Source organism: Hydra viridissima, unplaced genomic scaffold (assembly GCF_058129835.1).
Source record: "Hydra viridissima isolate aposymbiotic clone 2 unplaced genomic scaffold, HvirCarnegie_v1 scaffold_9, whole genome shotgun sequence".
Lineage (NCBI taxonomy): Eukaryota > Metazoa > Cnidaria > Hydrozoa > Anthoathecata > Hydridae > Hydra > Hydra viridissima.
Window position 1 is genome coordinate 4,008,150 of NW_028324308.1, and position 144,179 is coordinate 4,152,328.

At 30.2% G+C, this 144,179-nt stretch overlaps 11 protein-coding genes, 3 long non-coding RNA genes and 2 pseudogenes across 22 annotated transcripts; 8 read left to right on the forward strand and 8 right to left on the reverse strand.

Annotated features, from left to right (window-relative positions):
• Positions 1-3,062: 3,062 nt before the first annotated feature.
• On the reverse strand, positions 3,063-5,770 carry LOC145185699 (cardiolipin-specific deacylase, mitochondrial-like). Its single transcript, XM_080061686.2, has 2 exons — positions 5,007-5,770; positions 3,063-4,078 (listed from the first exon to the last, which is right to left on the reverse strand). The coding sequence occupies exons 1-2, from the start codon at positions 5,721-5,723 to the stop codon at positions 3,461-3,463; spliced, it is 1,335 nt and encodes a 444-aa protein (XP_079917812.2). The 5' UTR covers positions 5,724-5,770; the 3' UTR covers positions 3,063-3,460.
• Positions 5,771-10,606: 4,836 nt separating this feature from the next.
• Positions 10,607-22,016, reverse strand: LOC149883633 (uncharacterized). 3 transcript variants are annotated; one of them, XR_016455840.1, is made up of 3 exons: positions 21,993-22,016; positions 16,269-16,373; positions 10,607-10,829 (listed from the first exon to the last, which is right to left on the reverse strand). It is a non-coding gene; the product is annotated as an uncharacterized LOC149883633 (long non-coding RNA). The 3 variants fall into 3 exon arrangements; XR_016455839.1 differs by lacking the exon at positions 21,993-22,016 and adding an exon at positions 20,648-20,677; XR_016455838.1 differs by lacking the exon at positions 21,993-22,016 and adding an exon at positions 17,771-17,975.
• Positions 18,062-19,771, forward strand: LOC149883634 (uncharacterized). The gene is made up of 2 exons (XM_090098422.1): positions 18,062-18,211; positions 18,384-19,771. Exons 1-2 carry the CDS (start codon positions 18,138-18,140, stop codon positions 18,814-18,816), a joined length of 507 nt encoding a protein of 168 aa, XP_089954548.1. The 5' UTR covers positions 18,062-18,137; the 3' UTR covers positions 18,817-19,771.
• Positions 22,017-24,111: 2,095 nt separating the features above from the next.
• LOC149883635 (uncharacterized) lies at positions 24,112-25,885 on the reverse strand. Its single transcript, XR_016456011.1, has 2 exons — positions 25,397-25,885; positions 24,112-25,199 (listed from the first exon to the last, which is right to left on the reverse strand). It is a non-coding gene; the product is annotated as an uncharacterized LOC149883635 (long non-coding RNA).
• A 62-nt stretch (positions 25,886-25,947) lies between these two features.
• On the forward strand, positions 25,948-28,459 carry LOC149883636 (uncharacterized). The gene is made up of 5 exons (XM_090098968.1): positions 25,948-26,023; positions 27,304-27,372; positions 27,684-27,748; positions 28,133-28,237; positions 28,319-28,459. The coding sequence occupies exons 2-5, from the start codon at positions 27,330-27,332 to the stop codon at positions 28,388-28,390; spliced, it is 285 nt and encodes a 94-aa protein (XP_089955094.1). The 5' UTR covers positions 25,948-26,023; positions 27,304-27,329; the 3' UTR covers positions 28,391-28,459.
• Positions 28,460-36,845: 8,386 nt separating this feature from the next.
• On the reverse strand, positions 36,846-58,320 carry LOC149883637 (uncharacterized). Of its 2 annotated transcripts, none has more exons than XM_090096963.1 (2): positions 57,928-58,320; positions 36,846-37,283 (listed from the first exon to the last, which is right to left on the reverse strand). In XM_090096963.1, exons 1-2 carry the CDS (start codon positions 58,052-58,054, stop codon positions 36,979-36,981), a joined length of 432 nt encoding a protein of 143 aa, XP_089953089.1. In that variant the 5' UTR covers positions 58,055-58,320; the 3' UTR covers positions 36,846-36,978. The 2 variants fall into 2 exon arrangements, with proteins under 2 accessions (XP_089953089.1, XP_089953090.1); XM_090096964.1 differs by lacking the exon at positions 57,928-58,320 and adding an exon at positions 43,982-44,018.
• Positions 36,846-61,931, reverse strand: LOC145199197 (uncharacterized; annotated as a pseudogene). The gene is made up of 5 exons (XR_016455912.1): positions 61,883-61,931; positions 59,667-61,121; positions 59,144-59,296; positions 38,396-38,469; positions 36,846-37,369 (listed from the first exon to the last, which is right to left on the reverse strand). The product of XR_016455912.1 is annotated as an uncharacterized LOC145199197 (transcript).
• On the forward strand, positions 44,236-52,810 carry LOC149883638 (uncharacterized). Its single transcript, XM_090097423.1, has 13 exons — positions 44,236-44,339; positions 44,431-44,562; positions 45,767-45,893; positions 46,134-46,312; positions 46,721-46,811; positions 46,948-47,426; positions 47,691-47,699; positions 49,610-49,657; positions 49,792-49,923; positions 51,057-51,183; positions 51,448-51,626; positions 52,044-52,134; positions 52,271-52,810. Exons 1-13 carry the CDS (start codon positions 44,300-44,302, stop codon positions 52,668-52,670), a joined length of 2,034 nt encoding a protein of 677 aa, XP_089953549.1. The 5' UTR covers positions 44,236-44,299; the 3' UTR covers positions 52,671-52,810.
• On the reverse strand, positions 59,478-60,273 carry LOC145196409 (uncharacterized; annotated as a pseudogene).
• A 626-nt stretch (positions 61,932-62,557) lies between the features above and the next one.
• Positions 62,558-71,046, reverse strand: LOC149883639 (uncharacterized). Its single transcript, XR_016455345.1, has 3 exons — positions 70,847-71,046; positions 70,637-70,705; positions 62,558-62,811 (listed from the first exon to the last, which is right to left on the reverse strand). It is a non-coding gene; the product is annotated as an uncharacterized LOC149883639 (long non-coding RNA).
• LOC149883640 (zinc metalloproteinase nas-5-like) lies at positions 65,169-71,334 on the forward strand. Its single transcript, XM_090096962.1, has 4 exons — positions 65,169-65,261; positions 69,001-69,218; positions 69,593-69,683; positions 69,807-71,334. The coding sequence occupies exons 1-4, from the start codon at positions 65,170-65,172 to the stop codon at positions 70,009-70,011; spliced, it is 606 nt and encodes a 201-aa protein (XP_089953088.1). The 5' UTR covers position 65,169; the 3' UTR covers positions 70,012-71,334.
• Positions 71,335-73,516: 2,182 nt separating this feature from the next.
• LOC149883641 (uncharacterized) lies at positions 73,517-81,950 on the forward strand. 3 transcript variants are annotated; one of them, XM_090096961.1, is made up of 8 exons: positions 74,250-74,470; positions 76,782-76,973; positions 78,490-78,767; positions 78,933-79,442; positions 79,974-80,167; positions 80,299-80,458; positions 80,613-81,518; positions 81,806-81,950. In XM_090096961.1, the coding sequence occupies exons 3-7, from the start codon at positions 78,551-78,553 to the stop codon at positions 80,711-80,713; spliced, it is 1,182 nt and encodes a 393-aa protein (XP_089953087.1). In that variant the 5' UTR covers positions 74,250-74,470; positions 76,782-76,973; positions 78,490-78,550; the 3' UTR covers positions 80,714-81,518; positions 81,806-81,950. The 3 variants fall into 3 exon arrangements, with proteins under 3 accessions (XP_089953085.1, XP_089953086.1, XP_089953087.1); XM_090096960.1 differs by lacking the exon at positions 76,782-76,973 and having other exon boundaries at positions 73,677-74,470; XM_090096959.1 differs by lacking the exons at positions 79,974-80,167; positions 80,299-80,458; positions 80,613-81,518; positions 81,806-81,950 and having other exon boundaries at positions 73,517-74,470; positions 75,025-76,973; positions 78,933-79,271.
• Positions 81,951-89,163: 7,213 nt separating this feature from the next.
• Positions 89,164-99,075, forward strand: LOC145186145 (zinc metalloproteinase nas-1-like). Of its 3 annotated transcripts, XM_090098600.1 has the most exons (7): positions 89,164-89,190; positions 89,281-89,982; positions 90,136-90,264; positions 90,682-90,808; positions 91,012-91,190; positions 98,130-98,220; positions 98,361-99,075. In XM_090098600.1, exons 2-7 carry the CDS (start codon positions 89,943-89,945, stop codon positions 99,007-99,009), a joined length of 1,215 nt encoding a protein of 404 aa, XP_089954726.1. In that variant the 5' UTR covers positions 89,164-89,190; positions 89,281-89,942; the 3' UTR covers positions 99,010-99,075. The 3 variants fall into 3 exon arrangements, with proteins under 3 accessions (XP_089954726.1, XP_089954727.1, XP_089954728.1); XM_090098601.1 differs by lacking the exon at positions 89,164-89,190 and having other exon boundaries at positions 89,886-89,982; positions 90,941-91,190; XM_090098602.1 differs by lacking the exons at positions 89,164-89,190; positions 89,281-89,982; positions 90,136-90,264; positions 90,682-90,808; positions 91,012-91,190 and adding exons at positions 91,538-92,722; positions 97,910-97,983.
• Positions 99,076-120,877: 21,802 nt separating this feature from the next.
• Positions 120,878-123,228, reverse strand: LOC149883642 (uncharacterized). The gene is made up of 2 exons (XM_090098611.1): positions 122,452-123,228; positions 120,878-122,268 (listed from the first exon to the last, which is right to left on the reverse strand). Exons 1-2 carry the CDS (start codon positions 123,050-123,052, stop codon positions 120,878-120,880), a joined length of 1,992 nt encoding a protein of 663 aa, XP_089954737.1. The 5' UTR covers positions 123,053-123,228.
• Positions 123,229-124,094: 866 nt separating this feature from the next.
• LOC149883643 (uncharacterized) lies at positions 124,095-126,445 on the forward strand. The gene is made up of 2 exons (XM_090098612.1): positions 124,095-124,871; positions 125,055-126,445. Exons 1-2 carry the CDS (start codon positions 124,271-124,273, stop codon positions 126,443-126,445), a joined length of 1,992 nt encoding a protein of 663 aa, XP_089954738.1. The 5' UTR covers positions 124,095-124,270.
• Positions 126,446-138,118: 11,673 nt separating this feature from the next.
• On the forward strand, positions 138,119-139,405 carry LOC145185601 (phosphatidylinositol N-acetylglucosaminyltransferase subunit P-like). The gene is made up of 3 exons (XM_080061551.2): positions 138,119-138,486; positions 138,686-138,758; positions 139,022-139,405. The coding sequence occupies exons 1-3, from the start codon at positions 138,384-138,386 to the stop codon at positions 139,158-139,160; spliced, it is 315 nt and encodes a 104-aa protein (XP_079917677.2). The 5' UTR covers positions 138,119-138,383; the 3' UTR covers positions 139,161-139,405.
• The last annotated feature ends 4,774 nt before the right edge of the window (positions 139,406-144,179 follow it).

Genomic DNA, 144,179 nt, shown 5'->3' on the forward strand with positions numbered 1-144,179 from the left:
TATTCATCATAGTTTAAATTTAAACTATAAATAAAAAACTATTTAAATTTAAAAAAAAGACTATAACTAATTTGTAAAAGAATATTCGTTAATCGTTTTTTTTTTTTTTTTGCGCAAATCATAACAAGACCAGCTAAAAGAAATGCAATACAGATGGTCTTTATCGACTTGAAACTTTTTTAGCTAAATTTCAATTTTTATGGGTTAATTTTGGGCACTAAGTCATCTAAAACAATTGTTTTTATTTTTTATACACTCTATTTCACAACTTACTTCACTTTAAACATAGCGCTGTGATTTCAAAAACTGTTCGTTACCAACTATAAACCTTTGGTATTAGATTAAGCTCTGAATAAATCTTTATCAATAAAAAGGATGCCCTATTAAGTATTTTTAAAAACTGGGTCAGAGTTTTCACAAGTCAAAAAATGAGAACTTTTATCAAAAATCTTTCAGACTGAATTTATCAACAATTTGAAAAGTTTACAAAGTACTTTGCTCTCTCTTTTTTTTTTTTCTTTTCTCTGAAAGACCTAAATAGTTTTCTTTTTCTTTAGTCAATTCTTAAAACTATTTTTGGATTTAATTTCAACTTTTTGCTTTTTAAATTTTTTGCTCCTCTAATGAACATTATTTTTCTTTAAATTGTAAAGTTAAACAAATGCTTCTTACATATTGATTTTTATATTTCTATATCACTATTATTGAGAATATTTACAATCTTCAAAGGTTTGTAAAATCAAAAACCCTTCTTACTAGATAATTTAAATTTTTACTAGGTTAATTAAAGCCAAATTTCTGTTGTATCAGTAATATATAAACACGTTGCACTTTCATTCAATACTTTAAGCCGGCGAACTAGCTTGAACAAGTTAACAAAATCGCATTATTGCATTTTTTTAAAAAGGATACGACCAAGACGTATGATGGGTGTAAACAAAAAAATCCAAAAACATCTACTTATTTTAAATTCAAACCGTGAAAGAGTTAAACAATTTTTAAAACCTAAACAATTTCGCGCAATCTTTAAAAGTTAACAGCTGATACCGTTGAGACATGGAAGAGATTGAAACGTATGGAACCGATAAAGAAACCCATTAAGTATATTGGAAATGGAACAATATTACTCTTACTGCCAATGAACAGAGAAGCTTTGGTTATAAATTCAACTGCATAGCTACAGTTTTGTTTCGTTTTTAAAAAGGATTGTAGTTTTGGTTTGTTAATTTGAATTAACAGTGCTTATATTTTATCTTAAATTTATTGGGAGTTCGATGACTCGCAATCCTTCGCAGCCGATCAAAGGTTCTTCAATCAAAAATTTGCAGCCTAGTGTATAAGTTATGCACATTATAGCGTTGGGAGTGTTAAAGATGTACGATTTAAACAATGTTTATATGATATGAACAGTAAAGAAATTCACTTCTTCTAGCTACACAAATCAGAACTAGTCAACCGGTATGCATAATTGGGATACCAAAAGTCAATTAATAATTTGTTAAACAGCGACTTAGACTTAAGAAACCACAACTAAAGAGCTCATTTCCCAGCATACTCATAGAGTATAAAGAGTTTGTTAACTTGAATCGTTTGAAGTTATTATCGTTTAAATCGTTTGAAAGTTCAAACACATGAGTATAAAATTAAATCAAAACTTTATTTTATGAATTTAAATGAAACGACATTTAAACGTTTAATGTTTAAAGCTTTTAGTAACTCAACAACTTCGACATTCAGAAGTATTATTTAAAATCCAATAATCTTTTCAGTTAGTTGTAAAATCTTTATAAAAATCTTTTTTTTTCTCTTTAAAAACCTTTGGTCAAGACTCACTAGCAATACTATGAGTTGACAGTAAAACTACCGGAACACGATCATTTCTATTATTTACTTTGACGATGGTATTAGATTATTATGAAACAATAAAAAAATTGTTAACGATTGAGAGATATCGTGCGGAAATATCGATAAAGAATGAAACAGCTAAATAAGCAAATTCCCAGAATATGTAACTTGCTTAATTATCTACATCATCCATACATTTTTATTCATCTACAGTTACATCATAGTAAAAAAGCACCGACCTGAAACGAATTAATTAAACATGTCGAACACAAATTCCTATGACGTACGAAAATTGAAGGTCTTGTATTTAAATAGAAAATAATTTTTTTTTTAAATTAAAGAAAATGCTTGCAATACGATTTAAAAAAAAAAAAAAAAAAGAGAGAAAGATAAATCGAGAGATACTAATGTTAGGCTTTTTACCGCAGAATTTATGAAAATAAAACTAATAAAAAACTTTTATTAGATTTGCAGTTTTATGACAGTTTCTCAGAAAACTTTGACAACTGATATAACTTTGTAAAATAAAAATTTCAAAGATAGTGTAGACCGGCTTTTGCTAATCATTTCTCAAACATCGGATTTCAATTTTTAATTTAATTTTATTCTTCGTCCAATTCACTGAAGATAAATAGTAATATTTTTTTAGTCTTCTTAAAATCTAAAATCTAAAAAAATTTCCTGTTTTTTTTTTTCAATTCAAAAAGTTTGTTAAAAGATAATTAAATTTAATGCTTGGGAATAATTATGCAAAAAAAATAAATATTTGTAAGACATGTTTGTTAGCAAAGACCTGTAGAACACTTATAAAACTTACAAGAACGTCAATGTCGAGCAGTTTTTGTTTGTAATGTCTACTTAAACAAGCAGCATAGTTAACTTCTAGTTAATTTTCATAACTTCCAGTGTCTTGAAACTTGAATTTAAACCTGCACACTGATCCTTTTCGAATTGTTTTCAAAAAAGCAAAATGATTATTCAAAAAGGTTTTCGGAAGTTAAACTAAAATGATTATTCAAAGAGATTTTCAAAAGTTAAGTCAAATATTTATTAAAAATATTTAAACTAAATTGAATCACTCATTTAGACCTAATATTGATTGCAATCGATTCTTAAGTAAGTACATAGTTGACGAGAAACAATTCACCAGTGTTACATATCTATATGTTATATATACTAACTTATCCCGCATACTCAGGACTCCATCAGGTAAAACCTTTGTGCTTCGCAGTCTGATTGTTAAATAAAACATTAGATTAACATGTTTACAACCTTTAGACAAACTAAATTTCGAATTAAATATATTCTATATTTACAAATATTCAATTAGTTAAGTCTAAAATAAAAAAAAACAAAAAACAAAAAGAAAGTAGCAATAACAACAACAAAGGAAATACAATTGTTACACAACCTATAAAAATATTTCATTAAACATGGTTCCAGAAAAACCGTTCACGTTCTTAAAATGGAAAGAAAAACTTTTTTCATTTATCGCAACTTTTTAATAAAAAACAAATAAAAATCCTCAATAATAAAAAAAAAACAAAAAAACTAAAAACAATTTAGTTCATTTTACCTCATTAAGCTTAGTACACATGTTAAAATATATGTGCTGTTACACAGAGCATGGTAGCCTTTTAAAGGCATCATTGATTGCATTTCGAAATATTTTCTGATGCATAACACAACCTAACACATGCCCACAATCAATAGTACGAACTTCAGTCTGAGGCCAAACATCTTTAGGTGTAACATTATAGAAATCACGATTTATATACTTATCGTGATTTGCAACTACGTAAATGATTGCTGAATCTTTATGTGGTTTATTAAAATGAGTTAAATGGGTTGCTTGGTCCATAAGAGCAGTCATGTAAGCAAGTGTACTTTGAGAAGGAGCAGCAAATAAGTCTCTTATACCCTTGAAGTTGATCTTGCTCAGTGAAGAATACAACACTTGCTTCTGAATTGGATCAACATATTTACGTAAGGCATCATTTTCAGGAATAAGTTTTTTGTTTAGGTAAGAATTTAAATCAATTGCAGAAAGGATATCCCTAATCTTGCTGTAAGCATGGTTATATAATGAGTGTTGTTCAGTAAAAGTATTTTTGTAATGTTTTTCCAGAAGTTTAGTAAACTCAGGATCATCTCGAACAAGAAAACGATAGTCTGGGTTTTGCATAAGTTGCTTTTCAAGTATTTTCCAATGGACACTTCCATAAAGAACACCCTAAAACATTAAAAGAAAAAAACACATATAGATAAAAAGCTATGTATAGATTTAAAAAAAACATATTTAGAGAAAAACTATATATAGAGTAACAACTATATATACAGAAAAAACTATATGTAGAGAAAAAAACTACATCTTGTTTTATATAATTTATCTAAAATGTATTTTCCATAAAAGTACTTTCGATTTGTTTACAGCTTTCAAAATGGTATAAGTTATGCAACAAAAGGCATGAATTTTCAAAATTTCAAATAAATCAGTGTGAAAAATAGTGTTGAAGACTAACCTTAAAATTATATTTATATCTATTGACTTCATACATTAAGTAAAAAAAATTACAAGGCCATTAAACATTTGAAAAAGAGGAAGAAAACTCACATTTATCTTCCAAAAAACTTCATAAAAAAACCTCCAAATGATGATAATCTTAAGAAGAGCGAAAAGAGAAACAAATGGTACTATTTTGTTTTACTCATTTTGAGACTGAAAAAGAAAGAAAATAGCTTGAAGTCATGCATTTACTTAATTAGAAGACAACAACATTCAAATTCCTCATAGAAGTAATTGTATATATCAATCTAAAAGTTATAGTTGTATTCCAAATCCAATTATATTAATATTAAAACTCTATAGTGAACCTTAAATACAGCAACATGAGAACACATTAAAAAGACCTAAATAGCTAGATTATAGTAGGGTAGGAGACGATATGTACTAAGCAAATCATTAAATATATTATCTCCAGCATCATAACACAATGATACAACGCAACTTTTACAACTAAACTATTGGAGGATAAATCAACAAATACAGCTTTACATTTTATCAAAAAACCATTAAACTACTAAACTCAACTAATCTTTAAATTTGATTGATACTCACTCTAAAATATAGTTAACTTTTAAGGATTTAAATTTCATAATACCTCAGTGTAAATAGGTGCAGCAGATGTCCAAGATAAACATGGAACAACAGCAAGAGGTTTGTTCCAGCCACTTGATGCAACAGTTGCCATATGACCACCCATTGATATTCCTGTTATTCCCAAAGGACCAAAGCCATTTTTTTGACACCACAAAAACAAAGTGACTGATTCTACAAGAAGGGCACATCCCATAACAAATATGTCTGAAACATAATTTACTGAAGAGCGAACTTGATTTTTAGGCTTACGTTGACCATAATAAGGATTTTCTAATAAAATTGATCCTATTTTATATTCATTGACTAATGGTATTGCCATACTCTTTTTCCGCCACCAGAAATGGTGATCACCTGTACCAGCCAAATGGATGCACATGGGTGGTTTATTACCATCAGATGGCATAACAACTTCAAAGTTAACTATTTCACTTTTTAAAGGCAAGGCATTAGGTAAAAGTTTAGTTAATGGTGAAACAAATTGACCTCTGAAAATATTAATTGATGAGCCAGTTTTGTTTTCATCAACATTTGATAGTTTTATTTCAGTATTTTCTAATACATCATATATATCTTCCAGTTTGTTTTTGTCTAATACTGATGCTTGAAATTTTGCTATTTTTCTTAGCAACTCTATATCTCCCCATCCTTGAGAAAAGAATTTTGAAATGTAATTGTTGCTTAATCTAACAATTTGATCTGCACTAAATAAATGTTTCATTTACTAAAAAATTCTAAAAAAAAAACAAACAAACAAATATATAATACATATGCAATTAAGATAATATAAAGCAGTTGATAGCACATTAGCAGAATAATTGTGATACTTCAATACAAATTAAACTTCAATACAAAAAAGCTATCTTATAAATTTTTAAAAGTCTTTTTTATTACTAAAGCAAATTTATAAAATTCAAATCAACCATTATTATGGTCACTATTATCGAGTAACTATAAATATTGTTACTCATTAATAGTAACCATAAGTATTTTCAACTTTCAAATTAAAGAAAGTACTTTAATTTTTAATTAGAAAAGTTATATATACAGAATTATAAGATAAATCATGCACTTTTAATTTAGTAGAAATAGTTACATTTCTAATATATTATCTTTGTATACTTATAGGTATATATTCACCAGATTTCTTTTTCTTGTGCTAAAAATGTAATTGGAATGTAGTTAATTTTATCATTTATAAATAATAAAGACTACTTTATGAACTTATAACTTATTTCAATAATTGCTTTTTGCAAACCTCTGTAAAAAGAAAAACGAAGGTGGGAAGACAACTAAAAGCACATATGTTAAGAATTTGTCTCTAAATATGGTATCTTTTACGCGATAAAAATATAAATTCGCGTATAGTCTAGTATCTAGACCGTTTAACGTACTGGATAAGAAGGGTGTTTAATTTGAAAAGAGTTGAATTTGAAGAGTGTTGAATATGAAGAACGTTGAATAGGGGTGGGAAATTTTTTTTCCACAAAATTGCCTTATGACAATTGGTGGAGTATTTATCTAAAACTCTCAAAAACATAAAAACAAATTCTATAAATGCAAAAAACCTCCCCAAATCCATTTTAAAATTTTGTCAAAGGTGTGAAAATTTGTTTGAGTGGTTCATATTATTTAACTTTTACATATTGTATATTTTTAAATCCAAACTATTTTTTAAATGTATAAGGTATCAGAGAATAACTTAATTAGAGAAATTGATTGCCTATGAAATATTTCTAAGCCAAGATATTGCTTGTAAGGAAATTTAATTGATAAACCACTGATGGATTTTTCAAATGTATCAGGAGGATATCATTTTTTCTCAGAATTGAGTAATATTCCTAGGTAAAGAGATTTTGTTAAAGAAATCTCCACTAAAGTTTGTTAACTATGGAATAAGATGACGTTAGCATATTTTTTCCGGAGAAATCAGTCCAGAGAAATCAGTGCGAAGGAAGGTAGACATTGCCAATCATAATTATAAGTTTGTGATTAAATCAACACAAAGTACGATTAAGAAGACAAGTATTATAAAAAGCTGGGATAAAATATTTGGTTTATTGCCAAAAAATGCTAAATTTAAAAATCCAAAGGACAAACTCTTTTATGAATTTCAGAAGTCTTGCGATGGGCGCAAATGTCAATCCAGTACTGTGACAGAACCTATTACAACCCACCCATGAGACCTGTCACCTAAAAGAAAGGAAGTTGAAATAAATTATAGGCAATTATTTGTTGATGCAGAAAATTCAAGTTGTGAAAGTTCAGAAGAATATAGCATGAGGGATGATTACACCATTCCACTGAAACGTGCAAAGATCACCGGTAAGATGGTAGCTAAAATAGCTGAAAATGAAGGGTTTCCAATAAAGTGTATGGCAAAGATTTCCGAAGCTGTACTCAATGCAGTTAGTGAGGGATCGATTAGCAGATCCGTAGTCCAAAAAGCGTTTACACCACTAACGCATGAAATAAAGTTTGATTCAATCTTATATTGAGTCGTCGGAAGAAATGTGTTTACATTTTGATAGTAAGAGCATACAAAAACAACATTATTACAGCACTTGCATTTCAAGCAATCTATTTATAACATGTTACACAAAGTTATTTTGGAATTTAATTTATTAAATAAAATTCCTGTTGTAATATGTGACAACACAGGCTCAAAAAAATACAGGCTCAAAAAAATACAGGCTCAAAAAAATACAGGCTAAAAAAATGAAGTAATTAACTGTTTGAGAAAAATTATTCCAAGTTTAGTGTATCATCCTTGTTGACGTCATGTTCTGGCCCTCATACTTAAGCATTTTATGAACTCAAATTTAATTCCTTGTCAATATCGCCTAATATTAATTAGTGGTTCATTAGTGTAATTACCGTGATTTAATTGAACAATACACACTTAATGGGCCAGTTTTTGAAAGTAATAAGTTTGGCTGGGGTGGTTATACGGAGCTGGATTTGTTATGCAAAATATACAAGTCTTATCGAGACACAACGAACTTACAGGCGATTCGTTTTTCTAAACCAGAACCTATTTGTAATGCACGATGGAATTTAAAAGCAATCTATTGCATAAAATATATGCCTTTGACCCAGTCAAAAAATGAATCTGTAGGCGAGGCGTGGAATTTTATTGTAGATTACTGGGCCAAACCATGGTTCTCTTGAAGAAGAATCACTGAGGATATAACGGAATTAAAATTGATATTAATTGAGTATTTGGAAAGACAGTGTGATATTTGAAATAATTGTCATTTAGACATTGATTACAGATTAAAAATGCATGAAAAGTTGCTTGGGAAAGTTAAAAAATTTCTTTAAAGGAAGTTCATCAACATTGAGACTAAATTTTTAAGACACTGTAATAAACTTTGAACCACCTTTGTGTGCTATTGTAATAAAAGAGGTTAGTGTTTTACCTGTCGTTCCTTCAGTGACGCCAAATTTGAAGGCCTATAACTGAAAATGTAGAATTCTACAAGCAATATCTTTACCCCAAATTATATAAGCGTTTACATATAATTTGTAAGGTATTACTAGCCCCATCTAAACATGTTGATTTTTATTTAATTCACAATTTAGTTTAAAAAGGTCATTCCTTATGAAAAACAAGACTTTGCAATATGTACCCAAACTTAATTTTCGAAAATTTTTAGCATCTAATACTAACGAGTTTGCGCAGAGGGCTTTTGAATCAGTTATGATTGAAATTATCTTTAGAATATTTTTTATACTATTTCTCCATCGGTAGCATTATTAGGGCAAACTGATTATCGAAAAGAAATCTCAAAAATTTCCACTCCTAGTGTTGAATATGAAGGATGTTGATTTAAAGGTTGCTGCAACTACAATCAAATCCAATATTATAACCACATTCTTTTCTATTACCCTCCCCCTCCACCTAAATACTTTTCTCCTTAAAAAAAATTAAATGAATGAAAAAGAAACGAGAAATAAAAAAGATCAAACAAGTAATTTCATGAAGTCAGACAATATAAATTGGTCATACAATACAAAACAATACAACACAATTCAATATAATACAATGGAATGTCATATAATATAATACAGTGTAATATAATATAACATACTATAGTATAAAGTAATGTTATATAATATGGTTAACTATGATATAGTATAACAGTATAATATGATTTTGATAAATAACTTTTTTGTTTTTTTTCTTCAGAAAAGAAGAGGTTAGATGTTTCAAGTTGGACATGATTTACGTTTCGACAAGAGTTTAAATCTTTACAGTTTGTTTAGATAAAATATCATTTCAACACAATTTCAAAAAATATTGGACCAGTAGATAATGTGCATTTCTCAATAACATTCTGTTGTTATAAAAAAACTGCTGGTAAAGTAGACAAATCTACAGGAATTTGAAAAATTTGCTATGGCCAAACAATAAAAAAAAAACTTTAAATGAGATGGGTATTGTGAGAAAATCCAAAAAAAAAAGCGTCTAAAAAAACTAAAAATCAAGCCAAAACCTAACGTATTAGACTTCGAAAATTAGTTGCTAATAATTTGAAAGCAAAGGAGAACATTAAAGTAATTATCAACTATGAGTTACTTTAATGTTCTCCTTTGTCAAAATTATTATTATAATGAATCATTATCTTCAATCGATGCTTGTAGATAGTTATTATGATGATTATAATGAGCTAGAGAAATTTCCATTTTTACTGGTCCAATACGTCGGATTCCAATTAACATCTGTAAGGCTTAAAATTACAGTCCAGTCTACTTATTCATTAAATATTATGTAATAAAAAAAAAAGGTGTTTTAAATTTTAATTGAATAAATGGTAATTTTATTACTTAAAATTTAATTTTGTGCAGATTTTTGTTACACATATGTTAGCGAAAAGGTGACTTTTTGAAGTCGAATTTCCAATTTTTTGCAGAAAACGTTTGTTACAAAAAGAAAAAACAACTAACAAATTAAAAAAGCATTTACTTTTGTAAAAGTGATGACTGTCATATTTACAAATAACTAAAAATTAACCCAAGTTAAAAAAAAAAGTAACTGATGACTTCCTTGATATTCTTTAGTTGGTTTAATTTGCAGAGCAGTTTGTCTGTTGGTCTAAATTGCAGGCTAACTAAGAAATATCGGGGAAGTTATCTTATGAAATTTATTATTAGACTACAATACTTAAATGATTTTAAACTTTATAGGCGTATCAATTTATTTTACAAAATTTATCTTGTTGGAAATAACTCTGCTAAATCTAACCATTCCGTCTGATTGGGGGCAGGATGAGACAGTTGGGGGGCAGGATGAGACAGCTTATTGCGAACAGTTTAGTGAACGACTAATCTTATTTTTTTTTACATAATCAAAACAATTTTCTGAAGTTCTTAAATCAACGAGCCATGAAAATATCCATAAAAATATTTAAGGCAGATCTTTCTCTTCACATTTCTCAATAAAATTTGCAACTAATATATATATATATATATATATATATATATATATATATATATATATATATATATATATATATATATATATATATATATATATATATATATATATATATATATATGTATATATAGTGAACTTTTTGGTAGTAAAAACATTTCTAAAGATTTACGAACAGATATTTTTATTTTTAACAGCGTTGATTATTATTTCCATGTGGCGTTCATGTAGTCAAGTAGCGTTAACCTAGTCAAGTAGCGTTTATGTAGTCAAGTAGCGTTCATGTAGTCATGTAGCGTTCATGTAGTCATGTAGCGTTCATGTAGTGTTCCTTTGTTGATTAGTTTTGCTCACATAATTTTTCATTACCACTCTTTGCACTTTCACCACCTAAGATGAAAACAAATAATAAAAGTTTATAACTAATATACTAATATTAATCATAAACAATAATTCAACAACCATATAGACTGTTTATATTAAGCTTTTTTAGCGTTACAGGTGGCCCACACGGAAGAGCCCAGGCAACAGTGTGGTCAAGGACTTTCCTTAGAATAACCTCCTGTACTGTACATTAATTATGACATTGAATAAACAAGCTCCACCTAGTTTTTAAACGAAAATTTTATCACAATGTTCAATTTTTAGAGTTTAGGATCCCGGAATTAATTTTATTCAATGTGTCAACTGTTGTTAAAAGCATAAAATGTTAACTTGAAGTTAATTTGTTTACTTAATACCAAGATATCAACAAATGTGCAATTAGCAAATCAATGGATATATTTCTTCAAAGTTGTCTACCGAAGAGACTGAAGCGATAGCATTTATTTATGCTAATTTACGCGCATGTTCAACATTATTTAAGATTAGTGTAAAGATTTTATTGAAAAACATAGTGCTAATTAAAGAACGTATGCATTTTATGTAAATTAAAAAAAAAAAATGAATTTAAAATTATTCTTAACATAGAACCTAAATGAGCTGATGCATTGATTTCTTATGTTTACAGGTACAAACAAGTACATTTCATTCGACTGAATAGAATTAACTGTAAGCTATCCAGAGTTATAAAATTAACCATCGGAAATTTGGGGTTTACAAAAATACACTTCTTTTAGGTGATGGTGCTTCGATCCAGAATAAAAATTTATTCAATATTTTATTGAATAATTTGCTGATGAAACCATCAGCCAAAAATAATGACATATTTATTTTGGTCATGTTTTAGAGTTGTATCGGAGTATCTGATTTAACTAAAGGGTGTTTTTTTTAGAGGTATAGAACTTTAAATTGCAATAAAACAACGATGGATTATTCGATTGACAAGAATTTTTTTTTATTAGAAAGATAATCTTGTGGCATTACATTTTAAATATAATTTCTGGCATATGACCGCCACGGCTGGCTCGGATGTAGTCCAATCTGGACGTCCAATTTTCGATGACTTTTTCCAACATTTGTGGCCGTATATCGGCAATAACACGGCGAATGTTATCTTCCAAATGGTCAAGCGTTTTTGGCTTATCCGCATAGACCAATGGCTTTACATAGCCCCACAGAAAGTAGTCTAGCGGTGTTAAATCACAAGATCTTGGAGGCCAATTCACAGGTCCAAAACGTGAAATTAGGCGGTCACCAAACGTGTCTTTCAATAAATCGATTGTGGCACGAGCTGTGTGACATGTTGCGCCGTCTTGTTGAAACCACAGCTCCTGGACATCATGGTTGTTCAATTCAGGAATGAAAAAGTTTGTAATCATGGCTCTATACCTATCACCATTGACTGTAACGTTCTGGCCATCATCATTTTTGAAGAAGTACGGACCAATGATTCCACCAGCCCATAAAGCGCACCAAACAGTCATTTTTTCTGGATGTAACGGTGTTTTGACATACACTTGAGGATTATCTTCACTCCAAATGCGGCAGTTTTGTTTGTTGACGTAACCATTCAACCAGAAGTGCGCTTCATCGCTAAAGAAAATTCGCTTATGAAAATCGGGAACAACGGCAATCTCGTTTTGGGCCCATTCGACGAATCTACGCCTTGCTTGATGATCGTTTGGCTTCAATTCTTGCACGAGTTGGATTTTGTAAGCACGCATACCAAGATCCTTCCGCAAAATCTTCCATACAGTGGATGGACACAGATCCAATTCCTGTGCTCGATGGCGGATAGACTCATTCGGGTATTCCGCAATGCTACGCTCTACAGTAGCAATAGCTTCTTCTGTACGCACCGTACGGCGTCTCTGGGGATGCGAGTTATCAATAAGAGTAAACGTGGTGCGAAAACGTTCCATGGTTAATCGAATTAACTGCTCTGATGGATGATTTTGTCGAGGATAAAATGGACGTAGAGCGCGATACGTATTCCGCACAGAACCATTATTTTCGAAATAAAATTGAACTATTTGCAAGCGTTGTTCAGGCGTGAGTCTATTCATGATGAATTGCCAAACCAAACTGAGAATAAATCACTTGTCACCTGTTAAATCGGTCGCCATCTTGAACATTAATGCCAACTTAAAGTTCTATACCTCTAAAAAAAACACCCTTTATAACAAACAAAACATGCGATCAAAAAAAACTTTTTTACTTGTGCTCTAAGTTACGAAAAATATTTTCTCGAAATAGTATTAGAGTTCGAAACCAAAGTAAAGAATGGCTTTAATACACAATAATTGCCTGCGATATCAATGATAATGTTCCTTCTACGCCTGTATCAAAAAGAGCGATAGAACGTGTAAAAACGTGTTTTTATTACTTTTCCATAAAGAACAAACTCAGAAGATTAAAAGGAGGTATAATCAAGAAGTAAAGAAAAACTGATTCCATAAAAATGCATTCGTAGTAAACCGGAGTGCAGCCTCACTTATCCATTACAATCTACGTCATCCGATAAAGCCCACTGCATCAATAGCTGTATTTTACAGGAAAATGTTTCTTACTCTTGTGAGGAAGCTTTGTCTATGTTCATTGAATTTAAACTAACTGACATCAGTACATTTCATTGAGAGCATCTACAATTACAAAAACTTAAGAATCTTGTATTCACCATACGATAAGCTTATTGAAGAGAAAAACAAGCTCTTCTAAAAAAAAAACAGTTCTACAAGACCTTGTCGATCGCACAGTTAAACAACGATGACTTACATTTAGTAATTACTTTTAAATGGGGTGCTGATGGTAGTGGAAGCTAAACAAATTTCAAGTAATCATTTGAAGCAACAGATTTAGATGATTCTTAAATGTTCAAGAGTTCTTTAGTTTTTCAATTACGATCGACAAAAAATCGTAACAAATGATATTAGCGAAAATCACGCTCTAGTTCTGTACGATATTGTAGACCATTAGAATCCCATTTGTTAAGGAAACTGATACCATAATCAAAAGAAAAGTTTTCATTTGTCGATAGACAGATTGAAAGTTTATTGCCGTCAAGTTTAAAAAACAATGCTCAAATATTTACAGTTTGGCTTTGTCTAGTAAAATCTATGGTAGACGGAAGAGTGTGCAATTCTCATTCTTCGAATGAAGCTATTCAAAAGTGTTACATACATCAACCTCTTCTTCTCAGTTCAATAACATTGAAGAATTAGAATAAAGGTTTTATAATCCAGAGAGTTTAAACTCCGGGTTGTTATATGGTTGTATAGGCTTTTATGAATGCCCTCTTACATAGGTTATGTAAATTAACATTAAAAAATAAACAAGCTCGTGGTCCAAAAAATAAGAAAATTGTGGCATACAACAACATACAAACTCGATTTAGCTTTGCTTATTGGTTAATATTTCAAAATCCGGAATCGGTAATGCCAATAACGAGAAAACGTCCACGAACTTCTTTGAATACCCTGAGGTATGATCAAATACTAAAGGATAGATAAAACCATAATTAGAGAGCTTCAGCGTCATTTTTAAAACACTGAGCTCCTCTTACAAAATCAAAACAATCAAATTTGCCGAACATGCTTAAGAAACTGCTGTTAGAAACAGATGGTATCCTATGACAACAACAGTTCAAAAAGTTCTTTTACAAGGCAAGGATATAATCAAAAACTCTTTGTTGCCAATTGGTATGCTGAAAAAAAGATGCATAGAAAAAGTAGCCACAAAGTTGTGAGATATTACTGAGAAAATAACACCAGAAAATTTGTAAAGAAACAAACTAATGAAGGTCACATAAAAATGTTGTTCAAATCTTTAAATCTCATAAATAAAAATAAAATAATTTCTTATGATTTAAATCCTGTAATAGACTATTAGCTGTAAGAAAGAGGTATTTATTACCAACTGAAGCCTTAATCTTTTAGAAGAACCAGATGAGGATGAAGAATAATGTATAAAAAAAAGACAAACTTTTTCTTCGGAGCATAAACTGTGTTATTTACTATTTTACTTTAGAACTAGATCTCAAATCCCCGATTCCCGTTGTTAAGAATTTCATTTAATTATCCAATATCTGAGTATAAATACCTGATCTCTGAGCAACATCATTATTAAAACTTAAAAACTTTATTTAACAAGTTTCAGGGCCATTTTTCTTAACCCTTAAAAGTTTTAATTTACTTCGGTAAGTAAAAATACGATTCCATTAACGGCTCATAACTTTCAAACATTCAGTTGCAGTTTTTTTTACAAAGCTTTTTTTTTTTTTAATATGTTTTAATTCAGCCCTTATTACTTTCTCTAAGGGCCTGTTTATATGGAAAGCGGGCTGGCTCGTTTGCCGGGCCAGCCCGTTTACCGAGATATCGACGTCATCAATATTTAAACTTAATTTTATTTTGCAAAGTTTTTTTTTTTTTTTAATATGTTTTAATTCAGCCCTTATTACTTTCTCTAAGTATGTGTATCACCGCATTTCATACTTTTAGCATTATAATAAAAGTTTTTTTTTCGGATATACAGATGTTTATGTTTAACACAATTGTGTCCTACATAAGATTTTACAACCGTAATACTTTGTCATAAATCCACGACGTGGTGTAAATGTTTAGCACATACACGAATAGCATTTCATTAACGTTGGACATTATTGCAATGCGTCATAAAAGGTTAAAAGACGTCAAATGACGTTTTATGGTATGTTTTGTATTTTTGAAAGAAATAACGAGCCAATTAATTAGTCTGACTAATATTCTCATATTATACTCCTCCTTTGATGTACGATTTGCAATACTCAACGCAATATCCTTTTTGTAAACTCTAAGTTGGAACTTAAATTAAAAGTTTATTTTGATAAAAGAAATCGTTTTTATCCTTTATTTATGAATTTACCGTGTTTAAGTAATCGCTGGCGAGATTTCGCCTGACCTTAACAGACAATGTAATAAAATGTCTAGATAAGGTATAAAGGTATTTTTTGTTGTGTCTCGACAAAATTTAATACCGATATCTTGCAGACATCTGGCGCTACGAGATCAAAACAGTTTGCTAAATGAAGGTTCCTTTTCTTATCACTTAAGTATTAAAACGAAAGAAATTATTATCTCAGAACTCACCTATCACCAGTAAAGAGCAGTTAAAAATACTATATCCTATGGAAGAATAAGACGCTTTCAAACTTTAAATGTGAGATGTCTGTTTTTTCCCGTAATCTTCACATATATGTATGTAAAATCATATATATATATATGTACTTCTAGCCCCTCGGAACACTTAGTCAACTCCCTGATAGTTATTTTTCATTCAGATTTATTTCGTACTTTAAGATGTCATCTGCACTTTTCTTAATAAATTTAGCGTTTTAAGGTGTAAAGTTTATCAAAAAAAAACAACAACAAATAAACAACAAAACAACAAAAGATTGGTATTAAAACCTACTGGTCAGTTATTGGAAAAATCCGTGTCACAATCATACGATCCATGTCACAATCTTAGGATTTCCTTGTCAAGTTCAAGTTTTTCTTAGCCGATTAAATGTTTTATCTGAGAGAGTTAAAAAGAATTTCAAAACCAAAACAAAAAAGAAAAACTTTTCCTTAACTCTGCCGTTAACAAAAACTTTGCCAAAAAATTTCTAGTCTCGCTATTTATGATAAGTAAATAGTAAACACCATGAGTTTATTGAACGCTGGAATAAACAGCCGTAGTCAAAAACTTGATTTGAATTGTTTAAATAAGAATGTAATATTAAAACACACGAAAGCCACGCAAGTACCTAGACGTTAGAGGCGCGCGACAAGATTTACAAGTTGTGCGTGTATGACATTGCTAAATTTGCATGGATGAACAAGCGTCATAGCTTGTTAAAATGATATTATTATTGTTATTATCATCATGATGATGATAATAATAATTATTAATATTATTATTATTACTAATATTATTACTATCATCATCATTATTATTATTGCTATTATTATTATCATTATTATTATTATTACTATTGTTATTATTACTATTATTATTATTATTATTATTATTATTATTATTATTATTATTATTATTATTATTATTATTATTATTATTATTATTATTATTATTACATCATTCTTGCTATTATTATCATTATCATCATTATTATCATCATTTATTATTATTATTATTGTTATTATTATCATTATTATTATTACTATCATTATTATTATTGTTGTTAATATTATTACCCTTATTACTATTATTATTATTATTATTATTATTATTATTATTATTATTATTATTATTATTATTACTATTATTATTATTATTATTATTATTACTATTATTATTATTATTATTATTATTATTATTATTATTACTGCTATTATTATTTTTATTACTGTTATTATTATTATTACTATTATTATTTTTACTATTATTATTACTATTGTTATTAATATTTTTATTACCATTATTATTATTATTATTTTTATTATTATTATTTTTATTATTATTATTTTTATTATTATTATTTTTATTATTATTATTTTTATTATTATTATTTTTATTATTATTATTTTTATTATTATTATTTTTATTATTATTATTTTTATTATTATTATTTTTTATTATTATTATTTTTATTATTATTATTGTTACTATTATTATTATTATTATTGTTATTATCATTATTATATTTATCATCATTATTGTTATTACTATCATTGTTATCATTTATTATTATTATTATTATTATTTTTATTTTATCATCATTTATTATTACTATTACCATTACTAGTCAATAAAATACATGATTCAATGGCTGTCTAGAAAGAGACAACTAAAACTCTACAAGTTAGATTAACACAGATCTTGTAAATCAATCGCTATAAATTCCACAATACCTACTTAAAAAGAGACATATTTATAGTTTTTATAAATACTTCTAAAATCATTATCTATACCTGCTATCTCCATCTATACATCTAAATAGACAGTTATTGAACATATTCATAAAATACTTCATAATTTGGCAATCAGTTTCATTACTAGAATATGTGTATATTCAATCCAAACACGCATATGTCCGTAAATTAACAGGCAAAAAGATAACAGTATATACATAACGTTGTTGATAATCAATTATTTACCAGCTCTTTTCATTAACAGAGTATAGTTTTTTATGTGTGCGCCAGATTAGCTGTAACGTAATTCTCTTATTTGAACCTTAAATGTCTAATTCTTTTTAAAGTTATCCCTCGGCCTTTGCTTCTTAAGCCCCGCATTGTTTTAGATTAAACATCGAGGTAGTTTTTATTTTTAAAAATCTTTATGCGACATTTAGATGCCAGTACTAGAACAGCTCGCATAGGTTTCTTAAAACTTAAGATGACGTACTGTAAAAGGTAAGAATTCATAACAAATGTTGAGACATTCTGATCGGAAAAAAACTGTTGAGAAATTTAAGGACCTAAGAAAGTGTGCATTTTCATTTTCTTGATTTCTTTTTTGATTCAAGTAAAATTTTGCGACTTGAACTTCTTATGTACATGTTAATTTCATCATTACATTTAATAGATTGTTGAATGTGGCAATTATTTCAGCACTCTGCGTAGTTTTATTATCTCTCCCAACACCGGAGAGCTTAAGTTTGTTAAAAACAGAAGAACCGAATGTAAATTTGTTGAACAAAAATGAATGGCTAACAGATAAAAGTAGCAAAAACTGTATGGTTCGAATGAACTTAAAACAAGTTATCAGTGAACGCAATTGCAAATCAGTAACAATAGATGTACCATACTGTTATGGGCAATGTAACTCGTTTTACATACCGCGCTATGGAGAGGACTTCAACAGCTGTAATACGTGTATGCCAAAGGCATGGAACGAGACTAAAGTCCAACTAAACTGTAAAACAGATACAGGGGAATGGGAAATTATTGCAAAGACGGTACTACTGATTGGAAGTTGTGAATGCCAAGAAGTGCATTGCGATAAAAAGAAGAGATAATAATCGCAAAACAAAGCATATATTCATTTACACGCGTTCAAAAAAGTCGTGAATCTAATAGTATATGCAGTAAGTCGTTTAGCATAAGAAATATCAAAGATTTGATGTCGCGACTATTCAAAGAGAACTATCGCTTACGCTGAATAAAACTGATTACCACAAAGCTGTAACTATAGCTTATATATATCATCGGAATTTTAAAAAAAAAGACCCGCTTTAAAAATGGTCTTTCTTAAGAGAAAGTTATTTCGTGTCACATTTCCTTAATAATAATGTCAGGAATTTTTTTTATATGATTTTTTTTAAAGAACGTCATCACTTAAATGCTAAATTCCACTCAGAAATTTTATAGCTTTGTATATAAATTAAACCTGCGCAATTTTGTGCTAGTATTTATTAGATAAATAATAATAATAATAACAATACAAGAAACTACTTGGAATAACGCAATACTCATCAAATGGAAACGTTTTAAAATTCTTTTACTAAGATTGATTTGTTTATTTAAACAGATTATATTACGTCATTAGAGACAACTTTTTAACGTCAAATTAGCTCCAAGTTGCTCATTTCATTTTTAAATATTAGTTATAGTGACATTTTATTGGTTATTTGAGAAGAGTTTTAAGTACGCTTATCCGTAGAAACGATAAATAAAAAAGGAATTTTTAATTTGTCAAGAGTGCAAGTTTAAGCTATAAGTGACATTTGATATCATTAACTAGCAAAATGAACTTTTTAACGTCGAGCGCACATATTTAAACTCCAAATATATTTTTCAAAACGAACTAAGACAGATGTAAGAAAATCTCATCAAGTTGTAAATGACAAAATTTTTGCATGAACAATTATCGTTCTTTTTAAGCTTTTAATTTTTGTCTATTAAATTACAACAGAACGTTTTAACTGCCGTGTAAGAGATTATTTGGAAACTTAATAAAATGGTTAAAGAGTCCGTAACAGGTGGATTATTTACACGAATACTCCTCCTCCTTCGTTCCCCTCTTCAAAAATGGTTCACACAAATGGGTTAATCGTTTTTAAATTTTAACTAAACATCATTATACAACTTTATATGGATTATATTCGAGTGGACATTAGGTTTAAACAACCTAAAAGTCCTTAAATAAATATTTAAAAATGCAATAAATATATCGTGGTGTGACATAACAAAATCCTATACTAGAAGAAAGTCCGAAAGTAACAAATGATAATTTTTGTTAATTGTAAAATAAATATTTGGGGAAAAATGTTTTGTTATTTTAACAAGATTTTAACCTTAGTTGAAATAAAAAAAATTGTTTTCCCCAAATACTTATTTTACAATTTAGAAAATTTATCATTTGTTACATTAGGACTTTCTTACATATAGCACTTTGATAATAATAACAACAACAACAACAACAACAGCAACAACAACAACAACAACAATAACAACAACAACAACAATAATAATAACAATGATAATAATAATAATAATAATAATAATAATAATAATAATAATAATAATAATAATAATAATAATAATAATAATAATAATAATAATAATAATAATAATAATAATAATAATAATAATAATAATAATAATAATAATAATAATAATAATAACAATAATAATAATAACAATAATGATAATAATAATAATAATAATTATTATTATTATTTATATAACAATAACTATTTTGATTATATATATATATATATAAATATAGACACAGACACATACACACACACACACACACACACACACACACACACACACACACACACACACACACACACACACACACACACACACACACACACACACACACACACATGGACTTCTTACCATGAAAACTAATTATGGATTTCCGATAAGTGCAACAGCTGTTGATGATTTTCACTATGTATAACCTATATGACCTATGTATAAATGCAAGGAAATGTTCAGGAAAGACATTTTGAATTCAATAACGCAGCAGTTATAACTTATTATGCATTATTTAAATCTAAAAACAAAATACAACCAAAAAAAAAACTTTTACTAATAGAAACGTTAATATTCATATAATGTTTTTCTACATATTTTTATTACATCTTTATTAGCATTTTAACTATATATATATATATATATATATATATATACATATATATATATATATATATATATATATATATATATATATATATATATATATATATATATATATATATATATAGAACTAAAGGAATGTTCAAGTATAAAAATAAAGAATTAATCGTTTGATTAAAAATTGAAAAATATTTTGTTTTATTACATAAAACTATGTAATATAGGTGCATCATATCAGATTCTCGTGGGATTTAATCACGTCGCCATTGTTAAAAAATGGACATTTAAATAATCAGATTAGTGAAATTTATTGATGTTCGTCTGAAAAAAGTGTTTGTAGTCTGTAGCATAAATTTTTTTTTATCTGGCGCAACTTTACTAGTGATGCACTGGCTATGTCTTTTTTAAATATAACATCTGGCCGGATAAAAAAAAAAGAAACAGCCAGTTCGCATCACTAATTTTTTGACTTTTTCTTATACAGGGTTAACTTTGTTTGTATTTTCTATTTGCTGATTTTGATCAATATGCAATATAACTTAATCCAATATTTCAAATCTTTATTTTTGACACGATATTTATTTATTAAATTACTTATTTACTCTTTTTAGAATAAAATTCATTGTGCAATCTATATTTAGGTAAGATAATCTTCGGGTGATATACTGATGGTATTTAGTCCTCACGCAACTGTTAATCTTTTTAAAATGTTGAACAACGATGAATTATTATTACAGTCTAAGAATCAACGGTATAATCTTGAAGATCACAATCATCTAAAATCACTAAATAAATTTTATGTCGTTAAATTTTAGGAAAGTGCGACGTAAAATATAAAAATTTCTTAATGTGTTCAATTAATTGTTTAAAACTTTATTTTGCTAACAATCTCTTTTTTGAAATGCATCTTAACTACAGAAAAAAGACTTTTCCGCTACTTTCAATTTTCTTTTAGCTGCGTCAGCATCTTTTCGTTGCATCCTGAGTAAAGTGTTTGCATCCTGATCTTTTTTAACCATTTTATTTTTAACTTTTGCGTCGTCTCTTAAAAACCTGAAATCCTATTAAAGCAAATGTTTCAGTAAAAAAAATACAAACTTACTTTTAAATTTTACCATTTAAATATAAATAGATGGATAAAAGTTTTTAACGCTAAAGATTTACCCATTAAACCAACTATATTTTATTTTATTAGAGAATAATTAACACCTTGAAATGTTGTTAGAAAAATGTTTTTTAAAATAAAAAAAAAAACACGAAACGCCATTCACAAATAGAAATTTTGAAATAAGCAATAAAATGCATGCCAAACTCTGGAATATGTATGTAAAAACTGTAGATGTATATTTATTTAATAATTTTTTTTTTTGTTTTAATTTAAGTATACATTTATATATGTAAATTTTCTGTATGTTCCTACGGTATTTCTAATTTCTACATGTTTTGTTTTTTCCCACTATAGCCTAATTTGCCTGTTACCCCAAAAATTGTTTCAGAGCATTTCAATTCAAAAATATAACTTATAAATTTTAATCATAGTGTTTCCTACTTCACATTACGAGCTCTCTCTTAACTTTACTTAATAAAAATGATAAAAAAATTAATCAAATTCTATTTGTTTTAATTTATCTTTTTTTTTTTTTTTTTAAAAAAAGCGTAGTTTAGACTTATTACAAACTACTAAATAGCACAATTACTTATTGCGATTTAAAGCATTCGAACTTTTAAACATTAAAAATCGGATATTGCGATTGAAACACCAAGAGTCTCCAGAGAATTTTAAAACAGTATTTAAGATATGCAAACGGTTGATTTCTGTTAAATATAATAACAATAAATGTTACGAGTGCTTACGAGCTTTATTAAAACCAGTAAGTTGGCAACCCTATCTTAAAACTTAATTTCAGAATAAATGTGTATATTTGAACCAAGTCAGAACAAGCGAGGCAAAGTTTTATTTTGATTTGATTTAGGAAATTATGTTTAGAAAATTCGAAATTCATTTTTTTAGAAGAATGGTTTCGTTTGAACTTGTTTTTTTTTTTCTTTAAAAAAAAAAAAAATAAAGCAAACTTAGGTTAATCAATAAAAACACGGTAAGAAGATGAGAATAACTAGACGCTTAAAGAAGAACACCTATGCACACATAACCGCTGTGTAACTTATCTTTAAACTGTGTTTGCAACGCCTATTTGTTAATAAGCTTTTCCAATTTTTAGAAAATGTTAAGGATTGCTATTTTAAAGTAAAGTGTTTTTGAACGCTTCCCAACAGTGCTTTACTATCAGAAGTTTTTCTTGGCTTTTGACATGTTTTTAAGGGAATAAAAAGAATTTTTATTTTACTAATTTTTTTTTTTAGTTTAGTTTACAAACTTCCATAAACTCAACGTGAAGCCTGTAACCTTTTTACGACTCACAACTATAAAGCTTAAAATAAAAGTTCAAAAAATCTACAATAATTCAACTTTTCTTATTCTTTTCTGAGTAACTATAGTTAATCAATAAAGATAGAGTATATTCATGCTACGTAACGGTAAATGTTTGGTTAGAGTCTTTTCTTACATAAATTTATAATTTAATTAGCACGTCATATCTTCATTATAAACTCATAGAGTTTGATGAACTTACAAACGAATTCCATCAAGAGTACGAAATCATTGGAGTATTGCATCATCCCTTATGGTTTAAAACGTCATGATTAACCGCAAGAAAGAATGTGATCGAATGAAAACATTTCAATCTTGCTCGTGGCAAAATAGTGCACAAAAACAGTCAAAAATTACAATTTTTGAGAATGTGTTTTCAATGCCTAGAGGTGTCATAAAGTTTTCTTGCACAAGGACATATTTCCTCCAAAACCTTGTATATGGTCTTTATACAAGACAAAACTATTACAAATCTTTTTTTTACAATTCATTTTTAAACTAAATACAATTTAACAATTTACAGCAAATACGATATAGTTTTAAACTGATTAATTACAAAAAAAAAAAAAAAATCAAGCTTGCTAGCTCTAAACTTTTGGATTAACATTTTGGATGAATCCTCGAAGATTTCAAAACTTTATGTGTATTTTTATTTTCCTAAATTTTTGAAAATCAAATTCTTCTAAAAAACTTCTTATAAATTTTTTTTTTGCAAGTAATAGTTATCAGTGTTAACAATACTAAATCTTATTTAATATTCACAACACAGATGATTAATGTGTGCAACCAGATATTTTTCTTTTATATTTTAAATATAGGCGTATTTTTTGATTGTTAACTCTTTTTTGTTAGGAAATTTTCTCAAATCATTGCTCTGTTCTTTCATCTGTAAATAATAATGTCAAATCAAATTTGTAATTAAAAAAAAAAAAATTAAAAAAAGGAAAAAAATTAAAAAAATATCCTTTGTATCCTTTGTATTTTTGTGTCTTATGTTTTCCCCTCACTTGGAGATATTATTATGATTGGAACTACAGCCTCTGCTTTTATCAAATAGGTGTTTTTATGTCAAACAAATATTTAAAAGCTTGGTAAATTAAAAATGTTGTTTTTCATCAGTGGTCGGAAATATTGGTTCTCTTCCAGTTTTTTATTGTTAAGTATCTTATTACTTTCGAATATTTATTAGCGCGATTAAGGTATCTGCAAACCACCACCACACTTTTAAAACATAAAAGTCGCTAATTTTGCTTCTTCCAAAGATATTTTCGTTTTTTTAACTAGTCAAGTAAAAAGTCTGTTTGAAAAAAGAGATTTGAAAGCTAAAATGAAGCATGTTATAAAAACTAAAAATTAAAAATAATAATAACAAAAGTTAAATGCATTGAAATGCGTTAGTTCACATGTTCTTTCATCGTTACTTTCCTGTGTCTTTTGCTTGAGAAGATGATTGCTGAGCAAAGTTTCTTTGGATCTCCCGTCGTTAATAAATACTAATGCGTTAAAGGAACAAAAAAGACCTCTTTTAGTTTTCATTTGAAATGCAAGTTTCGCACAGGCAAGTTTCAAATATTTCTACAGTCTTTGTTTCAGTTTTTCCGGCGCATGTTAGGAAAATAATTTTTTGTGATGTTACAGGCTTGCAAACCACACATACCGAGATGCGAGTTTCCTTAACGGGATCGTATACATACGACGATGTGCAATAACCGGTGCACATTCTGTTAGGTAATATATAATCTTCGCATCCTTGTATGCTTATTGTCTGGTTTATTGGCACTGTCAAGCAAGCATCACTAAGTCCATTGGTAATAGGAATCGATTTAACCATGATGTTGAGTAGAGATAAATGCAAGATGAACACGAACGTTGAAATCATTCCTAAAAAATTTAGGTAAAAGACGATTTTGATCTTGTAATAAAAAAAACCAATTGAAAACTTTTGTCGATAAAAAAAAAAGACTTTAAAAAGGCGTAAACTTCCTCATGTAACAGTCGTTGCAAATTCTCTCTTTTAAAATATTACTTTGTTTTTTTTTTTTTTTTGAAATTTTAATACTTTAAATTTTTGAGCTCACCTTGAAGTTTATGTGAACCTCTTTAGCATCAAAGTAGAACTGATTTATTTAAAAACAGAATTACTTTTTGTCAATTATAAAAGACCGACCCACACTTTGAAATGTCAATCACAATCTTGTAACGGTAGCATGCTGTATGTTGTTACAGATTCAAAGGTACTATTGTCAAGGATGCAAAACAAGAATAAATTACTTTGACATGTTGTTGCAGTTAACAATGTTGACATCAAACGAATAATAAGCGGTAGAATTTCAGTACCCAAATAACAGTAAAAAAACTTCGTCTAACCCATACGCATGTTGAAATCATACATGCAAAATCTAGATCATTGTCTCTCAAACATTTAGACTTAATAAATCTTTAAAAATCTTCAGAATCGTAATAATATCAACATATATGAGTATGAAGTATTTATATTGAACCAGAACACAGTATTTCAAAATTGAAATTACTTTGAGTATATTCAGTATGAATGTATGTTTTATTTAAATAGTAAACTTCTAAAGACATTTTGAAAAGTGATGTACAACAGCAAACACACCTGCGTATTTATTTATTTACCAGCATCCGCAATCCATGCGCATACAGTAAAAACAATGCTCTTATCATACTTTATAAAATACCACGTAAGTATCGTCGTTACGTTCGGTTTTATTTTACTGGGCTTTGTTTCTCTAAAAAGGTTGTACTCATTTATTCTTTTTATGCATTTGTTTTTACCATAAGAACTAAATACAATGCGCCATATACAGCAAAATAATTTTTTTGTCAATCTTTTCAGGGTAAGACATAAACTTAAACGGCATTCTCTAAAAGTATGATTGAAAAATTATCTTAAGGAGTTTTTTTTTTTTTTTTTAAAAAAAAAAAAAAAGCATTATCACGGCAGTTTGATTAAATATTTTCCATCGCCAAATGCCAATTCAACCAATGCAAGCAATAAATTTGGAAAAAAAAAAAAAAAAAAAAAGGAAGCTCCTTTCAACTCATTTACATTAAATAAATTCATAACTAATATATATTATAAACGTTAAGTAGAAATATTATGACAATATCAAGACAATTTAAGACGATTTTAGCAGATTAATTTAACTTTTTTATAGTATGTTAGTCTCAGATTTCAAATATTATAGAAAAACAGTTTTTAGACTGAAAATCAACTTGGTCCAGCAAAAGAACTTATTTTTTTATCAGGAAGTTCAACGCACGAAGATGTTGACCGCTAAAAACTGCGCAATAATCGCCGGATAAGTGTGCACAAATTTTTCAATTACTTGCTACTTCTAAAAAAGAAAAAATTTCATCACGATTACTTAATTTAAATTTTAGAATACATGCAAAAAATATATATAAAAAAAAAAACAAAAAAAAAAAAAACACCTAAATATAACGCATAAACATAAGGAGAGTAAAAAAGAATATATATTTCAACTCGGCAAAAACTAAACGCTATTTTTCTGTTCTGTAGTTTGCTATAATCATCGTCTTTTACGGGTCATTTATTGCAAATGTAATGAATATAAATTTGTATAACATAATATGATATAAATAATATAATGTAATAGTAATATAATATTAATAAGATATGAATATTTGATGCCATGTAATAAGAGAAGAAATATGTGATTTAACATAATGAGAGGACAACAATAATGACTGTATTCCGATCTTATTATCGGAACTTAATGTGAGTTTTATAAATATCTTTGTCAAGTAATATATGTTGTACATTTTTCTTATAATAAAAATCTAATTTTTCTGCAAAAAGATATTCCTACCTTCAATAGAGCTATGGAATGATGAAATTCTGGACAATTTAGGAAATTCTTGATAATATTATTCCAGACTCGGTAATGAATTACATCAAAGTATAATTTAAATATGGTATCTTTTTCTTTCTTTCCAGAAAGTCCGGATTTCATCCAGTCAGACATGCTTTTTAAAGCGCAGGTTCTTCATTATTTCTTCATTTTCTGTAAGTAGTACGTTTTCTCTTCATACATAAGTACCTACCTATCATACATACATACATACATACATACATACATACATACATACATACATACATACATACATACATACATACATACATACATACATACATACATACATACATACATACATACATACATACATACATACATACATACATACATACATACATACATACATACATACATACATACATACATACATACATACATACATACATACATACATACATACATACATACATACATACATACATACATACATAAATACATACATTAGTTTATATACTTTTAGCTTTGATTGTACGCTTTTACGCTCTCGAACGTTTTGCATCAGCTGACATGGATTTGAAGAACAAGGTATGAATATTTGACTATTTGGCAGATACGAAACTTGAATTGAAATTTCGTTTACTTTGCTATAAACTATTTCATTTGTTAAATGTTTTTTTTTAAAATAAAATGTAAAGTTGTCAGAGCTCTACGCCATATGTTGTGATCTTATCGTAAGATTACTTTCTTTGCCAAAGTTTTTTTTATACAAAATGGCCGAGATTTTTTCAATTTAGCTATTTATATATTTGTAGTCATTAAGTTCCTCCTACTCCAAAATTAGCAAAAGGTTCAAAAATAAAACCCTAGTTTTAAAAATGAAACGTCCGATTGTCATGTTAACAAATGGGTTCATTTTTATAGTATTAACAGCTACCTGTTAGAAATATTTTGAACTTCTTTTCCCTTTAGTGTTTAGAAGGTTATAACGTTTGCATCAAGAACCCAAACGAAGGTTGCAGAAAAAGTTACATTAGATGTTTAATGATATCCTACGGCAATCAGCCACACGATATGGTTAGTTATAACTAGAAATGATATTGTATAAAATGGTTAAAGTTAAACCTGGTTACCTGTAAGTGTATTATTATTTTATAGTGCAATAATAGCGTTGACTCCCAATCATATTGGAGATGTTTAGAAGAATGGTATCATGATGCCAAGGAATAGTTTGTAAAAAATGATATTTAACTAAGAACTTGTATGACAATTGTTTTTTAAAAATAGAAACAATAGGCATGTAAGGTAGTACTCTAGCAACATTTGCAAATAATTTTTTTAATAAAGAACAGTGCCGCGCTATAAGTTCCTAAAAAAAGGATTACATTTAACAATTTATCAATATTCTAATATTATAATGATTAATCTAATATTATAATCTAATATCATAATGATTATAGCAAAAAGTAGTGAGACTTTTAAGCGTTTTACATTTGGGCTTCTTATTTCCAACCTTATTTTATGTAAATTTCATGACTTATATTTTTCATATAGATTGATTTTCACAAGAAAGTTAATCACGAAATTTTCATAAAAATTTCGTGATTAACTTTCTTGTGAAAATCAACGTTGATGATTTTCATGCTTCAGATGGTTGGTTACACCGTTAGAAGGAAAGTATAACGATTTCTGGTGAAGCCAACGCGTGCAAACGTGACGTGATAGCACAAAGGAAGAAAACCGTCTTACAAATCTTTTTATCATAATAATTGCCAATATTTGTCATAGGCAAAGCAAAATTGCCGAGATGCTTCAAAAATATTAGGCACTTGCCCTGTATCATAGCCAGAAAAAGGGTTAGAGGGATGACACACTATTTGAGTAATGGGTTCGTAAAATTGATTGGCAATTTACGAAGGAAGGATGAAAAGTTGTTTTATTATTTGATAATTGTCCAGTTCATAATAGCCGGTATTAATAACCTTAAATCAATACAAAAGGTTGTCGTAAAGGATTGTAAAAAAAACATGTTTTTTATGTTTCTTTTTAAAATTTTATCAATATAATTTCAAACTGTAAATAGGTTAATACTATATTAGCAGCTTCAAAAAAAGTAACTCAATGCAAGATCCAGGAGATGATGTACACGCAAAAAAATTCGGTTTCTGTCTAAGCGTCCGATTAAAAAATTAAAAATTTTTGAAATAAGTAAATAATTTAGTTAGCTTCTTTTAGCAAAAAAAAATAGAAAAATCTGTTAAGTAGTTTTAAAGTAATATCGATTAAAGGGTGCTGAATTTCATCGTGTTCAACCGATATCAAAGGTCTTTTTAGCCTTTTAAATAAATGCAATACAAAAATTTAGTTGAAAATAAAAATGATTGTCAATTGTGCATTGCACATTTGAAATGACAACTGTCCGTTCTTTAAATGCAAATACAGATTTGATTTTAGGGGCACAATTTGGGCAAGGCTTGTAAAAAAGAAGAACCTCGTCAAGAAAAGCAATAAATCAAGTTAATTGTGTTGGCAGCATCCAAAATAAATATTTTAAAATATTTTCGGCAACCTATTTTTTTCCCATTATCGTCGCCATTTAAACTCGTTTTTGGGTCTTGGCCATCGACGTTTAAAATATTTTAGTTTTAAATACACTATGTTTAACTTAGAAACTTAACATTTTTTTACTTCTGTACGTCTCTTCCTCTTTAGATAGCTACTTACCCATAAAGAGAAATGCTATCACAAATAGATTTCAGTAAATCAGGTTGACTCCACCTAGTCGACCAGCCTTTAATTGAATTTTTGTGGAGGGCTTTTCTTATTTTTTATTTAAATGCTTATAGAATTTATCTTTTGTTCAGTTTTGTTCAATTTTGCTTAAATTTTGCATGAGCACAAGGTTTGAGGTATCTGCCAAATAGTAAATTGTACAAACTGCTTCCATCCATTCTATATACACTGTCCTCCGAAACTAAGTAAAGTATTTGTAAAAAATTGTTTAAATTAAAACACCCTTATTTAATATTTGTTTAATATTCACAAATAAATGTGGTACATATTCTTGTTTTATTCTCCTTTGTATGACTCTTTTTTGCATGAATACAAAATGGTCTAAAAATAGTAACATTTCAAAACAAAGTGCAAATTTATCTTCATACTGTTAAATTGTAAAATAGCACTGCAACTTAATCGTAAATTGTTCATTTCGAAATATTGTTTTCAAAAAAAAAAAAAAAAAAAAAAAAGCCAGTGATGAGTTCAATGCACAGTGTTCAAAATCAACTTAAGTGGGCTTCTAATAACTTTTAAATGGAGTAAAATATTTTGAAGTGTTGAGGTAAAATATCTTTGGAAAAATCTTCTGGTCGTATTCCCATCATTGACAGTTCCTGCACTCGTGGTCGTAACTTGTTTACATGAAGGTCGCACCTTGTTTACATGAAGAGTTTTCGAAAGAATTCCTCTTGGTTTTTGTTTTTCCTAATTTTAAAATCTATTTTATAATTCCCTCGATTTATTCGCCAAATTTTTAGGTGAGTCTCTGTATGAAATATTAAAAAGTATTCAAAAAATCTAACCCAAGGGTGCGGTGTTGAAAGTGCAAACGCGAGGTTTTGTTTGTATCAATGGGTCTTTCTAGCAAGCACCAATACCATTCATTTTAGCTAGTTTGGTTTTACAAATGAAACATGTTTGAGGTGTCACAATGATTGTACTAGAAAGTTTACCGTTTATTATTGTGTAAATTAATTGATGGAACACCAAATAATTTCACCCGTCTTCAAAGACATATCATAGTAAGAAATAAAAAATTAGCTACATGACGGATTTGTCAAATTTCAAAAGAAAACAAACTGTTGGTGCTCATATGACAGGCGCTAGTCTTACGAAACGGCAAAACTGTTTGTAGTTTTAAGAAGCACTGCCTCGAGAGTTAAGTCAACATTTCAACAAAAGAGAAAGACAAACTTTATAAAGCATCTTGAGTGGTGCAAAAAGGTTGATGAATTGACCTTTATCTTGTTTTCTACCACCGGCTTTGTATACATGTGAAGACAACCAAAAGATGCAAATTACCCAAATTGTCTTCTTCCGACTGTTAATCATGGAAGAGGATCTATGATGATTTGGGCGGCTATTCCATGCAAATCCAGCTGGCCTAATAGCTTCTCTTCACAGTAGAATAATAAGTTAAGATTATTTAAAAACTTTATCCAACCATGTTCATACTATGGACTTGGTAGTGTATCCAGAGGAAAACGCAATTTTTCTAAATGATAATGCTCCAATTCATATCGCTAGAATCACCACTGCTTGGCACGAAGACAATTCTTAGGTTGAACATTTTATCTATTAACCAAGTCCCTTAACCTTAATTTAATTTAGCATTTATAATGCATTTTAGAAAAACAAGTAAGATGTACTAATGACGGACCAACACACTTTCAAAATTAATTTATTGAAAATTTTCAGCTATTCCTATTATATTGTCCAACTCCTGTAAGTGTGATTAATTTGTGACTATATACTGTTTTTTGCTTCATGAAACTACCATAGTTTCTTCCACAAACGAACAGGCCGACAATATCGAGTCGAGACTGAAACGAATAGGCCGACAATATCGAGTCGGAGAAGGACAAGTAATTTCAAAAATGATTTCTGCATCATTCATATTACGAATCGGGACTATCAAAGTAAACAAGACGCTATTATGGTATTTGTCGGTTCGTTACAGTCATATGCCTATATGTATCCAATTTGCCTAGTGCTGCCATTAAATCCTTATTTACAATAAATTTTCAATTTTTTTTTTCTCATTGTCAGCTAAGTTAAAGCCCTGCACAAGTCTTCTGGAATTGTGATCAAGCAGGCATTGTAATTTTATTTCGGCCGTGGTATGATAATTTCAGCAGGAATGCAAAGTAATGGTATGAAGTTTTCAGCAGGATTGTAAATACTTTTAGCCTCAAGAACTTTGTAATAAGGTACATGTGTGTCATAGCCATTTTCCATTAACAACCTCAAATTATGCTTGGAACTGTCTACACTCATGCCTTGGTTTAACATTATAGCTAATGGATTGTCAGGAGGAAAAAGCTTTGATGCCGTAATTTGTCTATTTGAAGGCCTTCTTAATTTTTTCTACTTTTAGTGGAGATCAGTAATATTTTAATTAACGTGAAGTAAAATTTAGAAGTAAAAATAATTTATTTCGTTAATGTGAAGAAAAACTAAAAATAGGAATTATCTGAAGAACGAAAACTGAAATAGAATTGAATATCAAGATCAAAAAAAGAAAAAAGGAATAGAATTAGGAATTATTACCGAACAAAAATTATTGAATATTAAAAAAAATCTTAATACAATAATTTTTTTTTTTGACAATTAACAAATTTTACATACTTGCTTTAAAATTGGCGCACTATTTAACCATAACAATGATATTAGGAATGATTATAGAATGTATCAATGGACCACAAAACTGGTCACATGCTTGTCATTACATTAAGTGTAAATTCATTGCGTTCAATCTTTTGTTATAAAATAATTTAAATATCTAAAAATTCTTAAGAGTTGCAAATATATCACTTACAGAATAATGAGTTTATTAAGGTTGTTGGCTGGTAGAAAACGTGACAGTTCTGTATGGAAGTTCTTCATTTACGATGAAAAAACCGACAAATCCACATGCATAGTACAGGATAAGAATAATGAGGGCGCGCGTGGCGCAACTCTTGCCGAAAAAAATTCCTGTAACTTAGTAGCACATATTCAGAAAATACATAAATACACACAAATGTTACACGGATGAAAAAAAAAAAAAAAATGAAATGCAGAAAAAATATTTTTGAAACGTAAAATTGATGAAATCAATTCTACATCTTCTCAAAATAGTGGAAAGACAAAGACCCAGGCAATAAGAGAGTGCTTTGAACACCGAATCACCGCGTGGCCAAAGGAATCAAGTGAATATCAAGTGCGTCAGGATAGCATGATTGAAATGATTGTTAATGCCAGTTACCCAATCATATTGCTTGATCAGCCGTCGTTTCTAAAGATGATAAAAACTTTTGACCCAAAATTAAAATTGCCAGGTAATAACTAACACAACTAAATTTTTAAATTATTGTTTTAAATTCATTCAATGCTAAACAACTTTTAAATGTTTACCTGTAATTATAGTAACATTAATGTAATACTACAGTAACTAAAAATAACAACTGATGTGCATTAAATTTTGACTGATTTAAATCTTATATAGCATGGTCTGCAACACTAAAAAAGCGAATAAACAAACGTTTTCTATACAACTGAAAGACTTGATGAATCGTATACGAAAAAGGGTCGCTTAGCATTTTTCCTTGGAATATCTGTTTGTTTCTATGACACCACCATTGATAAAACACGACATGCTTTCCTAAACTTGATAGAACTCCAACATCCCCACACGGGTGAGATGCTAGCCGAATGTTTAAAGAAATGTCTTGAACAAGTGGGGTATTAGAGGAAATCAAGTTATGTTGATTGTTTCAGACAACGGGTCTAATATGGTTAAAGCCATCAGGGTTTTACAGGAAGTGTATGCAGCTTAGAAATCTGACGAATTTGAATCTTATGAGTTTGAATCTGACGAGTCTAAACATGAAACTGATGAGGAAAAGATCCAATCTCAGTCAGAACAAACTGATTTTTTAAATTAGGTTTACTAATAACACGGAAAGAGCCGTATATCATTTATACAGTTATTAGTTATTACAATTGTTGTTAGTAAACTTTAATTTCAGATGGTTTATTTAAATTTAGGAATCGATAGATTCAAAGCAAATGAATGGGTTCGTCTTCAAAACATTTCTTCACTTATGGAATTCTTCACAGTACAAACAGATATACTTCAGACCGATGCCCAATCTCTTTCACAGGTTCTACCATCAACTTGGAATGCCATCTACAAGAGTATCCTAGTTTTTTCAATAACGGTTTCAATCAGTTCTGCAGCCGGACTCAGATACGTTTATTCCTCTTCCTTCTGCTGCATGTTTGCCAGATCCAACCGTTGCTGTCTTTATCCTCACACCAGAAATTAGCACCTTACTCCATTCAGCAAAGATGTTTACAACGAGTATTTGTGGAGTAAAGCCAGAATTACAAGTTGCTTCTGAGTCAAATGGATCTGAATGTGAATCAGCTGCCATAGCGCTTTAAGTTCTTGTCAAATAAAATCTTTTCAAAAGAAGGAAAAATTTATCACCAAGACAATGTCGCTGTTGCAACTCAGTTGTCAAGGTATTTGGCAGACATAAGCGGTAATGAAGCGCTGCCAAGTAACGGCCTGCTTTTTTGGAAACAATACAAGGTTGCAATATTGGCTGAAGATTTATTGTCCGCCCCAGCATCACAGGCGTTTGTAGAAAGGATTTTATCACTTTGTGGAATTTTAACTGTTGGTCACCACAATCGAATGAAAAGTTATTAGAAATGAGAATTTTTAAAAATTCTTATTTCTAAAAATTTTCATTTCACCGCTTCATTACCGCTTCATAAGTTTATGAAACTGAACAAAAACTTGTAATTTAACCAGATATTTTCTTTTAAGTTCAACAAAAAATCTTATTATAACTCAATTGAATCGTTTAATGACTACTTTATGACTATGCTTATTTTGATTGGTTAATATTAAGTTAGGAAATTGTTTAAATATTTTTCTTGAAACTTATGTATTTCTTGAAATAATGACAGGGGAGACCGGGACTAATTGGCAGCGGAGCTAAGTTGATGAGTTACGTTTATATGCAGAGCCTTTTATCAGAAAGTGCGAGAAATTTCAGGGAACCTTTCTTATTGATCATTTCATCTTTCACTGAAGTATTGCAGGGATTTGCGCATGCGCTAAGGAGATATAGTGATTTATGTGTTTTTAGGACAAAACCGTAAGTTTTAGAGGATCACTTTCTTCTTACTTTACGAAAAAAAATGTGGGTCATATGAAAAAAAAAATAATTTTAAATATTACAGTCACAATTGATTTCCTATTATCAGTCAGGTCTTTTTTCAATAGTTGCGGTTTTTCAGAATCTGTAGGGTGTTTATTAAAAAAAAAAAAGGCTTTGGAGTTAATTGGCAAAATTTTTACGGGTTAAGTTGGAAAACAAAAAAGTTTTTATGAGATAAATTTTTTTTATTGAAATTCTTATTTGTAACAACATTAAAAAAACTTATTTTTCCGAAGCAAATATTTTTAGGGGATTTTTTTTACCAGGAACAAAGGTGGAGCATTAATATGGCTGCTTATACGAACTACTAGTTGCTACCAACTCATAGAAATATTAAATATTTGGACTAGAATCGATGCGAAAATAAAAAAGTTTTTATAAATTTTTATTCGCTAATATGTTAATAATCATTTTTATAGTTTGCGCAAAGCTAACCCGGGGGTTGGGTAAGTTGGCAAACTTGTTTTTTGTTTTTTTGAGACTCCGGAAAGGGCCCTAAGATTTTTTCTTAAATGAATGCAACTTAAAAAAGTTACCCAAATTCATACACTTCAAGACTACATTTTGATATTTGAAAACAAATGTGTCGTTAGGACTACTAACTGCAGTAAAATATGATAGAAGTAAAATATGAACTGATTTAACAACTAAAATAAGAAGTAAAATTATTGAAATCAATAGTTTCAATAATTTTACTTACCAAGGTTTGGGGTACACCATATAAAAAGAGGCAAGCTTAGCAACATTAAGCGTCTATTTTAAATGCACCTTTTTAATGAAAACTGTTGATAATTTTTATCCAACAATATTTTGTACCTTAACTTTAATCGAAAAGATTCTCCTTCAATTAAAATAGCATCAACAGTATTTTTTAAAAACATTTTGAGATGGTAATGCCGTATCTGTATTTCTTTAATAAATTCGCATGTCTGTAGATCTGCAGTATTATATAGCTTTAGTAAATTTACGGCATATGTAAATTGGGTTTAGTTGCCTCATTTTGCCAACTTGCCCAGGCAACTAATCTCAAAAGTTTTTTGCTCACAAAATGGCCTATAAAACCCCAAACACGCGAAATATTAAAAAACACAAATTGTGACTGGTTACAGTGAATCATACAACACTTACACCTAGTCGAGTTTACTTGTAGCTAATGCTATTACTTTTTAAAATTGAAAAAGAAATAAAGTCACAAAAGTTACGAAATAAGCAAAAAACACAAAAGTCGCTGTATCTTCTATCTTCTATGTGAATGCACTTAGTCCTGATACTCTAATACTACACCGGAAAATGAATTAAATAGGAAGGTTCCATGTGAATTTTGGAAGTTTTAAGTGGAAAATTCCAAAGTTATACGCAGTGTGTCAATATACCGCTGTAACCCACTAGCTCCGATCTCCCCTTCTGATAAGATTTCGGTTATAAATAGCAGTATTAGGATGACTTTTGCGGTGTAATTATTATTACTATTATTTTCTTTCGAGAAATACGATGCTAAGGTAACCCTTACTGCACTTTTTTACTTATGTACTTTATACATTTTACACTACAGTTTCACATTATATAGATTCATACTTATTGGCCGCAAAATCGATTAAAATGTGGTATTAAATTCGCCCTCAAAAACCAACAATAGATCGTGGAAGTCCAAATGGAATGGACCCTTTAGTTACGTAAGAGATAAAAAAAAATTCTTAATGGCGATAAGTAACAATTCATATTTATACAAATAATCTTTAATAGCTCGCCTTATAAACAGGTCATTATAAATATAAAAGTTTTCTAAAGAGCGTTCTTGGTAAAGTTTTTTTTTAAGAAATTAAATTAATATCGGAAGCCTGTGTTCGTATTTATCTTTATATTGCTTTCGTTAATAACGCTATGATCGACGTAACCTAAAATTTCAAACATCGAAATAACATTCAATTTTCTTCTCCCTTCTTTTCTTTTGTATACGTCAGGATTGTCTGTGCGTTGCAAGAATTCTACAATAGCTAAGTTGTTTACATCGCCTGTCAAATTGGCGTGGTAAATAGCAATAAACACGTCTTTATTTTTATCAACAAGAATTATTTTGTTCTCTTCGTTAAACAGTTCTGGTTCCAAATCTTGTTTTCCACTTAATTCGTCTAAATAAACGAAGGGTAGTTTAAACCATTTATTATACATACTTCCGATCGTCAAGAAAAACGACTGTTCGCATTGAAGCAGTTTTCTGAAAAAAAAAAAAACAAAAAAAAAAAAAAACAAAAAAAAAAATATACGTTAAAAAGGGTAAAATAATGATAAATATTGTAATGATAATCATGAAAATAAATGAAAAGGGTAAATGGTAAATGGTGCAGAAAAAGTAGAAATAGTTGATTTGGTATTATAACCGATTAAAACCGTACTGAATATGGTTTTACGTTCAAAAATCCAAACGATTAATAACTGCTAAATTAAAATATAAAAAAAAAAAAATACCTTTTACTCATTATTTCCTATATTTCAAATGTAATAACGAATTATAAAAAAGTTGGGTTATTTTATGCTTTTTTATGAAGCAAATTTTTATTTGAATTGACGTTTATAAGAGGCGGATGTGATTAAACTTTGGTAGCGTGGATTAAAATGTGGTAGCAAGTGTGGAAACTGTAAGGATACTTGCGGTTAATCAAAACGAAACAAAAATAACGCATCCTCGATATGTTATTCAATTTGCATAATAAAGGATTATTACTTTGAAATGTGAAAACTAATTTTTACTTATTCCCTAATGATTACATTTTTTAAACGTTTCACCGATAAACTGCGATAGACATAAGTTAATCTTCACAAGCAATTAACAACATTTGTAGGGATTAACTTTCACTCGTATCAAGTTTTGCGACACTCGCAAATGTTTTTGATGTTTTTTTCAAAAATGTTTTTTTTTTCATATCAATCCTGTCCCCCGCTAAATTCTATCCGCATGCAATAATCAAAATATGACGCAATCAGCAAACCTAAACTAGTAAAAAAAAAGATATTTTTTTGTCAAATACGCGAAGAATTTTTTTTAAAGAACTATTCACGCGAAATTTTTTTAAAAAACTGAATTTCAGTTTTTGTTTCGATGTTAACTGATGTTTTTTTTTCAAAACCAAAGAAAACGTTTCAAAAGGTAACCCATTTAAAATTTAAAAATCAGTTCCTTTCTGACGTACATCATAAGAGTGTAATATAAATATAATAAAAGTTCCAAATTTTTGAAACTTACTCAGAAATCTTTCCTGTTTATCGTATGGTTTGTCAGATCAACTCCTTATACGGAAACGCAACCGATGTTCGCGTCTGTTAAAAACAAACGAATATGAATAAGAAATTGAACTGAAATATATACAATATATTTTAGTTCTAAAACATAGCAATATAATACAATATAATATGGAAGTTTTTAGAACTAAAAAATGATTGCGGTAAAAATAAAGACGAAACCTGAAAATTTAAAAATCGACTTAAGACAGAAAGAATTAGTCATTATTAAAACGGAATTCTATTTTTCGTTTAAGTTTCATTGTGTAACCAAATTGAAATACAGGTTTTAGAAAAAACAGGAAACAGAAAGGTATTAAATTTATAGGTTATAAATATTCCACTTATTCAGCAATAAAAACTTCAATTTATTTACATTATTCGTAAGTGACACTTAGAATTATGTAAATATTCAATGCTAAAATTCAACGTTTTTTTTTTCATACGAGGCGTTTCATTTTGGTGATTGACAATCAACTGTTTTTTTACATTCTACCAAAAAAAAATAACACTTACAGTAACCACTTAGAGAACTTTCAGATCCTCGAAAGCGCTAGACGTGAAACTTCGTCCACAGTAAGTTCTTATAATTTTTTCATTAATTGGTTTTGAGAGCAACTTGAAAATTTTGCATGATCATGACTAAGAAGCAGCTCTCTTAAGTAAAGAAGAGTACATAAGCCACGATTAAATTTTAAATTCGAGTCCGAAACGTAATTTTTAGATGATTCGACATCTTGTTACATTGTTCGCAATATTATCGATATGCATCAATCAATCCTCTAATTTACCCACTAATCTTAAAGAAAAAGAAGGGAACGAATGTGAACTGAAAGAAGTCGAAATGGAAATCTCACAACCCGGTTGCACAACTAAAAAAATAAAAAACAACGAGTGTCAAGGAATGTGCAGCTCCTTTTTTCTATTTAGTTCCTTGGAACCGAAAAAATATAACGATTGCCGCATTTGCAAACCGAATCGTAAAATGATAGAAGTTGCGTTGGATTGCAGAGACGAAGCAGGAAACGTACATAGCAAAATTGTGCAAAACGTACCTTATTTTGAAAGCTGCTCTTGCCAAAAATGTTTCGAAAAAATAAACTAAGTATAAAAATCATACTTCGCATAACGTTTCAAAGCAGGAAATTTGTGCGTAGCACAAAGCGACAAGCACGAAATAACAAAACGCTGTGTTTATTTGCTGTATGAATATTCAGCGTTACACAACTCGACTGTAAAATGATATGCTCTTTGCAAATATTTTTCTCTTTCATCTTCATTGTTTTTAAAAGTACATTGTGTTAAAGTTTGCGTTATCATTTAGCATTAAAAGCTTGGACATTGTTTTTTTATTGAGGGGCGGTACTCTTAGTATTAAAGTAGCGTTTAAGGTGGTATTGTTATTGGTATCACTGTTTAGTGGGTGGTTCAGAATTATTGCTAATACTTTAGTCTATATGAAAAAGACATTGCTTAAACGGTTCTATTCAATATTAGTCACCCAGCACGCATATGGGCCTATAAGTTACTTGTTTTTTTATTTTAACGTATTGATCAGACCAGAACCGGTTTAAGAACCTCAAAGGAAGCCTAACTAATAATAGGGACCAAAATAATTTAATCACACAAATATTTTTGAAGATTGAACTATACACCACCCAATATGTGCGCGATAAGTAATTTTTCTCATTTAAATATAAAATTTCAGTTATTCTAGAACTCAGATTGTTAAAATTGAAGCTTATAGAGTTTTACTGAGCCGAATATATTTATATTAGCTTTAAGCATTACATAAATGCATGGAAGTTTACTGTTTTTTGGAGGGCCCTAATTATCTTGCTCAGTTTATCTTGCTCTGATTATCTTGCTCAGTTTACAAAAATGCCACATTCCAAAACTCAAATTTAACCTAAGCCTTATGTTAGGAGGCGCCTTAAAAATTTTAAAAAAGCTGAATTCATCCAAGATATTTCAAATATTGAATGGGATGACTATATAAAAGAATAAAATGTCAAAGATTCCATTAGGAAACTAATCGAAATTTTTGATTGTATTTTGAATAAACATGTCCCTTAGAAAAAATAATGAAAAGTAAAATAACTGATCATAATAACTGGTCATGATAAACTTCAGCTCAAACCAGCAACAGTTATATAATAAACTTCATAAAAAGTATTTTAAGTCAAAAAGCTGTAGAATGAAAAGCTTACTTTTTATAAAGTTTAAACGATATTGTAATAATATAAGCAATCTTTTGAAGTTTAGAAAAAAAATTATTGCACAAATATTTTTAGCCACATTATCAATAATATGATAAAGCACTTGGAAAGGTGTAAAAGAGTTGATAAATGCAAAACCAAATAAAAGTTAATCCCCATCTCGCATAGTCATCAACAACAAATGTGAAACTAATACTAAAGCAATCTCCAATCATTTTGACAAATTCTATACTACGATTGCTTCAAAATTATCCAACGTAATTCCAAATTACAGATTCAACTTTCGAAAGTATCTGACCAATCCTAATAGCAACTCTTATTAAATGTAACCAATAACGAAAGAGGAAACCCTTGGCTATGTTAATTTCACTATCACAGAAAGAAAGAGTGTTTGACCGAACAGCCTTCCAAGAAAATTTCTTTAGCTGGTGTCAGAAATTCTATGAAAATCACAAAGTATTATCTTAAATAATTCATTTTGCGATGGAAATTTCTTAATTTCTTCAAGCAGGTCCAAGTTATTTCAGTCTACAAAAAAGGATCTAAGGTTGACTGCACCAACCATCATTCAATTTCTCTTCTTTCAAATTAAACGAATCTTTGAAGAAGTTATACATAATAAATTTCCTAAACCAAAATCATATACATAATAAACTTCCTAAACCAAAATCAATGCTTACATAAACAACAGTTTGGTGTTCGTAAAAAGCATTCAACAGCTCACGCTCTTATCGAAGTTGCAGAAAGTAAAGGAGTTACTCATGATAATGGAAACTTCGCCAGAGGGATTTTCATTGATTATAATAAGCTTTTGAAACCGTGGACCATAAAATTCTCCCATCTAAGCTTAAAAGTGTGGTGTACTCTATTAAACTTTTTTATTAATTGAAGATTAGTATCATCAGCAAAATAATACGTACATGTACGTATTATTTTGCTGATGATACTAATCTTCAATTAACAAAAAACTCTTTTAAAAAGCTAAACAAATATATTAATCAAGATACGGCCAGTCTTGTTCACTGGCTATGAGCAAATAAAATCTCATTAAATACGAAAAAGACAGAAATAGTTTTATTTAAAAAAAAAAGCAGCAAGAATCTTCAAACACACTTGAACTTTAGAATAAGTGGCCAAAAACATTCTATGTCTAGAAACGTTACTTTGCTTAGTGTTGTGATAGAGGAGAAACTTTCATTGAAAGCACACATAAATGACCTCACTCTCAAATTAACTTGTTCCAGCGGCATTTTAGGTAAAGTCCTACACTACGTTAACTTTGAAACGTTGCTAACTATATATCACTCAATTTTTGTTTCACATTTACAGTATGCATGTCAAGTTTGGGGACAATCTAAAATCGCGTGTCTTTCTAAAGTCGTTTCACTTCGAAAAAATGCGAATAAATCATTTCTGCTTAAGAAAGGTCCCTACTGACATCCTGCATCTTATATAAAAAATTCTACGTTTCTATGATCAAATCCGGTTCCTAAATTGTCACTTATAAAAAAAAATTGACGTAAGCTAAAATCAGTCACTTATAACAACTATATATCCCACTAAAACAGACAACTAAAAATGGAATAAACTACATTACATACCAGTGTATCCATTCTTTGAACAAAATTCATTCTTAGGTCTAAGAATCTGTTTATAAAGTCACTCCATCATTTCTAGCTAAAAAGTTACGCTTAACTTTATTCTTCACCCATATAACTTTTTTCTTTATGTCTATGTACATTTTATGAGAGTTGCTTAAAAATTTTTGTAATGGTCTACTTTTTTTTATGTGATTAGTTTATTTCTAACGTTTTTCTTTTGTCTTTTCTTAATCTTATTTAGATTATTACGTTTTATTAGTGAATTATTATTTGCAATGATCTGTGTTTTTTGTAACATCCTTATTAACACAAAATATATTGATATTGATATTGATTGATTTAATCAACATGCTTGTAAAGCCAACTAAAAGACGTAAATCGGAACAAGTGCAGTTTAAACTTATGACTTATAATATTTGAAAAACAAAGCGCATCACAGAAAAAATCATTTTTGAACTCAAATTTATGAAACGAAAATGCGAACTAATTTAGGGACTTTCTATTGATCAATTGTAAAATGGTACTTATTATCTAGGTTAGTAGCACTTTAAGTTATTTGTGTGAATAAAAGTCTTGAAAATGATAAAATAACATACCTGATTTGTCCGCTCAGCTAACCAAAAACTGAATAAACTATTCATTAAGAACGGAGTTCTTAATTATTTGTTTAACTCTGTACTATTATCAGTAAATTTATGGCAGTATAACTTCTTAAAAACTGGATAGGAAATGTATTGCTCGATAAGTTTTGTATAGACAGCTGATTAATATTGATATATGGCGCTAAACTTTAATATTTTAACAAAAATATCCAAATTGACATTTTTTGCGACAAGCTGTTGATCGTGATCTATGCTCAGATCAAACCTTCAAAACTTCTGGAATGAGTCTGAAACACAAATTCTAAGAAAACAGTTTCAAGTAGTTATAAACTATTTATAAAAATAGTTTATAAAGTTAATGCAAAAAACTTAAATAGCGGAATTTTAAAAATTTTAAAATTTTTCTTTGCTCTAAAAAGATTTTTAGCAAAGAAATATTTTATTTTGGAATAAAAATCATCAATTCAAGTTCTATGGTATCACAGCTAAATTTAACAACTGTGAATTTTTAATTTAACTTTTAGTTTTATATATATACATATATATATATATATATATATATACATGAATATATGAATATATACATGAAGCAGTTTTCAAAGCATTACCAACTAATGGTGAGTGTTTCAAGCACATAATCTTACAGTTTCCTCGACTGTCAATTGAAAGAAAGAGGGCTTGTGTGTTTGATATTTCTGAAGTTTGGCAGCTCATCAAAAGTAAACAGTCCACTGGAACTATATAGTGCCTTGAGAAGAATGCTTGGTTATCATTCAAAGAAGCTATCATATCATTCAAAGAGGTCATCAAGAACTTTCTTGGAAATACACGAGCAAGTAATTACACAAAAGTTATTCAGAAACTATAGGAGAGCTTCAAAGCGCTTGATCACAGCATGAGTATTAAACTACATTTTTTGCATTGTCACCTGACCAGCTTCTTAGAAAAATAGGGTATTGTTAATGGTGAGCAAGGTGAACAACTTTAACATGATTTGAAGGTTGTGGAAGAATGTTATCATGGTAGATGGGACATACACATGATGGCTGACGATTGCTGAAGCATCGAATATGATGCTCCTGAAGTAGAACACTCTCCATCAAAATCTATAAAAATAAATTATACCAACCTGCTAAAATCCCATGTGACATCGTGTTATATAACAGACCACATATTAGTTAAACCTCTGAGACAATTTTTTTAACAAAGTTGTATCTGAACATATGTTGTCAAAGTAACAATAAAGTTTCATCCGACAATTTTTCTTAAATATTGATACAGTAATTATTGGTATTACCGTCTGAGGATTAAAACGACAAAGAAGATTATAGTTCAATTATCTTATTTTGTTAACGTAACAAATTTCAAAACCGAACTCAAATTAATATCTTGTTTTTGTAGTTCAAAGTAGACCTTTTTTTTTAGTACAAACGCATAAGGAGAGAAAATGATATCGTACTTTATTTTTGCAGCATGTTTAGTAAACCGTAAGTTTTTACTTTTACTAAACACAAATTGTATTTAAAACTATAAGAGCTTTTAACTTGTTCTTGTTGTAATTGCATTTGATATTTTTAGTTCAGAACTTCGGATGCTTTAGAGCCTCGTTAAACAGGGCTTTACACCGCCATAAACGTTCGGTTCTTAAAGATGATTCAAGTAAATGGCCGGATGGTATTGTACCTTATATGTTTGATGAAAACTTCGTTGGTAAGTTTCTAGAAAAATACAATGACATTCTTTCGAACTTAATGCAAGCTTTCAAAGTAAAACCAAGTTATAACTTTGGTTCTCACATTTTCTTTTGATTTAAGCGATGAGTGAGTGTTGATGAAGATGAAGAGATGAAGTGTTAGATAACCCACTGCCTTGCAACAGGTTCTGATAATCATTCCACTGGTTGATAGCAAAAAAAAACAACATCCCAAATTTAAAAATTATATGAATGTGTCCAAATTCTGTCCCTTTCACTTTAATAGCTACAGCCTTAGTTTAACATAAGCTTATATGAATTATTGTTTATATATGTATTTCAAACCGCCCCCGTCACCATTCGGTTTTGTGGTCCATAAATATATATTTAACAACATTAACGTCTAACATATGTTGTATCGGTCGCGTCACACGGTGATGCGACCATCATTCTTTGTATGGTTCTGTTTTGAAATATTTCAGCAATTTTTACAAAACATTTGTATTGTCAAGAACTTTAAACCAATGTTTAAACTACAAATCTTAAAAAATAGGAAAACCAAATGGAGTCTCGCAGGACAACCTAGTGTTTCAAATGAGAAAATCCAATATCATCACAAAGCTCTTAAAAGACGATCCAAAAGAACTAGTTATTGAACAAGTCGTTCAGGATTGAAGTGTCTAAAACCATTTTGCTCAAAAACTGAAAGAAAAAAAACCATCAAAAAAAAAAAGACGAGTCAAAGTCGAGAAGCTGTCGACTTTCTAGTTTTACTTGTTGAGTCCATTGTCAAGAAGATATCGGGGTGTTTTCAATTCAAAAGGCCGCCAAACTAAACATTTTTTTTGTTTACTTGATCAATTCTATGTTGGAGAAAAAAATAAGACTTAAATTGGACCCGTGTAATTTTCTTTGTATGGTTTCAAATGTTGTAAACAGTCATAAAAAACTTAACCATTCAATGAACCTATCATAAAAGCTCGTTTAACTTTTAACAGTTATTTTCGAAATTTCGAAGTGAAAAAAAAGGAAAAATGCTATACTTTTAAAACATTCCACTATCGGAAGAGTTATGGATTAAAATAATAATCCATAACTCTTCCGATAGTGGAATGTTTTAAAATTATAGCAAAAGTTTTTTCGTACATTTTTTCGTTGCAAATCACTGTTCTAGGACACAAATGGTGGAGTTATTATGATGGAAAAAAATTTCATTTTTAGACGATTACGGAAAGTCAGTAGCTAGAGAAGCGATGATGCGCATTCAAAACCAGACATGCGTTCGTTTTATTCCAAAAACCAACGAGACAAACTACTTGTTGATTAAAAGAGATTATGAGATTCAACCGTAAGTAATTTTTTTTAATACTGGAAATACAACCAATATGTTTATGGCATCTGTTAGAAAACTACCTATAACGTACTCGTCTAATTACATATGTGTTTACGCAAATTATTTCATGAACTAATTACTTAACGACATTGAAAACTAGCTTGCTTCTTCTTTAAAATACAGTTGCTTTTCTTAATGTTCATAACTGCTCGTCATTTGTTTTTTGAGTATTTGTCGTCTCTGTTTAAAAAATAGTTGCTTGTCGCCTGTTGGCTATTATCAGAACGGATCACAAACTATGACGTTTGGTAACAGCTGTGCTCAAAGGCCAGTTATGATTCACGAACTTCTGCATGTATTAGGTTTCTTCCACGAACACCAAAGATTTGATCGCGATAATTATATTGTGGTGAATAACTCGAACGTGCTGGAAGGTAACTAGCTTTTTAGTTTTATGTAAATATTGAAAATGCTCCCGCATGGCTGTAGCTGGCTATAAGCATTGAGGGGTCTAGGTCTATACTTAAAAAATGATAAATGATTTTGGAGATCTTGCGAAAAATACAACAAAAGCACATTAGTAGTTTTTGCACGAGTTCTTCTCTCAATACTCATAAACTATTTCTGTTGGAAAATATCTTCATAAATTAGAAACATTTTTCAGAGTTAGAAACAACTTTCAGAGTTAAAACTGTGTCAGAGTTGGAAATACATGTCAGAATTAGAAATGCAGTCAGAAAAACTTCTTTACCATTTTTTTTTTCTTTGACCATAAAATGAATTGTTTTATTGACAAAGAACGCAGTCACATATACCAAACTTTTTGAAATGCTCTTTTTAAGGCTTTGAATCTGAGTTCAAACTTCAAGATCATAACAGTTTTTTAACTCAGGATATTCCATACGATATAGACAGCATCATGCATTACAAAAAGTAAGCTTATTTGTGTCATTTGAGGATTTCTTTTTTACTTGTACTTTGTGTAAAAGTTTTCTCTTATATTTGTTCATCATCTTAAACAAATGTTGATGGTTTATGTAGATTAAGTTTAATAACTTTCGTGTTGCAGCTTTGCTTTCTCGAAATATATCAACCAAACAACCAACACTGTTACTTTTCGAAAAGATTACATGACCATGTATTCTAAAGTCGATTACAAAATTGCGTTGGGCAGTTCAACTGATTTAAGTCCAAGTGACATTAAAAGAGTTGCTCTGCGATATGATTGCAGTTTACCTATCGAGCAATCGACAACAGCCTTTGCACAACCATCAACTAGGACATTCAATAAAACCACAGTTGCCATTGCAGTATCACCAATTAGTAACGAAACGACCACAGAAACAACATTCACAAGTAGCTTAAAGACCTCAACAGTATCAACAAAAAGTGCTACTGGCATTATCGATGCAACAGCACCAACAAATTACATTGCGACTGCAACACTGACAATAAAAAGTAACTTAACTGACATTAATAATAAATCAAAGTTACTCCAACCAAATATAATTTCAACATTAATTATAATCTTGTTGTGCACTTTTCTTTTATAATGCTTTATTGTGCTTGTATTTACACGATGTTTTATCAATATTTTATTATGCTTGCAATTAACAAGATGACATTTATTGTAACTTTCTTTAAAGACAATTCTTTATCTACTTGTCAAGCAAAGGGTTTTTACAATTATAGCGTTAACGGTCTAGTTACTGTGTACTGTGTATACATATTATTAGTATTAATAAATCATAATGTAACCAAAAATGTGGGAAGAAAACCTATTTTATATTATATAATGCTGTATAAATAAAGATATGTTAGGTAAAAAACTGCCATAAAAGGTTAAGCGGATTAAAATGGGCTTTCTTTATTCATAATCTATAATGAACCTAACGAGAGTTTAATAAGATTGATTGATTGAAATAAAACTAAGTTTATAATCACAATTTAAAGGAACATGCAAGACCAGAGATTTCTTACCTTTTTTCAATCACATATCTATGCTCAATGCTGTCAATAAAAATATCTCATTAAGTAGTCACTGCATCTTCACGTTACTTTTATTTAGTGCAAACATCAGGGTTTAAATTAAAAAGTTAAACTGGAGTATCCTTATCTACCACCAGCTATTATATTTATGCCTCATTAAGCAATCATATGAGTTCGTACTAAGAATGTATTAAATATCTTGGCACATGTCTTGGGCATCTCAAAAAAAGTTTCTTAAATCTTAGCATCAAAGCTGAATGAAAAAGGCAAAATTGAACAAGAAGTGAATATATATACTTTTGAACTACAGAAAATACATTTCAGCAGTACTTTAAAAGTGATAGTGGCTTTGCTTTTTTTCATTCTAATCCTGGCTTTGTGAACAAATTAGATCTTTAAATCTACCATCCAAATGAACAGAGAACGTTTCTTGATGTCTCAAAATAGAGGTTGAAGCATGTGTTCTTCTACACAATGACCCTTTTTATTTTGCGCAGTACCTATCGGGCGTTCTGTCATTCTTCGTGAAGAACATTAAGATGTGAATAGAGTCATTGAGCTATTTTAATATGATAAACACAATTGGATTATGTGCGTTGACCTTAAAATGATGTGCTTCCTTCTTTGTCAGCAATGTGGGTGCACAAAGTATGCCTGCTTTCTTTGTATGTGGGGAAGGAGAGATCAATGAAAGGATTGGGCTTAAACAAATTGGCCTACAAGATCTGATCTTAAGCCTGGAGATCCTAACATTCTACAGCAGTTACTTGTTGATAGGAAGAAAATAATATTCTCTTCACATAAACTAATTAAATATTACTCATGAAGCAATTATTCAAAGCATTACCAACTAATGGTGAGTGTTTCAAGCACATAATCTTTCAGTTTCCTCAACTGTCAATTGAAAGAAATAGGGCTTGTGTGTGTTTGATATTTCTGAAGTTTGGCAGCTCATCAAAAGCACACTACATAGTTCCAGTACTACATACATAGTACTACATAGTTCCAGTCCACTGGAACCATGTAGTGCCTTGAGAAGAATGCTTGGTTATCATTCAAAGAAGCTATCATATCATTCAAAGAGGTCATCAAGAACTTTCTTGGAAATACACGAGCAAGTAATTACACAAAAGTTATTCAGAAACTATTGGAGAGCTTCAAAGCGCTTGATCACAGCATGAGTATTAAACTACATTTTTTGCATTGTCACCTGACCAGCTTCTTAGAAAAATAGGGTATTGTTAATGGTGAGCAAGGTGAACAACTTTAACATGATTTAAAGGTTGTGGAAGAATGTTATCATGGTAGATGGGACATACACAAGATGGCTGACTATTGCTGAAGCATCGATTATGATGCTCCTGAAGTAGAACACTCTCCATCAAAAGCTATAAAAATACATTTTTATCATTTGTAACATTTTTTATAACAGATCATTTAATAGTTAAACTCTTAAGAGGATTTTGTTAACATAGCTGCTAAATTTGCATCTGAGAATTTGTTAAGTAACAATAAAGTTTAATCCAACAGTATTTCTTGAATGTTATTATTGTATTTATTGGCATTACAATCACAGAATTAAAACAACAAAGAGGATTATAGTTCAATTATCTTATTTTGTTAAGGTAACATTTTTAAAACTAAACTCAAATTACTCTCTTCTTTATTTCTTTCAAACTTAAGGTTCGGCGTAAAGCTTTTTTTATATGCAAATATTGTACAACAGCCCACAAACGCATAAGGAGAGAAAATGATATCGTACTTTATTATTACAGCATGTTTAATAAATTGTAAGTTTTTACTTTTACTAAACACACATTATACTAATAATGATAATAATAACTATATATAATAACAATAACAATAATAATAACTATTAGAGCTGTTAACTTGTTCCTGTTGTAATTGCATTTGATAATTTTAGTTCAGAACTTCGGATGCTTTAGAGCCTCGTTAAACAGGGCTTTACACCGCCATAAACGTTCGGTTCTTAAAGACGATTCAAGTAAATGGCCGGGTGGTATTGTACCTTACATGTTTGATGAAGACTTCGATGGTAAGTTTCTAGAAAAAATATATTAATATTCTTTTGAACATAATGCAAGCTTTCAATGTAAAACCAAGTCAACTTTGGTTCTCACATTTTCTTTTGATTTAAGCGATGAGTCATAATTAACCCACTGCCTAGCAATAGGTTCTGATAAAAATATTTACAGAGTAGAGAAATCTTGCTTCTGGTTGATAACAAATAAAAACAGCATCTTATTTTTAAAATTATATGAAATGCGTCCGAATTCCGTCCCTTTTACTTAAATAACTAAAACCTTAATTCAAGTAAGTTTAGTGGTAACAAGTTTAATTACTAGTGTTATTAATGGTGATAAAATAACTGAAGTATTTCACTAATTGCGTTTGAAACAATCAATCATGACAAATATTGCTTTGTCTCTAAAAACTAGTCAAGAAACTTGTGTTCGTAAATTAATTAACAAGTTAGTTGAAGTGGATATGTTTTTTTAAGTTAAACAATAACTTGAAAAAAAAGGAAAGAAAGTATTTTGACTTGTTAACATTTTATATATTAAAGTGACAAATAATACTTATATATGTATATCACACCGCTCTCCCCTTTCCCCCCTATCCTTCACACACCAAGAAGTTTGCTCCATGAATACACGTTCAACAAAATTAACTTTAAAACAATTTTTAAACTACAAATCTTCGAAAATGAGAAGACCGAAAGGAGTCTTGCAGGATGACATCATGTTTCAAATGACAAAAGCCAATATCATCACAAAGCTATAAAAGACGATTAAAAAAAAACAAGCCATTAAACTAGTCATTGAGAATTATATGAAGTGTATGAAACCCTTTCGATCGAAAACCAAAAAACGATTCAAAACCAAGATTTCGTCGACGTCCTAATTAAGCTTGTTGATTTAACTAGAGAGGACATCAGGTTATTATCAAAGTAAAAGTAATAAAAATGAGGTGGTTTAATCTTTTTGGACGCGGATGTGTGTGCCGTTTTAAAGGGGAAATTTAAAATAACATTTTATTGCTCTTGCAATAATGGATTATTTTAAAAGTACTACAAAAGCTTTTTCGTACTTTTTTAGTAGCAAAACACTGTCCTAGGACAAAAATGTTGGAGTTTTTATTATGAGTGGAAAAAAATTTCTTTTTCAGACGATAGCGGAAAATTGGTAACTGCAGAAGCGATAATGCGCATTCAAAACCAGACATGCGTTCGTTTTATTCCAAAAACCAATGAGACAGACTACTTGTTGATTAAAAGAGATTATGAGATTCAGCCGTAAGTAATTTTTTTACTACTTGAAACTTAACCTATGTTTTTATGGCATCTGTTCGAAAACTGGCTATAAACGTACGTGTATGAATACATGTGTGTTTATGTTTGTAAATACATGCATGCTTGCATGTGCATGCGGAGTTTTATGTTACATGTTTATGCTTTTACACTTTTTTTATGAACTTATTACTTAAGGACATTGAAAAGAACTAAAAACTGCTAGCTGTTTGCTTTCTAAGTATTTATCGTTTTTTTTTAAAAAAATAGTTGCATATCGCCCGTTGGCTATTATCAGAACGGATCACAAACTATGACGTTTGGTAACAGCTGTACTCAAAGGCCAGTTATGATTCACGAACTTCTACATGTATTGGGTTTCCTTCACGAACACCAAAGATTTGATCGCGATAATTATATTGTAGTGAATAACTCGAACGTGCAGGAAGGTAACTTGCTTTTTAGTTTTCTTTAAACATTCAACATGCTTCTGCAAGGCTGTTAGCAGCAGCCTTGGGCCCCAGGCCTAAAGTTAAAAAATGTTAAATGATTTTGGAAACCTTGCTAAAAACACTACTAAAGCAAATCGGCATTTCTTGCAGGGATTCTTTCCTCATTTTTGATAAAGCAATTTTGATTTAAAATATGATTAAACCATTTGTGTGGGAAAATATCTTCATGAATTCTTAACAAGTTAGAAAAATTTTTCAGAGTTAGAAACGAATTTCAGAATCAAAAATAGTTTTCAGAGAGTCAGAAAAACTTTTTCTTTACCATCTTTTTATACTTTGTCCATAAAATGAATTGTTTTATTGACAAAGAGCGCAGTTACAAACATCATACTCTTAAAAAATACTTATTTAAAGGTCTTGAGTCTGAGTTCAAACTTCAGGATCCAAACAGTTTTTCAACTCAGGATATTCCATACGATATAGACAGCATCATGCATTACAAAAAGTAAGCTCATTTGTGTCATTTGAGGATTTCTTTTTTACTTGTACTTTGTGTAAAAGTTTTCTCTTATATTTGTTCATCATTTTAAACAAATGTTGATGGTTTATGTAGATTAGGTTTAATAACTTTCGTGTTGCAGCTTTGCTTTCTCGAAATATATCAACCAAACAACCAACAATGTTCTTTATCGTAAAGAATATATGACTATGTATTCTAAAGTCGATTACAAAATAGCGTTGGGTAATTCAACTGATTTAAGTCCAAGTGACATTAAAAGAGTTGCTCTACGATATAACTGCAGTTTACCTTTTGAGCAATCGACATCAACTACTGCATCATCAACTACAACATTCATTAAGACCTCAACAGTATCAACAAAAAATGCCATTGCCAATACAACAACACCAACAAGTTACATAGCAACCGCAACAATGACAACGCAAAGTGGCTTAACTGACATTAATAATCAATCAAAATTGCTCCAACCAAGCATAGCTTCAACATTTATTATAATTTTGTCTTGCACTTTTCTTTTATAATGCTTTATTGTTCTTGTATTTACATGACATTCTTTTAATGCTTTTATTGTGTTTGTTTTTACACGATGCTTTATTAATGCTTTATTGTGCTTGTATTTGCACGATGTTGTATTAAAGATAATTTTTCACTTACAATTCAAGCAAAGGGTTTTTCACAATTATCTGATATTGAAAAGTATTTGCTAAGTAAATTTTTAAAAAGAACAAAAATGCGGCAGTAAAAAAAACGAAGATAAAAGCATGGTTTCTACATGATTCCATTAAATTTAATACTAAAATTTATACTGAGGGCCAAAAGATGTATTGTGGGATAAACGTGTCCTGCAGATATATCTATTAAATAGTTAAAAAATTGTTTCAAACTTACAAAGTTTTATGTAAAACTTGTTTAACAAAATTCTCAAAAATGACGAAATTGGCGACCTCGTATGGTAATTTCGGCACAATGATACGGTAAATTCGGCATACTTATGAAAATTAAGACGTTCGTTGAAAACGCATTAACATAGTTAAAATATTATAAACAGCTATAAACCTGCTTTATATAAAGTAATTGTCTCTTAAATGGAATTTGTTACACCTAATTGGCATTTAATTAAGGGCGTTGCAATTGCAAAGATTCATATTTTTTGAACCACCTATTTTAGTAAAGTATGAATACATCACCTAAAATAGAATCCTTATTAGAAAAATGTACTTCCAAAGTAAAATTGTAAATAAAATGATTACTAATTTCTATGATTTCAATGATCATTTTTAAGTTCTGTTTAAATAAGAATTCATCTTTTAGGCTCATAAGTAGTTCATAAAATAGTATTTTACATAACTTCAATACTTAAACATAAAAAAATAAAATACAAAGTTCAAAGAAAACTTTATAAAAAGAGATTTATTTAAGAAAGTTAAAAAACAGTTTATCAATATATGACATGCAACTTTTTTTTGAAGAATCACTGTTTCATACAGTCATCACAAGTGAATACTTTTTAGCATAAACACCACATATAGCAGCACATGTTTCATGCCACCATCTACAGCATTTATGGCATTTATCCCAGCTATCCTTTAAATATGGATTGACAGGATTCCCATAACTGTATTGACACATTGCACAAAGTTGTTTATTAATCACACATTTGAATAACCTAGATTATTCAAATTGCGATTAATAAACAACTTAAGCTCAAGGTTATTCAAACACGTCTTTTGATGTGTAAATATATTTTCTTTAATGCACTTTTTACGTGGCTGCTTGGGTTTTATCAGAGGTGGCTAATTCTAATGACTTCTGAAGTGTAAATGATGAGTTTGGTGAAGCAGATTCTAAATAAAAATATTTAACTAAAAAAGGTGAATAAAATTAGGCAACATGTAAATTATAAAAAACTATTTTTTTAAGAAATTTTTTTTTAGGTTAATAAAACAACAGATAAGTTATTATTTTGCTTGATATAAAAAATTACATTTGTGTTTTAAATAAATGGTGAAAGATGGTAAAAATAATACATCTTTTAAAATGATTTACCTTTCTGAGAAGCAATTACACATTCTGTGACAAAATCAATATGATCTAAATCTTTAGTAAAGTCTAACCCATTGTCGAGAGTAGGGTACATTTCAGAGGTAATATTTGGTTTTGAAATTTTTAATACAACATACGAGTGATCAGTAGCCTTAGCTGCAACAAAGTCTTTTTCAGTTAACACATTTTTATCAAATGGATATATTCATCATTTTTGAAACCCTGACTGACAATTTTGAACAGTTGCAGCTTTCCCATAAGCTATTCCAATTAATTCACTAACCTCTAATTCAGTTACAGGACAACCTGGATGGTAATTAAGCCAAGTACCAACTTCTTGATCATAGAATATTTTGAGGCTTTTAAAAAATGAAACATCAAGTGTTCCGTCCCACTGCACGCAGTTTGTGCGTGCAGTGGGACGGAAGTGAAAATATAATAACATTTGTCTTGCGAGCTTTTATAATAACCCTAAGATTTTTGTCATGACTTGAATGTCCTTCTAAAATTAGAAGAGCTGGTTGGTTTCTTGACTGTGGCTGGACTGCTTGTAAAAAATGATCAAACCATTTTTCAAACAAATCAGTTGGATAAATCAACATTGGAGGGACAAAAAATCCGCTTGCTGATTGGCAACAATCTATTGTGATTGTTTTTCCTCTTTCGGAGCTTGTTAAGTCACCAACACTGTGTTTTCCCTTCAGGGCAACACCTTTTCCTATTTTATGGGATATAGACAATCCAGATTCGTCTATGTTGAGTAAGTTTGATGGTGGAATAATCTGCATTTTATTAGCATTAAACATTTTTTCTAGTTCATCATAAAAACAATTAACTTTTATTCTATTAAAACCAATCGCTCGATGCAATGACATTGATTCAGCAACTCTTAAAGAGAGTTTATCATGGCGTTTTAAAAAAGCCCTAAACCATTCTTTTCCTGCTGACTTAGTTGCACAATTAAACTTGTGAATAATCCCATTTTCTTCACAAAACTGGAATACCATTTGTTTTACATCTTTTGGAGACAGACCAAATAATCTCTGTAACATAGTCAGAAGAACTTGAACAAGTTCTTTTTCTTGAAAAGCTGAGAGTGTTATTGGGTGTTCTGCACTTAACTTTTTAACACAACTATCAACAGACGCTCGTTTTACATAGTCATGTAATGTTTGCTTTGGTAATTTATATTGTTTAGCAGCAGAATATTTCGAGCAATCATCAACTAAAACTGCATTTACTGCTATTTTAATGATTCATTTGACCAATTACCATATTTTACACGTTTTGAACCCATTATATGATGCTAACACACACACACACACACACACACACACACACACACACACACACACACACACACACACACACACACACACACACACACACACACACACACACACACTCGTTTTTATCTCATAACTATCTGATTTACTAAAATCAACTTCTTCTATACAAAATATTTCAAACTCTTATTTCCATTTTGGTTTCAGAGAAAGCACAGTCGGCAAATTCGGCACTGCTGAAATTAAAAACTATTTATAAGCCGAAATTATCTCCTTAGAGCAGTCCTTGGGGAAACTTTTAAATCTTGTAACAGACTTTCAGTTTCATCTTATTGTTGCTCGCATTTTATTCAGTTTATATTTTGAATAAAATAAATTACAACTTTTTGTAAAAACTTCCGAGAAAAAATCATTTATCCTACATTTTCAAATAGGTAAAAATGTTAAGAAAAAGGTAATAATCATAAATTAACGTACCTAAAATGTAAAAATAAAAGTTTAAAGCAATATTTTTAGGAAAATTATTTATCTTGCTACAATCCCCAACTATGATTTTAATATTAAATTAAATATTTTTAGGTGTCTTTTGAAGGGGTACCGAAATTATCTCCCTGCCGAAATTACCCTATTTTACCCTACTTAGATTTGCACAAAGAGTCAGAACATCTCAAAGTTCAGTAAACTATGCGCTTAGCATTAGGATCTTTATGTGTGGACCACAGCTTATGAATGATCTTCGTGTCCTAAACTCTTCCATTCTTTCTTAAAAAGAAAAAAAAAGATTCCAGTAGCTTTGTAGCAAACTCTGTCAATTCCTTACCATACTCTTCTCTTCTAACATATTCAGAACAATACTCACATATTCAGGTCATTCTAGGACAAAAAATTAATGTTTCAAGAGCATATGCAAGTTCCATATTATTTTGTATCGTATAGTATAATTGTATTTTAAAGATGTTCTATAAAGTTTTTGTTAGAATCCCAAAAGTTCATAGAAATTCTGTAGTATTTCTAAAGAACATTTTGTCCTGGGATCTAATAAAATAGTTTTTGTAAAAGCAACCTGTATCACTTCCGGCTAAGGGATGAATGAGGTGTACCTCTTAAAATATGCAATTTATTTATTATATATATTTTTAAAAACTTTTGAAGATTTTTTGAAAATTTTGATTCATCAATACAAAATAGTAATAAATTTAATAATAATATTTAATTAAAAAATAATAATGTTTCAAACGTGACTTCACGCGCTAAGAGATGTTGGCTTCAAAATAGTTTACGCGCGGCGTATCTATCAGTTTATATGATCGAAGATTTAAAGCAACATTACGCAATAGGGGAAAAACAAGACTTGTAAACATAGTTTTTCTTTTTGTAATTATGTGTTTTTGGTTGGACAATTATTATGTCTAAAAATGCCAAATAAGTTTATGATATCATTTCTTTATCCGTATCCAAACTCTACATACACTTAATAAACAATCCAATAAGTCAAACCCTCCTATAAACTCATTGTATGTTTAGACAAGAAAAGGACATGTTATACTTTTTTTGGATTTAGCCTTGCAACCTCATTGTTCAACAGTAGATTCTCAGTTTACTGGCTATTATGATAAAAGTATACAACTGCTCTATTACCTAATCACTTCACTGCGCGTAGTTTAATATTGTTAGCACAAATGCTGACAATCATCGGCCTTGTTTTTGCATAACTTTATTTGTTGGTAGTTTTACATTTTTTAAATTGGTTAAAATGAACAGGATCAACGATGCGATTCTCTGTGTATATAGTGTTTTGATTAACTCTACATTAGATTAAAAAAGATTGAATATTCGTCCCAGGACTTTTACTTATAAATGCATCAATTGTTTTCTGATCCTTTTAATCAGGTTGCTCAGGACACACATCATTAGGGCAGTATGAATTTCAAAATTGTGTACAAGACCATCAAATCCTGATAAAACATAAATCTTATATCCCCATTTTTTAAGTTTAATTGGCTTGTATTGTTTCATAGATGATTTACCTTTATCAGGAACAATCTGTTCATCAATGCATAACATTTTTCAAGTTTCAGTTTTGAAAAGGAATGCTTTAAGGTTTTAGTATTTTTAGATTTTAGGTTTAATAACCTCGTATAATCTGAAATATTCTTTGTTAAGTTTATCATTACAATTGCACTAAAAAATAAATTGATTTATTCGAGTTAGTTGACCATAACTTCCCCAATTTTCTCTAAATATACTTAATCGCCTCAATACATTCTAGTTGATGGCATTTGAACAATTCTTATAGCATATATGATTCCAATAAATTACTCAAGTTACAGTAATTTGTTCTTACTCTTTTGAATGTTCTTACTCTTTTGAATTTGAGTAACCTATTTGTTTTTCCTTTTACTATAAAATGTGGTGAAAGAAAAAAGCTACCAATTGCATTGACACAAACCTTCATCATTTAGAAGGGTGGGATGTCCAGGAGTTGGCTCCCAATTCCGTTTTTCCAGAAAGTCGAACCTGCAGAGAACATTTTGGAACACCAAAAGCCTTACATGCTGCACGCTGTGAAAATCCATTTTTTACAGTTTCAATAGCTGATATCAGTGTTTTCCAAGTTTACTTCTATTCAGTTCTTCAATTTTTTTAGAATGTTTTAAATTTTTTCTTATTTTAACTTTCTTAATTTTATCTATTCTAATAAAAAATTTCAGAGTTCTATAAAAAACATAAATATTAAACTATAAGATAACTATTACCATCTAACAACAAATGTTCATGTATATAAATGCATATAGCCATAATATATGCACATAAAAAAGCATTTAATCAAAACCATGTATCAAGGCCTATATATAGAACTTTGTTTATAAAATGGTATTTTTAATATAATGTTATAAAAATATGTTATTAATCTACTTAAAATAAAATTTATAGTTATAAGTAATACTATATTTATAAAGATTACAGTTAAATCTTATTATTCTTAATTCCTGTTATTTTTAAACATTATATAGGCTGTATGCATAATACAATGCAGTATATATATATATATATATATATATATATATATATATATATATATATATATATATATATATATATATATATATATATATATATATATATATATATTTGTGTCTATACATACTGACATATGTACATATGACACATAACAATTGCATAGTTACATACATGATCATTAATACATATCAAGTAACATAGCTTTCGAAATTACACAAACAAACACACACACATATCTATAAGCGTGCCATTTTGAAAGTTATATTTTGTATTTTAACAATACGTAAACATAAACTATGGCCAGAATTAGGAATAATCTTTGGCCAGAAATAAAACATTCCCTAGAAAATATATTACAATTTTATATACAGAAATTCACAAATAAATATAATTTATGAACATTATTTAAAAAAAGCATAAATACATATGCAGTTTTAATAACATTACATCGTAACATTACTTTCAATTCAAGCGATTTACAAACGCAACAATGTTTGAATGCAATTATCAAAATTTTGAAAATATCAAACTTCGAGTTTACGGAGGCAAAAAATTAAATATTTCCAATATGTTTTCAAAGCATCACTCTATCTAAATATTTTTTTAACTGCTCATTTAAAAGTTACAAAGTGAAAGTATCTTACCTAACTTCATAACAAACCAAGAGACTATTAAATTAAAGGATTTAGCACTGTGAACCTGAGTGATCGCCACGTTGAGTTGTTCCCAAGGTCTGATTTTTCTTTTTTAGCTGTTGGGTATATGTTAGTAGACATCATTTAAAACATTTAGAACTTCTGAGGTGAAACAAAAAATGCAAAAATCAGCTATAACTTATCTTATAAAAATTAAAGCACAAAATAAGAAAGCTTTATGTTAACTAGTTATATTATAAGTCTTAATGCTAAAAGTAATATACTTTAAAATATATACTTTAAATTATAAACTTTAAAATAAACTATAATTATTTGATTTCTTTTATGTTTTTTGATACAAATTCAACAACACTGGATTATAGTCGTTTTGAAGAATCTTAATGGTTAATTCCTTATTTGTATCTACTGCACGTTTTTTTTTAAAATCATAATGAATAGCTTCTCCTGTTTGCTCACAGTAAACTCCTAGACTACAGTTGGTAGAATGAAGAAAATGAAGTATATAACATACTGCTACGTGAACTTTCCATGTAACAGTGTGCTCAATACCCTCGAATGTGTCATGCACATATTCAATCAAATCTGCATAAGACTTTTAAACTCCAGAACAGCAGTTTCGATGTTATCCCCTGCTACCATACAAAATGATTCTGCTTGAAGGCATTTAAACTTTCTAAGACAGTTTCCAATTGGTAATAAGTCATACTTTCCATCATTTATAATATCTCTCTCAAGTATATCCACCAACTTCAGGAACTTGCTTGAATTGTTTCCATTAAATCCTACGCCTTGGTATCCTCAAAACATGATGTAACTTGAGTGTAACCACTTCTCAAACAAAGACCATAATCTAAGCAAAAACACTGCAAGTTTACTTACTATTCCCATCAGAACATTGAGCTCAAAAACAAGAACCAACTCCTCAAGAGGAGTTTCAGGATCTTCCTCTTTGTACTAAAGTCTTGGGATTTATAACATTTTTAAGTGTGACATTTTAAACTTCTTTCCATCAAGGGTAAAGTTGCTGTAGTTTTCATCCAAGGACCTAAGTGTTCTCTTGTTACCTGGTTCTAGAGTGCAGGATCCCTCACAGTATAAACAGCTGTACATCCCAGCATGATTACTAGTTCCGAAAACTGAATATGTACATTTAAGATCAAATGCAATATGATAGGCTCAATAAGCTTCTAGAGATTACCATCAGCTTAAGAAACTCCCTCAACAACTACTATAAAAAAGGATATTTTTTCTCCAGCATCATCAAGCTCTGAATCTAATGAGGTTTTTTCTTGGGGATTAAAAACATTTACAGCGACCTTAAGGAATCCCTAACCTGAATCTGTATCTGTCCTTAAAGTGGAGTCATGTGGATTAATTCCTCTTTCTGTGATAATGTGCTGTATAAATGTAGATGTATCTTTTACATGAACCAATGTTCTAGCAATAACTTCTTCTCCATCCATGAACTCTTCTTCTTTAGTAGTGTAAACTTCTTCTATACACGTATGGAAAGCCTCAATTTTTTTAAAACATTTTTTTTTAATTCAGATTTGAATTCATACTAGCTCAGTATTTGGAACTAAAAGTTCTTAGTTTGATTCTTTGAAAGCTGAAGAGATTTAACTAACTCTATAACAGTACCGAAGGACACCTGTTTCATCTCAACTCGGTCACTTTTCTTGTCTGGAGTCCCAACAACAATCTTTAAAGGAGAACCTCGAGTAACCAACTGAAACTTCTGTCCTCTATAAATACTCCATCTTTTGCTTAAGTATACCCGGCCACATTCATTAACAAAATATGTTTATTACTTGGGTTTTTTAAATATGTATTTTTATTAGAAAAAACAAGTCAATTTACTTACCTGAGACTACACTCTCTAAGTTCTTAGGTCCAAGCTGTTCTGCTGCTTTAATGAGATTGTTAACAGCTCTGCTTTCGGTACAGATGTGATCCACTCCTTGCACTAAAATTTTTTTGTTTAAAAACAAAAATAAAGACTAAATACTTTTATAAAAACTATTTTTATAAAAACTATTTTTATAAAAACTTTTTTTAAAAAAACTACTTTTATAAAAACTATTTTTATAAAGACTAAATTTTTTTGTTTAAAACAATACAATCAATTTTATTATGGGAAGCAATTTAAGTATGAAAAAATGAATCATATCTATGTAATAAAGTTGACTTTTTACCAAACTGTGTGAGACAAACAGCACACGTTTTATGTAAACATATAAAAAACAAAAATAATGATGGTAATTATAATTCTAACGTTTTTAATGTTAAATTTTATCCTATGTAAGATTAAAATTTAAGTATGTAGTAAGTTCATTACAATTAAATGTAAATTTATGTAATAATACATGTGTTATTAGATTTTTAACAACACATGTAATGTTAAAAAAACTTTCAGTTTTCTCAATTTCATATTTTTAGTTAAGAAAATATGTTTGTAAATAAAACAAAGTATTAAGTAGAAAGTAATGATAAATAATAAAAACAACAAAACAAAGATTAACATTATTTTTACCATGGATATCTTCTCTATCCAGTTTCCCAGGCACTCCACCTTGTTCATGTTGATGTTATATAGGTTTCTGTGACCTTTGTTACAAATAATCTTGGGATAGTTTAGTACTTCTAAACTACACTAGCTCCAGACGAATGTTTTTATCTTTGTATTAATTGCAGGAGTGATCTTTTGAATTTTAGTTGACTTTTTACCAAACTGTATGAGACAAACAGCACACGTTTTATGTAAACATTCCGCCATTGTGTAAGCAATTTATTAATTTTGCGGGTTTTCAAGCTAGTTTTCGCCTAATTTTATTAACATTTTTATGGTTAAAAATATTTATTTTTGAGCAAAATTTTTTTAACTTTGTCCAACCCCTCAGAAAATTTAAATGTTATAAATGTCTACTAATGTATACCTAAATACTGAAAAAGAAAAATCAGACCTGGGGAACAGCTCAACCTGGCGGTTACTCTGGTCCATAGTGTTAGGACATCTGAAAATTGGCTAGAATTAAAACGCGGCCAGATATAGGTCAGTTTACCCTATTCGTAGTTACGTTGGTTTTTCTATCCGTGAAAACTGCCTGAAATGTTCTGAAAATTGTCCGTGAATAACAAACTCTTTATTTTCAAAAACTTTGTAATCTACGAACACTACTTCGTAATTCACGAACATCCGTCAATTATGTTCGTAACTTGGTTTATAACACAGACAATAGACGAGAAATTAAATTACGGATGCTATACAACACCATAAATTAAACTAAAACTGTGTTTCCGTATGAGGAATTAGTTTATTAGTTTCTAAATAACTTCTAACACCGTAGATTTAAAATATTATGGTCATTACTAGTCTGGAAGTTGTCAAACATTTTTAGTCTTACGAAAAGAATCAATAACCACAAATATTAAAGAAGTCCAAAGACTTAATTTGGGTGGGTGAGGAAAACCTATTTGGGTATACTAGTTTTACTTTATTAAGTGCGTACCCAGTGGGCATTTGCACGCACAACGACGTCCAGTGGAAGTGCTAATTGGACCTAGGACGTCTATTTAGGAAGTCTAATGGACGTCCAGTAGACATCCGAATGAAAAACCTTTCATCCGTCCATACTTACACCTTTAATCTGTGTAATCTAAAGAAAATAAAAAAATTAATTAAAAAAATTCCGTAAAATATAGTGAAGCAAGTTTTTAAAGTTTTTAAAACCCTTTGCCTCTTTATTTAAACTGACAATGATTCATTTTTGTGTTGCTTTGTTTTTATTATTGCGTAATTCCTGGCTAGCAAAACAAACCTGGTTGGAAAAAAATTTGCTTCATTGTGAAAGCATGAGTTAGATATTTAGTTAATATACATCATTGGTTAGCACGCTATTAAACTCAATATCAAAAAAACAATGGCGGTTAAGTTTTCGCGCAAGCGTGTTAAAAAAAAAATGCCCAAAAATTTTTATTCGAATGTCAATCGACAACCGAACTAGAAATCAAAACAAAATTCGACTAATTTGAACCTCCATGGACGCCTAATTAGGTTGCGGAACCTCGGACCAAATTTGTTTTACTTTAGACGTCCTAGGACGTCAAATGCCAAATGGATACTGAGTAGAAAACTGGTAGAAAAGATCGGAGACTTACGCATATCTTTACATCTTTTTATGTTTAAAAAACAAAAAGAAACCGTGGTTATTTTATCGTACTTTACTAAACTTACTTTATTAAACTTATGGAAATTTAAATACCTCCAAATTACTAACAGAGTAAAGATGTATAAATTTCTCCTATATTATTTTGCGTCACGCCACTTTACCCATGAAAGATTGATTACCCTTGCAATTTTTCGGATTTTTTTTTATACGTTGTAAAACCTATGCCCTAAATATTACCATATTTTATAGTAAAGTGCCTGTCTTCTGTTTGTTGGATAAAACTTTTCATAGTGTTTATTAATATTTTAGTTCCAAATTTTACGTCTTAACTTTGACGTGCTAAAATGATCTGCGTATGCAAGTGACACCGTTTTGTATAATAGACCATATATTAGTTGAGGCATTCAGAAATTTTTAAAATAAAGCTGATAAATTTGTATCTTAGGATTTGATGTTTAAGCAACGTTAATGTTCGTTAAACTCCGACAAGATTTTTTATCGATTGTTATCAGAGGATTAAAACAACAAAGAAGATTATAGTTCTACTATGGTATTTTGTTAAGGTAACATTTTTAAAAGTGAAATCAAATTACTCTCTTCTTTCTTTTTTAGAAATTAAAATTCGGCGCAAAGCTTTTTTTAAGTGCAAATTTTGTACAACCGCCTACAAACGTATGTAGAGGGAAAATGATACCGTACTTTATTATTGCAGCATGTTTAACAAATCGTAAGTTTTTACTTTTAATAAACAAAAATTGTACTAATAACTATAAGAGCTGTTAACTTGTTCCTGTTATTATTGCATTTGATACTCTTAGTTCAGAACATTGGGTGCTTTAGAGTTTCGTTAAACAGGGCTTTACACCCCCATAAACGTTCTGTTCTTAAAGAAGATTCAAGTAAATGGCCGGGTGGTATTGTACAGTATATATTTGATGAAAACTTCGTTGGTAAGTTTCTGGAAAACTACAATAACATTCTTTTGAACACAGTACAAGTTTTCAATGTAAATTTACACATATACGCAATTTCCGATGGCGGGATGCTCTAAGTTGAAGTGGATATGTTTTTTTTAAGTTGAAAAAAAAAAGTTTTTGACTTGTTAACATTTTATATATTAAAGTGATGAATTAATATTTATATATGTATATCACACCGCTCTCCCCTTCCCCCCTATCCTTCACACACCAAGAAGTTTGCTCCATGAATACACGTTCAACAAAATTAACTTTAAAACAATTTTTAAACTACAAATCTTCGAAAATGAGAAGACCGAAAGGAGTCTTGCAGGATGACATCATGTTTCAAATGACAAAAGCCAATATCATCACAAAGCTATAAAAGACGATTAAAAAAAAACAAGCCATTAAACTAGTTTTTGAGAATTGTAAAAGTGCTTGAAACCATTTTGATCGAAAACCAAAATACGATTTTCAATCAAGATTCCGTCGACGTCCTAAATAAGCTTGCTGACTTAACTAGAGAAGATATCAGGGTGTTATTAAAGTAAAAAGTGATAAAAATGAGGTGGTTTAATCTTTTTGAACGCGGATGTGTGTACCGTTTTAAAGTGAAAATTTAAGATAACACTCCATTGCTCTTGCAATAATGGATTATTTTAAAAGTACAACAAAAGCTTTTTCGTCCTTTTTTAGTGGCAAAACAATGTCCTAGGACCCAAATGTTGGAGTTATAATGATGGAAAAAATTTTCATTTTTAGATGACTACGGAAAGTCAGTAACAACCCAGCAAGCACACAACGTTGAAACAACGTTGAAATAACGTTGATCAACGTCAATCAACGTTATTTCAACGTTGTGTGCTTGCTGGGAAGAGAAGCAACGATGCGCATTCAAAACCATACATGCGTTCGTTTTATTCCAAAAACCAATGAGACAAACTACTTGTTGATTAAAAGAGATTTTGAGAGTCAACCGTAAGTAATTCTTTTTAATAATGGACACGCAACCATTTTTTTTATGGCATTTATTAGTAAACTAGCTATAACGTACTTGCTTAATTACATGGTGTTTACGCATTTTTTTAAATTACTTAACGGCATTGAGAACTAGCTTGTTCCTTCTTTAAAAAGCAGTTGCTTTTCTTAATGTTCATAACTGCTCGTCATTTGTTTTTTGAGTATTTCTCGTCTCTGTTTAAAAAATAGTTGCTTGTCGCCTGTTGGCTATTATCAGAACGGATCACAAACTATGACGTTTGGTAACAGCTGTGCTCAGTGGCGTACCTAGGGTAAATAGCGCCTGGGGCAAACACCGATCTCGCGCCCCTCCTCCCCCACATAAAGTGCTTAATTACAATTTTTTAATAAATGATGACACAAACTTTTAATAAAACTTTATTATTCATTATAAATAAACAATTTGTTTATGTAACATATATTACAAATTTATTTTTCTAGCTTTAATTGCTGCAAATTTCTTAATAACATTGTCAAAGTCAATTTCTTTGGTAATTTCTCGCTCTATGCTTAGTAAAGCGAGATCACAGAGACGGCTTTGGCCCATCGAAGCTCTCAAGTAAGAGTTAATCAGTTTAAGTTTACTGAATGATCTTTCACAACTAGCTACAGACACAGCTATTGTTAGCAATATTTGCAATGCTATACGCATATTAGGGAAAACGTTTTCGTCTCCATATTCAACTATAAACATAAGTAGTTGCTCGGGACTTGATATTTTTTCCTTACAGCTAGTAAGCAGCATTCTACAGTCCAAAATTTCTTCGTACAGTTCTCGTCCATCCACATCAGAACTGTAGACTTCGCCAAATTTTTTACATTGATCTTTTAAGTGATTGATTTCCGTATTGAAGCACAACCCTTCTACATCAAGAAGAAATCCAAATTTTTCATCAATTTCCATTAATCGAACGCTTCTTGTTTTCAATTCATTAAAAAGACGGTCGACAGTCCCTTTTATTACCCTTTCCATTTCTTCTTTTGCTGTTAACCCAACATCTCTAGACATTTCGCCATCCATTCTTTTTTTTCTTCTTTGACGTCTTTCAAATTCAACACCCCATTCGTTGCAAATTTGAACTCCTTCTTTTAGTGAGTCAGTAACTAAAACTTCTCTCTCACTTTGGAAATAATCTTGGAGCGATTTCAAATCTAAAGCTGCATTATGAAAGTTCATTTTAGGATCCAGCAACCTCTTTTGAACACGGTCAATTCGGCCAAGAATCTTGTTCCAAAACCCTAGCAATGTGAGAAAGTCATACGTTAAAATTCTATTATAAAGCTGCTTTGCATCGCTTTTCGTTTCATTTGACGCGCTTTCGTCTACCATTAAGTTCTGAAGAACTTCCACTATTTCATCAATGTAGGTGTGTACAGGTTTTACTGATTCTGTTTTGGCGCTCCACCTGGTATCGGAATCGGACTTCAAAGTAATAGGCACAGCATCTTTAAGTTTTTGCCATCATTGAGTTGATCTTGAGAAAAAAACGTAAAGCTCATTGATGGTTCCAAAAAAAGTAACCATCATTACTTCTTCTTTAGCCGCATGTACGCCTATCAAATTAAGACTATGATTGTCACAATTGACAAATATGGCAAGGTTGTTTTTTTCCTTTATTATTTGATGCACACCACTCTTGTGGCCAGCCATAACAGCAGCATTGTCATAGCATTGTGACCTGCAATTTTCTACATTCATATCGTCTTTTTCTACTTGCTCCAATATTGTTTGAGCTAAGCTAGCTGCATCCTTATCGCTGAGTTGGATAAAGCCAAGGAAAGATTCTTTTATATATACTGTTTTTTTCTCGAAATCGATCTCGACATACCTAACTACCTCAGACATTTGTTCGCGATGGGCTAAATCTGGAGTTGAGTCAAACATTAGCCCATAATACTTTGCTTTATGTATCTTTTCAAGCAAGTTAGCACGAACAGTGGATGCTATGATGTGAATGAACTCGTTCTGAATGTTGGGAGAAAGATATGTTGTGGATCCAGGATGGCTCTCCGCAAATTTTAAATGATCTTTAATAACAGGATCAAAATTGGAAACTAGTTTCAGTAAACCAAGTAAATTTCCTGAGTTAGCATTTGATTGAAGTGATTCTCGGTGTCCTCGCAAAGCTAAATTTTGCATTGCAAGGTATTTGATGCAGTGCAACAGCCTTTTCAAAATATCACACCACTTTTGATTTTCTCTTTGAATTTGTTGTTGAAGTTCTGCATCAATTATTCCTCTATTGTAAAATAAATTTCTTTCCAGTTCTTTCCATTGGGTAAAGCATTGTCTGTGGTTTTTTGAATTTTCATGTACATTCATTCTCTCAGGTGCTTTCCAATTATTAAATCCGCTTTCTTGTTCCAAACTAGATTGGTTTTCGCATTTTAAAAAAAGAAGACAGCAAAAACAAAAGGCAGATTTTTTGGAAGGCGAGTAAACCAACCATGAACGCATCACTTGCTCACCGTGACCATTTCCTAATTTTTTAAAGAACCAACTTTTGTTCATAGAACGATTGTTAGTCGGCAGAAAAGGACCTTCGATGTTTTGGAAATATTTAAAACCATGTTTAATAATTTCAATTCTCAATGGATCAGTTATGATTGCTTTTCCTGTTTGTTCACTAAACATAAGAAATCCGATGTCGTGTTCTACAATAATTTTAGGTATGGGACATTTAATAATTTGGACGTTTTCGGATATCAAGTCTTTATCTTCAACGTCATCAATCTTCATTTCTTTGTCAAACTCAGGCCCAACTTCTGTTTCTTCAGAAGTAGCAAGGATTTTGGAATTATAACTAAAACTCTCTGCATCGCCATCAATAGATGCCGCAGCTAATTCTTTCTTGCTTGAACTTGACCCAGTATCTTCTAATTCTTGAGGCCTTGTGCTTGCAGAAATTTCTAGGTTATCTGAAGAAGTCGTGCTCGTGCTCGTGCTCGATTTTTGAAAAAACATCTTAAAAACTTTGCTGCTTTTTTCTTTTTCTTTTGCCTCTAATGAACGTCGTTTTCGACTTGCAGCCCCACTTTCCTTTTTCTCAAAAGAACGATTCATGGTTCTCAGCTAATTATTTTTAAAATTATTAAGAATTTGCTATATATAATTGACAAAAGCAATATATTTTTTAATTACCTTAACATATCTCAACAAAATATTTTAGAATATATTTGTAGAAGACGAATCCAGTGATTCAGAAGGCGCCCATGCAGGCAATACCAGGCGCCAGTGTATATTTCAGTTTTGATTTATTTAAGGTGGCTCACCCCCTTTAAATCTAACTTTTTATTTATAAATGTTAAAAGCTTGTTTTTTGTTTTTTATATAAAGAAATTATGTTAAAACTTTAACTTTTTAAAAGAAAAATGAAATTTGCTTTTTTTGATGCTGAGTCAGAATAATTTGTCTAAAATCTTACCTTAGTTAAAACAATGATATCTTGACTAAAAAATAGACTAAATATACATTTTTTTTTACCCCCCTTTTTTATCGATCTTAATTTTTTTCTTCAATTTTTATTAATAACAGTCGATTTCCTTGACATATTCGTAACCGCTTTTTTTAGTACATTTTTTAGAAATATAATATTTTGCAGAACAGTTGAAAAGCATAATAGATCTAACACTGAGAAATAATTCAAAACTTAATTTATTTTATATAATATATTATTTCTTAATTTATTTTATATAGTTCTCACTTATTGTATCGCAACCAAGCCTCTTTTGCGCCCCTTTCAGGTTGGCGCCCATGGCACGTGCCCTGCCTGCCCCACCCTAGATACGCCACTGGCTGTGCTCAAAGGCCAGTTATGATTCACGAACTTCTGCATGTATCAGGTTTCTTCCACGAACACCAAAGATTTGATCACGATAATTATATTGTGGTGAATAACTCGAACGTGCTGGAAGGTAACTAGCTTTTTAGTTTTATGTAAATATTGAAAATACTCTTGCATGGGTGTAGCTGGCTATGAGCATTGAGGGGTCTAGGTCTATACTTAAAAAATGATAAATGATTTTGGAGATCTTGCGAAAAATACAACAAAAGCACATTAGTAGTTTTTGCACGAGTTCTTCTCTCAATACTCATAAACTATTTCTGTTGGAAAATATCTTAATAAGTTAGAAACATTTTCAGTGTTAGAAAAAATTTGAGAGCTATAACTAGTTAGAAAAACTTTATCTTTACCACTTTTTTTATGCTTCATACAAATATGAATTGTTTTGTCGACAAAGAGCGCATTAAAAAATGTCAAACATTTTTAAAAAACCTTTTTTTTAAGGTTTAGAGTATGAGTTTAAGCTTCAGGATCCAAACATTACGTCAACTCAGGAAATTCCATACGATGTTGACAGCATCATGCATTATAAAAAGTAAGCTCATTTGTGTAATTTGAAGATTTCTTCTTTGATTTATGTACTTAGTGGAAAGAAAAAAATTTTAAGTAAATACTAATCGTCACAAGTATGTTAAGTTTAATAACTTTCGTGTTTCAGCTTTGCTTTCTCGAAATATATCAACCCAACAAACAATTCTGTTCCTTATCTTAAAGAATACATGACCATGCATTCAAAGTTTGATTACAAAATTGCGTTGGGCAGTTCAACTGACTTAAGTCCAAGTGACATTAAAAAGTTGCTCTGCGATATAACTGCATTTTACCGATCGAGCAATCAACAACAACCACTACACAACCATTAGCTACAACGTTCATTAAAACCTCAGTAGCCAATACAAAAATACCAACAGGTTACGTAACCACAATAACAACAAAAAGTTACATCGTAATACCAACAGAAGTAACAAAAGCTACCGTGGTGACCTCAACTAAAACAGCGAAAATTAACGTGACGACAACAACAACAACAACAAAGATTAGTGATCATTATTCGAACAACTTACGATCGTTCTGGTTTTATAATCAGAAAACTACTAACATTAACAATAACACAACATGGCTTAATTCAAGCATAATTTCAACTTTTTTAGATATTTTGTCGTATATTTTTCATTTACAGTTCATTTATGAGTCATTTTCTCATTCCGTCAACTCCGTTACTGAAATTTTGTCCTACAGCTATAAAAACGCAATTCTTGTACAAATAACATAAAAAACAGCAACGTGGGTAGTAATACTTATCGTTAATATCAACTAGCATTTTATCGGATATTTCCAACTAAAATTTAAAATTTTGTGTGCTGCATCTAGGACTATATTGTTATACTCAATAATTTTTTTTCTTTTGTATTAAGGCTAATCGGGGACATAATTTAGTGCTTTAGTCATGCTAATAAATGGTATTTTAATACATATATTAATTTACACCTTATCCTGTTGTAGCTCTTGTCAAAAACTTGCTGTCCCCACATTTTTTGTCCACTCCGTTACTACATTCTAAAATAGTCACAGGTTTGTAGTTTTTACTTATTTACTAATTAAAATAATGAAAAAAAGTCCAGTTCTATGGAATTTATTAACATTTAAAGTTATATCGTGCTGCAAGCATTATTTATATAAAAATGATAGCCTAATTACCTTATTTTAAAAATGATATTCTTATTCGAAGTCTACTCCGTTACGCTTTTTTATTCCGTAAAATTACAAATTTTTATATGGCGTGTTTTAGTACTCTTTAAATCTTTTGGACAATATAGCAATAAAAGATTTTAAAGATGTTTTCCAATGAGTAATAATGAGATATTATTGATTATGTATAATTATGTCTACTCCGTTACTGTCAACTCCGTGATTTCCTCTTAATAACGGAGTTGACAACAACATAACGGAGCTGACATCACGAATATAAAAATTTGATCAGAGAGTTTCTTACACATGATGACAATTCTAGAATAACAACTGGAAAGAAACAGACTGTAACAAAAAATAAAGATAAAAAACAAAAGCGACTACTACTCGATTTATTAATAACCTTTAATGAAATTTATTTAACCTTTATGAAAAATTAAGCGCGGAATATACGAGAAACAACATTTCATATACAACGTTTACTCGTTATCGCCCATTTTTTGTCCGCAAACCGTCGGCTAAAGACAGAGATACATGTCTGTGCAAAAAACACGAGAACATACAATTACTTTGTGATAAACTTGTAAACCTGCGTGTTTTGAAAGAAAAAAATATTGAAGAAGTAGTGAAACAAGTTTGTTGTAGTACTGATAGAAGAGAATGCATGTTCAGAGAATGTAACATTTGTTTTTAGTCTCGCGTTCAATTTCAAGCAAAAGGATTGTTAAAAGATGAAAGTATTATAGTTTGGTTCCAGTGGGAAAAAGAAAAACAGGAATATGAAAAGATGGGAGAAAAGAAAACAACAAGTGTTATCAGGAAAAGTGTGAAGCGTGGAACACTTAAAGATCTTAAATTAAAATTCTGTGAATCAATTCGAAACGAGCTATGCAAGCATGTTTTTATAATAAGGCACCAGTTCAGAATGTTTAAACAATTTAAAGAAACAGTAAATGTGAACGAAGCTGTTATACATATAGATTTTTCTGAGAACTATGTGTGCAATAATTTTGCTGCAATTCAATCTTCACATTTTGGAGCAAGTAACAAGCAAGCTACATTGCATACAGGAGTAATTTATAAAATGGATGGACATCAGTCATTTACAACTACATCCGACTCTTTGAGGCACGATCCTCCTTCTATATGGGCACATCTGGAACCCGTGCTAACTGAACTCAAGATAGATAACCCACAAATTACAGATCTTCATTTTTTTTCTGATGGACCAACCACACACCCAGTAGGCACGCAACGTTTTATTCACGTCTCAATCACGTGTATTTTAGGTGACTTCGTCCAGGTCACTATTTTACGTGAAAGTTACGTGAAAGTTAAGTGCCAAAATATCGCGTCTCTCGGAACTTTTTTTATTCTCAATAAAAGCCTTTGATAAGAAATGGGAAATACTAATTTTTATTATATTAATTATCTTTTTATAGTATAGTTTTTGTATTCATTTTATTAGTTATAATTATTTTACTGTTATGATAATATAATTAATTTTTGTTGTAGTTTTATCATAATTAAAAAAAAAAAAAAAAATTGGTCTATATAATATCTTATAACGCAATGAATTTAAAACAGAACTAAAAACTCCAATATATTTTAAGTTGTAATATCTAGTATCCATATTATATCAAATTAAGTTAAATAAAGTACCAAACGTCCCTATTTGCCACACAAATAAGATTAAACTCAAATACAAGGTATACTTTTTTTCTACTTTATGATGTAATACTTTAGACTGGCGAATTTGTCCATTTTGCTTACTTAATTTAGTACAAAATAAGTTATGTTGTAACAAATTTAATATCAAATTAAGTAAGCTACATGGACAAATTATAAGTTCTAGCAGAACTTATTCTTGATTCTTGAGCAATAATAATATCTGTAGAACTTCTGCATACATTATTGCTCAAGAGTCATTTAGATAAAAACCAAAAATAGATTTTCTTCCTTTATTTGGTTTTTATCAACAAGGTTAAAGAATTTATCCAAGATAATATCAATAAATAAATGTGATATGTTATTTATTATTGATATATATATATATATATATATATATATATATATATATATATATATATATATTATTATTATTACTATTATTATTATTATTATTATTATTATTATTATTATTATTATTATTATTATTATTATTATTATTATTATTATTATTATTATTATTATTATTATTATTATTAAATCTTTATCTTTTTGTAATATATGACATCTTGATCTCATGTTTTACTTGTTAAAAAAGGTTAATACTTATTTATTTCATTTTTTTTATTATTTAAATATTATCTGATTAATATATATGTTTGAATTATATTTATGAAATTATTATTATATGTATTAATTGACTTTTATTACCATTGTTATTATGTACAATATAAAACAGGTTATTAATGCGGATTTGTTCAATGTTTTCCCCACAAAAAGATGATTATGATGCTATTGTATTTGAAACTGCATTATACTTATCTTTCAATGTTGATGACCTTCCAATATGTAAAGCAAGTTTCTCTCAAGTATGGCTAATTGCAATATCTGCTTATTTGTTCATATACTATATAGCATTGCTTTTTTAAAAATTGTTTCATGATTTAGATCAAAGAAATAGCAACACTAGAAAATCTTGTTGCAAAAACAGTTGGTGACTCACCAGTAAGATTTGTGTTAAAAATTTGTGATTTAAAATAATTATTTAATAGTCATATTATAATTTAAGTTTAGCTATTATTGGAGAAAATATTGACTTATTCATTAGATAAAGTTTGATGCATGGTCTTACCCAGTTTCCTTCTTCACGTTTCAAACATGTATATTTTAGGTGATCTCATCCAGGTGACAATTTTACTTGATTGAAACGTGAAAGTTACGTTGCCAAAATATTGTGTATTTTGGAACTTTTTTTTATTCACAATAAAAACCTGTGTTAGAAACTTGGAAAGATATTCTTTATTTTATTTAATATTTTTTTATAATTTAGTTTCAAAGATTATCTTATTCAGGATATTCCTGGAATACCGGATATTTTTCTGAAATTTATCTCTTTCCAAATATCCAAAAAGTTTTCCATACATATACAAGTTTTCCATACAAGTTAAAGTATATATTATTGCCATCTATTTGTTTTTATGTTGTTTTAGTCATTCATACAAAAATTAAGGAAAGTTTTTAAAAAATTGAGAAACAACTTGGCTGAATGCAAAATTAAGAGAAAAATGAGGGGAAAAATATTCTGAATTTTTTCAGAATATTTTCTGCAAACAATTTTGTGGATTTTTTCAATATAATTATTATATGAAATATGTAGTTTATATATTCATTATTGTAATTACTTTTTATTTTACTTTTATAATAATATAATTATTTTGCATTGTAGTTTTATAATAATAAAAAAAAGTATCAGGGTATAAGATATCTTATAACGTCGCGATGCATTTTTGACAAAAATAAAATGTCACATATATAATATTTTATCTAAACATATTTTATTATCTTATATCTAAGTTTTATTAATTTAGGTTTAATAAATATAGTTCAAAACAGTTCAAAATCGAGTAACGTTATGGCAGATAATTCTCATATTGCAACACGCAAAAGATCAAACCCTAGTACAAGGTATACTTTTTTTTCTACCCTATTATATATTATTTTAGACCGTCAAATTTGTCGATGTAATTAATTTAATAATAAATATGTTATTATGACTTATTTAATGCTAAATTTATTAAGCTACATGACAAATGATAAGTTCTGCATAAAATATTATTGACTAGGAAGACCCAATGGAATTGTTATGTTATTACCTAGGAATATCATTCTGTAGTAAGGTCCAACAACATTTTAACTTTTAAAGTTTGAGAAAATTCACTTTTCCCTTTCTTCATCTTCTTTTGTGATTCACGTGATGGCTACAAGTTATTTTATGTTTTCTGTTTGTCCTGTACCATATATATATATATATATATATATATATATATATATATATATATATATATATATATATATATATATATATATATATATATATATATATATATGCCCTATTGCTTATATATTTTACTTATGTACTTTTTAAAAATATTTCTGTTTTTCTGCTAATTTTATGTTATAAATAAATTTTAATTTTCAAGATACAAATTATAAGCTTTAAAGCTTGTTTATGTCTTCAGTTCTGTATCATCCTGGAGGAAACGTCAGTTAGCTGTTATCCAGATGTCATTATCTACACAAGGTTCTTTTGAGATAACAAAAAATAAAAATAGCGATGATAGTTTTACAGATATTTCAAATGATGTAGAAGATAATGATTTTCTGTTTATTGAAAGTGATTTGAATAATTGCAATAATGAAATAGATGTTTCTTTAAATTCCTCAGAAAGTGTTTCTTTTGGTAATAAAGAAGATGAAAATAGTATTTATGATGAAAGCTTATGTTCTAAACTGCGTCACTGGGCTCTTACAAATAGATGTACAAGACAATGTATTAATGGTGCATTAGAGTTATTTTTGGAGTGTAATCAAAGTGTACCTACAGATTCTAGAACATTATTAAAAACAAAAAGAAGAATTGCAACTATCAGTATTGATGGTTATGGTGATTACATTTATTTAGGTTTAAAAACACAGATTGCAAAACAAATTTCTTATAAATCAATCAAAGAAACTTCCCTTTATTTAACTTTCAATATTGATGGCATACCTTTGTTCAAATCAAACTCTACCCAACTATGGCCAATACTTGCTTCAATTTTAGGAATGGAACCATTTGTTGTTGGTTTATTTTGTGGTAATAAAAAGCCCCCATGTGATGTGTATTTGCATAAGTTAGTAGATGAGTTAAATGACTTGCAACATAATGGTCTTCATGTTGATAGCATTGATTACATTGTTACTGTTTATGCATTTGTTTGCGATGCTCCTGCCAGAGCAATGCTAAAAGGAATCATTAGTCATTGTGGTTTGCACTCATGCGAAAGGTGTACAATTGTTGGAAAGAGTTTAAAAAATCGTATTGTTTTTTCACACCATGAAGAAAATGTTGTTTTAAGAACAGACCAGATCTTTCGGACAAACGGTTACTTTTTCAAAGATGATAATAATAGATCTCACCAAACCAGCAAAAGTTCATTACATGATGTTGAGTCTATTGGTTTTGTGAGTATGTTTCCGCTTGATTATATGCATCTTGTTTGTCTTGGTGTTATGCGGAGAATTTTATATTTTCTAAAAGGCTGTATAAAAGGCACAAGTTCAGGAAAAATATCAGCCAACATGATCAACCAGGTCTCTCAAAAGCTAACAAGTTTGAATGGTAAACTCCCAAGTGACTTTGTTAGACAGCCACGAAGTCTTGTTGAGTTGGATAGATGGAAAGCAACTGAGTTGCACTCATTTTTGATTTACACAGGTATTTTTGCCCTTAAAGATATTGTTGAAAATTCTGTTTACAAACATTTTTTAAGTCTGTCCCTTGCTATAAGATTCCTGTGCGAAAGTGATAATGCTATTCGCAACTCAAATATTCAGAATGCAGAACGACTTCTAAGTTACTTTGTAACTAATTCAGTAGATGCGTATGGAGATTTATTTTGTGTCTATAATGTACATGGTCTTTTGCACCTTTGTGAAGATGTTCGGAATTATGGTGTGTCTCTTGATATTCTATCTGCATTTAAGTTTGAAAATTACCTTCAAAAGTTGAAAAAAATGATCAGTGGAGCGAGAAATCCATTGATACAAATAGCCAAAAGACTTGACGAGCTGAATGATTTTCATCAAACACCAAAAAACACTTTCCGCATTGGTGTTTCTGATAAAGATAATTGTTTTATAACTAACTCAAGTGTTGTATTTGTTAAAAAAGTTGTTGGTGATCAATTTCATTGCATTAAATTCAAAAAGCATTCTTTAGACAATTTTTTTACAGATTTTGTGCATTCAAAGGATGTTGATATATTTTTCTTACGCAAAAGTGCCATTTCTACTCCTTGTGTCAAGCAAAAACATGATATTGTGCGGAAGTGTGTCTGCATGCCTACACTTGATGGATTTATCATATCAGCTCTGGTTCACAGTTTTGATACAAGACAGTTGTAGACAAATATAATTTTTCATAATAGTAATAGTATTTAATTTTTATACTTACGAAATATTTATTTTCAAAATTTAACATTGTTTTCATAAATGTGTGTTATTCATAAATTATAACCATATATTCTTCCAGACAAAATTTCTGAAAATAAGGGTAAATGAGCCTAAATTATCGAATAATATAAATAGACCCCATTCATTGGGCAGTGTTTATGGGTTATAATATAACCTAAAAACACTACTTGATTAAGGGTAATAATAATAATTATATATATATCTATATATATATATCTATATATATATATATATATATATATATATATATATATATATATATATATATATATATATATATATATATATATATATATATATATATATATATATATAACTATATCTTAATAACTTTAATAAATAACTATAAAAGAAATCATTACTAAAACCTAATTCTAATATTGTGTAGCAAAAACCATTTTTCATTCAATTTCATTAAAGAAATTATAAGAAAAAGCTTTATTAAAAATGCAAATCTTAATTAACTTTACCGAGGTAACAACAAGGTAAATAGTAATTTTGGAGTCAAGCCCTTGAGGCTGAAATAGCCAAATTTTGGACACTGTATATATATATATATATATATATATATATATATATATATATATATATATATATATATATATATATATATATATATATATATATATATATATATAAATAAATATATATAGATATATAGATATATATATATATGTATGTATTTATGTATATATCAGTCTTTACTGTTTCTTCCAACCACTGGCGCTCGCCCACACACCCGCCAATTCTTTCGTCTGCCCTTTTTTTAGCATTCGCCAAAAATTTTCAAGTGTGTTTTTAAATTGCAACAAATCTTTTTCCTTCATTAAGAAGTTCTGCGCTGGCGGTAAATTTCAAATGAAGAAGACTGATATATATATATATATATATATATATATATATATATATATATATATACAGTGTCCAAAATTTGGCTATTTCAGCCTCAAGGGCTTGACTCCAAAATTACTATTTACCTTGTTGTTACCTCGGTAAAGTTAATTAAGATTTGCATTTTTAATAAAGCTTTTTCTTATAATTTCTTTAATGAAATTGAATGAAAAATGGTTTTTGCTACACAATATTAGAATTAGGTTTTAGTAATGATTTCTTTTATAGTTATTTATTAAAGTTATTAAGATATAGTTATATATATATATATATATATATATATTATACATATACAAGCTTGGTCGGGAAAGGCGTGCAATTGCACTTTAATCTTGACCACGCATAAAATATTTATTTGGGACAACTTGGCCACGGCTCTTAAGATGTTTTGAGAACATTTCAAAAAATAAAAACATCTATGAAGCCGTGGGCAAGTTGTCGCAACTAAATATTGTATGCGTGGTCAAGATTAGAGTGCGATCGCACGCCTTTCCCAACCAAGCCTGCATATATATATATATATATATATATATATATATATATATATATATATATATATATATATATATTTTTTTCAGCCCTATCAAAAGACTTTACTCAGTTCTGACTCTTAATGAAGATAATATTCATAAAAAGTGCATGGCTCCTTCTCATTGGGTGAATGAAGAAGAAGAATGTGTGTACTGGCCTCCAAATGGAGAACACCCCCTACATTACTACATATCAAAATGGCTTTCTCCTAGTCCAAATTGGCAACAATTTCCATTAATAAAAGTCTCCTTAAGTAAAGGCACTAAAGAAAGGTGTAGTATATGCTTGAACATGGACTCAGAATTATCAGAGTGTCCTCCTGCAGGTAAATGTCTTTTTAAGTGTTTCAATGTTTTATTTTAGGCTTTTCAAGGTTTTTGACATCTTGTGTCTTACCTTATGATAAATTTGCATTGCTAAGTGGAAATAATTTTTTTTAGTATAAAGCTGGAAATAATAACCCTTTCATTTAATTTAATCCTTTATTTAGGCGTTGTACTAAAAACATCTGAAATGATTCGCGAGCCTAGTCCAGATCTAGTCGTTAAAAGAGCATCACAATTTTGTAGTAGCAAAAATTTAAAATCTGACCAATGCAAAAGAAGGTACAAAACATATTCTAATGAAAGTGAAGGCTGTTCCTCTGATTCGCTTTCCAGTCCGAAAAAAGTTGCAATTCAACAAACAAAAAAATCAAAACATTTGTTGCCTAACATACATAATGTTGTTACCAAAAACAACTACACGGCATCTGCTTCATATTTTCAAACATCAGCTTCATATATTCAAACATCAGCTTCTAACAAAAATATTAATGATCAATCCCCAAGACAATCTTCATTGAAGCAAAACAATTTACCTCATCCTATGCCTAACGTAAATTCCACTTCCTGTCACAATGATGCATCAGTGTCTCTCTGCCAACCAAGACCCAGTCAAACATGTAGATTGGGAAATTACGGTGACCCGCCTGCTTCATTTAAGTTGATGGATCAGAGGCGTAAGTTTTTTTAATTTACTTTTTACCTTTGCTAGGCAGTAATTATTTTGAAAAGTATTTTTACTTATTTTGTATTTAAAAAAAATCTATAAATGATGTGTTCCATAAGATTTCAAAAAGTGCTGGAATGGTATACCCACCAGTATACCGGGTAAATTTGTGTATACCGGTTTTATAGCAGGCCTAATTGTCTTTCCAGTCCTGTTCCAGAAGTAGGTCTTTTTAAATTTTATATTGTGGGCCTTTGTCATCGCTATTTCCGGGGCCTAAATGTATTCTTAGTCCACCCAGTTTTTTTACAATGCTATACTAGTGTTTTTACAAAACTATACTAGTAGTTTTTACATCTAGGATTAGGTTCATTAATACAATAACTGTCATTAATAGGAGGTGAAATAAGAAAAGATTTTTGAAACAAAATTGCTCTTTATGATACCAGTTGTTCTAACAACAGCTTTATTAGTTGCTGAGAAAACTATTCTTTTGCTTTTATGTTATAAAATAAAGTTGATCCAAATGTTTTTGTTTTAGGAATGCAGTATGGGTTGTTTATGGAGTTGGCTGCTATTAAAGCTGGTCAGGCAGATATTGTTGCCAAATTAGAAAGCTTAGGTAGGAGAATAGAGCCAGCAGATTCAAGTTTCCATCTTACAAAGTTTGACACCATGGAAAAATTTGAAAATTTTGATAGACAGTTGGGTGATGAAAATCAGTATAATCTTCTAGTATGTTATGTTATTCTTTTTGGTTTTTATAAAACTGGCCATTAATCATTAACCAAGCAAAATCACTAGTCAAAAATTGAAATTATGGATCAATGAAACTAATATGAAATGTTCATTGTTAAATATTTTAGGTTAGTCGTTTAAAACAATTAGGCGGTCAGTCACCTTCGCAACTAGTAAGTAGGTGTATAAATGAGTTGATGGAGAAACAAGTGCAGGAAAAATTTAACAAGATGGGCAACAAAGGGAAAAAATCGTTTAAGCTGACTTTGTCATATAAGGCAATACTAGGTAAGTATTTTTTCTGATTTTAAAATGTTCCAAAATCAAACAGTAAATTAATTTTTGTTTCTAATATTAATAAGCATATTAATCAGCTTCAGGGTTTCAACATATTTATTATTATTGATGAATAATATATAATATTTTGTTCCTTGTTTTTTAGCTGCACTTGTATCGCAAACTAACACAAGGGAAATCATAGATAGATTCATTGGAGAACATTTAAAGCGTGCTCCTCGTGGATTGACTGCAGATTATGAATAATGAGTTATTTCATATAAAATATATTTACACCTGAAATCTTGTTTTTACTGTGTCAAAAGCTATTTTTATTTTGTATAAATATATTTTTTATTTTTTCAAAACCATAAAATGCAACTTTATAGATTGATGATTATAGGATATTTTTTGTTTTCAGAATGTTTTTATCATTATTTTAATTTTATTTTTGATAATTATTTGTTTCACCAGAGCGGAGTGTACATACATAGACTGATTAGGGAGAGCATGCAGGGAGTGTACATAAATCACTGATGGTGTGTGTTGGTGTAGAGTTTAGGATAGATGCAGCAGAGTATGTATACATAGACTGATTAGAGAGAACAGGCAAGGAGTGTACATACTTTAACTGACGGCTTTATTAGGGGCAGCGGTCTATCAAGTTAAAAAACAATAATTAAACTTTTAGGAAAAATTAAAGTCTACAAAGAAAGAGTATATATATACTCTTTCTTTGTAGACTTTAAATTTTCCTAAGAGTATATGTATGTATGCATGTTTTTTTAAACTAGTAAAATATTTTTATTTATCTTTTGCATAGTGAGCGCATTGAATATCTGTTTTTTATTTTATTACTATTTCAAATTGCATTTTATTTATCTTTTAATTTAGATAACCTCCCAGTATTTAAACCAAGTTACGCTCAACTTTGGTCAATTGCAATACCTGATTTAGAGTTTGAACTTTGTGACATTGCAAAAACACTAAAGCATCCTGTAGCAAGAATTTAATTTAGTTCATATCTTGTTGGAGAATGCAACTTGATTCTGAGTTGAATTTTCAGCACTCGGTATTTATTGGTGACCTAATTTAACAATACTTTATTATACATACTTTTAGTTTTTTACTTAATATATTATATATAGTTAGGGGTAGATGAGGCTCCTTAGCCGTGGTGAATGTTTCCACAGCAAAAGGAGCCTCAAGGTGAAAATCTCACCATGGGTAAGGAAAAACATGATATAAAATCCACACAATATTGTGTGGTTATGTGGTAACTATTATTTTTTATAAATGTTTTTAATTTTTCTGTGTGCATTCTTAAAATGACATTTAATGTTGTTCAAAAATTTGTAGAATACTCATTTAAAGCAACTTTGTGGGCTGTCACCTTTGCATCTAGTGAGTTAATGTATGAACAAGTTAATGCAGAAACAGATGCAAATATAAGAAGATGGAAAACAAAAAAAACAAATTATTTAATCAGATGTTATCACATAAGGTGAGTACAGGTCTTTTTCTAATCACGTGCATCATTTATTAATTTTATATATATATATATATATATATATATATATATATATATATATATATATATATATATATATATATATATATATATATATATATATATATATATATATATATATATATATATATTAACAATTTTTTTTAGCAATCAGAGTATAAAATTAGAACGCAAATGAATTTTTTTATTTTTTTACATTGTATGTAGTATTGTTTTCTTAAAATTATTTAATGATTTAGATAAAAGAAAACAAGAAAATTTTGTTGCCAAAAGTTGGCGACTCACTAAGTAAGATTTGTTTTAAAAGTTTGTGATTTAAGATAATTATTAAATAATCATATTATTTAAGATTTTATTCGTTTCTTTTTAGCTAAATCTGATTCATTAGATAAAGTTTGATGCGTGCTCTTATAGGAGAAAATATCGACTGATTCGTTAGATTATGTTTGAAGCGTGCTTTTACGGGAGATTAAATCGACTTATTCGTTAGATTAAGTTTGAAGTGTGCTCTTAGTGGATTGAAGCGTGCTCTTCGTAAGTTGCAGATCTATGACTTTGTACTTATTGGAAATAAGGAGGATATTTTAACAAAAGTGCAGCTTTTATTACAAATTCAAAATATTTATGTCAAGAACTTATATACTGACTAATAAAATCATGTAATTTAATACGTATTAGATGTTTCCTCGACGATGTGTTTTTTTTCTTTACACGAATCCAAACATTTCGTAATTATAAAGCACAATTATTGCTTAAATATTACGTGCCAAAATTAACGTAAAAAGCACGTCTTTTGAACAGTTCATGGGGACCGAAAAATCAGTTAAATATTACGTGCCAAAAGTAACGTGAAAAACACGTCCATAAATCACGTGAATTGGTCATTTCATGGGGACCAAAAAGTCACCTAAATGTCACGTGCCAAATTAACGTGAAATTCACGTTTTTGTCACGTCTCTGTGCCTACTGGGCAGTAGAAGGAGGTTTCAATACACTTGAGGCTTTTTTTCTGTCATTTGGACCTGATTTTAGATCTGAAGTTTTTATAGATTCTAGGTTTTTATGATGAAAATATAGGTGCGGGATCATTAGTCATTTTAACAAATCTAAGACAATGATAAGTATAACTGCTGAAGATTTGGTTAGTTTTATTGCTGCAGCTTCTGCACGATATAGACTAAGAATACATGGACAAGCTTAACTAGTACAGATTGTTTTATAAGTTTCTGAAACCCCATGCTGAAGGTAACAACACCAACGTTGTGTTAAATTTTAACTTACAAAGTTTGTGTGAAAACCTTGCAATCTGCAAAAAGCATTAATAACTGATTTGTGTTTTACAAACAAGTAAGGCGTTATGGTTAATGCAATTTCACTCTGCATGGTCATATTAAAAGAGCTCATGTCTTATTACCGACGAAATCCCAGCCTTCCTTTCTCCTTTACCAAACAGGCAACATATATAGGGTAAGGTTGCCAATATTGTACCCCCTAAGACAAAATAAAAAAATGTAGGCAATCTACTGAGTAGAAACCTTAATTTTCAATTGGATTTCATAATTTAGGGACTGTTTGTTGTAAACATGTTTAAAAAGCTCAAAATTTAAAAAGCGTTAAGTCTCGAAGAATCAAACTAAAAAAATAGCGCTAAGAGTACAGTTAAGGAAACTAGATCCTTAATTGTACCATTGTAATCCGATATTGTACCACTTTCTTGATTTCAATTACTTTACAGCTTTGCAAATATTTTATGATTTTAGATTTAAGGGATTTAAAGAACTGATTAAAAGGAATGGTTTTTATAAAATCAGCAGTTGGAAATATTTTACCAATGGGTAAGCTAAGATTAAAATAGTGAAGGAAGGTAGATATTAAAGATAGTTATACTAAATAATGTAAAACAATATATACTATATCTATTTAAAAACAACCACACTAAATATTGTAAAATAAAATACATAAAAACATTATTTTTCGCAAAAGTTTCAAATATATTACGTCTGTTTTTGATTAACACCTGCACAGCCAACATGACACCAGCCTTGACATATTGGTAAAACTGCACTAGAGAGTGCATCTTTTTAAGGACTGCCTGTCAATACAAGAGTAATACTGAAATTTTTCTTATTTTGTTTAAGTGGTGAAGTTCGTTTTTTAAGTATGGATATTTCTCTAATTGAAATCGCAAAAGGAATTTGTTAAACTTTACACGCATTTTTAGCGGTCAGAATGGTTGCGTCGGTACAATTAAGGATATGCCTTGAGGTACAATTTACGCAACTAATCTGACATTCAGTTAATTAAAAAATTTGACTACTAAAAATAAGATATTTTAAATTCTAGGTATTTATTTTGAATTTAGATAAATTATTCTTTAACATAAGTACACTGAACAAATCATATCTTCCGCTTTTTATGTGAAATACGCTTAGCCATAAAAACCTAAAATAACAAATCTCCATTAAAAAACCAGCAAGAGCTTACTCTGGCCTTAAGGAAGTTGGATGACAAAAAAAAAAACAGTTGACTACTTAATTTTATTCAGCAAAGATAAAAAATAAGTTAAAAAACTTTTTGTGGGTTGTAAAAATAACGAGTTATGTTAAAAGTACAATATAGGCATCGGTACAATATTAGCAACCTTACCCTACCGCGTTTGTCTACAGGAAATGTTGTTGGGTGTGGTTCTAAATCTTTTAGAATGGCATCATCTACGCTTTTTGGTGTTACATTTAACTTTATTACATTTAACATATAATAATATGCCCAACATCGATATTAAATTATTAAAATTTTAATAATAATATTTTGTATTTAACGAAATTGTAGTATTTATTAAAAGTTTCAATTTACCATATATTTGTTATTTACAAATTTTTGTCTAAAGCGCAAAATTTTAAAAGCATTAATGAGAAATCAAGTCTTGAAATCTTTACAAATGTTAACGTTTTAAAAAGAAAATTAAAAAAAGAAAAATCATCGACAACGATTGAATAAATTCTAATTTTAATTTTACAAAGAAAAATAGTAAGATTGAAAGAAGCATTTTTTGTCTTAAAGATTTTTTTGAAGCAATAAATAAGATTTAATAAGTGATAAATAAATAAGAATTCATGAAAAAAAATTATTTGTACAAACACGGGGCCCTGGGAATCTTCCCCGTCCACCCCCATCCCACCCCCTCTCGGCGGCCATGGGTATAATTGTTGAAGATAGGATTTGAGGAAATAATGGTTTTTAGGGATAATATTTAAGACTCTGAAGCATTAGGTAATATTATGTTAGGATGGACTGTATAACGATCCGCTACATGTGCAACATTTGGGCATAGAAACTTTCTCATCTACGTGAGTCTTTAATTTCTTCATCTACGAAAGTCTTTAGTTTACTCTGAACGTTTGTCCGAAAATATTTTTACTACTCCCAATCTTAGGGCTTATGCTATTTCTTCCCTGAGGCTTTCACTTCCCAGTCTAGACCAAGCAATGCAAAAATTCTGCAAAAAAAATAAAATGTTTCCATCGTGTAAAAAAATGACTCAGGACCATATTTATGTTTTTGTATAGTTTAACTATTACTACTTTTTCACAATTCTTTGAATATTCTGGTTTCACTTACAAATTTTAACTTTCAACCAAACACTAAAGGGTTGAAGTGAGAAATTTGCCACCATCCTCTTTGGACGGTTTTTCTTGGCGCTTTTGATTTCCTGAATAGCTGTCATCAACTCTTCATAAGTTATTCCAGATTTGGTTTGCAATTTCTTTAAACACTGTTTTGTTGATCGTAAAAGACTTTCGAATCATTCATCCCAATTGGGGGTGATCGCTACATCAAAATGTCGTTTGATTGACTTTGATGCGGCAAAAGCTTGAGTTTCCTCCGCTGCAAACTGCAAGCCATTATCTAACAAAATTTCCAACAAAACACTATGCCTTGAAAATAATTACCACAGACCAAGAATAGTTGTTGCTGTCAAACAATAGAGAGCAAAATCTAAATCAAAAACACGGGAACTGAACCATGTAAGTAAAAACATCATATAATTATTTAAGTTATCAGATCTATGTATTGGCTTTAGATAAAAAGGGCTTAACCTACCTTAATTTACTTAAAAGCATGTTTTTATTCAAACGACTAACAAGCAATGGTGGAGAAATTGGATGAAAGTGTGGCTTTCCTCCAAATTTTCAACATTTTCATCAATTAATAACATTAAGATTTTCAAACCACCTAATATTTTTTAGTTTTAATTTAAAATTATTCACGAAGTGTAATTCCAGACAGTGATTCTTAATTAACGTTCACAGCCTCTAAGTTTTGAAATGTCAATAAAGGAAAGGTTAGATAACATACTCTGCTTGAAATAATGTTAGTTTTTTTAGTACCATCAAAAATTAAATCACAAACTGACCTTGCAATTGCTAAAATATTTAAAAAATCTGTAGCATTAAACCAAAAACAATTGTCTTTAAAGTTAGTTAAAAAGGATACGTTTGAAATCATATCAACTGGATTCCGATGTATTTCCACATACTTCCATTTTTCGATATCATAAAATTCTCTAACTTTTAGATCTATATTTTGAACTAAAAGGTTAATATTTCTCAGCTGAAAAATTAATTCAGAAAGGCAAATTGTTGAATCAGTCTAACAATTAACACGATAAATGTTGTGCACACAGTCTTTCTCAACATTAATTATCTATTCTGCTAGTTATAAATTAGCATAAGTTCAACAAGAGTTATAGTTGTCTTACTTACTGAGGCTACCCTTGACTGAGAGGCGTTCAAAGTAGAGCAAGAATGCGCCTTATCAACAACGAGAATATATAGATATAACGTTTATATGCCTTATTACTTGCATTAGAGAAACCATTTAGTTCGAGATTATAGCTAAGCAAAAAGTTAGACGAGTTAAGATACCACCGAGGAACCATCACACTGCCTGAAGAAAGATAGTTATTTAAAACAGATTGCCTCTCAGTTAATATTTCTCCATCAAGGTAATCTTCCCTACCCTACTTGCTAACAATTAAATTTTGGAACAATATTTTAGCTTAACTACCACTGGATTTGTAAGTTGCAAAAGGTCATATATGCTAGTAACAAATTTAAGTACTTCTTTTTTCTTGGGATATCATTTGCCATTTTCATTAAATCTTTATAGTAAATTATTGAAATATATAATTGCGTCACTTTTCACTCAGACCAATATGAAGATACGCGCTTTCTCAATATTAACCAGAAAAGCAACTTTTCTTTTTTTACAGAAAATAATTATAGTTCGAATAAGAATGTTGTTAAACTTGGACCTGCGTGAATGGAATTGTTGAGAGATGGTCCAAATAATTAGGAACTCGCATCAACTACCATACGAACTTTAGTCGTAACTTTGTCAAAACGTCTAACTGGTCTATGAGATAAGTAGTGTACATCACTCATTTCCATGATAACTGATGGGATAACTGATCTAAATGTTTTTATAGAAATTAAATAATTTCAATATTAACCAGAAAAGCAACTTTTCTTTTTTTACAGAAAATAATTATAGTTCGAATAAGAATGTTGTTAAACTTGGACCTGCGTGAATGGAATTGTTGAGAGATGGTCCAAATAATTAGGAACTCGCATCAACTACCATACGAACTTTAGTCGTAACTTTGTCAAAACGTCTAACTGGTCTATGAGATAAGTAGTGTACATCACTCATTTCCATGATAACTGATGGGATAACTGATCTAAATGTTTTTATAGAAATTAAATAAATTGTCTTTTTAAAGCTTTTTATTGAGTTAGCGTTTACGGTTAAAGCATAAAGAATAGTTATCAGGAAATGTTGAATGATTTTTGAAAAATGGTAGATGAATTACATAAGAACCAGTGGTTTCATCAAAAAAAATGCTATTTTAAAATTCACGTAAGATATGATTATTCTGTTTGCAACTATCACCACAATACCATAAATCTCTTAAAGACTCCTTCAAAGCAGCTTCTTTGTTAAGAAACTCAGATTGAACTTTAAAATATGAGCAATAATTATACTACAACTATCAATTCCTTCATCAAACACAAATCCACTAAGAACATCTCCTTTGAGTTTAAATTTAAATACAGCCGAACCAGGCTAACCACAATACAGCCGAACCAGGCTAACCACAAACTATTGTGTTGTATAAAAAATTAAAATCTGCTCCAACAAGAATATCAATGTCTACAGAACAATCATCTAAAACACTCTCTGCTCATTTTAAAGCCTTCAAATGGATATAATTGCTTCTGGCAAAATTAACCTTCTGAGCATTAACAGAGGCATAAGTATCTTTTATAAGGCTAGGTATAAAAATGAAAAAGTCATTCAAATCTTTAATACCTTTCTATTACTTCCGTTTCATTCCTGTTTCCAAAACTTATTATTGTTATTTTTTTAAGATCTGTTGTTTGCAAATTAAAAGTATACGGATAAAGCAAGTTTCAAAAAGTATACGGGTCGGTTAAAAAAACTTATCGCTTGGTATTGCTTTAACATGAGCTGTTTGTAGCAACACTGAATGTGCATACTTTGTTAATGTACCAGCTATTAATTGTGATTTTCCTTCTTCCTATTTTCATTTTTATGTGGAGGAGGTTTCTCATAACACACTGATGCATGTTGAAAATTGAAATAAAACATTTTATTTTCTTTGAAATAAAATGCTTTAACAGTTCAATTTTTTGAAAAACGTATAAGGTTCTAACCTTTATAACTCCTAAAAATTCTGAGGATTATGATCTTTTTCACAAAAGATATATCATAAATTAGTTTATCAGTTGTTAATTGGTTTGTTATTGGCACTGAAAGTTCCCCTTGTTCCTCTTAATTTGAATTTCAAGGTTGTCATAGAATTGACGAAAAGATAAAAAATACTTCTTATGTCACTAAATTTTTTAGGATAACAGTGCTCTCAGATGAGATTGTATAAGTAGCTGCTTATTATCAAAACGCTTTTTCAACTAATATTTAATTTTTCAATTAATAAAAAACTTATAATTATTATTGTAAAGGGCAAGTCAAGTTATTGTTGAAAGACCTTGCCCCTCTTACAGGTTACGCAAATATGTTAGCTTCTGTATTAAGGTTTTCCATCTAAGGAATGCAATTTTAAAGGCGGAAGTTTTAACGCAGATCTACTTTTGTTTGAAATAGTGATGAGCTCATCTGATTTAGTGTTAAGGTGTCTATTTGTAAATTTATTAGTCTGAATAGTTTTGGCGTTAAAGTATAACAAAATTTGTTGATAAAATCTCTTCTTCTTATAATTCAGTTTCATCTTCAAATCAATATGTGGTTTCTTTGTTTAAATATTGTACTTTGGAAAATTGTTCATCAAAAGTGTCATGTAAGCTTGGTCAGACTGTCAATGGTGTTGTCAGCTGTCTTAAATTCCTCAATACCTTTAAAACCTTTACAGACACTGTACAGAATTAATGTTGGTAGTGTTGTCAAGTGTTTTTTCATTTTTATACATATTATTGCTATTTCAGTTTTTCGAACTTTTTTTTATAAGTGTTAAAGTCTATGTGTTGAATATTAAGTTGCTTAAAACTTGATGATAAATTCTTTGGTTTCTGCTAGCTTAATGCAAATTTTTATTCTAAATCTTACGTCTCTATTTTTGAACTACTAAACTGCCCTGCGTATGCATGTGAGACCGTTTTATATTATTCCTAACTTTTAATCTAACAACCTTTCTAAAGTATTACAATAATTATTAGTATTGTAGTCAGAGAATTAAAAAGACTATGAAGATTATTGTTCTATTATTTTAATTTATTAGCAAAACACTTTTTAAAACATTCTGAACTTAGTTTTAATCTCTTCTTTCTTTCCAATGAACAAAAATTTCAGCGTAAAGCTTTTGTTCAAAGTAAACTTTATTTTAGCACAAATGTTGAACTACAGTCAACAAATACGTGAAGAGGGAAAATGGTTTCGTACGTTATTATTGCGGCATGTTTAATAAACCGTAAGTAAAAATGTAATGCATTATGAGTTAAATATTAAAACAACAACAATAATAATGGTTATAGTAATACGAATAAAAAAATGGTAATAATAATTATTATTGCATTACAGCTTTTGATTTGTGGCTGTTGTTATTGTGTCTGATACTTTTTAGTTGAGAACTTCAAACGCATTGAAGCCACATTAAACAAACGTTTAAATCGCCAAAAACGCTCGGTTCTTAAAGACGAATCAACGAAATGGCCGGGTGGTATTGTACCGTATAAGTTTAATAACTTTGATAGTAAGTGTCAATCATATTCAGTGACATTCAATGACATTAAGCATCACGCTTGATGTTAGTGCAATATATGACAGTAGCTTGAAAAAAAGAATAAAGTCACTGTGTAATTTTAAACTAAATGATCACCTGCTCTCATTTTTTCATTCAACATCAATCAGCATTGTTATCTCTCACCATCAGCCAATACCGCTCAACATCACCCAGCATTACATATTACCGTTAAACGTTACTCACCGTCACTCATCATCATTTAACAGTTCATCATCACTCAAAAGCCGTCTTAAGTTAAATAGTTAAATGCTTCACATGTATAGCAAAAGCTATTTTCTTCTTTTTTTATTACTACAATTGCAAAAAAATGTCTCAGTACAAAATGATTGTAAACTTTACTGGACGAGAAGAAGTTTTAATTTTTAGACGGAAAAGAAATATTGGCAGCTGAAGAGTCAATGATGCGCATTCAAAACCAGACGTGCATCCGTTTTATTCAAGCAACTAATGAGACAGACTACTTGTTAATTGAAAGAGTTAAAAATTTTCAACCGTAAGTATTTTTGTTAAGGAAACAAACATTTTAATGGAAAGCAACTATCAGAAACTCCGCATGTACACGCATGTTTACATGTAAATACATTCTGATTTTCATGTTACATGTCTTTTATACTCTTTTATGAAGTAGTTAACAACATTGAAAAGTTGCTTGCCTCCTTTTTGATAAAAGATGATCATCCCTTGTTTCAAACATAGTTGCTTGGCAACTGTTGGCTATTATGAGGATAGACCACACAACATGACGTTTGGTAACAGTTGTCTTGAAAGGCCAATCATGATTCACAAACTCATGCGTGTACTGGGTTTCCTTCATGAACACCAAAGAGTAGATCGCGATAATTATATTTTGGTAAATATTTCGAACGTGCAACCAGGTAACTATGATTTTTTAGTTTTCAAGATAAATGTATTTGCATATATATATATATATTAGGGTGGTTCAAAAATAGGTCATTGTAAAACTTCAACTAGAGTGGAAGCTTATAAGGTGCCCAGATAATGGTTTTATATATAAAATTTTTTTTTTTTTTTCGTTAATGTTCAAGGGTGGCCCACGGGCCCTAAACTTTTTTATTTTGATGATTTTTGTCAATTTTTCAGAAATTTCAACGCCCGTGAGCCACCCTAAAACAATGGAAAAAAAATTTAAAAAAATCATCAGTAAACTCAGAATGAGTAATAGAAACAAATAAAAATGCACTCTTAATAAAATTTTTTATGTAAAAATTTTGAATGAACCTTGAAAAATTAGGAAAACCGAATGTTTTGCTTTTTCAATCATTTTCTTTTGTAATTTCAATCATTTTCTTATGATGACATTTTTATCATTTTTTACAGTTAAACCATCAAAAGTTTTAAATATCATACCACAATATTGCATTTTATATATAAATTTGAGAAAAAATTTTTAAAAAATCCTTTTTTTTGTTGATCATGGTACAGTTTTGTTGACTAAAAAGTCAAATAATGCTGGAAGTAGCATTTGCTGCAAGATCGTTCTTCTTGGATCCTTGTTTACTTCTCTTGTAGACATGGTTAAACAAGAACATATTTTGCCTCTTTTCCTCCTTATTGGATTTCATAATAAGCTCCTGAACCAATTTGAAACCTCTCTCAGAAGAATCGTTGACTACATCTAGAAATTTGATGGTAGTCTCAAACTCTAGGTAAAAATCATTCAGCTCCCAGAACTGTTAAGGGGTTTTAAGCCACTGCACTTCCCCCTTCCCATGGCTAATCTTATCAAAGATTAGCCAAGATTGGACAGTAACAAGAGATGCTAGGGATGGAGGCTGATCTTGGGAGTAGTCTAGTGAGTGAAGAACCTTCTTATCTACTTCAATACGCTCCAGTTTGAAGATATTAGGTTTGTCCAAATGAGTATTATAGAGTTTCTGAGCTAACTCGTCTCTATCAGGGTAATTCTTATCAGCTAAAGCAAACACAACTAGAACTGGACTTAAGTACCAGTCATGCTTTGACATTGATCGGACTACTTCAGTAGCTCCAGGAAGATTTATTTCCATAAACCTCTTCATTTCCCAGAGGGCTTTTATATCCTATAGAAAATTTAACGTAAATAAGCAATATTCTATCATTATAGTTTACATGCTTTTTTTTTATTTTTATTGTAAACCTTTATTATTTTTACCTGATATGGAGAAGCAGCTGGGAACTCAGCTCTAAGGAACCATTTGGTAAAAAATATACTGACAAACATAGCCATATCAGATATTTCCTCTTTGTTCTCTTTAGTTAGACCAGGAATGTGATCGAGTAGAAGGTACATTTTCAGATAGTACAAGGCTTTAGCCATGAACTCGGCATGGTGTACAGGTCCAGGCATATAAAACCTGAACCTCTCCTCCTTAGTAACAATCATCAAAGAGAGCTCAACTAACTCCTGGTAATCTTTTCTTGATTTCCCATCCTGTATTTTATTAATTATTGTTTTTAAACATTAAAATACATACAAAAATAGTTAACAGAAAAATAATGTACTAGAATGAATGATTCATTTTACCTTCTTGTATGCCTTATTGTTAATTAAATCTCTGTAGAGCTGTTCAGATTCCTGTTGCTGTTGGTTTATCCAGGTTTCAGGTGGAGTTTCAATCCTCTTCAGGGGCAGTATATTTTTCTCTAGATCATTCCAGACTGACTTGATTTTTTTGAACAGCTGGTTATCTGGTCCTGTAGATTTACTACTTGGGTACATCTTACAGAAGTGAGTAATATGACGCTCCAGAACATGGTGTCGCCAGGCAAGGAGAAGAAGTGGCCGTCCTAACTTTTCTGACATTCTGGTATTTACACCTTGGAGCCTTCCAGTGTTTGATGCAGTGGTATCAAAACAGAAACATTGTACTTGGTTAGTGAGACCATAATTCTCTAGAAGATCATAAATAGCAATGAACTGCTGTTCTCCAGTTCCTGAATCAATAGGAGGAATACCAAGTAACTCAGCTTTTCCATTAACTTTCACTAGTATAGCAAGTCTATTCTGAGTAAATGAAATATTTCCTGTATATTCTTTTACTATCTTTCAATCAAAATGAACAGAAATCAATTTATGACCAGAGTTGGCCAGGTCCTTGATGTACTGTCGAATCTTTTCAGCTTCTAAATTGATCACATGTTCTATAGCTCTGAGAGAGGATGATTTAGAGACAACATATTCACCAACATTTCCTGAGAGAGCTATTACACTGTTAATGAATCAACAGAAGTATCTAATTCATCATGGTTTTCCACCAACTGCTCATCAGATTTCTCACTCACATCTCCACAAACCTTTTTAGAAGCTCTCTCAGCTGCCTTTTTGAAGCTGGTGTCAGTAGGTCCTATGTAACCTGTCCTTTTCTCCTTTTGCATTTTCAAGAATTTGATATCTTCTTTCTTGGCTTCAGCTGTTCTTTTTCTGTCCTGTTTTATGTCTTCAATTAATAATTCTATGTTATATCCTATCCAAAATACCATCTTAGATTCTGTTACAAAGTTCTCCCTCTTCATGATTTCTGCTGATTTTTTTCTATTCCTATGAGTTTGCAGCTTCTTGTAGTTATTCAGCAATGTTTCAACTTGCTTCCTTAAATTAATAATTAATGATGAAAGACTTATGGTCAAGTAATTACAAATTATATTAAAATTAATGAAACAAACCTAAGAGAATTCATTACATCACGAGTTTTATACCCCCAAGCTTCCAAGGAACCACCAGTTTAGACATAATACAGCAGTGATTCTTATCTTCTGAACAGGTTTGTGTAAAACCATTACTGTTGGTACAGCAGACAAGATTTTTCAGAGCAGCATAAGGTATAATTTTACGAAGGTGAAGATAATACTGAATAATCTCTTCTCCTGTGGCAAATTGCTTAAATGGAAGTGAGTCCCTTGATTTACCTACTAAGAATATTTCATCAACCCTTTTGCTTTTTTTTCCATGAATTTTTGGCATTTTATCTATTTAATTATAAAAGAAATAATAATACATAACATAATTTAACTTTATATATTTTCATATTTAAGAATAAACATATTTCTTAGATATTCACTTGTAATTGTTTTTAAGATTTGCTATTATTTCAAACACTTAATTGACATCGCTTGCAGTCTTATTGCCAGTTTGGAATAAATGTTTACAGTTGTACTCAGTACTGTTGTACGTTGAGAAAATACGTGGGTTATAGAGTAAATTGAAGTCTAGATTGTCTTCTAACTCATCTTAATTAACTTTAAGTTATTTTTAAAAAAATATTATTTACACTGGCAAATGATTTTCTATCCATATTTATGAGATTTTCACTGTAAAAAATGATAAAAATAATTGAAATTACAAAAGAAAATGATTGAAAAAGCAAAACATTCAAAATTTTTACATAAAAAATTTTATGAAGAGTGCATTTTTATTTGTTTCTATTACTCATTCTGAGTTTACTGATGATTTTTTTAAATTTTTTTTCCATTGTTTTAGGGTGGCCCACGGGCGTTGAAATTTCTGAAAAATTGACAAAAATCATCAAAATAAAAAAGTTTAGGGCCCGTGGGCCACCCTTGAACATTAACGAAAAAAAAAAAAAAATTTTATATATAAAACCAATATCTGGGCACCTTATAAGCTTCCACTCTAGTTGAAGTTTTACAATGACCTATTTTTGAACCACCCTAATATATATATATATATATATATATATATATATATATTTATTTATGTTACTGTTATACATATATACATATCACACCTGTCTAATATTCGAAATAATTTCTGAAAAGCTTCCCGAAAAAACGCTTTGGAGTGATTAATCTACATAATATTCCTGATAAGAAAAATCAAAAAATTTAAATCCTTAATGACCGTCCGAGCAAGAAATTTTAAAAATATGGTTTTGCTAAAAAAATGCGCAAACCTATTTTTCTAATATTTTGTAAAATAAACTATTTCTGACACATACCAAATAAAATATTGACATCTTTATACGAGTTACGGGAAAGTGTATTGCAACTAGTATTAATGTTTTGATTCTTTTGTTGCACTGCGAAAAAATGTCAAATTCAGCAAAAAATTATGACAACAGTCGAAAGTCTGTTTGCCACCTCTGTATTAAGAAATGTTCTAGAGAGCTGAGAAATTTTCTGATAGACTAAGCAAAGAGTCTGATTCCTGATGATATTGACTTCTTTGACACACGAGTCCCACTTGGAATCTATAATTCTTGCAGACTGCTTCTAAGAAAAAAGAAAAATGGCAAGAAAGTCCCTTCACTTTTTGATTTCTAAACTGTCATGTCTAGGCCAGAGACAAGAGGGCAGCAATATGACTGCCTCATCTGTAAAATTGGACACCTAAAAGCATTGCATAAGCATCCACTTAATTTTCCACAACAGCTTTTGCTATCCTACGAGGAAAAAAGATGCTCAAATTGCCTCTCCTTTATTGGAAGGGGGTATCTCATCTATTCAATCAATTTACATTCAGAAAAATAGTTAAGGCATTAGCTTTATAAGACTCCAAAGTCAGTGAACAGATTGCTTCTGCAGTCATTTCTTCAAAAGAAGCCTCACCTCATGGAGCCATAAGAATCGCACAAAGTGGTGGTGGGCGACCTTTGCTAATCATATCAGGTAACTAGAGCTTGCAAACCTTTAATCAGAAAGGAATCTAAATCTACATTTCTGGCAAAAAAACTAACCCTTAGCAAATATTACCCTTTTAAATCAAACCTGAACTTCTTCATATAATGTAAACCTAAAGATAGTTTATTAATATCTTTTATTTAATTCAATTTTTAAAGGTGCTGTCTGTGCAAAAAGACTCTTTGGCGATGAAGTGGTTCTAAAAGCACAAGACCTTGCAAAAATTCAGACAAACACTGGTCTATCTAATTTTAACGTCAAAAAGCTGGCCTCAACATTGAATCATGTCACAAAAACGAGAGCTGTTGAGCCTCAATTTCGAGCCAAGCTTCACTAAATCGGTACATAACTATTTGAACATTTCACTCAAAAAACATTATTGTGACTCATGATATGTCCTAATCAAGGCAGCAAATTGTGGATCACTACAAAAATCTTGCAACTCTTCTCAAAGGCATTTTGTTAAAAAGACAAGAACACATCGTGAAGTTTCGAATTAATGGTGGTGGTGTTTTCCTCAAAGTCAGCCTTAAAAGTCAAAAAGATAAAGTGATAGCTCAAGCTCAAGCTCTACTAGAAAAAAAGACATTGACATCCTGGACAGCTTAAGACAGTGGAGTGAGGTCTTAACTTCTAATTGCTGTCGCAGAGGATGTACCAGAAAACTATGAAAAGTTGAAAACAATACTCTCTATTATACTCTCTGAACCTTTTTTCTTTAAAGTGATATGAAGGTGGCAAACCTTGTTGAGGGCTTCACGCCACATGCCAGCTCACGTCCTAGCACATGGTGTGCCATTAACCGCAATAGGCTCTCTCAATGTGTAAACCTTCGCACTTTTGGATCCATCAGAAAATCTTACGCCTCTTTTAGAGCAGCTGGTTTAGACCCAAAAAAGGCTAAACAGTGTCAAAATGCGGTACATGAACCCCTATTGGATTTTTCTGACAATACTCTTGTTCTTGATATCATAACACCTATGGAGCTACATCTTCTTCTTGGTGTAGTAAATAATCTGTTTAAAACATTAAGGACTTCTGACAAAAAGAAGAAGAATGATCCAACGCTCTTCACATCAAACAAGAGTCTTTTCATGGAGGGCAATATGCTGGTAATGAATGCCGCAAACTCCTCAAAAATGTCGACGTTCTTCAAAGACCAGCAGAGGATGATTTCTCTTTTCATGTAATTCCATTCATTGACACACTGAAAAAATTTGATGCAGCTATTTTAGCATAGATTGGAAATCATCTGGATTCAAACTACTCCAATAAAATTTAGTAATTTCAACTGGCTTACCTCTCACTGACAAAAAGAAGTGTCACACCAAAAGAACATGTTATTTTCTTTGATTTCAAAGATTTCATTAATCGTCATAAAAAGTCTCTTGGACCATTTAGTGAACAGGCAAAAGAGGCCCCTTCATCACAGCTTGTGATGAAGGACCCTTTTTTGTATGTGTCATCCAGACTATTTAGAAAAGCTGCTTAGTTGAATTGCAGATTTCAACAGCAAGCGCATGTAATTCAAACCAAGTAAAGAAATCTTTCATCTCTACATTTTTATGTGATTTCGTTTTTCTCTTTCATTAATACTGAAAACTTAGAGAAACTGTTTTGTTTTGTAACATTATATTTGTAATGTGTTCAAAGAATAGAAATATATCAATCCACAGAAAAAAAAAGCATATTTTTTAGTTTTCAAGAGAATTTCTTGCTTTATTTTATTAAATCATATTATTTATTCCCTTTAATTTGATGCTTTTAAACTTTTTTACTGGATTTATCACTCATTGTTGATCATTTCTGAAGATAAAATTCATAGTTTAATACATCCATCAACAATTTTATTAAATTAGACAAAGAGGATTTTTTGAGGCCTTAGCTTGTTTTTCTAAATAGAAATTTCTTGCTCGGACGGTCATGAATTATTTCAATTTTTTTATTTTTTTATCAGGAATAAATGAAGATTAATCCCTACAAAAGGTTTTTTCGGGAAGCTTTGGAGTAATTATTTCCAATATTGGACAGGTGTGATATATATATTTTGTTACTGTAGCCTTCGTGTTAATTTCATCATCAACATCTTTTTTTAATTTATCCAAAAACGGTTTTGCTGCTAAACAAATGCAAGTGCATAATTAAAAATATAAATTTTTTCAAAATGCTCTTTTAAGGTTTTGAATCTGAATTTGAAAAAGAAGACCTAAACACTTCAACAACTCAAGGTATTCCATACGATATAAATAGCATCATGCATTACAAAAAGTAAGTTCTTTTGTGCAACTTGAACATTTCTTTTGTGATTTGTGTGTTTTGTGAACAAAGAGAAAGATTTTGTACTGAAAATGTTTTTTAATAAATATTAATTTTTACATATATTTAGTTTAATATTTTTCTTATTCCAGCTATGAGTTTTCAAAACACATCAATTCAACAACTAACATTGTTCCTACGGGTAAAGATTACATGACCATGTATTTTAAAATTGATTACAATATCCCGTTGGGCTCATCAAATGGTTTAAGTCCAAGCGACATTAAAAGAATTTCTCTACGATATAACTGCAGTGTACCGGTTGAGCAATCAACAACAACTATTGTACAACCAACAACAGCATTAATTAAAACCTCATCAGCCAATGCAGCTGTAATAACAAATGACGTAACGACAACAACACCAAAAGACGTTATGACAACAATAAAAACAAGTGAAGTTAAGATAACAACATCAAGTAGTGTAATGAAAACAACAACAAGTTACATAACGACAACAACAACGACGAGTTATGTAACGACAGAAACTATGACAACTAAAAGTGGTGTGACAACCGCAGCCGTTATGTCAATAACTAGTGCGGTCCCTTCAACACTAACGACGAAAACTGTCGTGACAACCATATCACCAACAAAGTTTAGTGATCTTTATTGGAACAACCTATGGCCGTCTTGGCTTGATAATCAGAAGCTCACTGGCATTAAAAGCTGCTCAGTATTTTTCCGACCAAGTATAATATCAACTTTTTTTGTCATTTTGTCATGTACTTTTCTTTTATAGTGTACATATATATTGTATTTACTTTAGCATAATAACAATTTTTGTTTATACTTCTCTTCAAACAAAGAGTTTTTTGAATTAGAAAAACCGGGTAAACATAAAACAAGTTGACAAATTTATCGAGCCTTTGCTTCATAGAAATACTGAGGTTATTAAGAACAATAGATATGTCATCAATTACTGATCTGACATGATTTTAATGATATAATCGTAAAAGTTCTACAAGTTTTGGAGTTAAAATTATGATATATTTTTATGGGCTGATGAGTTTTACCTGGTTCCTTTTCAAATTCTGGAAATGCTAGTGAAACTAAAGAAAAACATTTTAAAGTAGTTAAAATTGTTACTTAAGGAGCAAAACACCTTTCTGCTAAAAAAAACCATTTCAAAGTACATGGTTTTTACTTTCCTTTAAAGAATTACATATCTTTCATGAAAATAATTTCATTAATAATATGTTAAAAATAATAAAAATAAAATAAGGTGTTAGAAAGCAGTGTCTCATGATTGTTTTTTGGGAATCTTTTGCGGCGATATACACAGCTATTAGTGATAATGAATTAAACCTTTTTTTCATTATACAATAGTATGTATATAAACGTAGATTGAGTCCAAAGCTAAATAAAATCTCAAAGCTTTACAAACTTAATCCGTTTAGCTTACTTTTAAAAATTAAATTATTAAGCATTTATATAAAACTGTAATGCCAAAAGCATATGCTGTCTTAAAAACATAAAAAGTTCTATTTTAATAAAGGTAAAAAAACTAGATTCATATTAAAGGCTGATATAGAAATTTGTACTTAATTTGTTTTTAAAGGAAAAACCAAACGCTTATACTTAATTTCAACTAATCGAGTAAAGTTGAGCATTACCATCAATATCAGCACAGTTATGAATATCATCAGCTTCTTAATTAGACGTTTTTTTTTGTTAAGTTTAAAATAATTAAGTTTTATCAGGTCAAGTGTTAAGCTTCTTCTACTGACATTAATCAAACAATTTTTTTCATTCCACGAACTTTACTAAAAAACGCAAAAAAAAATGCAAATGTATACCCATATATATACGTGAATTTTTCACTGGAAGCTCTCTCACTCATCTAGCGAATGGCTGAGTTAGTTAATCAATTTACATGTTTCATTGATGGACTGAGTTTTAATTTGCTAAAAATTTTAGGTGAACATAGTTCTGATTTAAGTTAGAATTTCATACCCAGTTCCTAAACTTAAATCCTATGCTCTAATCGAAAAAGAAAAAGATTTCCAACGGTGATTAAAATAGCTATGGAAATTGATGCAATAGAGCCAGCTTTTTTCGAAGCTGACAAGATGACAAACGGTTAACTACACTCATGAAAAGATGGCGCAACAACCATTGTCATTGTGGAGTACTCCGGCGAACGCAAAAAAGAACTTGAGAAAATTCGTCCAAAAATTAAAACCTAAAAGTGAAAATAAACGATGAGCCTAAACAAATGGGAACACATAATAGATCAATGAGTGATAAATTTACGGAGGACGGATCATATTTAAAGACACTAAACCAAACAGGACTCATGGAATTGAAGGTGTTGAAAAGTGACAAACTGGATACACAAGCTATTCGAACGGCTCAAACTTCAATAAAGAACAACAAAAAGTATGTTATTTCGGAACTGAGTTAGCAAGAGCATCTGTATATCTCTTGGAGAAAGATTTTGATCTCCAATCAGATAATAGCATCTTCAGTGGAAACAATCGGACAAGACTTAAGGAGACAGTTTGAAAATCATAATAATATAAACTGAGCTCCAACTACACCAGAGTTCAAACTTTTTCAACTCCATCGTTATCAGAAGAAGCTTCAAAAGTAATTGAGAGTTTGGGATATTCAAAAACTGAATACAAAGCAGAAAAAAAGATCCACTCGAAAGAAAGTACCGAGTTTTAAAGTAGACAAACGGCGTTATATATGGAGAGAGTGGATAACTTCATTCAAGTAAAACAAAACTACCCAAGTGATTTTGAAAAATTTGTGAATATATTGAATATTACAAAGATTAATCTAAAAGAATTGAGAAAAAACGATGAGTTAGAAGATGGATTGCTGAGATGGACTGCTAAACTTTTAAAGAAATTTCCAAAAGAAATGCTGTGTGAATTTTTACAATGGTTCTTTGAAAAAGTAATGTTGGAAACATAACAAAAGAAGTGGTGGAATGGAACCATTGAGAAAATGGTTTATAGAAAAAGAGGAACTTTATCACCTTTTCGCTCAGATGGGTATTAATGAGATACCAAGAACTTACTCTGCAGAAAATTTCAATTACGATAAAATTACACCATCTATGTTATCATCGTTTGGATAATCATAACGTAGGCAACAATTGCGAAAAATCAAGAAAATGTGGAAGAGGTGATTTTCAAAACAAGTCATAACTTACATAACTTAAACTTAAACAAACTCTTTTCATTTAAACAAACGATCAAAAGGGGAAAATTAATGTGCTCTGCAGAAAAGTTGACACCTTTTTAAATAATTCATATTAACTTTTATTTTGAAAGCATGTATGGAAAATTACAGATTAATGCGTGAATGATTGATAAAGTTATCATTTGTATGCAGTTAATGGACTGATATAAATAATTGATAATAACTAGAATTACTTAAAAGCTATATCATCTGGAAAATTGGGACAACAACCAATTTTAGAAACCCTTGTTTGAATAGATAACGCAGTTCTCTACTTATTTAAATCAAAAGTTAAAGGACAACTTGGAAATCTAATAGACAGATTCAGACCTCTTGGATAGACATGGATTGGGGCATACGGTTGTCTTAAGAACTATACTTGCAATACCAGAACTCACAACAAAAAAAGTTTGAAATAAGCCAATGAAACACCTAAAATATTTACTGGAAAAGATGCAATCTGGAGTTGCAGATATGAAGGCCATGAGTCAAGCTCAAAGTTCGATAAAAAGTTATGGATGAGCGCTATCCATAGGCGTAGAGTTTTAGTTTTCCCAGATGGGGCATAACTATTTTTTAGGAGTTGAAAATCTATAATAAGAAATAAAAAGTTTTTTCAATCAGCATAAAAATGTAATTTATTTTCTCAAGTAAAATGTGTTCATAGGTATGGAGGCACGCATCATAAACTCATCGATCAAATGATCAAGATCAAGAGTGTAGGCAATATCGCGATGGCAATTTAAAATAGCGAGATGATTCAATCGCTCCTGAGACATTGTAGAACGCAAATAAGTCTTTAGCCTACGAAGACAAAAAAAAAGAGCGCTCACACGTACATGAGGTGACTGGCATACATAGTAAAATTTTTACCAGCTTTACAAACTCGGGAAACAGTGGAATTAATTGAGAAAGGACACTATCATGGTCTACAAGCTCATTCAAAACTGATTCAAAATTTTTTTTTTTCAAAAATATTAGAAAGAATAATGTATAACAGAGTGTGCACATACCTAATTTCCAATAAACTCCTTTATGAAAATCAGTTCGGTTTTAAAAAAAAAAACTCAATCGAACATGCTATTCTTCAATTAACACGTTGTATTAACGAATCTTTTAAAAATCAAAAATTTACACTTGGTGTTTTCATTCACTGGTCAAAAGCTTTTGACACGGTCGATCATAATATTTTGCTTAAAAAACTTGAATGTTATGGCATAGTTGGTAAAACTAAGTTGGTTCAAAAGTTATCTCTCCAACCGAAAGCAATTTGTTTTTAGCAAAGATTCCCAACCTCAAACATTAATGAACATAACATATGGTGTCCCACAAGGATCCATACTTGGACCACTTCTTTTCATTATATATATAAATGATCTTAACAAAGCATCCAATTTGAAAACTATAATTTTTGCAGACGACACAAACTTGTTTCAGTCACATGAAAATATAAACATACTTTTTAATAATATGAACAGAGAACTTAAAAAAATTTCATTTTGGTTAAAAAAAATAGACAATCTTTAAATATTGAAAAAACAAAATGGATACTTTTCCATCCAAACTTTAAAAAACAAATACTGCCTGTAATTGTGCCCGATCTTTTTATAGACAATGTCATCCTAAAAAGAGAAAAAGTGACAAAATTTTTGGAGTTCTTATTGAAGAAAATCTGTCTTGGAAATCACACATCAATAATATTTCTAATAAAGTTGCAAAAAACATTGGAATTCTATACAAATCTAGAGGTATTTTAAACAAAAACCAATTAATACAATTATATTACTCTTTTATTCATTGTCATATCAATTATGCAAATATTATATGGGGAAGTACACATAAAACTAAACTTAAATCTCTTTATCAGCATCAGAAACACGCAGCTCGCATAATAAATTTTAAAAATCGTTTTTCGAACTCTGAACCGCTTTTTAAAGAAATGGCCACCTTAAATGTTTATCAACTGAATGTATTTAATGTTTTGTGTTTTATGTACAAATGTAAAGAACTTATATCCCCCGATGTTTTTGTAAACCTTTACCAAATTAAACCACAAAATAAATATAACCTACGTAATAATAGCATTTTAGAAAAACCTTTTTGCAAAAATAAACAAGCTCAATTTTGTATATCTTATCGTGGACCTTTTCTAAGGAACGAAATAGTACGGCCTAATTTTGTTTTTTCATCTGAACTGACCCATTCCTTTTTCAAGCAATCTATTAAAAAAATAATTTTTTCAACGAAAAGTATTCTTGATTTTTTTGATTTTTTTAAAAAAATACTTTCAGTTGCTACATACTACACCTTGATTTGTCATGTTTTTATTTTGAGTTTCACTTCTGAAATATGTAGAGTATTAAATTTATGATATATTTATGATATTAGTGATTATATATTCTCGGTATATATTTATTTTATATAGTATATAGATGTTTTTATTGAAGAAGAAAATAGATTTTTGTTAAGGGCTTCGTGATAAGGTCATTGCGATCTTCTTGAAGTTCTGCCCTTATAATATTATAAATCTTAATGTAAATAATATTATACGGCAAATAAATATACTAATACTAAAATCAATTAGTTGAATATTCTTAAATTTTGCATGATCCACAAATATGTAGCAATGGAGCTGTAGCCTTCCATAATCTTCAAAGTCATGATTGTAAAAAGCCTCAACGAATCCAACTTCCAAGCACTGACCAATGAGAAATTTTTCTACTTTTGCTAAATGCTCAGTGGTCTCTGTGGGTTCGAAACGGGTCGCGAGTCCCGTCATAACACAATCCAGAGATGCATAGAAAAGCTGGTAGTAGTAGTCCTCTGGAGTCGTAGCAAAGTACGGAACTCCACTTCCAGTAAATTTTGAAGTAATTTTACGTTTCCGTGGCATCTCTGGTTTGTCAAGTAAACTACATTCTGCTGCTACAACGGCTGCATCCCATAAGACTTTGAAGCGAGTATCATTCCGGGCTTCTTTTAACATCCCATTAAGCGTGTTGATTATGTTTCTTGCTTCGCAAAAATTAGGCTGAATTATCAGAATGATTTTTAAAATCCTCTAACCAGTTGAAAATGGCGGAATAGTTACTCGTAATAGATATAATGGACGGTTTTCTAAGGATCCATCGAGTGGGGCAGATTAGCCGCAGTGATGTTCCGCTTTCAGTGATTTTCCTTTCCACGAATGGCATGGCCTTTCGTCCCATAATACACTAAGAAGAAAAATTTAGTTATCCAGTAAATAAATTTAATGACTGATAGTTAATCTAAATTTTTACTTAAAAGTCAATATACTGTTGAACAATTAAAAAAATTTTTTGATTTAAATGATTTTTAATTCAAAACTTTTAAATAATTAATACAATTAATACTGCCAAAGTTATCAAAGAAAAAAAATACTAAACGAACGTTTAACTCACAACTCTTTAGTTTATGTAGTTCCGTTAATTTGCTTTTTGTTACGTTTTTACAGATCTCAAACTCCCTTGAAATGCATCAGAAGCGTGGAATTTCTGAAATTCGAAAAATAATATAAACTTTTGAAAGCTTAAACTTTTGAAAATCACCATAGGTATCTGCAGAAATACTACAATCGTTTTTAAATTGTTATATTTGTTAATGTTTAAGTATGCAATGGTTTTTATTTTTTAAATATTTTTGAAAGCTTGGTGATATTTCCCGGGTGGGGCAAAACCCCAGCGATAAATTTCCGGATGGGGCTCGAGCCCCCGAGCCCCAGCGCGTTCTACGCCTATGGCGCTATCAAGTTGTATTCCATGCAAAGAAGATCCTACATTGTTGCCAAACAGTTATGAAATAGCATTTAACAGGTTAAAATGAACGGAAATAGGGCTTAAATGATAACCATAAGTGGCAGAAGAAAAAAACAATAAAAAATTACAATAATGAACATAAAGTTAAAAAAGTAAACATGAAAACAATAATCAATGGTTTATTCTAGATTTTAGTAAAAAATAACGTTGGAAAAAAAGGCTACAAAAATCAGTTTTGCTTTCGATGCTGTTGCAAAATATGTCTGGTTATCGAATTATCAAATATACACCAATAGAAAACCCTGCATTGTTTACGTTTTACATATACCGATAAATTTAATTATTCAACACTTTAAGTATTTGTTAACGCTTCACAAACTGAAATAGTTTGTTATTTAAATCGTTTTTATGATAATGGTCAAATGTCAAATTCTTTTTTTTGATCGATAAAGTCCTGTAGCACCATTAAACTCTCTAAGTGCATTCCATAATTGGGGGACTCACAAAAGTATTGTTGTGTGTAATAAGAATTATGCAGGGATGAATATCCATTTAAGGAAAATGGGCGTACGAAGGTTCGTTAAAGAATACATTAAAAATAGTTTGTTCAAATATATATCTAACTAATAAAAAATGATATTTTAAGCTATTTCTAGTCTGGTTTGTTACTTTTCAAGTGACTAACTTCTTTTTAGAAAAATTAGACACTTGAAAAAAAAAAATTGATTTCGGGCAACTTTTTTTACATCGAGTTTACTATTAAAAAAACTTATTAAAGTTATAATCCGTTAACATTTTGAAGTTGTGAGGTCGTAGTTTTTTTTTATTTTGTTTATTTTTTTATTTTTTTTATTTTATTTTACTGGATGGGGTAAATGAAATTAAGGTAGATACTTACAAATAATATTTGACTTGGTTTAAAAAAATTTTGTTCATACCAATATTTTAACAAAATTTAACTAAATTAACTCTCTTTTTCAAATCTAAAAACTTCATCAAGTCCAAAAAGTCATTTATCTGGGAATTTTTTGAAATAACTGATGCTAATCATCCCAAATGTAATGAGAGTGATAAAGAACTAGTTTCAAAAGCTGGTACCACATCAATTCTTCTTAAATTATTAAGTTTCGAATAACGACTCTTCAGATGATGAATTAGTAGACTAAAAAGAGTTAGAGTTGTTGCCACCTCTAGGTCATATACTCAACCTTCTGCATTATCTATCTCTGCGTAACTTCGAGTACCAAAAACGCTAAAAACTCTAAAAGCTCCAAGTCAACCTCGTGTTGAGAAGCCACGGCCAAAGATTATATTGAAAATGTTAAGTTAGTGACAGAAGTGACTTAGTGGGTCATTACTGACAACTTTTCATTCTCCGTTGTGGATAGCAAAGCTCTCTATCAATTACGAAGTAAGCAACGAAGGGAAAGTATAACCCTGTTTCTTCAAAATTACTTTCTCGTACTCGATATTCTTTATTATGTTAATTTATCAGTTACTGTGTGAAAAAAATCGTTGATCAAAATGTGGATCAAAAGTAAAAAGAATATAAATCTTTTAACAACATAAGCTGGCTTTGGATGATATAAATTCCTTATCTTTCAATCATTCTCACTTCACGGTTCAAGTTCTCACACCCCGTTTTTTTCATTTTTTGCTAAGTGTTCAGCTGTACATGTTATTCAAGTGTTTTTAGATCGTGATTTTTTAAAACTTGATTTATTTTTTAGGCTTACATAAGTGTTGTTCAAAATGCATATTAAAATATCTCCACCATCTAGACACTACTATCAACACAAGTTCAAACTAGCAAACAAATGTTACAAATTAACAAACCTCAAGCTGTTTAATACCCGGTATAAATAAAAAATGCAACATGACAAGCTTTGTAAGAGTTCATGCCATTACAAAAACAGTAAAAAGATCCAGAAAAAAAGTTAGCATATAAATCCCATAAAAAAAGAGGAGTAAGCTTAGTTGTGAAATTAAACATTTCATTAAAAAGAAAATAGTTTTCTAAAATGCTTGCACATTGGTAAAGCCAGAGTCTAAAGTATTGCTAAACATTTCAATAAGTATAGTACGCAAGAACAGGAAAAAAAAGGTGGACTATTTTAGAGTTTTTTGTTTAGGGACAAATGCGGTAAAAGACTTTTTCAAAATCTTTCATTATAACAGAAATAGATCTAAAAAACTATGCTTGCCTCTTCTTAAAAACATAAAAAATGTTTGGAAAATGTATGCTAAAAACATCCCAATCTAACAATAGCTTATGAATATTTCAGGAAGATTTTTAAACTTTAATATCAATTAAGGTAGTTAAAAAAAAGTCATAATTGCTTAACATCCTGCTCAAGAGAGGAATGCTAGTAGTAGATGCTAAAAAAAAATGATATTAAAAGGTTGTTTATAGAATATAAAGAAGAAACTGGGAAATTCCGCTTGCGATGGCGTGAATGATTCTCACATGCCGCTAATGGAACAACCAGAAGATGAGAAAGCTTATACAGTTTTCAAATAATACATATTGTGATACCTATTTTTTAATTAGTGTTTTTAAGACACTAATAAAATAGAACTTAAGTTTTCTAAGTCAACCAAAAGCATTCAAAACTCAAAGCACACCATAAGTTTTTCAAAACTAGCTAAGTTCCAAATTTAAACATGCTTTTGATATAGTTCTGATCTATTTGTTGTCAACCATTAAGAAGATTTTTTTAACCATATCAAGAATTAAATCTCTTGATATGATTAAAAAAAACTAGATATACGTAAGTTAATGCAAAATATATTTTTTGGCATTTATATGGTATTATGTACTGGGTGTCTATTGAGTAGTTATAACTAGGCATGATCGAATATTCGTTAAACGAATATTTTACGAATAATATTCTTTTCTTTTAAGAATATTCGTTTAATGAATAATACTCGTTCTATATTCTTACAACGAATATTTGTTCATTTAATAAATATTCGTTTAAGAAATATTCGTTTATATTCATGTAATAATATTCTAACGAATATTTGTTTAACAAATGTTAGTTAAAAGAATACTTATTACCAATAAATTTATTTGGCTACTGATTATTCTATAATATTTGCTACGCTTACTCTTTTTGCTCAATTTCATGCTACTTTTTTGGCTACTTTGTGTACCACCTTTTGGGTAAAAATTTTCTTGCTAAAATAACATTCGTAAAAATATTCCAACGAAAAAATATTTTTTTCAAATATTCTTTAACGAATATTCGTTCGCCCATACTCGTTAAACAAATATTTTTAGGTATGCTATTACAAAATAAAATATTCAATTCATCAAAAGCTGGCTTTAAAGATAAATGCTCATTTTTTATAACATTTAAAAGAACTTTCTAGAAAGTTGGAGTTCTCGTTCAGAATACGTTGTGAAAATTGTAATAGTAACTTTTTATATTGGTTATAAGTAGGCACCGCCGATTCGGTTCGTAAAATCCGCAAAAAGCCAATCCGACTTATTTTGCGGATTAAAATAGTCAGTTCGTAAAAATTTTTCGGATTAATAATCCGAAAACTAATTTACGAACCACTAGCGAATTTTTTTTTTGCGGATTCACTTCGCTGTTCGGATTATCAATCCGAAAAATTTTTACAAATCAATTTAACTTTAATTCGTTTAGCGAATTATACGAATCGCGTTCCGTTCGCGTCACCATTAAATGGTGTGGTCCAAAAAAATTACGTTTTTATTATGTGCGCGTCCTATAAATAGTGGATTTCTTTTTTATTTTCAATCAGTTCTATTTGGAAATCATAACATACAACAATTCGTTCAACAGATCAAGTCTACTATTCTTCACCTACATTTATTACGGTAAGCCATTATTATATTAATTTGATTTAAAAGTTAAGAATATTTCAAACTGAATTTTTGCGGGTTTTTTTTTTTTTTTTTGTGGATCGAATTCCTTTGCGAATTATTTCGCTTTGCGGATTGCTTCAATTAGTGGATTGGTCCGATAAAATTTATATTGTAATATTTCTTCTACTTAAATATTAACAGAAATAAAAATAGAAATAGAGATAAAAACTAGTTTGAAAAATTGTTACGCTCATTTCAATAATTAAGGCAAATAATTAGTTCTTTTATTGAAAACTTTATGCATGCCTCTAAAATATCATTTATTGTTAAGACGAATATTAAGGAAAATTTTCAAATAACTTAATAAATAATTAGTTCTTTTTCGGAAACTGTTTGTATGCATCAAAAACTATCACGTTTTATTAAGGCAAATATTAAGGAAATATTGAGGCAAATATTTCAATAAAAAGTCAGTAAATCGAAAATGTGATTTGATCCGTGTTTTCGAATTTTTAATCCGAAAAGTAATCCTTATTAACAATCTGATCCGTTTTTGTGGATTTTAAATTCAATAAATAATCCGAAATATTCGTCCGATCCGATATGGCAAACTCAATCCGATTCGTTTCTTTTTTTTTTTTTTCATTTCACTTTTTTTTTCTTTTCAGATGCCTAAGCTGTCTAATATTTGGGAATTCTTCAACAATGTGGAGGGAAACAAGGCAAAATGCAAGGCCTGTGGCAAAATATACTTAATCAATAAAAGCACCACAAGTCCTTTAAGGAACCATTTGAAAAGAGTCCACTTGAATTTATATAAACAATTAGAAAGGAAAGACAAGCAAAAATCAACAATACCAGACATTTTTGATGAGCTTGCCTCTGAAGACTCAGATTTTTAACAAACACAAGAAAGAGGAAAAAAGAGGAGATGTCCACAGACACAAAAAGATACACCAGTATCGCCACAGCCTGGACCAAGTGGAACTTGTGGCACTTCCAACACACAGACATTGCAAGGCAGAAAACAGGCTACCAAACCTGAATGGGAAGTTACTGACATCAATCAAATAAGAACTGTTGTTGACATTACAAAATGGGTGATTGAGGACACTCAACCATTTTCTATTGTAGAAACTGACGCATTCACCCGGATGATGAGAACTGCAACCAACGGTCAATTCAGAGCCATTACAGCAAAGAATATATCTACAAAATACATTCCTCTCCTTTTTAAATTCATCAAGGAACAAGTAAAAAACATTTTCAATTCAGACAAGTCAAATCTTGATGGAGTGGCCTTTACATCCGACGTGTGGACCACTGATCACACCAATTTGTCTTTCATGAGCCTTACACTCCACTATATAGATTCAAAGTTCCAATTAAAGCGCTTCTTGGTAGAAATGTCCTACTTCCCCGAACAACATACTGCCGACAATATTGCCAAGAAGCTCAATGAATCTATCAACAAACTGGAACTTGATTTTGGAGTCAAAACCTGGATAACAGTCGACGGTGCAGCTAATGTCTAAGCAGGTGTTAGGAAATCAATTGGGGTTCAAAGTGCAATTTGGTGTGTCGACCACCGTCTAAATCTAGTTGTCAGTGGTGCTGTCGATGATAAAAGATGTCCAAAATGGTCAATTCTCAACCACAAAATAACAAAATTAGTAGGTCACTTCAACCAGTCCTCTCAAAAAGCTATGACTTTAGTTAATGCTGCCAAAGCCTTAAAAAACTCCAGAACGAAGTTAGTACAGAGATGCCCCACAAGATGGAACTCTGACCTCCATCAAATTGAGTCTGTGGTGGATCTTCTTCCGGCGATGCATTCTTTAAAGAATCCGAACCCTACTGTTTCTGGAGGTTGTAAGTTGACAGATCTTTTACCAACAGATGATGAAGTGGAATCTATTCAATCTGTCATCCGGCTTCTGAGAGGCTTTTCAGAATTCTCTGAGAAATGCAGCAGTGAAAAGAATGTTAGCATCTGTTCCGTTATTAATTGCGTATACAACATCAGAGGAAGATTAGCAAGGGAGATGATCAAGCCAAAAACCGAGGTGTCATCAGAGCTTGCTCACTACTTCAATGAAGATTTAAACAAAAGATTCGAAGGGGAGTTGATGAACATTGAATTCTCTATAGCTCATTTTTTAGATCCTAACAGCAAGGGCATGTGCTTTGTGGATGAGGGGGAAAAATTTGAAGTAGTCAAAACTGCAGTAAAAAAAGCTATGGAAGAACTGTCAAAAAAAGAAATTTTGGCTAGCCAAAGCACTCCTTCCCCTTCAATGTTGGATGATGAAGATGATGACGACTTTGATTTCACTGAACAACTGAGGAAGAAAGTGTTTGGTGCAGGTTACATTAATCCTGGAGGTGAAACAAGCACCAAGAAAGCCATTTCTACTGAAATTGAGGGGTATTTGAATTCAAAACCAGTTCCAGCAAATACAAATGTACTGGAATTCTGGAAACAAAACCAGTATATTTACCCAATAATGTCAAGGCTGGCCAGAAAAAACCTCTGTATACCTGCTGCATCATCAACATCTGAAAGAGTTTTCTCAACAGCAGGGAATATATACAGCTCTAGAAGAACCAATCTTTCAATCTCAAAGGTTGAGATGTTGGTATATATGAAAGAAAACACTAAGCAACTCAGTAAAATTCAAGACATTGTGTGGCCAGGAAATGAATTTGGAAAATGATTAACTTTCAGTGTGATTTTGACTTTTTTTTATTTCTTAACAAGGAAATCATTTCGTTTCATTGTATATTTGAATATTATAAATAAATAAAAATGAATTTTAATTCGAAAGCTTTTTTTATTCTGAATCCGTATAAATCCGTAAAAATAATATCGGTTCGGATTCCAGTTCGAAAAAAATTTTTCGAATTGCAATCCGATTCGAAAGTATCGAATCGGATTGCAATCCGAAAAAATAATCCGAAAAAATTTTAACGAATTATTTTCCGATAAATTATTTTCGGATCAAATCAATCCGTAAGTAGTTTGAACCGTTTAGCATAGATAATTCGGTGCACAATCCGCAAACCGATAAACAGTAACGAATCGGCGGTCTCTAGTTATAAGGCTGTCGAATTGCGTAGCAACAGTGCACATTAAAAGGTTGATGTACCTTTACATATAACAATACGCAAAAAAAGTCTCAAATGTCGGCACCAATAACATTTATCTACGTTCCGACTTTTGTGTCTCATGAACAATCATAACAATGTTTGTAACAATGAAAAATCTTCTAATGATATGTACTTCAGATTCCACCAACCCAATAAAGATTTAACATCATCGCAAGATCGGCCGTAGGCAAATGTGTTAATTATGTTAGTGATCAGATACATACTTGAAAGATAATTAACTTTGTCCAGGCGATTCGAACCCATCGTACAGTGGTAAAAGTTCAAGGTATTTTGGCGCTCCATTAAATGCTTTGTTACTATTTATAATTTTTTTTTTTTTTTTTTTCTTAAACGTAAAAAAGAGTTTATCGTAGAAGAGATCTGATCAATTTCTCCAGATCCACCCAAAGAGTCAACCCCTCTAATTATGAAATAATCTGCGCAAGCATGAACCGTTAATTAAATGCATATCGAGACTTTTAAAAAGCGATCATAGATTTTAATGGTATCGTGATTTTAATTTGACATCCAAAATCTTTTAACAAAAACTTTAAAATAAGTGAGAATCTATTTATTAAACTGATTTTTAGAGCAATATTTAGTAAATATATAATCAAATTTTGTAGAGTTCTAATTTAAAGTAAGGGCATTTAAAGCCTTTTTTAAGTTCTTAATAAATTTTCATATGCAAATTACTTAATGTCAATCCAAGATATTAACCTTTATACTCCATCCATATATTTCAAGTCATATAAAGTTTATATATATATATATATATATATATATATATATATATAAAGTTTATATATATATATATATATATATATATATATATATATATTATATATATATATATATATATATTATATATATATATATATATATATATATATATATATATATATATATATATATATATATATATATATATATATATATATATATGACTGCTTTTATGAACACTAAAATGAAATGCGTAAGCATGTGTAAGACATGTTTAAACAAATGTATAAACACACATTTTTACATTTACTTAAAGTATCAGCCTAGGTCCTTGGTGCCACCTTTAGGCAGTGGGTTAGCACACATCAGTAGAAATTTTACTCATCATCCCAAGAAACATACGTTACGTAATAGCGTTAAACCTCATTCTTGAAAAACTTCCACTAAAAATAAAAATATTTGTTACACTTACAGTGGAAAAAGCTCGAAAAATAAGCCGATTATTTTACAAAACCAAATGTCCAATATAAATTGAATCAAAGGTAAACACTTACGCAAAAAACTTTTGCATGAATAAACATTGAGAGCTGACGATATTAGAAAAGCAGATAATTGGTAAGACTGATAAATTTAGCACCCCCCTTACTCTACTTGTAATCCCAAGTAAAGATTTTAAACTTCAAAAAAGTAAAATTGTGGCGAAGAACTCAATTTCAGGAATCACAAACAGTAATGATATATAATTACGGTATCGACCCCGGAAAGCACTTAATAGCATAGCGTAGAAAGTTGATTTATGTGTGGTTTGATTCCATAGCTTTGAAATATACTTGATTACCGAGAAATTATAATTTAATAGTTTAATTACTTTGAAGTACGCAACAACTTGTTTGGAGGTTACCACTTATAAAAGAAAACTTTTATTTCATATTTAACTTGTTTGTTTCTAGTGGAGTTGTTCGTTACCGCTCTATAGCTAAAACCAAGTAGCACAATTTCTTTTTTCACCTTTTTGCTTACAGGTAAGGTTAATACTTCTGGTGCTCTAAATGCAATCAGAGCTTTTTGTTTTTCTCTCCTTTATATTATTATCTTATACTTTTTCTATTTAGTTTGGAAATGATGCCGCACGAATGCTTGCACATTATTTGGGTAATATCTGGTGTGTGTCTCGCTTATGTCGAATCCTCAGAAAGTAGTTTTGAAACTTTTCCGTCGGTAAAAAGTTTAGTGAGCAGCTCAGATTGTAAAACTTTACCATTCGACATGGTAATCAGCATTCCCGGTTGTAAAAACCACACGGAATCCAACAACCTCTGCAAAGGTCTATGCACTTCTTTGTTCGTCCCTCACCAAGGATTACGAAACTTTAAAATCGAAACCTGTCTTGCTTGCAAACCGAAAAAGACGTACAAAAAAATTATCTTTTTACATTGTTACCGACAAAAAGCCGGGAATTCCACTTTATTTTTAAAACCGATTACTGTAAAAAAAGTAGAGGAGTGTGAGTGTGGGAAATGTAAACTTCCGAACGACCGTGAAGATGATAACTGAGCCTCCCCCTCCCCCAGATCGTTATGGAGAAGAAACTGGGCAAAATAAAACGAGGATTAGTTGAAATCCAAAGGTGGGTTTATGCGTTATTTAAAAAACGATTTTGAAAAAATTTTTTTGAAAATCGTAACACTATAAGAGAAGAAACCGTTAAAAATACCGTTCCACCAGACTTTTATTTAACAGACTACAGCAGTAGAACTAAAACTTGTATAATTCGCTAAACGTAAAAACGAAAATTTTGCTCTAACTTGTAGATTGTTTTTTTTGTGTTAATATTTTTATTATTATTGCTGTTGCTCCTTGTTATTGTTGCGAGCTTTTTATACCCCTAATCGTTTAATTATGAATAATTATCTGATACCAATAGTTAATTCATGAAAACAAGTAAGTTTTAAAATCCATTTTAAAGAAATCTTGATAAGAATGAAATCCCATTGTGAGATTCAATACGGAATGTTAACATTATTCTTTGTTTAACACATATATTCTTTGTTGAGTTTTTGATGCCATTTTTATATATACTGAATTTTTATTTATTGTATTTAATACTAAATTTTTCTGCTAAATTTTTTTAAACAAACCTTACTAAATCCACCTTTAAACTAACTTTTAGCACTTTAAGGTCATTGATTGCATTATTCAAATTTTCCTTATTTACCAGTTAAGAATGTTGACTCGACAAAATATTAGCTAAAATAACTAGGCATAGATTATATAGTTAACTTGTGCTAATATTCTAAATGCAGGTCATTCCGCCCTTTTCTTGTTTTTTATGCTTACTAATGTTCTAAATGCAGATCACTCCGCCTCCATTCAAATACTCAAAATGTGTCCCTCCTTAGTCTAAATTGCTGTTTGTTATCTTCATGTTGTTAAAGCAAATAGTTTACAAACCACAGAGAGTATTTCATCTACGGGCAATAACTACAAACTGCCACCAATAAAATTACTAACTACAGCTAAATCAACAACTGACTTCCAAACAACAATTTAAACAACAAAGTTACTATTTTTAAATACATTTTAATTTAAGGATTGTTTGAAATCTTTCTTTAAAATTATTGGTGCAATTATATATCGTATAAATGTTTTATACGTTTTTATACTAATCGGAAACAAAGTGTAACAGCTTAATCTCACTAGAATAATATATAATAATACTTGCTTATTACGTGAATAATCAGTTAAAGATAAAATATTGTGATTAAAAATTTACAACTTTCAAATATCTTTCTTTTAAAAATTTAAAATATTTAACAAAAAAAATTATGCCCGTAATTTGTACTCGAAAGTAATTTGCAAAAAAAAACTTCTAACATTTCTTTCACAAATGTTTTATACATTCGAATATGTTAAATTCGCGGAAAACCTCGTTCACAGTTTCCTAAAGGTTACAAGACTGTTCTCCAGACTGCGATTTTTACGCATTTACGCATCTAGTTTAATATAAAATAGAAACATGAACTATGATTTCAAAAAAAAAAAGAAGAACTTTTAGTCAACCTTATGAAAATAACATGCAAGTTTGTTTACACATCTTTCATGACAAGTTTTAGTTAATAGAAGTTCCGTTTTGATAACGCAAGCAGCTCTTATGGAATGAAAAGCCTTTTTGCAAAATAAGTTCTCCGTCATCTTCGTGATGCACGTTTAACTGTCCGCAATTTTCCAGACCAAACAGTTGAACGATGTTTTTTTACAGAAAAACTTTTTTTTTTAAAGAAGCGTTTTACAACAAGGAGAAAGTGTCATTCCTAAATAAAAAACGAGTTCTCTTTTTAAAGATGCTTTGAAAGATTTGTAGAGAAATCGTTGTTAACAGTCAAATGGAGGAAAGAAAGGGATTAGAATAAGCTTCAATGAAAAGAAAGCTTTCGTAACTCAATTTTCACTTGTGCTAATAGGAACTGGATTAACTACAGCTTAATAACATTAGGTGGATATCTTTAGCAAGAATTCACCAGTCGTTTTAAAACTATCTTGGATTACATTAGCGTTGTTGTGTTTAGATTTTTTAACTATTTTTACGTAATAAACTAAGTGTGGTAAAATGTTTTATTAACTTTGACTAATTGATCGTAATGTAACTACCCAGCAAGCACACAACGTTGAAACAACGTTGAAATAACGTTGATCAACGTCGATCAATGTTATTTCAACGTTGTTTCAACGTTGTGTGCTTGCTGGGTAGTAACTCGTAATGGAAACTGGCATAAGTATGGTAATCCATTATATCTTTGAGAGTCACGTTAAATTGTCATCAAAGAGTCATGTAAAATTGTCATCAAAGAATTTTTCATCGAACCTTAAACTGGGTGCTCAGTTTTTGTTTTCAATTAAAAGCTCAATATGTTTTATGTAAAGCTTTATATATTTATATAAAGCTTATTTAAAGCTTAATGCAAATATATAAAGCTTTATATATTTATATAAAGCTTATTTAAAGCTTAATGTAAATATATAAAGCTTTATAAATTCGTTCAACTAAATTGTAAATTTTTTATTAAACAAACTTTTATCTCATCTTTATTCTTTTTATATTAAGCTTTATATAATATACAAATATATAATGCTAAATATAAAAAGAGTAAATTTTAGCAAACAAAGTTTCGGTTAGTTAAGTTTTAGTTCAGCGTAAGAAAAACGCAAAATGATATGAAATATTAATAGCATTTGAAATTTATGCTCCACTTTTACAAATTTATTCAAATTCTTAAATAAGAGATGCAACTCGAGTATCAGGATAAAATTAATTTATTTTTTAATTTGAAAAAATTAACGTTTAAAAAAATTAACGCTTGTTATGATCCTACACGCAGTTTTCATTGAGAAAAAACGAAGACTGGTATACTGAACGATTCGTAGTCAAATTCGTAGCACGCGGTACCTTCTTCCCAATAGTACACTGTGCATATGGGCAGGTCGAGTTAGAACTTTTTTCAGAAATTGCCATTAAATAGATATCAACTAAATAACCTAAAAGCACTCCCAAGAAGGCTTTTGACGATCAGGTTCTTAAAGTCTACCGATCAGACGTAAAGTCCACATTAAGAAATATCCGCCATTTTGTTTAAGGACGTAATTTTTAAATTTTAACGTTTAAATAGGTCAGAATTTCATTACAATATATAATATAACATTACAACATATTATATTATATATCATTATTTAGCTATTGTTTTGACTAATAATTTAAAAAATCATTTTGTAGTCTATAGCATACTAAAAGTTTTTTTTATCAAAAAATTGATAGGTAGGAACTATTATTCTATTCATGGCTGAAACGTAAATACATAATTACAGTATTAAAAATATACCAATGCAATACCTAACAAATAGATACACAAAATAACATTTTTCCATCAAAGTTATTGGATTACCATTTCTAGATTATGATGCTTTACAATTTCTAGATGTAATAGGCACAAACCAATTCATCTCATTAAAAATGATTTTATAGGTCTTATTGGTATAGCTTTTAGAGATAAAACTCTTTCTATGATTTCTGCTGAGCATTTTCTCAGTAATATGTTTATAATACGCCCTGTTGTTGTAAACACGATAAAAAGCCTTGGAAACAAGTTGAACATTATGGGTAGAAACAGGAAGATTTGTAATTTCAAATACTTATCTGCAATCAGTAAAATAATCAGTTGCTATTTATTCACCAATGCTTCTCTCACTCTTATTTATAAGCTCAAAATTTATAGGAACATCGAAGTTAATGTATAATAAAGACTGTCTGTTTTGTCACTTTCTTTTTGATGAGTTCTAATTTCCAGTATCCTATACAACACTATTGATCCTACACCTATTTCATCAGACTTTAACATGGAACTTAATATGTTCTCTGTTGGAAAACAGTAGAACTTTATTTTAAGTTGGTTAAGCAAATCTCTTATTTCTCATTCTCCAGCAGCTTTATCTTGTTGATCGTTTTGTAAATAGTTAAAGTGCGTCGTGCCCTTATTATGTAGGAACTAAGAGGGACAGTATAAGTTGTCAAACTAATTGAGATAACAGCTGGGGTTAGCGTTTTCACAAAGGCATTCGTTTTATTTCCATAAACTATTTATATAGTTGTGATTTCATCAAGTTTTGTAACTGAGTCAAAATCAACATGTTATTAGCTATCAACTTATTGGTTCGGTAAATTAACTGCTTAACTTGATTACTTAAGCAGTTTTTTTTAAACAAAGCTCATTCCGAAGCACATTACAACCTTTTTCTGTTACGTGCTGTAACTATTCTTTTTTTATTGAGGCATTCAAACAACCTTTAATAATCTTCGTACATGTGTTGTGCTTGAAATCTACTAAGAGGTAAAACTTTGTAAGATAATTTCCGCCACCAATTAGAGGTGACCCAGCTTTAGATGTAGCCTTGTAAATATTTTTCTTCATATAACATTTTCTCTGATGAGTTCTAAGAACTTCAAATTTAATTTTTACTGTTTACAAATCAAATTCAAATTTTACGGTTTTTTTCGGATATTTTTTTCTGTGTGAGTCCTTTCTTTCGTACTAATTTGTTCCCAAATACACATATTTGGAGATATACATATTTCTTCAATATAAGAGATATACATATCTCTTATGTGTATATCTAATATACAATGCGAAGTATTCTCTGAAATAATTTTATTAATCTTTAAAATTTTTGTCATTTAGTTAAAACTTTGAAATAAAAATCTTTTGCAAAAACTTTATTGGGTATAAATACATTTTTATATTATCAAAAAATTAGTTCCAACTAGTTTCTGTATTGTTCGCACGTGCACAGAATAGTTTCTTCGAGATGCATAACAATAATTGTTTTTTGCTAAATGTTATTTACAAAAAACAGTTTTAAATGTCATAGCTTGAAATATCAATAAAATAAAAAAGCTATTGCTTACGCAGGAGTACACGATAACTGAAAGGTTACTCGATGAGCAATTAAAAAGTCAATAAAAAAAGTTGTATTAAAACATGTCATCAAATCAAACTTTGGTTTTATCACAAAAATATCAAAAGTAGTTTTAAAATAAACTATTTTTACTCTCTTACTCTTTGACAATACCGTTATTTTCCACAAGAAACGTTCTGAACAAAATTGTAACATTGAATTATTTTATACAGGTAAAAGTAACCCAAAAACTTTAAGGTTATTTCTTAAGTACTGGCTATGTTTAAAGAGAAGTTTCAAAACGAATAGATAAGCTGAAGCGTAAGGCTTTTTTTTTTTTTTTGCGGTTTTTTAGGTACATTTTGTAGAAAATTACCTAATTTCCATTTAAAGCAACTCTATTAAAAAAGCAATCATATCAATTTAGTATCTGAGTCTCGGAAGTCTAGTAAGTGCGATGCTAGCATAAACGATCTCTCGAAGTTGGTATAAGAAAAATCTGTTCCACCGAGACCGATGCCAGTTAGATATCGGTACCTGTGTCGTAGGACGGGTATTGTAAAAAATGACCGATCCAGTGATTACACGATACTTTCCGTACCGAGACTCTGATGGTTAACATCAATCAGCAATAGCTAATTTAGCAGTGGTATTTTATGTTGAACACGTTTAAACTAATAAAAACAAAAGTTTATGGAATACATTTAACTGTATTCTTTTTAAGTGCCAGCGTTGTGAATTATTAGAACGGAACTATCGGTATTTGTAAAATTATATCGAACTTTCCGAATTTCCGATGCGGAAATTTTTTAAATATTGGACTCTTGTTCGAATATTTTTTCGTAATTATCGGGACATTTTTCGGTATTAAACCGCTTTCGGTATAATACCGCTCAAAGGCGAAAATTCCTAAAACACGTTAGAATGTTAATACCTCACACTTATCCAAAATGGGAAATAATTACTCCGAAGCTTCCCGAAAAAACCCTTTGGAGCGAAGTTTCTACATATGTTCCTGATTAGAAAAATGAAAAAAATGAAATCCTTCATGACCGTCCGAGCGAGAAATTTTAGTTTTAAAATGTAAGAAATTGCGACAAAAAATATTTTTTTGCAATCAAAAGAAAACACATTTTTTATTCACTAAACATTGATCTACACTACATAACAGATCCCTGATGCATGGGTAAGTCACTAAAATGTTTAAAAAACTTCAAAATCAAAAGTAAAATGATTGTTTAGCAAGTTTAATTTTGATTTTTTTTAAAATGATTTAACAATTGTCCACTGTAGATTGCTTTTATTCTTTTTATTCTATGGACACATAACAAAGAAATAATGTGAGAAAACAATGTGAGAAAACAATGTACTCTTTAAAAAATTGAGTTGGGGGCAGCTTTAATGTTAGTTAGTCAAGCTTTTTTGAAAAACTAAAACATAAATAAACTGAAACAAAGAGACGATGTTTTCTTGATAACTTTGCATTAAAGACGCTTGCTGTTGAAATCTACTATGCAACTCAGCAACTTTTCTGGATAGTCTGGATGACCCAGAGGCCTTTTGTATCTCTCCCAGTGGGTTCGGAAACTGTGATGAAGGGCTTCTGTTGTCTGTTCGCTGAATGGTCCAAGAGACTTTTTGTGACGATCAATGAAATCCTTGACATGAAAGAAGACAGTGTGGACTTTTGGACTCACACTTACTTTTGGCAAGGAGAGGAAAGCCAGTTGAAATTGGTCAATTTTCTTTGAGTAGTTTGAATCCAGATGATTTCCAAAGCAGGCATTCACAACTGCATCAAACTTTCTCAAAGTGTCGATGAATGGAAAAACATGAAAAGCTGAACAATTCTCTGCTTGTCTTTGAAGAAGGTCAACATTTTTGAGGAGTTTGCGGCATTCATTCCCAGCAAACTGCCCTCCGTGAAAAGGCTGTTCTTTGATATGAAGAGCTTTAGGCCATTCTTCAGCCTCAGGCCAGGAGTCCTTTAGTGCCTTGAACAGATGGTTCACTACACCGAGAAGGAGATGTAGCTCCATTGGTGGAATGATGTCAAGAACAAGTGCATTGTCAGAAAAATCCAAGAGGGGCTCATGCACCACATTCTGAAATTGTTTAGCCTTTTTCATGTCTAAACCAGCTGCTTTAAATGAGGCATAAGATCTGATGGATCCAAAGGTTCGAAAGTTACCATTCTGTGATAACCTATTGTGGTCAATGTCACACCATGTGCAAGGGTGTGAGCTGGCATGTGACTGAAGCCCACACACAAGGTTTGCCACCTTCAGGTCACTTGAAAGAAGAAAGTCAACTCGCTCAGAGAAGATGAGAGATAGTATTGTTCTCAAATTCTCATAGTTTTCTGGTACATCCTCTGCTACAGCAACAAGAAGTTGAGATTTCACACCACTGTCTTTTGCTGCAAAAGATGTAAGTGTCTTCTTGTCTGGTGGAGCTTGAACTTGAGAAATCAATTCATCTTCTTGAATCCCAAGGCTAACCTTGAGGAAACCACCACCACCGTCAATTCCAAGCTTGACTATGTGCTCTTTATACACTTGTCTTTTGAGCAAGACATCATTGAGAAGTTCAGAGAGATTCTTGCAGTGAACCACAATTTGTTTCTTTGTCTGAGACTTTTCATGTGTCACAGTTATGTTTGTGTGAGTGAAATGTTCAGATAGTTGTGTACCTATTTGATGGAATTTTGCCCGGAATTGAGGTTCAACAACTCTGGCTTGTGCAACATGGTTCAATGTTGAGGCCAATTTTTTGACGCTTGCATTAGACAGCCCTGTGTTTGTCTGAATGTTTGCAAGGTCTTGGGCTTTTAGAACTACTTCATCACCAAAGAGTCTTTTTGCGCTTGCTGCACCTGTATTAAAAACATTGCTATGAGCAAATTTTTCACATAAACAACCAAGTTTTCTTTATGGAAAGTAAAGTTTAGATTTGAACTGCAAGTTTTATTTGTTAAAGGTTTTTTCTTTTGTAAAAGACAAAGACAATGACAAAGTTTTAATTACTATCAGATAAAAGATTTGCAAGTTACTGTTACCTGGAGTAATTGGCAAAGGTCGCCCACCACCACTTTGTGCTATTCTTAGGGTTCCATGAGGAGAAGCCTCTTTAGATGAAATGACTGCTGAAGCAATCTGTTCACTGACTTTGGAATCTTTTGATGCCAACATCTTTATGTTATGCCTGAATGTGAACTGATTGCATTGATGAGGTACTCCTCTTCCAATTAAGGAGAGGCAATCAGAACATCTTCTTTGGTCTTGGGATGGTAAAGGCTGTTGTGGCATTTCAAATGGGTGCTTTTGCAATGCTTTCAGGTGTCCAATTTTGCAAATGATGCAATCACACTGCTGTCCTCTTGTCTCAGGCCTAGGGATGACAGATGAGAAATCAAAAATGGGAGGGACAGAGACATTCTCACCATTTTTCTTTCTCCTCAGAAGCAGTCTGCAAGAATCACACATTCCAAGTGGGACTCGCGTGTCACAAAAGTCAACATCCTGAGAAATCAGACTCTTGACTTGGTCTTTAAGAAAACTTGTTAGCTCCCTAGAACATTTTTTCATACAGAGGAGACAAACTGACTTCCGACAGTCTTCATGATTTTTTGCTGAGTTTGGCATTTTTGAGTTGTGCATTCCACGAATGAAAACATGAATATGTCATTAAAATGCCTTTTCCCGAAATTTGGTTCAATATTTTATTAGGGATGTGCCACTAATACTTAAGAACTGATTTTTTCATCAAATTTTGAAAAAAAAAATTAAAATTTTTTTTGGCAAAAATCTTATTTTTTAAACTGAAATTTCTCGCTCGGACGCTCATGAAGGATTTCATTTTTTTCATTTTTCTAATCAGGAACATATGTAGATACTCCGCTCCAAAGGGTTTTTTCGGGAAGCTTCGGAGTAGTTATTTCCAATTTTGGACAAGTGTGACCTATAAAAATATTGCCTTCTTTAATAGCTATATTTTTTAAAAAATATTGACAAATCAAATACTTGTTAATTATTATCAAGCAAAATTAAAAAATTTAAAAAATAAAATCAGAAATTAGATGAATCATAAAATTTAAAAAAAGATTAAAATAGTTTACAAAAATGTATAAAGGCCGAATTTTGAAAATAAATTTCTATATATAAACTGCAAGAAAAGGTGGAGCAGCCTTCTATGTTTGTTTGAACGATTCTTATCAATCTTATACAAAAAGATTGCTTAGGGCTGTATGGTCTTTTACCCTTTACTCATTTATTACTTCATAATGAATGACCTTGCAATTTAATTAACATTTATACTGCCTGAATACATTTATTCGTTATATTATTTGAAAATCTTCCAGCGGATTCAAAAAAAAAAAATAAGGAAATACAATTTTTATCATCATAAATGGCTGTTTTTTTTTTTAAACGGTAAAGTAATTGAAATAATTTTTTAACGAGATTTCTGTATGAATTTACAAACATTGAATTATGAATGTGTTGTGTGTATATAAAAGAAAAAATTGAGTTAGCTACGAACTGTATAAAAAATATTGCCGATAATATGCTATATCTAATTCACACTTGTCCAAAATTGGAAATAACTACTCCGAAGCTTCCCGAAAAAACCCTTTGGAGCGGAGTATCTACATATGTTCCTGATTAGAAAAATGAAAAAAATGAAATCCTTCATGAGCGTCCGAGCGAGAAATTTCAGTTTAAAAAATAAGATTTTTGCCAAAAAAAATTTTAATTTTTTTTTTCAAAATTTGATGAAAAAATCAGTTCTTAAGTATTAGTGGCACATCCCTAATAAAATATTGAACCAAATTTCGGGAAAAGGCATTTTAATGACATATTCATGTTTTCATTCGTGGAATGCACAACTCAAAAATGCCAAACTCAGCAAAAAATCATGAAGACTGTCGGAAGTCAGTTTGTCTCCTCTGTATGAAAAAATGTTCTAGGGAGCTAACAAGTTTTCTTAAAGACCAAGTCAAGAGTCTGATTTCTCAGGATGTTGACTTTTGTGACACGCGAGTCCCACTTGGAATGTGTGATTCTTGCAGACTGCTTCTGAGGAGAAAGAAAAATGGTGAGAATGTCTCTGTCCCTCCCATTTTTGATTTCTCATCTGTCATCCCTAGGCCTGAGACAAGAGGACAGCAGTGTGATTGCATCATTTGCAAAATTGGACACCTGAAAGCATTGCAAAAGCACCCATTTGAAATGCCACAACAGCCTTTACCATCCCAAGACCAAAGAAGATGTTCTGATTGCCTCTCCTTAATTGGAAGAGGAGTACCTCATCAATGCAATCAGTTCACATTCAGGCATAACATAAAGATGTTGGCATCAAAAGATTCCAAAGTCAGTGAACAGATTGCTTCAGCAGTCATTTCATCTAAAGAGGCTTCTCCTCATGGAACCCTAAGAATAGCACAAAGTGGTGGTGGGCGACCTTTGCCAATTACTCCAGGTAACAGTAACTTGCAAATCTTTTATCTGATAGTAATTAAAACTTTGTCATTGTCTTTGTCTTTTACAAAAGAAAAAACCTTTAACAAATAAAACTTGCAGTTCAAATCTAAACTTTACTTTCCATAAAGAAAACTTGGTTGTTTATGTGAAAAATTTGCTCATAGCAATGTTTTTAATACAGGTGCAGCAAGCGCAAAAAGACTCTTTGGTGATGAAGTAGTTCTAAAAGCCCAAGACCTTGCAAACATTCAGACAAACACAGGGCTGTCTAATGCAAGCGTCAAAAAATTGGCCTCAACATTGAACCATGTTGCACAAGCCAGAGTTGTTGAACCTCAATTCCGGGCAAAATTCCATCAAATAGGTACACAACTATCTGAACATTTCACTCACACAAACATAACTGTGACACATGAAAAGTCTCAGACAAAGAAACAAATTGTGGTTCACTGCAAGAATCTCTCTGAACTTCTCAATGATGTCTTGCTCAAAAGACAAGTGTATAAAGAGCACATAGTCAAGCTTGGAATTGACGGTGGTGGTGGTTTCCTCAAGGTTAGCCTTGGGATTCAAGAAGATGAATTGATTTCTCAAGTTCAAGCTCCACCAGACAAGAAGACACTTACATCTTTTGCAGCAAAAGACAGTGGTGTGAAATCTCAACTTCTTGTTGCTGTAGCAGAGGATGTACCAGAAAACTATGAGAATTTGAGAACAATACTATCTCTCATCTTCTCTGAGCGAGTTGACTTTCTTCTTTCAAGTGACCTGAAGGTGGCAAACCTTGTGTGTGGGCTTCAGTCACATGCCAGCTCACACCCTTGCACATGGTGTGACATTGACCACAATAGGTTATCACAGAATGGTAACTTTCGAACCTTTGGATCCATCAGATCTTATGCCTCATTTAAAGCAGCTGGTTTAGACATGAAAAAGGCTAAACAATTTCAGAATGTGGTGCATGAGCCCCTCTTGGATTTTTCTGACAATGCACTTGTTCTTGACATCATTCCACCAATGGAGCTACATCTCCTTCTCGGTGTAGTGAACCATCTGTTCAAGGCACTAAAGGACTCCTGGCCTGAGGCTGAAGAATGGCCTAAAGCTCTTCATATCAAAGAACAGCCTTTTCACGGAGGGCAGTTTGCTGGGAATGAATGCCGCAAACTCCTCAAAAATGTTGACCTTCTTCAAAGACAAGCAGAGAATTGTTCAGCTTTTCATGTTTTTCCATTCATCGACACTTTGAGAAAGTTTGATGCAGTTGTGAATGCCTGCTTTGGAAATCATCTGGATTCAAACTACTCAAAGAAAATTGACCAATTTCAACTGGCTTTCCTCTCCTTGCCAAAAGTAAGTGTGAGTCCAAAAGTCCACACTGTCTTCTTTCATGTCAAGGATTTCATTGATCGTCACAAAAAGTCTCTTGGACCATTCAGCGAACAGACAACAGAAGCCCTTCATCACAGTTTCCGAACCCACTGGGAGAGATACAAAAGGCCTCTGGGTCATCCAGACTATCCAGAAAAGTTGCTGAGTTGCATAGTAGATTTCAACAGCAAGCGTCTTTAATGCAAAGTTATCAAGAAAACATCGTCTCTTTGTTTCAGTTTATTTATGTTTTAGTTTTTCAAAAAAGCTTGACTAACTAACATTAAAGCTGCCCCCAACTCAATTTTTTAAAGAGTACATTGTTTTCTCACATTGTTTTCTCACATTATTTCTTTGTTATGTGTCCATAGAATAAAAAGAATAAAAGCAATCTACAGTGGACAATTGTTAAATCATTTTAAAAAAAATCAAAATTAAACTTGCTAAACAATCATTTTACTTTTGATTTTGAAGTTTTTTAAACATTTTAGTGACTTACCCATGCATCAGGGATCTGTTATGTAGTGTAGATCAATGTTTAGTGAATAAAAAATGTGTTTTCTTTTGATTGCAAAAAAATATTTTTTGTCGCAATTTCTTACATTTTAAAACTAAAATTTCTCGCTCGGACGGTCATGAAGGATTTCATTTTTTTCATTTTTCTAATCAGGAACATATGTAGATACTTCGCTCCAAAGGGTTTTTTCGGGAAGCTTCGGAGTAATTATTTCCCATTTTGGACAAGTGTGAATTAGAATATACTTAATAAAAGTCATACAGCTACATAACTTATATATACTTGTAAAAAATAAAAAACTTATACATAAAATTAAACAATAGCCATTAATACGCCATTTTAAACATGTACTTGTAAAATTAAATAAATATTGTCTAAAATATTTATTAATAAATATTGTGTAAAATATTTATTAAAAAATATTTTTTAAATGTAACGTTTTTTTAAATTTTCAATCTTGAAATGGTTCACAACAGAATAAAAAAGGCTGATGGAGCTGCTGATGCAATTGAAAAAATAAAAGAAGTTCTAAATAAAGCTTTAAAAGAGAGACCTTTGAATGAAATATGAAGATAGTTCAGATCCAATGGCTTTAAAAAGATGTTTTCGTTAATGGAAGCTCAATTCAAATGAATTTTTTAAGCATAACAACAACAATTAAAGGTTTTTACAGCATCAGATAAAGAAAATTTATCAAGCTATCTGCTGCTTGAATCAAGCATTAATTAGGCTCTCTACTGCTTGTCCTTACAATCAATCAATGTTTGCAACATAATTATTTTTAAGCTCATGATAATGCGCAGATCTATATTTGAAAATGACAACCAGAGTTGTCTCTCTAAACGCCTGAAGCAAAAAGCTTTGCTCAATCTACTGTGTTCAACAGATACACTGATAGTGAATTTTTTTCAAAATCTCAGAATAGTAAGAAATCATGATATGATAGAAACAGTAAGAAATCATTAAATGTAAATTTGATCTTTAATGCATATATAATGTTGATAAAACTGGTCCAACAACCGAACAAAAACCAGTAAAATTAAAACAGGTTGACGAAGTAAGCAAGTTGGAGCAATCAAACTTGCAGCAAGACTGCATGTGGTGCTTCGAATGCAGTTAAAAATTCTATTCCTTCTGCTCTTTATTACTCCAATTTTAAAACTTTAAGATTGTATGATAAAGGAAGGTCCTCCTGGACGCGTAGGATTTGCAAATCCGTCTGGTTAGATAACAAAGCATCATTTTATAAAATGATTAAGCATTTGTTAAGTATTTGAACTACTTTCGTGAATCTCCACTTTTATTACTTCTGGACAATTATGAAGTTCATAATTTGTTAATCATTAATTAAAGATGGTGCAGCTCAAAATACAATTATCACTATCCCACTTCAACAACACAGGAGCTGAAATGACTATTGTACATACTGATACAAATATTTTAAATGAAGTATTTGAAATTGTTGATATTATAATATTACCAGAAGTTTTTAAACCATATCCAAAAGCTGCTATTATAAAAAAAGAATATATTAAAAGTTAGCAGCTGAAAACAAGTATCTTGGCTGATATTTCAATCAAAAATTTATATATTCTCAAAGGCATACTGTTCCATTATAATTTTATTTTACTACGTAGTTATGCCAACAACGGGGTTATTTATGTCTATATTACTGTGTAGTTGCGTTTACTTGTCTATACTTTTATGTCGTTGTATTTACATCTATATTAGGTTTTTTGCAATTTACAAAACTGCTTCGGCGATCAATGCCATCCCCCCACCCCCCACCCCACCCCTACCATATCCTCTATCGCACGCGAATTAAATGACTGTGAATTAAACCGACAAGCATCGAGTCGATTATTTTCTTCAGCCGGACAATTTATTAGATAAATTCGAAACTAAGACGTCTTAAATAAAACTTAAGACGTCTTGTGCTTCCTTAAGTTAATTTCACGTAGATATATCATAATAATCCCGGCAGTGGAAATGGAATCACGGGATTCATAATATTTAATTTCAAAATCTTAAGGCTAAAAAAACACTGTCGGGATTGCAAGTCCTAATATCTGTGGCTTCATTGCGAGGTGTACGAGGAAAAGTTAAATTTATTCATTTCGGTTTCCTAGTTTAAGCTTTGAAAGCTTATGACAAAGTGAAATTAATGTTATATACGAATTATGAATTTATTAGTGAAACTTTTTCAACTGTGTTTGTGTGAACATGGACCGATAAGAGATGGACGTGCAACCTATTATAAGAATAACTTAGTATTTAATATTAACATAATTTTTAGTTGAAAAAAACTAATGGGTTATTATGTGCCTTTTATGACAGATGAAATAATATATGAAATATGAAAAACGAAAACATGAAATATCTGGCCGCACTTTACAAGATAATTATAAATTTGAATGTTTTTAAAAGGTCAAATGAATTGTAAAAAAAAACCATTAGAAAATACACCTATAAAATAATAATGCATTGTGGAATTAATATTTTGGAGCTTGTAGAGTAGTCGACGCAAAAAATGGCGACATATCGGAAAAATACAAAAAAAAATACACAAAATTAAGGCTGGTGAATGAAGAACTAAGGAGCTGAATGAAACCAGATTTTGACAAGAAACTTTATTTAAGCTTTTTTATATTTCGCTATACCTTTTTTAGTCATTTTAAAATTATCCTTACAGGTCTATTTTACAGACTTTGTTTACATGAAAAAAGTTCCCAAATTTACAAATGTTCATTTTAAAAAATGATTAAAATCTGAACAATCTTATCAAACAAATGCTATAAAAGTTTAAACTAATACCACGTGATCAGAGTATCTGTTTAAAAACTTTGGGTAGCCATTTTAATAGATTTTTTTGTTGAGGGGTGAAAATTTAGAGTTTGTCGGAAACTCGCGTGGCTTGCTAATTTCTGCGGCCTCTTTGATGAAAAACAATGAGTTGCACGTCCATCTCTTAGGGGCTGTTTATATGAAAAGCGGGCTTGCTCGTTTGCAGGGCTTGCCCGTTTACCGAGATCTCGACGTCGTCCTTATTTAAACTTAATTTTATCTTACGTTTATATGATTAAGAGAGCAAGCCCAGCAAGTGAGATCCAAAGTCTCATCAAACGAGCTAGCCTTTGTCCATATAAACAGCCCCTTATACGTCCATGATAATAATTAGTCTTCAGATATGGCTTTGTCAGCGAATAGAAGGCACGGTGCATAGGAACATGGTCTAAGACTTTGCAACACATCCCCAGAAATTATCTTTTTGATTATTAAAATAAACATTTACAAACATTTTTGATTATTAAGATAAACATTTCCTCATTGAAAAAATGCTAATGACAACTTTTTTTATCGGGGGCCTAAGGAGAAATCACATATTTTAGGGGAGTGTTCAGGAATTTTGTTGTTCAAGATAGGTAACTAAAAGGCATTGGGTATACTCAAGTTTCTAGCATATTGATACTGGTGTCGAATGAGAATGACTTGCAAAAAATTAGGATAATTGGAGTTAAACCAACCCCGCTCAGACCCCTAACTGCCCCCTTCTTAGAACTGCGTCTCCTTTAATCATAATTTTTTTTTTTGCTCTATCATAAACTAAATTAAAATTCATCGACAAATTTCAAATTTCGTCAAAAAATCTCTTTTCGTTTAAGATTTATAAGAATGCAAAGCTTAAAATTACCTCCAATTACCCCCCGAAATAACTTTAAATGGTCTTTTAATGTAATTTTTGATGTAATTTGAAATCTGTCGTTGATTTTTGATCTAGTTTAATATAAAACTAGCAAAAAATTGAAAAGGGTTTTTAGGAACCATACCCTAGGGGAATCAGGGGATCGTTTAGAACACCACAAAATCATGCCCATGCCCCTGTATTTAGAATTTCAGAAATGTTTGTGATAGATTTATCAATTTTTCTTTTAAAGTATTTTAAAATGTTTGTTTAACATTGAAATTTACAGGCGGATATGTAGTTTTCATTACTTTGTTTTTACATTTTTATTAAAATAAAAACGAAGCAAAGCAACCTTTAATTATTAAGAAATAGTAAAAGCTAGCAGTTGCTAATTGTTAATAGTTGCATAATAACTCCTCACAAGCGTTGATATACGAACTGAAAACAATGCGGCCGTTTTATGAAGGTAATTATAACTATATTGATGTTTAATTTACTTTAGTTAAAATTTAGTTACGTTATTTTAATTGTTACAGCTGCTATACATATGGTATAAAATTTAGACCTGAATACCAGAGTTAACAGAGGGAGATAAGGGACTGTTTTATTTGTGAAAATGGGCGCAAATCAAAAATGGAAAAAAGGTTCCCCTATGGTTGAATGTGTGTCGGGAAAACTTGTTTTTCAAAGCGTTGAAGATGTTTCAAATAAACCTGCAGAAAGACTAATTTTTCAAGATTGGTATGCCTATGTGGGATAAGGAATTGTAAAATCAACATCTCCAACAACGTAAGAAAAATTTCTGTCCAGCTCTTAGAAAGATTTAAGCACAAATGATTCAGGGAACACCTTAGCTTTGAAAACTTTTAGTCCAAAGCAATTCACTGTCTCTTTCGGAAAACCTGGGGTTAAGAAACTTTTCTTTTCTTTAGATAAATTGAACTAACTTCAATTAAAACTACATGCCAGGTAAGTTTTTGTTGCTTAAAAATACTTTTAAAAAAAATTTTGTTACGAGTTTAAAGCCAATTTTTGTAATAACTTCATTTCGCTTTCTAAGTAATCGCAACATGATGGAAGTTGCACAATTTCTGAGAAGCGAGGCAGGACGGAAAAGTGTGGAATCTGATTTCAACATTAAACTAATTGAGAACAATGAAATGATTGGAAAATTATTCAATGGTGATAAACTCCTATTGCAATTAGAATTAAATGAAAGCAAATAGGTAAGTAAACTATTACCAAAAAAAATATTTTTTGATAACTAGATTGCAATTTTTATCATTCATTTTGATTTTTTATGGATGTATAGTTGGTAGAAAAAGAAACTACTATTGTGTATTGCAGCGACATTGAAGAGCTTGTAGCAATTGTACTTCATCATAGAAGTCAAGTAACAAATGATGTTGAAACCAAATTAGGTCTAGATGGAAGGCAGAGATTCCTTAAAGTTACACTGTCAATAACCCTAAAACCAGAATTAAAAAAGTAATAAAGTTTCAGAAAAATTGAAGAAGTGTGACGGATATGCGTGCAAAGATTTAAAGATTCAAGTGTCCACAAAACTATTATATTGGCCACTTTGCCTTCATTTAACGAAAAATACCATCTTTTGCAGTTAATTTTGGATAAACTGAATATTTCTTCCTTTGATTACACAGTATCTAAAGATCTAAAGGTTTTGCTTCAAATTGTTGGAAAACAAACTGCAACATCAAAGCACCCTTGTCCGTATTGCATGACGTCATCTCCTGAATTTCAAAGAGATGATGTTTATACTCTATAATCTTTGTGTAGGTTGTACAACCAATGGATGGCTGGTAGTGCAAATTTAAAAAAAGAAAAAAGTACACAAATTTTATTTATCCCTATTTATTAACAGGCGACAAAAACAAAAAAGTACTAGAATTTGTAAATATTCCTGGTCTACATATACTGCTAGGTGTTGTAGACAAAATTTTAAAAGAGATTGAAAAAAATTTCTTTGAAAACAAGGAGTGTGGGTTACAGTTTGTTAACCAATATCTGTCTAAGAAAAAAATCTGCATAGTGTCCTACTAGGGCAGCAAAGTTTGCAATAAGTTGCTTAAAAACATAGACAGCTTTGAACTGTTTTTGCAGGAGTCTAGTCTTGGTGTTTCTGCGGCCAAATACAATAAGGTACTTGGAGATTTTGAAAAAAATAGTCCGTGATTGCTTTGGAAAATCATTAAGCTCCACATATGTCAAAGATTTAGAAGAGTTTTCTACGAGCTATAGAAGTCTAAGGGCTACAATTCCTTTAACGGTACACATAGTTGAGTAACATATTATCAAATTCATTGACATGAAAGGTGGAGTCTTCAGTATGATAAATAGTTTTTAAACTTGATAAAAAATAATTTATAATATTAGTAATTAAATACTCTATTTAAACAGTTGAATCGTAAGATTTGTATAAGCTACGACGAATATTAAATAAACTTGCATTTCTTTTGTACTTCTTATATTCTACAGGCTCAGGTTACTAGACCCAACAAGCTCTCAAATCCATTCATCAGGATTTCAATCAGTTTTGGCGAATAAGAAAAGTTGGAGAGCACAGCCCAAACTATGTAGAGGCGCTCAAAAATGCAGTTATTGCTTACAGCTACAATCACTTTTAAAGTAGCTTTCTATTTGCAGGAATGTAGTTTGTAAAAAGTAAAATATTTAACCTCCTATGAACAAACGTTTAGTATGATTTTGAAATGTAAAATATCAATTAAAATCTAACCATAAAGACCAGAAACTTTTTTTTTAATGTAATAAGTTGTAGCAAACTCTACTTTACCCCTAATAACCCTCCCCTAGGGTATAGTTCCTAAAAACCCTTTTCAATTTTTTGCTAGTTTTATATTAAACTAGATCAAAAATCAACGACAGATTTCAAATTACATCAAAAATTACATTAAAAGACCATTTAAAGTTATTTCGGGGGGTAATTGGAGGTAATTTTAAGCTTTGCATTCTTATAAATCTTAAACGAAAAGAGATTTTTTGACGAAATTTGAAATTTGTCGATGAATTTTAATTTAGTTTATGATAGAGCAAAAAAAAAAATTATGATTAAAGGAGACGCAGTTCTAAGAAGGGGGCAGTTAGGGGTCAGAGCGGGGTTGGTTTAACTCCAATTATCCTAATTTTTTGCAAGTCATTCTCATTCGACACCAGTATCAACATGCTAGAAACTTGAGTATACCCCATGCCTCTTAGTTACCTATCTTGAACAACAAAATTCCTGAGCACTCCCCTAAAATATGTAATTTCTCCTTAGGCCCCCGATAAAAAAACTTGTCTTTTCCATTTTTTGAAAGAGGAAATATTTTCTGATGATAATCAAAGTAATAATTTCTAGGGATATTGCAAAGTCTTAGCATGTTCCTTTGCGCCGTGAAGGGATAGTTTTTAGCTCGCTGCACCTTTAGAAAAAAAAAACTCGATTACTCCGATTATGAGGTTTTTCTCAAATTCAAAGGCACAGAAGCTTCAGGAGGCAGGGAACAAACACTTTTTCTATATTTATATAACTGTCTCTATGTATGTATATATATATATATAACTATATGTTTATTGTTTCTCCGTTATTTAATTTTATGTTACTTTAGTATGTCATTAAACCTTCTGTTAATGTACTTGGATAAACTGTCATTGTAAATTGAACTACTTTTAAAACTTTTTCAATAGCGTGGTCTTAAAAAGTGACTTTGTACTTTTACATCCCCTAGTTCTAGCATCCAGATACTATGAAGCAATTATCGTTTTAGCAAATAAATGCACTAAATAAGTTGTCTTGAAGGATGTTTTGTAAAGTCTCTTAAAAGAAAGAAAGAAAAGTTGGTTAACCTCCTATTTTTAACCTCTGTGCAACGATTACATAGAATTTCATATTGCACAATATAAACTTGTTGGAAAATACCTGAATTAAGTGGCTGTAGCAGATGGAAAAAATGTACTGTTATGCACAGAGCAGTAATGTTGTTACCAATTTCTATCAAAAAAGAATAATATGGTTAAATTATTCATTGAGAATATCTGTTCTTATCCAACTAATTTTTGTCACACTATAAAAAGAAACTATTTTTAGTTTAGCTTCATGTATTTAATTATTAAAAATATGGTTTTTCTACCTAAATGATAACTTTGTTTCTAATAACTTATTCTAAAGAAATTGATGTAAATATTTTGGGTTTTTCAGAAAAGAATTCTCAACTCAAAACTTAGTGTAGCAAAATTTTTCCAATAATGCTATCAAGGTTGTAAATCATTAATAAATCTATTTTAAACCCAACACCTATGACCATTTACAATATAGTTTCCATTATTTTATGAAACATAAAAATGCTTAAAATCCTCACCATCCCAAATACAATCTGTATTTCAAATAAGCTGCCATTGAGCCATTTAATGCAGAAATTTTTACAGATGATGAAAATTAAGAATCATTAGTTACAGCTTGCACAGCTCCAAATATAGCTATTACATTTTAAATTATGTTAAAAGTACAAATAATTAAACGTTATTGATCATTTTAAATGAATTTTAATAAAAAAAGTTGTATAAAAACTGTTACTTTTTTCCTTACTGGGTCTTACTCTAAGTAAACTTACTCTAGTTATTTTTACCCTGGGTAAGATTGCTATAGAACTAACAGTATTAATCATGTTGCTATTTTTTATTTTGCAATAGAATGCTGCGCAATTTATGCATTTGATGAAGAATAGAAAAATTGAATTCTTTATTTTTTTCATAAATCCTAATGAAAAAATATGTTAAAATTGATTGATTTAAGTTCTTGATTATTTAATTTATGGTTGATTGTTTAAATTAATTTAAGCGTTTTTCACATTTTCTACCATTTTCTATCTATATTCAACCCAAGTTCAACATGTTGTAGCTTTCTATATAACACAGGAAATATTGCATTTAAAACAAAAGTTATTGAATTTCCTTGCAGGCTATGCAGGCTTCTATCTAATAAACACAAAAATAGTGACATTGTTTTTTGTCTTGTTCAGAAAGAAGAAATAAATTCTACAATAAATGGTCAGATCAAAATTTTTTAAATAAAACATTGAAAAGATGGTGACTAGAGTTAAATATTCAACAAAAAAGAAAAAAGAAACAGAAAGCATAAAAAAGAAAAGATTAGCTGCAAAGATATTTTGACTATAATGTTTATATGAAATTTTATCTAGACTTTGAGCATGATAATGCTGAAAGAAAAAGGTATGGAAAATTTGGTACACAGCAAGTTCCCAGAAAGTTATGGAATATTGTGAGATAATTTTATCAAGTAATAAAAGTACAAATAGATACAGTACAGTTAGGTATAGTACAGAGAATACAGGTAGATTACAGAGAGTTTCGCCCATAGAAAAAGAAGCTGACAGCAAACTCAACCATTACAATATATCTTACTCAACTACACAGCGAAAGTAAATGTCAAATGGTCAGCATATGAAAAAAAACCATAAAAACAAAGAAACCTTAACTTGTTGCTTAGGGGTTGATGTTACAAAACATATTGTATATGTATTTACAAGAACCTTCTCATAGTTCATAAAATTATTGCTGAAGTTATTATATGATTTCTTCATGAAATTTGTAGTGTTACAAAAGTGTAAGTTTTATAATATTGATCCCTTCATTGGGATGGAAAGTTACTGTAGGACAACAACCTTGCCCACAAATTAGTGCATTTAGCTACTCTTCTCTCCAGTGTACAAGAATTTTCATCAGACAAAATTCTTGGTTGTGCCATCACTAGAAGGTTCTATAGGACACACTTAGCTGATGTATCATATAATGTCATAGAAATATGCAGATTGAATGAAGCAGTTTTTATCTACAAAAAGGTAAAACAACACTTGAATATTATACAATCCTTTTGTTTCATCTAAATAAAAATTTTTAAGCTTAGAGCAGGAAATAATGATTTTTTATTAAGATAACACACCTATTAAAAGGCTAAAATCAATTAAAGTTAGAACTGCTTGACAATTCACTGCATTCACCAGGTTTGGCTCCCAGTAACTTATCTATTTCTAAACCTGAAGAAATTCCTTGTTTAAAGGCATTTTACATCAAATAAAGAAACTATTGCAGCATTGGATGGGTATTTAGCAGACAAACCAGAATTGTTTTACAATCATAGAATAGAATTATTGGAAAACTGTTAGATAAAGTGTATTGAAGTTGACGGAAGTTATATTAAGATATAAAATTTATTTCATGCCAAAAATTAATTGTTTTTTGTTACTATTCTAGAAAATTATTAGAAAACACCAACAATAAGACTTTAAGTTTTTAGTAAAGTAAGACAAGAGTATAAACAAGAGTATAACTTTTCTGTAAAAATTTGCTTAAAATTAGAAAGAGCACTTAAAATAAATCTGCAAAGATGTTTTCCAACAGACCCTTGATATTATAATGGAAAAGCTCCACTTTGCTTTTTTATGTTAAGTGCTAATTTTAGGGCAGCTCTTAAAAAGTTTTAAACTAGATAATTGACTGCTAAATGTTTTAAATCTATATTTAGTTTATACTAGCTACCAGTTCGCTTTATCCCAAATTCACTTAACCTTGTTCAACAATCAGTATAAGATTTTAAACTGTAAATACCTTGTAATTGTTGCGTAATAAATGCCCTTAGTGTTAAAATATCCTGCAATTGTTCTTTTTTTTTTTTTTTTTTTTGTACAAATATTTTTTAGAGTTAGTATTTTTAGCAAAAGTAAGATTTTTAAAATGAATATCATGATTAGAGCAACTCAATCATCGCAGCTCCTCCTGCGTCCAGCGAATACTGTTGTAAGGAGTTTAGCACATGATGGTCCAGGCTATGTAAGTTGGTTTTTATGTGTTTTTTTTTTCTTAAGTATCCTTTGTCTTAATTTTACATGAAATATATTAGATGCCAAATAATCTGCTTAAGTAATTTTAAAAGTTTAGTTGAATTTCATACATGCGAAATAAAATTAAAAACAGAAAACTCTCTAATTATAGTAGATATCTTTATTAAAATATAACTGTCAAGGTTTCATTTTCATATGGATAAGCAGAAGCATTTTGAGAGAAACTCAACATGTGTATATTTCATCAAAATGACATTAGTTTTAATTTTATCACTACAGTTTTTGATTGGTGGTTTTTTCCTTTTTTTTAAAAATGACCTCAATACCAATATTGTTCTAAGAACGAACTTTGTTACAAAATATTTTTTAAAAGATTAGTACAAATTGTGCTTTTTTAAAATTTTTTGTTTGTAAAGTTTTTGTTTATTTAGTATATTTTCTTGCTGCAGAAACAAATTTGTAGTTTAAAATATTAATTACTTTTTTACTTTAGAACATGCCATTTCAAACAAAGAATAAAACACGCTTGTTGTTTGTCATGGCTGCATACTTGGGGTTTGGATTTTCCATCCCCTTTATAGCTGTTCGTTACCAGTTGTATAAGAAATCCCTCAGCTAAAAACATGTTTTATTTGTAATCATTATTGATGAATTATACTTGAATATAATCTTTAAGTTTGTATTGTTATATAGTCTGTTTTTTTTTTGTTTTTTTTTTTTTGTTTTTTTGTTTTTTTTTTCTTCATTTTTTAATATCTGCTAAGTTTATCTGCTTTATTAAATGTTCATGAGAAATGTGAAACTTGGTTTCAATTATAACAGCCTTTAGATTTAAGTTATGAACTGACTTTTTTTAAACTGGCATAAGAGAGTATTTCTAGTTTAATACTTACTGTTAGGTTAGGTGATTTTCACTTATTGTTAGGTAGGTTTTTCACTTTATACATTTCAGGTTATGGGTGATTAGATAGCCTAATCTAAAATTAACTACTTTAAATCTCAAATATATTTATCAAGAAACTCGTCTCAAAACTAGAATGAAACAAAACTATATAAATTGTGATGAATGATTTTGAAGCTCCTGTTTTGGAACACACACCATGGCCTACCCCATCACGAGCTATTTATGGATTTGTTCTTTATGTCTCAACTTATGTGATGTTTGGTAAGTCTGTTAATAAAAAGCTGCATTGTAGACTTTTGGAATCCAAGAGTCATAAGAAGCATATAAAGAATTTCTTTCCTAAAAATGTATATTGGCAATACGGCCTAAGTTCTGATTGTGTGTCATAAAGAAAAAGCATTTTCAAATCAGCTTGATTAGTTGTTTGGTTTATGGTGTATTAAAGTTCTGTTTCAAACAGGTTTTTACATGATGTGGGCGTTGCTTCCAGACAGCTATCTTAACTATGTTGGCTTAACATATTTACCCTCCAGGTATTTAGTGAGTTAGTTTTAACTTCTTTGAATTAAGATTAGCTTTAGAAAAATGGTTTTGTCGGAATTTTAGTGTGAAGAAAAATTGCAAAAGATTTTGTGTCTGACTTGATCCAATTTGCGAGTAGGCTGTAATAACCAACAGAAACTGTTCACTTAAGAAAAAAATTTGTTTTCTGAATTATCGAATTTTAAATGAAAATATTTAAAACTAATTAAAATTTAGTTGAGAAAAGTTCATCTCTTTTTTTTATGGTTTTTAGACACTGGGTGTTGACGTTCCCGTTCATTTCGTGCTTCACAGTCGCAGTTGTTTATATCGGTTATAATGTTAATTATTGGAGAAATCTCCCAGATTTTGACGATACCATCCCATCATTTGATGAAGACAAGAAGTTGTAAATTTTGATAAAGACAAATTAATTTTGAAATAGGTTTATAAAAAACTCTGCTGGTTAAAAAATTAAGCAGTTTCTTTGTAGGTGAGACCTGTGTCGGTTGTAGCAAAAGAAATTATTTCTCATAATTTAATGTCGCTTGTTGGAATTTTGAGTTTATCTGTAAAGTAGTAAGACCTTCTCTGTGAACAATATTTTTAATTTTATATTTGTAAAACTAGTACAAATAAAAGACGTTTTACACCTCTGTAACAAGTGTTAAAATTGACACCCTCTGCTGGAATTGACACCCTCTGCTGGAGTCAGTAGTAACAGGGACGGTGTTGACTCTAACAATTTATAGATAAAAGAAAACATGGAAAACAAAAAAAATTGCTTACATCAGTTAACACAAAATGTGGTTATTATATAAGACAAAGTTAAAAGTAAATAAAAGATCCAAATGTTGTGACAAATCTTATTACATCAAATTGTCGTCATCTGAATCACGTTTCAGCCTAACGTAATATGAAAGTTATTTGGTACAACTTACATAAACGTAATATGACCGTTTGTTAGTACAACTTACACGAACCCATCTTTTACAGAATTCTTTAACTTAAAACTATTACAATGTTAATTTTATGGTTTGATCACACATGATTATAAATTATAAAGATCACACAGAATTGAAACAAGTCCTTGTTCGTCAAAATATCTTATTTCGTTGAAAATTAATGAGAATTGCCGTCTTTATAAATTCAATTTGGAAAAGTCTGCAATAATTAAGTATGTTTTACTTAACTATTGCAGAACTTGCGGTGACGTGTAATTATCTGCTTTAAAAACTTGAGAAATAGAAAACTTAACAAAAAGAAATTGTGTTAAGCTGGTAAGATTCACAAATTCAAGTTCTTTTAAGGTGGCTAAAATATGTAACGAACGCTAAAACTCTAATTTACCTACTTCGGTTCACACTCTTGAATAATTAAAATAATTAATGTTCTCTTTGTTTGAATTAGTAAATACTTTCAGATACTTTTTAAAAAAATGGAATCTTTCTAGATACTATGGAATTAATCTTTTCATGAAAGGATGTTAGAGTTATGTGACCTGGTTTGTAGCTCAGCAATTATGTTTGTTTCAGTGATCAATTTTCGATCAGCTTTCGAAAAAGGTTCAAACGCATTTCATAAATATTGAATTTGTGAAAGTTGATTAATAGATACAGCGTAGTAAAACACATCCCGAAAGAGTAGAATATTACCTTCTGGAGGATAATTAGCTTAACACTTACGTCGTATCAGAAATTAAATTCATCTCAAGTGATTTTAAATATTGTTTTTTTTTTTTGTTTTTTTTTTGCCAATAATCTAAACTTATTTTGTTAGGGAATCCCCATGTAGTTCAGAAAGTCTCAAGTCTAATGCACAGTTATTCGCATAACAAGCTGCCTTTTTCCTACTTTCTCAAATGTGCCATAATGCGCTCATTTGTATACGCTCCGCCTATTTTCCAATCAAGGCTAAGGTTATTAACTGTTTATGAACAGAGAGAAGCACAAAAAAGAAAGTTGCTCTAAAAAATTTAAAGAAATTTCTCAAAATTTAGAGCACTTTTACTTATATTTAGGTTTTAAACCTGTTTGATTTTAAAGTAACATTCACTGTTATTATTGATATTATTAGTGCTAACCTCGCTGATATGGGATGCAAAAATCATTTAACTTTGTCTATGGAAAAAAGTTTAATTTTATTGTTTATGACCAGTGAAAAATTGAGAAATATTGGCGAAAATAGTAGCCAATGGGTCCTACTAGTCACAGGATAAATTTTCAGCCCAATCGTATAAATATTTAAGGATTTATGGTAGTTTTAACGCTTATTTTTTACCAATTCCACCGTAAAACATTTCCAATTACCATGCCATATATGTACAATAGTCACAATGAGTTTTACGAGTTCTGCATAGTCACACCAACAAGTATTATTAAGTTATTTTTCCTGAGATAGCTACCATTTTCAATCTGAAGGGCTAAATCTAATGTTGCTGTTAAAGGCCAGATTTAATAAGAACCTTCCTCATCTTTAAAATCCATAGTAATATAGTACACATTAAAATTTAAAAATAATTTATTCTCTCATTATTTGTGACCGGCTGGGAGAACAGGTACCACAAATGTCACTAAATAACGAAAAAATCAGTTAAATACAAGTTGAGGTCAAATTTTAGCTTTTTTCTTTCACTTTTCCCTCTCTATTTAAGAACAGTAATTATCTTAAAATATTAATATTTTAAGATAATTACTGTTTAGGACTGTGCAGCTCAACCACCGAGCTTTATACTCTTGGTGGGTTTTGTCTCATTATTACCTCCATCCAATATTGATGAAAATCCTGAGGAAGAATTTCAACTGCTTGTTCACTGTAGGAATCGTCGCAAGATGTCCAATTTGTGAAGCAGCTTTCGGCAATTATTGCCTTTATGATATGGGCTCAACTGAATATGGAGTTTAGCTGGTCACTTATCAGCATCTTCCAAGCGTTTTTAAGGATATTGTACAGATGATTAACAGTATCTAGCAGGAGATACACTTTCATTGGGGTTATTGTATTTAGGATAGAAGTGCATACTTGAATAAGGTTGAAGGTTACTTATTATATTTAGAACCTTCATGTTAAAAGTTAGAATCAATTTCAATGTACCTGTATTGTATATTGACCAGATTTTCTGAATGCTTGTTTGAATCTTTGGCAAATTTTTTGAGACTCTGACAAGAGTTTGCTTCTTTACCCCAGTGTTTTTGGCAGTTATTTAAGTCATAAGTATTTTTTGTAATGGTGATTTGATAACTTCATCTCTAGGGGCACTATCAATAATGCTGACACAAAACTTGAGGAAAATTTTGCCACTGTTGCGTTAAAAAAGTTAGTCGTTAAAAAAGTTAACAAATTGTTTTGCGCATGCGCAGTATGGTCAAAGAAGCGTTCGTTAGGGAATGAAATTAGACGTTAAAAAAGTTGCATTTTTCATTAGGGTATGTAAAATAATAAAAATTACTGTATACTTTATATTAAAAATGGCTGTCTATGTTTACTCAGTTGATGAAATTATTTTACACTTTATGTTAAAAATGGCTGTCCATGTTTACTCAGATGCTGAATTTATAAGCTTTACTACTGATATATGGACCAGTAGTTCAAATGAAAGCTTCATGAGCCTGATAGCCCATATGATAGTATGGCTTGTTTTTACACACACTGCAACTAGTAATTAATGAGTGTATTTTTGAACAAACAGTTGTCAAGAATGTGATTGCAAACTGCCATTCAATTGTTGGGCATTTTAGCCATTCTCCCCAAGCCTGCCCTAAACTTAAAGCTCTTCAAGAAGCAAACAATGTTCCTAAGCACAAACTTATTCAAAATGTTCCAACAAGGTGGAATAGTACCTGTCATATGTTAGAACTAATTTATGATTAAAGGAAACCTCTAACCATATATGCACTTGAAAATGGTAAGCTTCCTTTATTAAATGCAAACAAATGGATGGTTATTGGACAGTTTTGTGTTTTGCTAAAAGATTTCCCCAAAACAAGAGTTCGCTTGAGTGAAATAAATTCTATTGTCTCAGATATTATACCACAGATACAGTCTTTGAAACATTTCATTCATAAAGCTTTAATTGATGACAACTAATTCAATGGAGAATAGTTTCAAACAATATACTGATAACTATAACATCATCTTGTCAATATTTCTTGATCCCAGATTCAAATTAAAAATGTTCAAGAATGAAAACACCTTTTCAGCTGCTAAAACAAGTACTGAGAACATAACCATTCAACTTATTAAAACCCATAAAAATATAAAAAACATCAAAGTTACTGAAAATGATCGGTCTGAAGCTTGTGACATTGAAAATATTGACTCAGAATATGAAAATAATGGTACAGTACTAAATGAATAGAAAGATATAGTAGAAATGGGTTTTGACAATTGCTTCGAAGAACTTGTAGGATTTAATTCTAAATAAGTCGGTCAACCACAAACTTTAATTTCAAATGAAACTTTATTAAACAAAATTCAACACTACTCAAATGAAGACCTTATTGACAAAGAAAGCAATCTTTTGTTGTGGTGGAAATCACAGAAAACCAAAATGTGACTATTAGCAAAGCTTGCTTTAAAGTATTTAAGCTGCCCACCGTCTTCTGTGGAGAATGAAAGACTTTTTAGTATAGGTGGAAATGTATATACTGCAAAGAGATATAGCTTAACAGGAGCTCATGGTGAAATGTTAATATTTCTGAACTATAATATGAGAATTTAAAAATATTTGATTTTGTATATATTACTATAATTAGTATAGTATAATTCTTTTAGAAGTGAGTATCTATGTTCTATTTTTTCATGAAATATAATTTATTTAGGAGTTTAAAAGCTTTGATACTATGAGGAGGTCAAATGAAAAAAAAAATGTCATGAAAATTGTATAACTTTGTAGAATTAGAAAATTACAGGGAAAAAAAATATGGAAAAAATAATTGAAACTCTCTTTGAGAGCTTTCGCTCAAAAATAAAAAAAGAATGCCTCCCAATGCCTTAATCAAAATTTCAAAGTATATTCTGTTGTGGATTTGAGGGTTGCGCAAATTAAAGAGTATTGTTAGCCAGGGTAACTTTGGTCAATTTTGGGATCTCTGAATCTTATTAATTTTTTACAGTTTTCTCTTGTGGTAATAACATTATAGGTCTTGGCAATAGGCCTCTATATTTATTTTTTTAATTTTTTCATTACAAATATTTATTTTTAAACGCCGAAAAGTGACCAATGTTACCCCAGGTTTTTATTGTGTTTGATCAATAATACCCCTGCTATGGGGTAACATTGGTCACTTTTTGGAGTTTTAAAAAATTATCAGTCCTTAAATACTTAGAGAAACATGAAAAGAACATTTAAATGGATAAAAAATTTTGCAACTAGCTCCCTGTTATTGTGCAAAACAGAGTTGATAACGCCTCCCGGCGGCAAAGTAACTTTC

Coding starts and splice junctions, on each gene's coding strand:
- LOC145185699 (XM_080061686.2), bottom strand. CDS start 5,723: ATGAAACATTTATTTAGTGCAGATCAAATTGTTAGATTAAGCAACAAT. Junction 4,079..5,006: donor CTGCACCTATTTACACTGAG/GTATTATGAAAT, acceptor TTAATGTTTTAG/GGTGTTCTTTATGGAAGTGT.
- LOC149883634 (XM_090098422.1), top strand. CDS start 18,138: ATGCGACATTTAGATGCCAGTACTAGAACAGCTCGCATAGGTTTCTTA. Junction 18,212..18,383: donor AAGATGACGTACTGTAAAAG/GTAAGAATTCAT, acceptor TACATTTAATAG/ATTGTTGAATGTGGCAATTA.
- LOC149883636 (XM_090098968.1), top strand. CDS start 27,330: ATGCTTTTTAAAGCGCAGGTTCTTCATTATTTCTTCATTTTCT. Junction 27,373..27,683: donor TCATTATTTCTTCATTTTCT/GTAAGTAGTACG, acceptor ATATACTTTTAG/CTTTGATTGTACGCTTTTAC. Junction 27,749..28,132: donor ACATGGATTTGAAGAACAAG/GTATGAATATTT, acceptor TTTTCCCTTTAG/TGTTTAGAAGGTTATAACGT.
- LOC149883638 (XM_090097423.1), top strand. CDS start 44,300: ATGATATCGTACTTTATTTTTGCAGCATGTTTAGTAAACC. Junction 45,894..46,133: donor AGAGATTATGAGATTCAACC/GTAAGTAATTTT, acceptor TTTAAAAAATAG/TTGCTTGTCGCCTGTTGGCT. Junction 51,184..51,447: donor AGAGATTATGAGATTCAGCC/GTAAGTAATTTT, acceptor TTAAAAAAATAG/TTGCATATCGCCCGTTGGCT.
- LOC149883637 (XM_090096963.1), bottom strand. CDS start 58,054: ATGGATTTTCACAGCGTGCAGCATGTAAGGCTTTTGGTGTTCCAAAAT. Junction 37,284..57,927: donor CACCCTTCTAAATGATGAAG/GTTTGTGTCAAT, acceptor TCGTTTATTTAG/ACGAATTAAGTGGAAAACAA.
- LOC149883640 (XM_090096962.1), top strand. CDS start 65,170: ATGCGCATTCAAAACCATACATGCGTTCGTTTTATTCCAAAAACCAAT. Junction 65,262..69,000: donor AGAGATTTTGAGAGTCAACC/GTAAGTAATTCT, acceptor TATTTTATATAG/TTCTCACTTATTGTATCGCA. Junction 69,684..69,806: donor AGCATCATGCATTATAAAAA/GTAAGCTCATTT, acceptor TTCGTGTTTCAG/CTTTGCTTTCTCGAAATATA.
- LOC149883641 (XM_090096959.1), top strand. CDS start 74,418: ATGGCAGATAATTCTCATATTGCAACACGCAAAAGATCAAACCCTAGT. Junction 74,471..75,024: donor AGATCAAACCCTAGTACAAG/GTATACTTTTTT, acceptor TTATGTCTTCAG/TTCTGTATCATCCTGGAGGA.
- LOC145186145 (XM_090098600.1), top strand. CDS start 89,943: ATGGTTTCGTACGTTATTATTGCGGCATGTTTAATAAACC. Junction 90,265..90,681: donor TAAGTTTAATAACTTTGATA/GTAAGTGTCAAT, acceptor TTTAATTTTTAG/ACGGAAAAGAAATATTGGCA. Junction 90,809..91,011: donor AGAGTTAAAAATTTTCAACC/GTAAGTATTTTT, acceptor TTTCAAACATAG/TTGCTTGGCAACTGTTGGCT.
- LOC149883642 (XM_090098611.1), bottom strand. CDS start 123,052: ATGCACAACTCAAAAATGCCAAACTCAGCAAAAAATCATGAAGACTGT. Junction 122,269..122,451: donor ACCTTTGCCAATTACTCCAG/GTAACAGTAACT, acceptor TTTTTAATACAG/GTGCAGCAAGCGCAAAAAGA.
- LOC149883643 (XM_090098612.1), top strand. CDS start 124,271: ATGCACAACTCAAAAATGCCAAACTCAGCAAAAAATCATGAAGACTGT. Junction 124,872..125,054: donor ACCTTTGCCAATTACTCCAG/GTAACAGTAACT, acceptor TTTTTAATACAG/GTGCAGCAAGCGCAAAAAGA.
- LOC145185601 (XM_080061551.2), top strand. CDS start 138,384: ATGAATGATTTTGAAGCTCCTGTTTTGGAACACACACCATGGCCTACC. Junction 138,487..138,685: donor CTCAACTTATGTGATGTTTG/GTAAGTCTGTTA, acceptor TGTTTCAAACAG/GTTTTTACATGATGTGGGCG. Junction 138,759..139,021: donor TTAACATATTTACCCTCCAG/GTATTTAGTGAG, acceptor TATGGTTTTTAG/ACACTGGGTGTTGACGTTCC.